General features: G+C 55.6%; 8 protein-coding genes and 1 non-coding gene across 17 annotated transcripts; 4 read left to right on the top strand and 5 right to left on the bottom strand.

Moving 5' to 3' along the window:
* The first annotated feature begins 29,782 nt into the window (after positions 1 to 29,782).
* RELA (RELA proto-oncogene, NF-kB subunit) lies at positions 29,783 to 38,385 on the top strand. The gene is made up of 11 exons (XM_068976602.1): positions 29,783 to 29,892; positions 30,475 to 30,501; positions 30,602 to 30,753; positions 30,897 to 31,045; positions 31,929 to 32,020; positions 32,395 to 32,526; positions 33,398 to 33,502; positions 33,714 to 33,926; positions 36,023 to 36,103; positions 36,191 to 36,265; positions 37,032 to 38,385. Exons 1-11 carry the CDS (start codon positions 29,886 to 29,888, stop codon positions 37,664 to 37,666), a joined length of 1,668 nt encoding a protein of 555 aa, XP_068832703.1. The 5' UTR covers positions 29,783 to 29,885; the 3' UTR covers positions 37,667 to 38,385.
* Positions 38,386 to 41,539: 3,154 nt separating this feature from the next.
* SIPA1 (signal-induced proliferation-associated 1) lies at positions 41,540 to 53,040 on the bottom strand. The gene is made up of 16 exons (XM_068975899.1): positions 53,000 to 53,040; positions 49,861 to 50,629; positions 49,154 to 49,281; positions 48,891 to 49,067; positions 46,700 to 46,874; positions 45,914 to 46,017; positions 45,513 to 45,670; positions 44,817 to 45,426; positions 44,246 to 44,520; positions 43,029 to 43,247; positions 42,821 to 42,926; positions 42,626 to 42,734; positions 42,426 to 42,527; positions 42,264 to 42,318; positions 41,998 to 42,076; positions 41,540 to 41,890 (listed from the first exon to the last, which is right to left on the bottom strand). Exons 2-16 carry the CDS (start codon positions 50,531 to 50,533, stop codon positions 41,744 to 41,746), a joined length of 3,117 nt encoding a protein of 1,038 aa, XP_068832000.1. The 5' UTR covers positions 50,534 to 50,629; positions 53,000 to 53,040; the 3' UTR covers positions 41,540 to 41,743.
* Positions 53,041 to 53,813: 773 nt separating this feature from the next.
* PCNX3 (pecanex 3) lies at positions 53,814 to 71,904 on the bottom strand. The gene is made up of 35 exons (XM_068979192.1): positions 71,752 to 71,904; positions 71,234 to 71,421; positions 70,894 to 70,993; positions 70,730 to 70,769; positions 70,533 to 70,628; positions 69,180 to 70,310; positions 68,602 to 68,725; positions 68,336 to 68,514; positions 68,035 to 68,125; positions 67,479 to 67,614; positions 66,033 to 66,154; positions 65,129 to 65,282; positions 64,828 to 64,860; positions 64,444 to 64,615; positions 64,220 to 64,330; positions 63,740 to 63,831; positions 63,505 to 63,614; positions 63,243 to 63,348; positions 63,053 to 63,145; positions 62,753 to 62,903; positions 61,773 to 61,917; positions 61,313 to 61,490; positions 60,542 to 60,650; positions 60,243 to 60,372; positions 59,770 to 59,828; positions 59,458 to 59,673; positions 58,560 to 58,813; positions 56,848 to 57,078; positions 56,578 to 56,681; positions 56,164 to 56,311; positions 55,839 to 56,069; positions 55,485 to 55,759; positions 54,882 to 55,015; positions 54,499 to 54,797; positions 53,814 to 54,420 (listed from the first exon to the last, which is right to left on the bottom strand). Exons 1-35 carry the CDS (start codon positions 71,902 to 71,904, stop codon positions 54,226 to 54,228), a joined length of 6,090 nt encoding a protein of 2,029 aa, XP_068835293.1. The 3' UTR covers positions 53,814 to 54,225.
* Positions 57,176 to 57,248, top strand: TRNAE-UUC (transfer RNA glutamic acid (anticodon UUC)). Its single transcript has one exon. It is a non-coding gene; the product is annotated as a tRNA-Glu (tRNA).
* A 717-nt stretch (positions 71,905 to 72,621) lies between the features above and the next one.
* On the top strand, positions 72,622 to 89,598 carry MAP3K11 (mitogen-activated protein kinase kinase kinase 11). 3 transcript variants are annotated; one of them, XM_068976829.1, is made up of 11 exons: positions 72,622 to 72,711; positions 73,197 to 74,851; positions 79,861 to 80,041; positions 80,235 to 80,383; positions 80,493 to 80,668; positions 80,793 to 81,036; positions 81,524 to 81,637; positions 82,508 to 82,643; positions 82,737 to 82,828; positions 87,817 to 88,233; positions 88,804 to 89,598. In XM_068976829.1, the coding sequence occupies exons 2-11, from the start codon at positions 74,113 to 74,115 to the stop codon at positions 89,139 to 89,141; spliced, it is 2,586 nt and encodes an 861-aa protein (XP_068832930.1). In that variant the 5' UTR covers positions 72,622 to 72,711; positions 73,197 to 74,112; the 3' UTR covers positions 89,142 to 89,598. The 3 variants fall into 3 exon arrangements, with proteins under 3 accessions (XP_068832930.1, XP_068832931.1, XP_068832932.1); XM_068976830.1 differs by having other exon boundaries at positions 72,638 to 72,711; positions 73,231 to 74,851; XM_068976831.1 differs by lacking the exon at positions 72,622 to 72,711 and adding an exon at positions 73,111 to 73,135 and having other exon boundaries at positions 73,231 to 74,851.
* Positions 89,599 to 91,059: 1,461 nt separating this feature from the next.
* Positions 91,060 to 93,689, top strand: KCNK7 (potassium two pore domain channel subfamily K member 7). Its single transcript, XM_068979016.1, has 3 exons — positions 91,060 to 91,378; positions 92,848 to 93,246; positions 93,465 to 93,689. Exons 1-3 carry the CDS (start codon positions 91,060 to 91,062, stop codon positions 93,668 to 93,670), a joined length of 924 nt encoding a protein of 307 aa, XP_068835117.1. The 3' UTR covers positions 93,671 to 93,689.
* A 397-nt stretch (positions 93,690 to 94,086) lies between these two features.
* EHBP1L1 (EH domain binding protein 1 like 1) lies at positions 94,087 to 110,304 on the bottom strand. Of its 4 annotated transcripts, XM_068978999.1 has the most exons (21): positions 110,009 to 110,304; positions 107,616 to 107,673; positions 107,297 to 107,392; positions 106,892 to 106,945; positions 106,635 to 106,813; positions 106,414 to 106,556; positions 105,820 to 105,888; positions 105,554 to 105,716; positions 103,752 to 105,384; positions 102,669 to 103,295; positions 102,047 to 102,204; positions 101,904 to 101,952; positions 100,846 to 101,487; positions 100,640 to 100,642; positions 96,877 to 96,946; positions 96,700 to 96,755; positions 96,479 to 96,602; positions 96,079 to 96,178; positions 94,930 to 95,003; positions 94,733 to 94,847; positions 94,087 to 94,592 (listed from the first exon to the last, which is right to left on the bottom strand). In XM_068978999.1, the coding sequence occupies exons 1-21, from the start codon at positions 110,110 to 110,112 to the stop codon at positions 94,493 to 94,495; spliced, it is 4,617 nt and encodes a 1,538-aa protein (XP_068835100.1). In that variant the 5' UTR covers positions 110,113 to 110,304; the 3' UTR covers positions 94,087 to 94,492. The 4 variants fall into 4 exon arrangements, with proteins under 4 accessions (XP_068835100.1, XP_068835101.1, XP_068835104.1 ...); XM_068979000.1 differs by lacking the exon at positions 100,640 to 100,642 and having other exon boundaries at positions 102,669 to 103,211; positions 103,932 to 105,384; XM_068979003.1 differs by lacking the exons at positions 102,669 to 103,295; positions 103,752 to 105,384 and having other exon boundaries at positions 105,601 to 105,716.
* Positions 110,305 to 112,365: 2,061 nt separating this feature from the next.
* On the bottom strand, positions 112,366 to 113,886 carry FAM89B (family with sequence similarity 89 member B). 2 transcript variants are annotated; one of them, XM_068977577.1, is made up of 2 exons: positions 113,502 to 113,886; positions 112,366 to 113,082 (listed from the first exon to the last, which is right to left on the bottom strand). In XM_068977577.1, exons 1-2 carry the CDS (start codon positions 113,799 to 113,801, stop codon positions 112,843 to 112,845), a joined length of 540 nt encoding a protein of 179 aa, XP_068833678.1. In that variant the 5' UTR covers positions 113,802 to 113,886; the 3' UTR covers positions 112,366 to 112,842. The 2 variants fall into 2 exon arrangements, with proteins under 2 accessions (XP_068833678.1, XP_068833677.1); XM_068977576.1 differs by having other exon boundaries at positions 112,366 to 113,121.
* On the bottom strand, positions 113,887 to 116,038 carry ZNRD2 (zinc ribbon domain containing 2). Of its 3 annotated transcripts, none has more exons than XM_068977575.1 (4): positions 115,943 to 116,038; positions 115,650 to 115,801; positions 115,435 to 115,519; positions 113,887 to 115,041 (listed from the first exon to the last, which is right to left on the bottom strand). In XM_068977575.1, the coding sequence occupies exons 1-4, from the start codon at positions 115,956 to 115,958 to the stop codon at positions 114,698 to 114,700; spliced, it is 597 nt and encodes a 198-aa protein (XP_068833676.1). In that variant the 5' UTR covers positions 115,959 to 116,038; the 3' UTR covers positions 113,887 to 114,697. The 3 variants fall into 3 exon arrangements, with proteins under 3 accessions (XP_068833676.1, XP_068833674.1, XP_068833675.1); XM_068977573.1 differs by lacking the exon at positions 115,943 to 116,038 and adding an exon at positions 115,898 to 115,924; XM_068977574.1 differs by lacking the exon at positions 115,943 to 116,038 and adding an exon at positions 115,898 to 115,921 and having other exon boundaries at positions 115,650 to 115,798.
* Positions 116,039 to 132,771: the final 16,733 nt, after the last annotated feature.

Consider the following 132,771-nt stretch of genomic DNA (forward strand, 5'->3'; position numbering starts at 1 on the left):
TGTGCCTAAAGCCCATGTTAAAGTCACTCAGTCATGTCTGACTCTTTGTGACCCCATGGACTATACAGTCCATGGAATTCTCTATACAGTCCATGGAATTCTCCAGGCCAGAATGCCGGAGTGGGTAGCTGTTCCCTTCTCCAGGGGATCTTCCCAAATCAGGAATCGAACCAGGGGCTCCTGCATTGCAGGCAGATTCTTTACCAGCTTTACCAACTGAGCTACGAGGGAAGCCCACGCTCCCCAACAAAAGAACCCACTCCAGTGAGAAACCTGTGCACGGCAATGAAAAGTAGTCGCGCTCACCCCAGCTAGAGAAAGTGGCATGCGCAGCAACAAAGAGCCTGCACAGCCAAAAATAAATAAATTATATAAAAAAGAGACAAGATGTGCATGTATTATAAATAACAGGAAACAAAAGAATAAGCTTCAAATAAACTGGAGTTCATACCTCCCTGGAGGTGGAGCAGCTCCAAGACTGGTCAACACTGTGACTCAAAGATGGCGCCTTCACATACCTGCTCAGGGTCTTGGCTTTGTTTCCAAGAGGATTCCCCTCACGGCAGCCCAATGCTTGCTGCAGTCACTGGGCCACATGCTCTGCTTTCACACCTCCTGTCTCCAAGGGGAATGCCTTCTTTGCATTTCTCAGGAAATTTGTGTTTGCTAAATCCTGAGAAGGGCTGACTTCAAGTGTGTAAGACCCGTGCAACCAGGGCCTAGAGCTTAGAAGGGTCCTGCACTTAGTTTAATGCTCTGTCGCTGACATCTTGAAAATTCTTAATAATTTTTGAACACGAAGCCCTGCATTTTCATTTTGTATCAGGCCCCACAAATTTCATGGCTGGACTTGATTCTGAAAAAAAAAAATCAGGAAAAAAAAAAGGTATTATAACTCTCCCTCAACAGTTAAGGCTTAATGATTCTGCTTCAGAAGAACTCACCAATGTTAGGTTAAAAACAAAAAGCAGAAATAGGACTATGAAATCGAGAAGTCATCATGATGAAGTCAGTCTTGCTTCTTGTATTAATAGCTGTTGCCATATGTGAGTCATGGTTCATGGTCCTAGCTAATAGCAGTGAGTCATTTTTTGTTAAGTTATGGTAAAATACACATCACATAAAATTTACCATTTTAACCATTTTTGAGTGTGCAGTAGTGACATTGTCATTCACTTTGTTGTGCAACCATCTCAACTTTCCATCTCCAAATCTCTTCACCCTCCTCAACATAAACTCTGTACCCGCTAAACACTAACTCCCCAGTGCCCCCTTCCCAGACCCTGATTGCCACTTTCTGCTTTCTCTCTCTAAGAATCTCACTTCTCTAGGCGCCTCATACAAGTCAGATCATAGAATATCTGTCCTTTTGCATATGGCTTGGGCTTCCCAGGTGACGCTCAGTTCAGTTCAGTTCAGTCACTCAGTCATGTCCGACTCTTTGTGACTCCATGGACTGCAGCACGCCAGGCCTCCCTGTCCACCAACTCCCAAAGTTTACTCAAACTCACGTCCATTGAGTGGATGATGCCATCCAACCATCTCACCCTCTGTTGTCCCCTTCTCCTCCCACCTTCAATCTTTCCCACATCAGGGTCTTTTCCAGTGAGTTGACTCCTCGCATCAGGTGGCCAAAGCATTGGAGTTTCAGCTTTAGCATCAGTCTTTCCAATGAATATTCAGGACTGATTTCCTTTAGGATGGACTAGTTGGATCTCCTTGCAGTCAGACTGCTAAGAGGGGGCGCTAGTGGTAAAGAATCCTCTTGCCAGTGCAGGGGACACAAGAGACATGGGTTAAATCCCTGGGTTGGGAAGATCCTCTGGAGGAGGAAATGACAACCCATTCCAGCATTCTTGCCTGGAAAATTCCATGGATGGAGGAGCCTGGCTGGCCACAGTCCATGGAGTCGCAAAGAGTTGAAAACAACTGAGCGCACGCACGCACACACACACACGCACACACTATTTCACTTAGAATAATGTTTTTAAAATGTGCCCATGTTGTAGCATGTATCAGAATTTCATTCCTTTTTAAGGTTGAACAATTTTCCATATGAATAAGTCATTCTGGCAACTAAAATATAAATGAATAAATTTATAGGCTTGCATTCTTTATACAAATTTTGTGAATAGTGTTCAAGAAATAACACCTTTTGGAAGTAAAATAAGTTCTTAATTTGGTCATTTCACCAAGGGATTTTGTGTAGTTCTCCTAATCTTGCTGGAAGACCCAAATATTACCTTATTCAAATACGACCCAACAGTGTTCACAGTAGCCTGATATTTTAAATATTCATGGTAGGCTACAATGCTTTGTGACTACTTCAAGATGAGAGAGAGAGAGAGGGAGAGAGAAAAAAGATCTGGATGTTATATAATACTCCAACAGGAAACCAGAAACTGATCTGAATTAACAGTATTGATTTCAACAGCAAAACCAAAATCAGGACTAGCAGACAAAACATTTTCCTGATTAAGGAAGTGAGCTTTCACAAAGGAAAGTGTGCTCCCTAGTTGAAGATGCTTGTGGACGCCCATTCAACAATTTGACCAAGATCGAAGCAAAATGAAAGAAAAATTTTTCCATCTGAAATATTTGTTATGAAACAGTTATCAACTTTGTATGTTTTATCTCTTCATTTTAAGAATAGTAATTCTAAATGTTAAATGTTTCCAGTATTATTTCTCCATCATTGGCTTCTAACTTGCATTTAATGTGTTTATTTCCTTTTCTTTTTTTCTTTTTTCTATTGTCAGAGGTCTAAATCAGGTAGAGATTATTTTTATTTGTCATTGACATAGTCTTATGATATATTGGTTCATAATAATACATGCTTGAATTATATCTTTTTTTACAGAAATCTCAGAAACTTTAGGTACATAGGTTCAGTCATTTTTTTTTCAGTCATTTTTATTTGAAACCTATGGAGTATTGAGGAAAATACTGTGAAGAGTAACTTATCGTTTTAGCAGGATCATCCATGGGGAAGGGGAAGAGAGAGAGAGAGGATAACAGAAAGAATAAGAGAGAGAGAGGGAAGGAGGAAGAGAGACTCACCCTCTAGAGCTGGAGACACAGTAATAAGGACCGTTGCCTTTCAAACCATGTCCTGGACTCTATCCTTTCCCCCATCAAGCTCTCTCTTAGGCCACTCCCTGCTCTTCCTGTCTCCCCCTCCATCATGCTTTCTCAGATCAGATGCCTCTTCCTTCAGGAAGACCTCCAGACCTCATAGCCCCAGTTACTTGTCAACCAATGACATCTACTTCCCTCCTGGCTTCCTCAAACTCAGCCTTCATGGGGCCAGGGGCTGTTTCTGCATCATCCATCCCTATTTTCCTAGAGCCAGCCAGGTGCCCGTACAAAAGAAACTGTCAGTGAACACTTCCTGGAGGAATGAATCTGATCCTGACATCCCCCTCAGGTTAGGTGCTGTACCCATTTAACAGGTGAACCATGAAGGCTCAGAAATCTGAGGACTCAACCGAGCCATGGAGCCAAGAATTAGCAGAGACATCATTCAAACACAGGCCCTTCCTTCCAATCCACTATCCAAACCCTTGGCAGCCTAGCTCCAGGAAATTCAGAGCCAGTGGGGCAGAGACCCTGGGACCCAGATCCCCCACCTCAGCAGAGAGACTGGGGGCATGGTCTAAGTGGCTACAGCAGCACTGGCTGGCAAGCAGGAGATCCTGAAGTGTGCCATCTTAAAGTTTATCTGAAATTTTCGTATTCTACTTTGGCAGAGTGGACTTTCATTGCTGTCAGATAGAATTAATTGGCGCTTACTCTATTTGTTCGAATAAACACACTTTGGCAGGCCGGGCGGTCTTCCAAGCTGTAGGTTAACTTGAGCTCTGCCTAGAACACTCTCCTGAAGATGGAGGGCTTGTGAAGGCTTTTCAAAAACTTTTTTTTTTTTTTCACCATGTCCCACCACTTGCGGTATCTTAGTTCTCCAGCCGGGAATTGAACCTGTACCGCCTTACAATGGTAGCACAGAGTCTTAACCACCGGATTGTCAGGGAAGCTGCTCAAAATTTTTATTTCATGTGAAATGAACTTTTTTTTCTTAAAAAGATTTCTATTCTCTGATTAGACTCAAACATTGGAAAGTCCTGTTTATCTCCTGCAGTGTCACCATCCTTTATTGGCCACATACAAAGTAGCTAGCAGAGAGAAAGGCCCACACTTCTACATCAGTCTCAGGGATTTGGCTTGAAGTGTATGAATAAAGTGCTAGGGGAAATGGGCCTCTGGTCAGGCGGAGTAATCTTCTTCAAGATGGCCCCTGCCTTCCATTCTACGTGTCACCAGCACAGGGGCCCCATCTACATTCCACCTCTTTAGAAGAGTTTCTGTGTGGAAGCACTGGAGAGATACTCCTTGCCCTATCACAGGGGTAAAGATGGTTACACCTACAGATGATGCCCATGCAGGTCGGGTACCATTTCAGTACATCGTGAGCATCCAAAAATCAGTAGGTCTTATCCACAAATAGCATGGTTCAGTGTTCTCAATATCCCACTTATGCCTGCCGTTGCAAAACTGCAACTTATCTGGAGGAGACGCTGCTTTGCTCCTCTCCCTCCCCTTCATATTCTCTCACTGCATATGCCTGCAGCTCTGACAGAGACTTCCTGGGGCCACAGGAGGGTATCCAGCCCGTGCATAGGGAATGCTGGAAATGAACACCTCTAGAAGCTACTTCTCAGCCAGTAACTGATGGGAGAAGGAGGATAAACACCCAGCTCCTTGCCCCTAGGGTGGGATCACTCCAATGGAGGGCAGATTTTTAGTCTGAAAATTTTTTCAGATGTATTGCTTATCTCAAATTTTACATAAATGCATATATGATCTTTGATGGTTAATTTTATGTGTCATCTTGACTGAATCACAGGGCACCTAGATATTTGATGAAACCTTATTTCTGGGTGTGTCTGTGAAGGTGTTTCTGGATGAGATTAGCGTTTGAATCAACAGACCTACTGAAAAAGAGGGCTCTCCTCACTGTGGCCGGGGCGGGGGCGGCGGTTGGGGAGTCTCCTTCAATCCGCTGGGCCAGAATAGAACAAAATGGCAGAAGAGAACTGGCTCTGTCTGACTGTGTGAGCTGGAACATCAGTCTTCAGCCTCAGACCAGAACTTTCACCATTGGTTCTCAGACCTTCAGATTTGGACTAGAGCTAGGCCACTGGCTTTCCCGGGCCTGCAGCTTGCAGAGAGCAGATGGTGGGATGTCCCAGCCTCCCGTATCATGTGAACCAATTCCTTATCAGAGAGACAGAGGAAGAGAAATATATATAATAAAATATGAAGTGAAAAAATGTGCAAATGTTAGTTGCTCCGTCGTGTCCAGCTCTCCATGACCCCATGGACTATAGCCCGCCAGACTTCTCTGTCCATGGAATTTTCCAGGCAAGAATACTGGAGTGAGTTGCCATTCTCTTCTCTAGGGGATCTTCCTGACCCGGGGCCTGAACCCAGGTCTCCTGCATCACAGACAGATTCTTTACCATCTGAGCCACCAGGGAAGCCCATGCAAATATAAAAATATGAATATATATCCATATCTACTATTGGTTCTGGAGATCCCAATGAATACATGGTCATAATATATATTTTTTATAACAGTCTAAATTTTCCTTTGTCCTTTTTGCTTGACTTCTCCCTCACTTCACCCATATTTCCCACCAACACCCCCCATAACCCAGATTACTCTGCTATGTATCCCCACATATTTTATCAATACTCATAATCAAGAATAAATCTATATATAATTATAAATATGTGCAAATGTACATTACAGGATGTGGGTTTTGTTTTGTTTTTTGATTACTAGAAGTGTTGTACCAAATGCACCTTTGCACTTTTCTCACTCAGCAATACTTTGTGGAACTTTCTTCAAGTCAACTGATATTGCTCTAATTCACTCTTTCTTAATGGCTATAATGTCCTACAAGTGGAATTCAGCTACCTGTAGGTTCTTGCTTTGGTCTTGGTTGTATGCCAATATGAATATTGCTGCAATAAATCTTTCATAGTGTCTAAGGGTTGGAATTGCTGGGTTGAAAGATACAATAATTTTGTGTTTTGCTAAATATTAGCTGAGTGCTTTTTTTTAAGTAACATATCTCATTTCCACAAAAAAATGCATGGAAATTTCTGTTTTCCTGTATCATCTTCAGCCAACAGATGCTAAAGTTCTTCTAAATTTTTGTCAGACTAGTTAGCAAAGCAGCAGAATTGTATCATTTTAATTTGCATTTCCCAACCTTTCAGTTTAATCATCTTTTCCTTTGCCATTTGGAATTTTCCTTCTGTGAACTGCCTCTTTACAGGCTCAGTTCATTTTTCCATCGAGTTCTTTGTCCTTGATTTGTAGGGCAATAGTAAGCTGCTGGGCCCCTAGTGGCTCAAAGGGTAACGAATCCTCCTGCAGTGCAGGAGACCGGGGTTTGATCCTGGGTCAGGAAGATCCCCTGGAGAAGGGAATGGCTACCACTCCAGTATTCTTGCCTGGAAAATTCCATGGACAGAGGAGCCTGGCGGGCTACCATCCATGGGTTTGCAAAGAGCCAGACACAATTGAGCAACTAACACATACACATATACAGTAAGATGCTCTTGCCTTCTGCTTTGTAAATATTTTTCTTCCTTTAAAAAAAAATATTTTATTGACCACACTGCACTGCACTGCAGGTGGAATCTTTGTTCCCTGAGCAGGGATTGAAACCACGCCCCTTTGCATTGGAAGCTTAACCACTGGACTTAACCACTCCACTTAACCAGTAGAGTCTTAACCACTGGACTGCCAGAGATGTAACTATAAATATTTTTTTCTAAATCTGTTCTCTGTTTCTTTGTTTTGTCTCCAGCATCTTTTGGCATTCATATATTTACATTTTTAATTGAGTCAAATATGCCTATTCTTCCCATCATGACTTCTAGGTTTCCAGTCTTGGTTAAGAGAGTCTTCTCATTTTTTAAATTTTCTTCCAAGATTTTTATTATGTTAACAAAAAACATAATAAAAATCTTGTAAGAAAAGGAGAAGAGGGGGTCAGAGGATGAGATGATTAGAAAGCATCACTCAATGGACATGAATCTGAGCAAACTTGGGGAGATTTTAAAGGACAGGAAAGCCTGGTGTGCTTCAGTCCATGGGGTCCCAAAGAGTTGGACACAACTTAGTAACTGAACACAACAACAACAACAAATTTATTACATTTAAGAGTTAGATCCTTCTGGAATTTATATTTTGGAGACTAGCATAAGAGATAGGCCCAATTGCATTTTCTTCTGGATGGGTAGTGAACTTTCTGCTGGCACCTCCCATTACTTAGTACAGCCCCTTTCTGCTAAATTGACACTCCACATGTGTCATATATTAAATCCTAAAATAGATAGGAACCCAACTCTATATTCTTAATTCGGCTGCATAAATCTGCTGGTCTAATTCTTTCCAATACCAAATTGCTGTGATTATGATGTTCTTATAGTGGCTCCTTTCTTGAAAAGTGAGGCCCCTTCACGATTCTTTTTTGTATATTTTCGCTAATCCCAGACTTGTATTATTTGAGATAAGCCATTAGAATCATTTAAAGCTATTAAAAGAGGAAACTTAGGGACTTCCCTGACTGTCCAGTGGTTAAGACTCCGAGCTTCCACTGCAGGGGGGGTCTGGGTTCAATCCCTGCTTAGGGACAAAGATCCCACATGCTACATAGCCAAAAAAAAATGTAGAACGCTAATTTAAATTGCATTAAATGTATATACTAATTTTGGGGACAAGTGATCATTTTATGCTATTATGTCTAACCATCCAAAACTCTAGGATAGCTTTCTATTTGTTCCATTTTAAAGCATGTCTTTCAATATGATATTGAAAAATGTGATTGTTCATATTGATCTGTGCTTTTCTTGCTAAATTTAGATTTATCTTTGATTCATTTTGAGTTAATTTTTGGATATAGTAAAAGGTAAAAGGTCCAACTTTATTCTTTTGCATGTGAATATCCTGTTTTCCAGTACTATTTGCTGAAAGACTGTCCTTTCCCCTTTGAATAGTCCTGGCACTCCTGTCTAAAATTGTGTGAGTGAGTGATAGTCACTCAGTTGTGTCTGATTCTATTGTTCAGTCAGGTCCCATGGACTATATAGTCAGCCAGCTCCTCTGTCCATAAAATTTTCCAGGCAAGAATACTGGAGTGGGTTGCCATTTCCTGCTGCAGGGAATCTTTCTGACCCAGAGATCCAACACAGGTCTCCTGCATTGCAGGCAGATTCTTTACCACCTGAGCCACCAGGGAAGCCTACTATGAAGAGACATTTCTAAGTATAAAGACAGGTCAACAAAAACTATCAGCTGATATATGCTTGACTTTATCTCATAATCTATAGACAATACATTAGAATATGTAATGAATCCACACACCTTTTTCAAAGAAATACCCGAGACAGAAGTAGCAATAAAGTTATAAATGACAGTCATCAATCAGATGAAATAATTTAGATGAAGCTTGTCTCTCTCGATGAGATGCAGACTGGGCAAGTAGTCAGGAAGGAAATACAATGTTCTTTTAACTTTGTATAAAAAAAAATCTATTGACCATAAACGTGAGGGTTTACTTCTGGGGTCTTGACTCTATTCCATTAGTCCATGTATCTGTTGTTATGCCAATATCACAGTGCTTTTGGCAGGTCTGTCTTTTTTTTTTTAATTGAAATATATTTACCTGAAACTAACACAACATTTAGGTCATACCTGAATGGTCTAGTGGTTTTCCCTACTTTCTTCAATTTAAGTCTGAATTTGGCAATAAGGAGTTCATGATCTGAGCCACAGTCAGCTCCCGGTCTTGTTTTTTGCTGACTGTATAGAGCTTCTCCATCTTTGGCTGCAAAGAATATAATCAATCTGATTTTGGTATTGACCATCTGGTGATGTCCATGTGTAGAGTCTTCTCTTGTGTTGTTGAAAGAGGGTGTTTGCTATGACCAGTGCATTCTCTTGGCAAAACTCTATTCGCCTTTGCCCTGCTTCATTCCGCATTCCAAGGCCAAATTTGCCTGTTACTCCAGGTGTTTTTTGACTTCCTACTTTTGCATTCCAGTCCCCTATAATGAAAAGGACATCTTTTTTGGGTGTTAGTTCTAAAAGGTCTTGTAGGTCTTCATAGAACTGTTCAACTTCAGCTTCTTCAGTGTTACTGGTCAGGGCATAGACTTGGATTACTGTGATATTGAATGGTTTGCCTTGGAAACGAACAGAGATCATTCTGTGGTTTTTGAGATTGCATCCAAGTACTGCATTTCGGACTCTTTTGTTGACCATGATGGCTACTCCATTTCTTCTGAGGGATTCCTGCCCGCAGTAGTAGATATAATGGTCATCTGAGTTAAATTCACCCATTCCAGTCCATTTTAGTTCGTTGATTCCTAGAATGTCGATGTTCACTCTTGCCATCTCCTGTTTGACCACTTCCAGTGTGCCTTGATTCATGGACCTAACATTCCAGGTTCCTATGCAATATTGCTATTTACAGCATCGAACCTTGCTTCTATCACCAGTCACATCCACAGCTGGGTATTGTTTTTGCTTTGGCTCCATACTTTCATTCTTTCTGGAGTTATTTCTCCACTGATCTCCAGTAGCATATTCGGCACCTACCGACTTGGGGAGTTCCTCTTTCAGTATCCTATCATTTTGCCTTTCATACTGTTCATGGGGTTCTCAAGGCAAGAATACTGAAGTGGTTTGCCATTTCCTTCTCCAGTGGTTTATTAACTATGCTAAAGCCTTTGACTGTGTGGATCACAATAAACTATGGAAAATGCTGAAAGAGATGAGAATACCAGACCACCTGACCTTCCTCTTGAGAAATCTATATGCAGGTCAGGAAGCAACAGTTAGAACTGGACATGGAACAACAGGCTGGTTCCAAATAGGAAAAGGAGTACGTCAAGGCTGTATATTGTCACCCTGCTTATTTAACTTATATGCAGAGTACATCATGAGAAACGCTGGGCTAGAAGAAGCACAAGCTAGAATCAAGATTGCCGGGAGAAATATCAATAACCTCAGATGTGCAGATGACACCACCCTTATGGCAGAAAGTGAAGAGGAACTAAAAAGCCTCTTGATGAAAGTGAAAGTGGAGAGTGAAAAAGTTGACTTAAAAAAAAAAAAGGAAAAGTTGACTTAAAGCTCAATATTCAGAAAACTAAGATCATGGCATCCGGTTCCATCACTTCACGGAAAATAGATGGGGAAACAGTGGAAACAGTGTCAGACTTTACTTTTCTGGGCTCCAAAATCACTGCAGATGGTGATTGCAGCCATGAAATTAAAAGATGCTTACTCCTTGGAAGGAGGGTTATGACCAACCTAGATAGTATATTAAAAAGCAGAGACATTACTTTGCCAACAAAGGTCCGTCTAGTCAAGGCTATGGTTTTTCTAGTAGTCATGTATGGATGTGAGAGTTGGACTGTGAAGAAGGCTGAGCGCCGAAGAATTGATGCTTTTGAACTGTGGTGTTGGAGAAGACTCTTGAGAGTCCCTTGGACTGCAAGGAGATCCAACCAGTCCATTCTGAAGGAGATCAGCCCTGGGATTTCTTTGGAAGGAATGATGCTAAAGCTGAAACTCCAATACTTTGGCTATCTCATGCAAAGAGTTGACTCATTGGAAAAGACTCTGATGCTGGGAGGGATTGGGGGCAGGAGGAAAAGGGGACGACAGAGGATGAGATGGTTGGATGGCATCACTGACTTGATGGACGTGAGTTTGAGTGAACTCTGAGAGAGTTGGTGATGGACAGGGAAGCCTGGTGTGCTGCAGTTCATGGGGTCTCAAAGAGTCAGACACGACTGACTGAACTGAACTGAACTGAACGAAACATTGCAAATCAACTATACTTTAATAAAATTTTATAGGTTCAGTGGCTAAGAAAGACTTCCCTATCCCATTCCAGGGAACCAGGGTTCAATCCCTGATCAGGGAACTAGATCGCAGATGCTGCAATTAAGTGTTCACCTACCACAACTAATGATCCTGCATGTGGCAACTAAGACCTGGTGCAGCCAAAGAAATAAGTGTTAAAAAAATAAAAATCTACCAAAGAAAGAGAAATACATTTGACAGATAACACTGTGGAAATTTAAGGTGTACAGCATGTTAATTTGGTATTTTATGTATTATCATATGATCACCATTGTAGCCATTGTTAGGTTCTCATCAGGTTACATCATCATCATTTCTTTTTAGTGGTTGGAATCATTAAGTTCTGATCTCTTAGAAAGTCTGATGATTTTACTACTGTTATTATTTGGCTGGTTTGTTTTTTTTTAACCTGATCTGACAGTTTGTCTTTTATTGCAAGTATCCGGTCTCTCACATTTAGTGTAATGAATAATACACTTTCAATATTACCTTCAAGTCTTTCAATATTACTTTATGAGTAGGATTTATTTTACATCGCTATTTCTTTATTTACTTTATGTTAAAGTTTAAAGAAATGAGGTCGATCATAAAAGTGTTTTAACATACTATTGAATAAACCTAATGTTCCAGAAAGAATCCTTACTCTGCCACCTATTAGCTATATGATTGGGTGAGTAATTTAACTTCTCTGAACCTCAATTTCCTGATCTAAAAAATGTGAATAACCAAACCTCCTTCAATTGGTGTTTGTGAGAAATAAATCAGTGTTGAACATAAAGGGCCAGCAGAGTAAGTATACAATAAATAGATGCTAAAATACACTTTATTGAATCAAAGACTGCAGATTTATCTTACGACATCGCGGGGCTTTGGCACTGCTGAGGTCTTCTGAGGTTTGAGAACCTCCTCCTAGGTCTCTATTTCTGGAGGGAGCAGGAAGCCACCCAGGTCCTGTTGGATGCAGCAGGTGGATGGATGTAGAAGCTTTCAATTTTTTCCCATTTTGGTCGTACCACACAACATGTGGGATCTTCATTTCCTAACCAGGGATTGAACCTGTGCCCCCTGCACTGGAAGCACAGGGTCTTAACCACTGGACTTCCAGGGAAGCCCCTGGAGGCTTTAAAAAGGAGGTAAATGTTTGGAATAGCTAACGGGGGCTGGAGAGGAGCTGCCCATGCAGAGTTTCTTCCTTGTGACAGCCAAGAGACTTCTGAGGTCCTCAGAGACAGAGGGATCAAGGAGAGAGCAGGGACTTTTCTGGGCAGAGCATAAAGGATCTGGCTGGTGGAGGGTGTGCAAGAGAATGGGGGGGGGGTTCTGGAAAAAGTAATTTAGAAGTAGAGAAAGAAGATGCTGGGAATTCCCTGATGGTCCAGGGATTAGTACTCCGAAAGGGATTGATCCCTCCTGCACATCCCCCTCCCCCCGACCGAGAAGGAGATGCTGTGGGGTTGGCTGCCTCATAGAAGGACTAGAGTGGAGTCAGTCTCTGACATTAAACAGTATCCTTCTGTGCAGCAGTCACATTGCTGCTGTCAAAGCAGAGAACCTTGATTTTCTCCGCTATTCAGCTTTATTTCTGTTTTGACATCCACCATTCCTTGGGAGTGGGGTACTTAATCTCAGTAAGTTTTGAGGTGTGGACTTACATCTAAGGTAGAGATGGAGGGGAAGGAAGGGCTCCCCTGGAGCCATGGTATTGGTCATTTGACCTGGTGGCTGAGTGCCATAGCTTTGTTTGAAATAAAGAATATTACCAGGTAGGTATAAAGAGAGACATTCTATAATTACAAAGGGATTATTTCAAGAAAACATAAAAATCCTAACTGTAGGTACTCAGGAAGAGTTCCTGGATGCATGAAGCCAAAACCAACAGAACTGAAAGGAGAAACAGAAAACCACAGTTGGGCATTCCTCCGTGGGTAATTGATAGAAGAAGTTCAGAGACCACCAGTGAATGCAGAGAAGATCTGAACACACTCTGGACCAAGTTGACCTAATTGACGTGAGTGTGTACTCAGTCCATCAGTCGTGTCTGACTCTTTGTGACCCCGTAACTATAGCCCACCAGGCTCCTCTGTCCTGGGATTTCCCAGGTAAGAATACTGGAGTGGACCCAGGGATGGAACCCATGTCTCCTGAGTCTCTGGCATTGGCAGGCAGAGTCTTTACCATTGAGCCTCCTGGGAACCCCAATCTAATTGACATTCACGGTCAAAGATAGTGCCTGTTCCCACCAGTTAGAAAGAAAGACTTCGTTATGTTACAGGGAGCACTGACTCCTAGAAGGGTCATGCCTCAAGAGTCAGGAATAATTAACTCCTGGCTAAAGGATGTTCTGTTTCCACCTAACAAATCCCTGGTACAAAATATATAAAGTATTAAATATTTATTATATGTAAATATATATTTATATAAATTTATTTATATGTATTTATATATATGCAAGGAGAAGGCAATGGCACCCCACTTCAGTACTTTTGCCTGGAAAATCCCATGGACAGAGGGGCCTGGTAGGCTGCAGTCCATGGGGTCGCTGGGGTAGGACACGACCGAGCGACTTCACTTTCCCTTTTCACTTTCATGCACTGGAGAAGGAAATGGCAACCCACTCCAGTGTTCTTGTCTGGAGAATCCCAGGGACAGGGGAGCCTGGTGGGCTGAAGTCTATGGGGTCGCACAGAGTCGGACACGACTGAAGCGACTTAGCAGCAGCAGTATATGTATGTAAAGCATTATATATATATTTAGGCTTTGTCCTAGTTCCTGGCACAGAGTTCCTAAAACCCTTGGAATGTCCTGAGTGATATGAATGTCTTTTGTTATTCATAAGTCCTTTTCAACCATAGCCAAATTTGTGCTAATGAGGTTGTTATTGGTGGGCTCCTAAATAACTTCAGAATAGAGCAGGTAGCCTGAGAAACCACCCTTGTGATTGGTGGATGGAACTTTCAGCCCCCTGCCCCAACCTTGAAGGAGAAGAGCGGGAATAGAGATTCAGTTCAATCACCAATGGCCAGTGACTTAATCAATCACACTGACATGGTGAAACCGCCATAAAAACTCCTAAACAGGGTATGGAGTGCTTCCGGGGTGGTGAACACCCGGTGCTGGGAAATTGGAATCCCCAGAAGGGGCATGGAAGTCTGTCCTCACCCCTATACTTCACCTTCTCTTCCATTTGGTGGTTACTAAGGTTTACCCTTTATAATACAACATTTCCCTGAGCTCTGAGTTGTTTTGCTGAATTACGGAAGCTGAGGGAAGAGGGTCATCTATAGATAGTGTTAGAATTGAAATGAATAGTTGGACACCCAGCTGGTATCAGAGCATTGCTTAGTGTGACGGGAAAAAAAAACCTTCAAAATCTCAAAGCAAGATCCAAAGTACCAAATCATTTCAAAGTAATTTAAATGTGTCCTAGAATACAACTCAAAACTATCTGCAGGAATACAAGGATATCCTCAGTTCAGTTCAGTTCAGTTCAGTCACTCAGTCGTGTCCGACTCTTTGCGACCCTATGAATCGCAGCACACCAGGCCTCCCTGTCCATCACCAACTCCCGGACTTCACTCAGACTCACATCCATCGAGTCAGTGATGCCATCCAGCCATCTCATCCTCTGTCGTCCCCTTCTCCTCCTGCCCTCAATCCCTCCCAGCATCAGAGTCTTTTCCAATGAGTCAACTCTTCGCATGAGGTAGCCACAGTACTGGAGTTTCAGCTTTAGCATCATTCCTTCCAAGAAATCCCAGGACTGATCTCCTTCAGAATGGATATCCTAGCACAGAAAAAGCTGAAATTCATCAGGCCTCATACCCAACGAAAGGTTACAAATATGCAAAAGTGTAGGAAAATATGACCCATTAATGAAAAGGAAAATTAATTAATTAAAACTGCCCCAAAGGGATTTCCCTAGTGGTCCAGTGGTAAGAAATCTGCCTGCCAACGCACGGAATACGTTGCGTCCGTGGTCCGAGAAGATCCCACAGGCCGAGGGGCAGTTAAGCCCACGTGTCACAGCTGCTGAAGCCCGCACAGCTAGAGCCTGTGCTGCACAGCAAGAGAAGCCACCACAATGAGGAGCCCGCGCACTGCAACTAGACAGTAGCCCCTGCCGGCTGCAGTTAGCGAAAGCCTGAGCGCAGCAGCAAGACCCAGGGCAGCCAAAAATAAACCAGTACAAGAAATCTATTTAAAAATAAAACACACACACAGAGAAAACACAAGGGAAAAGTCCTGCCCTGCCATTCGGTACTGCGTCTTCCCTTCTCTGGACTTCAATTCACTCATTTGTAAAATGAGAATCAGTGTGATACGGGGTTGTTTTGAGAGATTTAAATGAGATTCATTCACAGGTAGGGTCATGTTCTAAGCCCTCCACAGAGGCGAGATAGTATTCCTGGGGGAGAGGCATCCAGCCCCTGCTGCGCCTATGGAAAGCCCACCTGGTCCCTTTGGGTGCATCTTGGCCCTCCCCACACTGAGAGCAGGACCACTCCAGGTCTGCCAGCTCCTGGTGGCTGGGGGAAGCCTTCTCCGGTGCCCTGATCCCTGCTGATGCCTGGGGACTCTGTGAAGCCTCTCACATTGACTCTTGGGCTCCCATCAGCCGTTAGCCTTAAAAACACGCTTGACCCTGGCTCCAGCCAGCCCAGAAGCATAGCGCAGGCGCCCGGGCTGTGAGCAACCCAGTCTCTCCGGGTTCTCTTTTTCATTTGCACACCTCAGCCAGGGTGGGGCCCAGTGGGAACTGGGACATAGGTTCTTCCTGGGTACACCCCAACTTCTCTGGTCCTTTCTGAAGCCTCTGCTGTGCCTCCCTTGTCCCCCGCTTTCATTATCTCCCTTGGGGAGGGTGGGACGTTGATGGGCTCAGTAGCTGAGCAGTCGTTCTTCCAAATCTATTGTTCATGACTAGGAAACCAGCATCGTGGCTCCTTTTGTCCCACTGTGTCCTGAGTCAGTGACTAGACAGGGAGTGTCACCGGATGAAAGGAAGTGTGTGTGTGTGTGTGTGTGTGTGTGTGTGTGTGTGCTTGACTTGTGACCCTCTTCCAGATGCCTCTGAAGAGGAACAGCGGAATGGCGCTGATGCTTGCTCCTGGCCTTGCTTGGCTGGACTGGAGAGAGACTGGGGGGGATAGAGAGGCCAGAATAGGGGTAGGAACTGAGAAGCTGGGCGGGGGGCAGTGCGCTGAGTACAGGCAAGCAAACTGAGCCGGAGAGAGCGGAATGAGTTTAGTCCCAAGTGCCCATGGGCTCTGCTCGGGAAGGAGGGGTGGATGCAGGAGATAGCTGGGGCTGGCGGAGGGGGACTCTGAGTTTGGGGGTTGGGAGGCCGGTGGATGGGCCTGTCTTGCTGCTGCTTGTTTATGAATGGCAGCGAGGCAGCAGGATTTTCTTTCCTTCTTTGCCAAGATCTGAACAGCGTGAAGCTCTAGGATTGCCCTGGACCTACAGCCGCTCCCAGCCCCAAGTCAGGGCATCTCGCATTGCACCACCCGAGCCAGCCCCGTAGCCCTGGCTTTTATGTGGCTACCTTCTCTGGAACCACCTTTCCAGGGGTCTCAAACCTGGAAACCCACAATGATCCAGAAAGGCCAGAAGGGCTGGGTGGGTGGATGTGTTACTGTCAAAACGGAACTTTTTAATTTCTCCCTTTAAATTGTCAATTCCACCAGGGCTAGAGCTTGTCTTGCTCACTGCTCTGTCCCACGTGCATTGTGGGTACACAGTAAATACCTTGCTTGGGTCAAGATCTGAGGGGATTCCCTAGGGTGGGGAGCAGACTAGTGCCTTCTTTGAAGCTCCATAAGCAGAAAAGGCTGACAATCTCACGGAGGACAGAGGGAGACAGATTTTGACCCTATGTCACAAAGGACCTTGAAAACCCAGAGCTGCTGCGAGCTTGCTATCGCCTGAGCTGACCACAGGGAAGCTAGAGTTAGACGGAGCAGGAAGGTAACTTGCTTCAAGACCCGAAGGGCCCCTGTGGGTCTTTCCAGCCACTGCATCTGGGACTGGGCTCCTGAACCATAGGTTCCCGCAACAAGATGTCAGCTCTTGAGTCAGGCAGAACTGGGTTTAAATCCTGGCTCCTCTATTGAGCTGTGTGACCTTGGGCAGGTTACCCAGTGTCTCTGAGCCTAATACTAAATCTGTAATATAGCCATCCTAGTGGAGGAGAAGGCAATTGCAACCCACTCCAGTACTCTTGCCTGGAAAATCCCATGGGCGGAAGAGCCTGGTAGGCTGCAGTCCATAGGGTCGCGAAGAGTCGGACACAACTGAGCGACTTCACTTTTCACTTTCATGCATTGGAGAATGAAATGGCAACCCACTCCAGTCTTCTTGCCTGGAGAATCCCAGGGACGGGGGAGCCTGGTGGGCTGCTGTCTATGGGGTCGCACAGAGTCGGAAACGACTGAAGTGACTTAGCAGCAGTAGCAGCAGTCATACAATATTTGCCTCAAAGGCTGGCTGTAAGCACTAGATTCAGAGCTTCAGCCAGTACAGCATTTAGCTCAACAACTGGCTCACAGCCAAAGCTCAGCAAACATTAGCTATTGTTACTGTGCTGGAGAAGGGAGGGGCGGTGGCTGAGAGGGGAGCTGGTGCTCACAGCCCAGTAAACTAGGACAGATCACACAAGAAGCAAATTAATGGGTGGGTGGCCAGAAAGGGACACAACAGTGCCCTCATTAAATACTTGCGTGCACTCTTCTTCTAGTTTGATAGAATTTAAAAAAATTTGTTATTATGCATGTATAGCTGTGCTGGGTCTTTGCTGTGTTGGCAGGCCTTCTCTAGTTGCGGGGATCAGGGGCTACTCTTTGCTGCGGTGCGCAGGCCTCTCCTTGTGGTGGCTTCTCTCGTTGCGGAGCATGGGTTCTAGGTGCATAGGCTTTAGCAGCTGCAACATAAGGGCTTGGTAGTTACGGCTACCAGGCTCTGGAGCATAGGCTCAGTAGTTGTAGTGCAAGGGCTTAGCTGCCCACGGAACGTGGAATCTTCCTGGACCAGGGATTGAACCCGTGTCCGCTTCGGGCAGATTCCCATCCCCTAACCCACCAGGGAAGTCCGAGTTTGATAGAATTTTGATTCATACTCTTCCAAATCATCACTGGCAGGACAATATTCAGATATAGGGAAGGTGCCATTTTTAGGAGATTTATAGAGACAGATGTGCTTCCCAGTTGGGTAAAGAATCCGCCTGCTAGTGCAGGAGATGCAAGAGACATGGGTTCCATCCCTGGGTCAGGAAGATTCTCTGGAGGAGGAAATGGCAACCCACGCCAGTATTCTTGTCTGGGAAATTCCATGGACAGAGGAGCCTGGAGGGCTATAGTCCATGGGGTTGCAAAGAGTCTGAGCATAAACACATCGAGACAGATACTAAATCCATAACTGGTGCAGAGATTTCTCATACATGTCAGAGAACTGACAGATAACTTAGTTCTAAGTCCTTTAGCTAAGCAGGGAGGTCCAAGGATTAGTTTTACTCTTACTGTTCTCTGTTAGAACAATCAGCTCTAACAAAGAACTATTTAGATTGTTTTATAGCCAATTTTACATTGTTTTTATCTCTGTGTTAATACAAAGTGCATCATTTGTAGAAACAGAAATTTTATCAACAATGACAATAAAGTTGTAATTCTTAAATATTCAGCAAATATAATCAACATTAGGCCAACATTTTAAAATTCTCAGACCCCTCACTCTACACTGTAAAGCAATTATACTCCGATTAAAAATTTTTTTCAGAAGAAGTTTAGAACACCGATTTTGAGACTCCCATTTGGAACTAAGCCCACAAGAGAGGCTGAATTAGTCCTAAAATGAACTCAGTACTCCTGTGGCTCCCACTTCCGCCGGAACTAACAGCAGAAGCAAATCCTTGTACCTTAGCCTGCATATACCTAGAGCTCTCTCTTGCTCTGGGCCCTGCCAAACCTGGCAGCCTTCCAGCCACTCGGTGAATGGAACCGAGGAGAATTCCTGAGTGTAGCATATGCTCAGGTCTAAATGCGAACAATAGCTACCAGGTGCGGCATGGTAGGAGGTACAGGGTGCAATAACTGTGGTCCGCCGTGTGACTATACCACTTGTTGATAAATATTTAGGTAGTTTACAGCTTTTCATACTAGAAAAAAAGCTATAAACATCCTTGCACTTTTGGGGAATGTATTTTAAAATTTTTATTTTGGGAAAGCACATAGGAGAGAAGGAGCCAGTCGGGGGCAAACGCAGACTCAACTTTATAGACGCCAGTTTCCCAAAGTGGTTGCACTGTTTTCCCTTCCCACCAGCAAGAGTCCCAGTTGCTCCACATGGGCTCATCTGATATTTTAGCTTGTCTTGATTCTAGTACATGTGAAGTGGTACCTTATTGCAGTTTTAATTTATGCATCTTTGATGACTTTTTTTTTTTGGCTTTGCTGGATCTTAGCTCCCCTACCAGGAATGGATCCTGGGCCCTTGGCAGCGAAAGCACAGAGTCCTAACCTGGGCTGCCAGGAAATTCTCTTTGATGACTATGATAAACATCTTTTTATGTGTTTACTGATTATCTATTTGTGCATCTTTAACATTTTTTTTAATTTTATATTGGAGTATAGTTGATCAATAATGTTGTGTTAGTTTCAGGTGTAGAGCAAAGTGACTCCCTTAAACATATAAAGGTATCTATTCTTTTTCAAATTCTTTTCCCATTTAGGTTATTATGAAGTATTGAGCAGGGTTCCCTGCGCTGTACAGTTTAAGTACTTGTTGGTTACATCTACTTTAAATACAGCAGTGTGTACATGTCGATCCCAAACTCCCAATCTATCCTGCGTATATCTCTCTTTTGTGTGAAGTTTCTTTTCAAATCTTTTGCTTGTTTTTTTAATCAGTTCAGTTGCTCAGTCGTGTCCAACTCTTTGCGACCCCACGAACTGCAGCACTCCAGGCCTCACTGTCCATCACCAACTCCCACCCAAACCCATGTCCATTGAGTCGATGATGCCATCCAACCATCTCATCCTCTGTCATCCCTTTCTCCTCCTGCCCTCAATCTTTCTCAGCATCAGGGTCTCTTCCAATGAGTCAGCTCTTCGCATGAAGTGGCCAAAGTACTGGAGTTTCAGCTTCAACATCAGTCCTTCCAATGAACACCCAGGACTGATCTCCTTTAGAATGGACTGGTTGGATCTCCTTACAGTCTAAGGGACTCTCAAGAGTCTTCTCCAACACCACAGTTCAAAGGCATCAGTTCCTCAGCGCTCAGCCTTCTTCACAGTCCAACTTTCACATCCATACATGACCACAGGAAAAACCATAGCCTTGACTAGACAGACCTTTGTTGGCAAAGTAATGTCTCTGTTTTTGAATATGCTGTCTAGGTTGGTCATAACTTTTCTTCCAAGGAGTAAGCGTCTTTTAATTTCATGGCTGCAGTCACCATCTGCAGTGATTTTGGAGCCCAGAAAAATAAAGTCAGCTACTGTTTCCACTGTTTCCCCATCTATTTGCAATGAAGTGATGGGACCAGATGCCATGATCTTCGTTTTCTGAATGTCGAGCTTTAAGCCAACTTTTTCACCCTCTTCTTTCATCAAGAGGCTCTTTAGTTCTTCTTCACTTTCTGCCATAAGGGTGGTGTCATCTGCACATCTGAGGTTATTGATATTTCTCCCGGCAGTCTTGATTCCAGCTTGTGCTTCATCCAGTCCAGCATTTCTCATGATGTACTCTGCATATAAGTTAAATAAGCAGGGTGACAATATACAGCCTTGACATAGTCCTTTTCCTATTTGGAACCAATCTGTTGTTCCATGTTTGGTTCTAACTGTTGCTTCCTGACCTGCATACAGGTTTCTCAAGAGGCAGGTCAGGTGGTCTGGTATTCCCATCTCTTTCAGAATTTTCCACAGTTTACTGTGATCCACACAGTCAAAGGCTTTGGTATAGTCAATAAAGCAGAAATAGATGTTTTCCTGGAACTCTCTTGCTTTTTCAATGATCCAGCAGATGTTGGCAATTTGATCTCTGGTTCCTCTGCCTTTTCTAAAACCAGCTTGAACATCTGGAAGTTCACGGTTCATGTATTGCTGAAGGCTGGCTTGGAGAATTTTAAGCATTACTTTACTAGCGTGTGAGATGAGTGCAATTATGCGGTAGTTTGAGCATTCTTTGGCATTGCCTTTCTTTGGGATTGGAATGAAAACTGACCTTTTCCAGTCCTGTGGCCACTGCTGAGTTTTCCATATTTGCTGGCATACTGAGTGGAGCACTTTCACAGCGTCATCTTTCAGGATTTGAAATAACTCAACTGGAATTCCATCACCTCCACTAGCTTTGTTCATAAGTGATGCTTCCTAAGGCCCACTTGACTTCACATTCCAGGGTGTCTGGCTCTAGTTGAGTGATCACACCCTTATGATTATCTGGGTCATGATGATATGTAGGGATTCTTTATATATTCTGGATACAAGTACTTTTTCAGATATTCGTGTTACAAATATTTCTAGTCATTTTATTAATAAGTCACAGAAAGAACATATGGAAAGTGTGGAGGAGAGGTGATATATCAATAGACAGTGGTGTTTCCCTGGTGGTCCAGTGGTTGAGTCCACCAGCCAATGCAGGGGACACAGGTTCAATCCCTGGTCTGGGAAGATCCCACGTGCTGCTGGTCAATTAAGCTTGTGCTCCACAACAACTGAGCCCACGTGCCGCAACTCCTGAAGCCTGCATGCCCGAGGCCTCTGCAGCTCCCAAAGCCTGCATGCCCGAGGCCTCTGCTCTGCAACGAGAAGAGTCACTGCAGTGAGGAGCCCTCGAAGTGATACAAGAGAGAGCCCACACAGCAATGACGACCCAGCACAGCAGAAATAAATAAATAAGCAAATAAATAAATCTTTTTTAAAAAGACTGAAAGAGAGAGACGTAGTGGGGACTTCCGTGGTGGTCCAATGGGCAACTCCAAGCTCCTAACGTAGGGGGCTTGGGTTCGACCCCTGGTCAGGGAACCTAGATTCCACATATCACAAGAAAGATCAAAGATCCTGTGTGTTCTAAGACCTGGCACAGCAAAATAAATACATGTTTTCAAAAAGGCTTTATTAAGTTAAATACGTATGTTTAATACGATCATCTCAATAGATGCAGAAAAAGCATTTGGCAAAATTTCATTAGCATGATAAAAACTCTCAGAAAAGTAGTAATAGAAAGGAACTTCCTCAACCTAATCAAACACCTCTAGAGAAAAACCTGCAGCAAACATGTTGCTTAATGGTGGAAGAGAATGCTTTCCTTCTAAGATCTGGAAAAAGACCGGGATGTTCATTTCTACCACTTTTATTCAGACTTGTACTGGAGGTTCCACCCAGTACAATAAACTAAAAAAAAAAAAAAAAGGAAAAAAAGAAAAGAGATTAAAAGGCATCCTGCTATATGAATTGGAAAGGAAAAAGCAAAGATGCTTTTATTGTAAACAGTATGATCATCTATGTAGAAAACCCTCTACATTTCCCCTCTACTCACACAAAAAAAAGTTACAAGAGCTAAAATGGGAGCTCAGCAAGGTTGCAGGATGCAGTTTCCAACAATAGGTTTCTATATGCTAGCAATAAGCAATCGTAAATTTAAGACTTAAAAACGATTATAATATCATGAAATATTGAACACTCAGGGATAAATTTGACAAAATATGTGCAAGACCTATACACTGAAAACTACAAAACAATGCATGAAGAAATTAAAGAAAACCTAAGTAAGGTTAGATATATACCTGAGATCATGGCTGAGAAGCTTGATATTAAGATGTCAATGCTCTCCAAATTATAGAAATTAACAAGCTGTATCCTAACACTTATAAGAAAATGGAAGGGATTTTAAAGAAAAGAAGAGGAAAGTCGAAGGATTATAGTATCTAATTTCCAGATATAATGCAAAAGAAAAAAAAGAACACAAATAAAAGCAAGGACCTTCCTTCACAGTCCAGTGGTTAAGACTCCATTCTTTCACTGCAGGTGGCACAGGTTCGATCCCTGGTCAGGGCAATAACATCCCACAGGCTGAGTCTCCCGGCCAAAAGGAAACAAAAAAGATGTATTATAATGCTACAGTAATTGAGACTTTGTGGTATTAGCATAAAATAAACATATATAGATACAAGCAACAGAACAGAGAGTCCAAAAGTCCACCCGTACATATATGGTCAGTTGATGCCAAAGTAATTCAATGGAGAAAGAATAATTTTTTCAAGAAATGGTGTTGAAACAATTCAATAATTGTGTGAAAAACAGGAAAAGAAAAGAAAGAAGCAAGCTCTTACTCAATACCATGTGCAAAAGTCAGCTCGAAATGGATTATAGACCCAAATGTAAGAGCTCAAGGTATAAGGCTTCTAGAAAAAAATTGAGGAAAATCACAGTGGGCTTGAGTTTGGGAAAGATTTCTTTAAAAAAAAAATTATCGAAAGGCTTCCCTGGTAGCTCAGTGGTAAAGAATCACCTGCCAGTGAAGGAGACGTAGGTTTGACCCTATAGGGGAAGATCCCATGTGCTGTGAAGCAACTGAGCGCCTGGGCCACAACCACTAAGGCTGTGCCTAGAGCCCGGGACCCGCAGCTACTGAGCCTACGCGCCGCAACCACTGAAGCCCGCGCTCCACAGCAAGAAAAACCACCCCAGAGAGAAGCCCCCGCTTGTTGCAACGAGAGAAAAGCCTGCGGAGCAATGAAGACCCAGCACAGTCAAAAGTAAATAAATAAAAAATGTAAAACTCTTTAGAATTATTGAAGTGTTACAACATAACATTAGTCTCAGGTGTACAACATATTTGATATTTTTAGAGATTTTACACTATACAGAGTCATTATAAAATCTTAACTATAGTCTGCGCTATGTATTACATCCTCCTTGTTTATAAGTAGCAGTTTGTATTTCTCAATCCCCTTCACCTACTTTGCCCCTTCTCCCAGGCCCTCCCCTCTAGTAACTACTAGTTTGTTCTCTGTATCTAAATTTATTTGTTTTGTCATATTTGTTCATTTGTCCCATTTCTTAGATTCTAGATGTAAGGGAGAACATACAGTATTTGTCTTTGTCTGACCTATTTCACTAAGCATAATACCCTCTATGTCCATCCATGTTGTTGCAAATAGTAAGATTTCATTCCTTTTGATGGCTGAGTGATAGTCCATTATATATCACATCTTCTTTATCCATTCATCTGTAGATGGGCTAAGATTTTTTAAATATGATACAAAAGGCATGTAGTACAAAAGAAAAAAATTGGACTTAAGCAAAATTAAAATACCTTGTTCTGTTCAACTAGTAAAGAGTCAACCTGCAATGCAGGAGACTTGGATTCGATCCCTGGGTTGGGAAGATCCCTTGGAGAAGGGAACGCCTACCTACTCCAGTATTCTGGCCTGGAGAATTCCATGGGCTGTATAGTCCATGCAGTCGCAGAGTTGGACACGACTGAGCAACTTTCACTTTCACTATTCAGCAAATAATACTGTTTTAAAAATGAAAAAGCAAGATACAGACTGAAAGAAAATATGTGTAAAACATACACTCAACAAAAGACTTGTATTTAGAATATAGAAAGCCATGTATAGTTCAAAAAGATCCACCAAATTTTTTAAAAAGGCAAATATTTGAATAGATACTTCACTAAATAAGATACACAGATAGCAAATAAGCACATGAAAAGATTCTCAAAAAACCTCTGGCAAGATGTCTACAGAGAAACAGAAAGTGCAAATAAATAATGTAATGAATGAAAAGGGACACATAACTATAGTTACAGCAGATACTAAAAAGATAAGAAAGTTATCATCAACTTAATGCAAATAGATTTAAAAACTTAGGTAGAATAAATTCCTAGAAAACCCACAACTTTTCAAAATTAACTCAGGAAAAGTCAAAATAGCCCTATAAATACTAATACAATTTTGATACCAAAATTAGACAAGCCCCCCCCCCGCCAAAAGGAAAACTACAGTCACTTAATTTACAAATGTAGTTGCAAAACCTCCTCCTAAAATATCAGTAAATGAAATTCAACAATGTAACACACTGTGATGAAGCTAGGTGGGTCCCAAGAATGCAGGATAGTTTACTATTAGGAAATCTATGTCATACTCTGCATTTACAGATAAAGGAGGAAAATCATATGATCTCCATAGATACCAGAAAAAAATTTAATAAAAATCAACACCCAGGGAATTCCCTGGAGCTCTAGTGGTTATGGACTCGGTGGTTTCACTGCGGGGACTGGGTTGAATCCCTAGCTGGGGAACTAAGAGTCACGAGCCCCACAATGTGGCCAAAAAAAAAAAAGAAAAACCAACACCCATTTATCACAAACACTGTAAACTAGAACTAGAAAGGAGCTTTCTTAACTTGATAATAGACATGTACAACAACAACAGAAAACCCCAAAACTGAATATGACCTAAGAACAAAAACTATAAAAATATACTCTATATTTAGTCACATTATTGGTGGTAGAGTTAGTACGTTACCGTGAGTGTTTTGTCTACAGGATGAGACAGACCGAATGAATAATTGATTGAGAACTGAGTTTTTATTGTAGTAAAATATACATAATATAAAATTTACCATTTTAACTACTTTTAAGTGTACCATTCAGTGACACTAAGTACATTCACATTATTGTGCCACCGTGACCACCATCCATCTCCAGAATGTTCATCGCCAACATAAACTCTGCATCCGTTAAATACGAACACCACATTGCTCCCCGCCCCACTGACCAGCCACTGAGAACCATTATTCTACTTCTTGCCCCTACGAATGTGACTATTCTAGGTACCTCACATACGTGGAATTGTGCAATATTTGTCCTTTGGTGTCTGCCTTAGGGACTTCCCTATAGCTCAGTTGGTAAAGAATCTGCCTGCAATGCAGGAGACCCAGGTTCCATTCCTGGGTCAGGAAGATCCCCTGGAGAAGGAAATGGCAATCCACTCCAGTATTCTTGCCTGGAGAATCCTATGGACAGAAGAGCCTGGTGGGCTACAGTCCATGGGGTCACAAAGAGTCAGACATGATTAAGTGATTAACACACACACTATGTCACTTAGCCTAATGTCTTCAACGTTCATCCACACTGCAGCATATGCCAGAATTTCACTCCCTTTTAAGGCTGAATTTTATATATATATACACACACACACACACACACACAGATATACACCATGTTTTGTTTGTGTATCTGTCCATTCACAATTGGGTTGCTTCTACCTTTTGGCTATTGTAAATAATGCTGCTATGAACACTGGTTTACAAATATCTAATTGAGTTCCTCCTTTTAGTTGTTTTGTGTTATACCCAGAGGTGGAATTGCTGGATCATATAGTAATTGTTTAATTTCTTGATAAATACTGTTTTCTATTTTCCACAGCACCTATACCATTTTACACTCCTATAAATGATGTACAAAGAATCCAATTTCTCCACATTCGCAGCTACACTTGTAGTTTTGTTTTTCTGCTAATAGCCATCCTAATGAGCCATGAAATTAAAAGACGCTTACTCCTTGGAAGAAAAGTTATGACCAACCTAGACAGCATATTCAAAAGCAGAGACATTACTTTGCCGACTAAGGTCTGTCTAGTCAAGGCTTTCTCCAGTGGTCATGTATGGATGTGAGAGTTGGACTGTGAAGAAAGCTGAGCACTGAAGAATTGATGCTTTTGAACTGTGGTGTTGGAGAAGACTCTTGAGAGTCCCTTGGACTGCAAGAAGATCCAACAAGTCCATCCTAAGGGAGATCAGTCCTGGGTGTTCTTTGGAAGGACTGATGCTGAAGCTGAAACTCCAATACTTTGGCCACCTCATGTAAAGAGCTGACTCATTGGAAAAGACCCTGATGCTGGGAGGGATTGGGGGCAGGAGGAGAAGGGGACGACAGAGGATGAGATGGCTGGATGGCATCATCGACTCAATGGACGTGAGTTTGAGTGAACTCCGGGAGTTGGTGATGGACAGGGAGGCCTGGCGTGCTGCAATTCATGGGGTCGCAGAGTCGGACACGACTGAGCGACTGAACTGAACTGAACTGAATGAGTATGAAGTGGTATTTCATTGTAACTTTCAGTTGCATTTTCCTGATAGCTATTAGGTTGAGCATCTTTTCATGTGTTTATTAGTCATTTTTTATCTTCTTTGAAGAAATGTCTATTTAAGTTCATTGCCCATTTTTAACATTGGGTTGTTTGGGGCTTTCCCGGTGGCTCAGTGGTAAAGGAATCTGCCTGCTACTGCAGGAGACACTGGTTCAATTCCTGATCCGGGAGGATCCCACATGCCTTGGAGCAACTAGGCCCATATGCCACAATTATTGAGCCTGTGCTCTACAAGAGAAGCCACTGCCACATGAATCCTGTGCACCCCACCTGGAGAGTAGCCCCCGCTCTCTGAAACTGGAGAAACGCCACCGTAGCAACGAAGACTCAGCAGAGCCAAAAATAAAATCATAAAAAAAATAGTAAGTTGGGTCGTTGGGTGTTTGGTTATTGCGTTTTAAGAGTTATTTATATATTGTGACCAATGATGGAACAATTTGAACTTCAGTAATAATTGTAATGGAATAAAGCACCTCATGTGTGCCCAGTTGTGTCTGACTCTGCCTGTCCCATGGACCATAACCTGCCAGGTTTCTCTGTCCTTGAAATTTTCCAGGCAAGAATACTGGAGTGGGTTGCCATTTCCTCCTCCAGGAGATCCTCCCGACCCAGGGATCAAACTCGCATTTCCTACATTAGCAGGCAAATTCTTTACCACTGAAACACGTGGAATCCCCAAAACACATGAAAAACGTTTAAATCCATGCATGCGTTAAGATATTTTTAAAATGCTTGTTAATTAACTTTGGAGGATGTTAAAGAACCAAGGCATTATTTGGAAAACTGATAAACAGAAATTCTATACCTTAATAATCACATTTAGATATACACCCAAGAAAAATCCTGGATGTATGTAACAGGAGACATTCACAGGAATGTTCTGAACAACATTGTTTATAATAGCAACAAACTAGAAACCGGCCACCCTCAGGAAGAATAAATGAAAAACTGTGATATGTTTGGAGAATAGTACACAGTAGTAAAAAATTGAATGAACTATGAAACAGATGAATATTAGTAATGTGTTAAGTGAAAAATGTAAATAACGAAGGACAACAAATAATACCATATTCTCTTACAGTTCAAAACTAAGCAAAAACATCATGTATATATAATTTTTTTCTTAAAATTTTTTAGAAAAATTCAAGTAACAACAAATACAGAATTGTGGATGATGGCACCCTAGACACTGGGATAAGGAGGGGATGAACAAATGAGGAGCAGGTGGGTAGATACAAGTTCTGATGGCTTTTCCATCCAGCCTCTTGAGTTTTGCAGTGGGTGCACTGGAACTCGTATTAATCTGAAAGGTATTCATATCTAAATTTTAAAAGGAGGACCATGCTAGCATCAATGATGATTGTGTGTCGTTAATCAAAGATTATAATTAATCCACTCTGTCTTCCTGAAGACTGCCTCCTCAGAAAAAGTAAGGTGCCGTTTCTAATCCGGGGCAGCCACAGGAGAAACCGAAATGAGTGGGAGGGGTGGTAACTGTTTTCACTTTTCTCTTCCTGTTTTTTTTGAGCCTGGGAAAGCAAGTCAGAATTTCCAATCTTTTCCAATTCCCACACGATTCCCTAATTTAGAACGAACTTAGAGAAAATAAAAACCCTTCCTGCATCTGGGGAAGACTGCCGCCAGCCGTGGAGCATCCTCACTGTGGGATGAAAAATCCTCTCGGGGGCGGTGTGTGCTCCAGCCCGACCCCCAACCCGTTCGTACTTGCTTGTACGGGGTTAAACCTTGGGGGACGATACCCTCGGCGAGGAGTCACAGGACGGTTAATTAGTGGAAATTCTTTGGGAAACTCTTGGACCCCAGCAGGAAGCCATGGGAGGCAGGCGTGGGGAGGAGGGGCGGGTAAGGGAGTTCAAACGGAACAGAGGTGTCAGGTTGCAGAGACAAGCTCCAGAGATTTACCCCCGGGTGACTACCCCTCTCCACCCACTGGCCCCGAGGGTCGGCAGTGTGGAAGATCTTAAACCGACGAGCCTGCGGGTACTGCGCGAGCGGACGCGGCGCGGAGCCTCTGATCACGCTAACGTGCAGCAGGCTCCGAGAAGGCCACGGTCCGAGTAGTGCCAGGTGGAGAGGTCCAGGCCACTTCTCTTTTTCCTCGTTGCATCCAGACTGGGGTGGACAGGAAATTAAAAAGTGCTTATGCGGCAATAACCATCAAGAAGCACTCTTACTGACTAGGAAACCGTGAAGAGTTGAGCCACCTGGCCTTTGCGGGCGAAGCAGGCCGGAGCCTTTCCCTGCGCGGGGCGGGCGGTCGAAGCCCGGCAGCCCTAGCTTGGCTCCAGACCGGCTCGGGGTGACATCACCAAACTCCTCCGATCGGCGGGAGGTGGCCCCCGAAATCCCCTAAAAACAGAGTGAGTAATCGGAGGCCCCGCCCTCCAGGCGGGGCTCAGACTCGGGAGCGAGCCGAGCTGCTCCGCCAGCCCCGGGAGCGGCCTCCAGGCGAGCTGCCTGTCTGTGCCCCGCGCGGCGCGCACTAGCTCCGGGTCGCCGGCACAAGCAGCCTGTCCACCCTGCACGCGGCCTGCCCATCCTCCGCGCGGCGCGCGTTCGCCCCTGAACCTCTCCCGGTGGCGGCGGCACCCGCAGCGGCGACGAGGGCGACGGAGACGCATCGCGCAGGCGCGGTCGGATTCCCGGCAGTGACGCGACGGCGGGCGCGCGCGGCGCATTTCCGCCTCTGGCGAATGGCTCGACAGTAGCGCGCGCCGCGGGCCCAGCTGCGACCCCGGCCCCGCCCCCGGGACCCCGGCCATGGACGGTGAGGGCGCCCCCTGACCCCGCGGGGTGGCGGCGCTGGGGCCGCGGGGACCGCGGCGGGAGGCCCCTCACCGCCTTCCGACCCTTCGTTCGCCGATGGGCGCTGCGCAGGGAGCGGCCGGCCGGATGGTGGCGCGGGGCGGGGCGGGCATCGAGGGTTTTGACTCAGTTTCCCCCTGGGTGTGGGGTGTTGGGGGGAGCGTTAACTCAGTTTCCCCCCGGGACCCGGGAGTGGGGCTTGGGCAGTTCCACCTTAGTTTCCTTGTTAGGGGAGAATGTATCTGACTCAGTTTCCTCTCGGGATGGGGGAGTGCCCTCCCTTAGTGTAACTTAAAACAGAAAAGGCCGTGACACAGTTTCCCCTGGTGGAGGGAGGCGGCCATCTCTGGTTTCCCTCAGGAAAAGGGTGCTTCTGGCTCCCTTACCCACGCCCCAAGTTTCCCTGAAGGTTCCAGGTAGCAGGCCCTGACTGAGTGTCCCCGAGAAGGAGCCTGGCTCCCTCTCCTCACCTCCGGGAAGCAGGCCTTCCCTGATGAGGACAGGATGTGGGCTCCTGCTGACCCTTGTCTCCCTCTCCTTTCAGACTTCTTCCCCATCATCTTCTCCGAAGGTAAGTGGCCCATCCTCTCTCAGTGGGTCGGGAGGAGCTCCCCAGGGTCAGGGGCGATGGGGTCAGCGGCTGATGGGCCTGGCCCGCGTGTCCCCTGCAGAGCCTGTGCAGGCCTCTGGCCCCTATGTGGAGATCATCGAGCAGCCCAAGCAGCGGGGCATGCGCTTCCGCTACAAGTGCGAGGGCCGCTCAGCCGGCAGCATCCCTGGCGAGAGGAGCACAGACACCACCAAGACCCACCCCACTATCAAGGTCAGCAGAGCCCCAGGGCGGGGGACCCAGAGTCAACAGGGCTGGGACTTGCTTTCAGCCCCCACCCCCCCATCCCGAAATCTGTGTCTGGGAGTTGGGTCTGGAATTCCAGCCCTCTAGGGTGCTCTCTGTACTTTGGACAGATCAATGGCTACACGGGGCCAGGGACAGTCCGCATCTCGCTGGTCACCAAGGACCCTCCTCACCGGCCTCACCCTCACGAGCTAGTGGGGAAAGACTGCCGGGATGGCTTCTATGAGGCTGAGCTCTGCCCAGACCGCTGCATCCACAGGTGAGCTCCTTAGGGGTGGCAGGGGGTGGAAGAAGGTGGTGATGAGATGGGAATCGGAAAAGCAGGCAGTTATATTGCTGTTACAATGTTAATCGTTTCTGGACAGAGGGCAGAATTCCTCACTGCTTGCTCCCTCTCCAGCTTTGCAAGCTGATTCTTTTGTTTTGAAATTGTCTGTGTGTCTCCTCTCTCCAGTTGATAGGAGGAGCTCCCTGTGAGCTCTGTGGCAAAGGTGTGGGTCCCTAATCACCCCTGAACCCCTAACCCCTGGGGCTGGAGTGTCACATCTCTTGTAGTCAGAATGAAAGCCATTGAACCAACGGTCTCCCCTGAAGCTTATGTACTGGTTGACAGAGGCAGACCATAAATAAATGTACAAATAACTGAACTGTTAGAAAGTCACCATTTCAGTGATGAAAATGAAGCAGTAATAGGTTGGAAGACTAGCCTGAGGTGGCAGGGGGTGAAGGAGCTGGTCCCACTCCTTTGGGCTGGGAGGTCAGAAAGGCTTCTCGAAAGTAAGACCTAAATGTGAGAAAGTAGAGAAGCACGGAGGGAACATGCCCAGCAGAATGAACAGGTGCAAAAGGCTTTGAAATACGAATGCGTGTCATGTCTTTGGAGACAGTAAAAGAAAGCCCTGGGGCAGAGGGTAGGGAGCTGGCAGGGACTGTGGCTGGGGCCAGGCGGCAGGGCACAGGGCCTTGTCAGCCAAAGTAAGGAGTGGCTTTCAGTGTGGCACAGTTGGGTGGGGTGGCATTCAAGGGGGTTAAGAATAGAATGATTACCTGGTGAGTGGGGGGGGATAAGGGGCAGAGTGGGTAAGGCAGGAGGGCCCAGGCTCTGCTGGAGACAGTGGAGCTTATGCCTGGGGGGGCCTCAGCTTTCAGAACCTGGGGATCCAGTGTGTAAAGAAGCGGGACTTGGAGCAGGCCATCAGCCAGCGCATCCAGACCAACAACAACCCCTTCCAAGGTGAGGGCGGCCACGGTGGAGGCTTGGGCCTGCCTGGAGCACCTCCAGCTGCTGTACCCTTCTGAGGCCACCTTCCCCTCACGTGTCCCTCACCGGCCAAGATGCGGTGCCTGTTCAGTACATACACCCGTTCAGTACATTTTACCATTGGAGAAACAGACTGAGAGCGGGGGCGTAGGGGACAGGACATTCAGGGTCACAGGTGGAGTCAGTGATGGGTCTAGAACGTTCCCACCGCCCTCCTCTAGGACTCGTGCTATTTCACACACCTTCCAACAGCCCTCCCAGCCCAGAGCTACCCACACACCCCGCTCCGCCCCAGCCCCAGCCCCATCCCCGGCCCAGGCTCTCCTGACCATCGGTTTTTCTGACAGTTCCCATTGAAGAGCAGCGTGGGGACTACGACCTGAATGCCGTGCGGCTCTGCTTCCAGGTGACAGTGCGGGACCCGGCAGGCAGGCCCCTCCGCCTGGCGCCTGTCCTCTCTCATCCCATCTTTGACAACCGTGAGTGGTCAGGGAGCTGCAGGAAGGGGAGAGGGGTGGGCCTGTGAGGAGGAAAGGAGAGGTGGGGAGGGGTGACCTGCAAGAGTCGCTCTGACTTTGTCCAGTCACCCAATGTATCAGTCATCCCCTCTGTGCCCAGCGCTGTGCTGACCAAAAAGACGAGGCAGAGGAGACGCAGAGCTGCCCTTGAGGTGCAGCGTCCAGGCTGGCAGGGAGTCAGATGGGAGATAGGCATTTCCAGCCCATGACGAGAGGGTGGTGTGCCCAGAACTGTACTGATGACTCCAGGAAATGAACTTCCAGGAATGAGATAATGTTAGAAACTAAGAATTCAGTGAGGAAAGCTCACAGGAAGTTTACAGATGGATTGGGCTGACATTGGTCAACTGCAGTTTTAAAGTAGCCAGTAGGATACGTGAAAATAAAAAGGCTTTGGAGCCCCAAGGCCAGAAAACCAGGATGAACCAGTGTGTGTGGGGGTGGGGGGCTCAGGAGGGAAGGATTCATTGCCAAGGCATGTATGAATGGGTCTTGAATACTGCCTGGGTCAGGGGGAGAAACAGCAGTTGTGATCGCTTTGGTTCTCGTAGGACTGTATGCTTCATGATGGCAGAGATGTTTACCTTTTGTGCGTGGTTATGTTCTTCAGGCCTAGAGCAGAGCTGGGCATGGAGTAGGTGCCGGTAGATAAAGAGTTGCTGAATTGGTTGGTGTGAGGAGCCAATGGGAATGGTTGAATCTTGGCTGCAGAGGTGTAGTCAGCAAACTCTAGACAACCTTGACCCTGGGGTGGGCAGGAGCCTTTTCCTGCAGGTCAGCCCGGGAGACCGCCGGTGGTTCAGGGCTTCCTTCCTTATTCCCACACCTTCAGGCGCCCCCAACACCGCCGAGCTCAAGATCTGCCGGGTAAATCGGAACTCTGGGAGCTGCCTCGGCGGGGACGAGATCTTCCTGCTGTGTGACAAGGTGCAGAAAGGTACACAGCCAGAAGGAGGGCTGGAACCAGGAGCAGGAGGCGAGGGGCGAGGCTGAGCAGACACACTAAGTGTTAAGGAGCTGGTTTAAGCACTGTCCCCAACTCTTTGGGGACAGCAGGGCCATGCATCTCTAGAGACAAGTATCGGCAATTGCAGGGGGCGGCGGGCTGGGGGAGCTGAGCACCCACACGGCCGCCCTGTCTCCTGCAGAGGATATCGAGGTGTATTTCACGGGACCAGGCTGGGAGGCCCGAGGCTCTTTTTCACAAGCTGACGTGCACCGGCAAGTGGCCATCGTGTTCCGGACGCCGCCCTATGCGGACCCCAGCCTGCAGGCCCCTGTGCGTGTCTCCATGCAGCTGCGGCGGCCTTCTGATCGGGAGCTCAGCGAGCCCATGGAATTCCAGTACTTGCCAGACACAGGTACCCAGCTGGGCAGGGCAGCAGCAGGGCTGTGGGCTCCAGCCGGTGGGAGTGAGGCCAGGCTGGATGCCACAGCTGTAGGTGAAGGTCAGAAGCTGGGGTTGGGCAGATTTCCATAGTAATCAGATTCTTCTTCTCACCTCATTTAATAGTGATGCCCAAGACTTACTGAGCTCTTGTGACATGTGTGGCCCTATTCCAGGCATATCAGTGAATTACCTGATTTTATTCTCTCATGAACCTTTTGAGGTGGGAGATAGCATCTAACTTGCCTGAGGTCACATAGCTAGTGAGTTATAGACCCAGACCTCATTTGAACCCAGGCCATCTGGCTTCTGGGACCTGTTGCCACAGTGTATCTATACTTATCACCACCACACAGCCATGCCGTGGTCAGGGCTTTCGGGCATCTGCTCAAATAGGAACAGCTAAAGTGATCCTTTATCTGAAGCCTGTCATCCAGCCTGAAAGTGTGTCCTGCCCTGGGACCTGTTTAACAGTCTGGAAAACAAGGCCTGAAACGGCCATCAGTTCATCCCACCAGATGAGGACTGAGTGTCCACTTGGCACCAGGCTCTGCGCCAGGTATCGTCAATCCAAAGATGGATGAGACACGTTCCCTGCCCTTTGGGAGCTCGGTCACATGAGGAAGGCACACATGCAAAACAGCAGCCTGTGTCACAGAATGACGCGTGAAGCAGCGAGGTGTGTGCAGAATACTGTGGGAACTGGAACCGGCTGCGTGGAGGAGGTAGCATTTAGGTTGGAGAAAGACCCAGAAGCGCATTCTCTAGGCGGGTGGAGCAGAAGGGCAGGGAACGGGCACAGCACGTTTGGGGACAGCTTTGTGGCAGGAGTTGACGTTGTCGGGTAGTGAGCAGGCTCCGGCAGAAGGGCCTTGAAGGCTGGACTTGCGTTCATCTGGGGTCACATCCTAAGGCCTCGGGAGCCACCAAAGGTTTCTGAACAGAGAAGTGATGTGAGCAGGTCTGGAAGCAGCGTGCAGAGCATCTGAGAGGGGGGACACGGGGTGGGGAGGTTTCGGAAGATGTTCCGGTCGTTCCGGGAGAGAAGGTGCTGTGTGAACCTCACAGACAGAACGCACAAGACCGTCTCACCCACTGCCGCCTCCTCCGAGACCCTGAGCCCACGGGCCCTTTGTGTCCTCCTGGGGACCTGTGCTTTAGCTGTTGCCTCTGCTCGAAACGCTTGGCCCCCAGATCTTCACACGGTGGGCTCACACCGGTGCTTCCCTGGACCCCTCGACCTTACCTCTGGCGCTGTTACTTGCCCTGGTCTCCTCAGCTCCTATCACTTGTGTCAGTGCCCCTCTGTCCCTTGGATGTCACAGCGTTGGGGAACAGGAACCTTGTCTGCTTACTCAGGGCCATACCTCCAGTGGCTCTAAAGGAGTCTGGCACGCAGATGCTTGGTGAACGTGTGTCTAGAGGGTGAATGGTGGGGAGTGAGAAAGAGGAAGCTGCTGAGGATGTGTCCAAGGTTTGGGAACAGGGCAAAAGAGGTAGGGCGGGAACACCGAAGGGGAGGGAACCAGGATCAGGTGTTTGAGGTGAGACGGTGAGGTTGGCTTTGGGCTCTTGACGTCAAGTGCTTTGGGCTTCTCCAAGTGCTGCAGTAGTTAGAGAGTTCGGAAAGCTCCAGACTAAACTCAAGAAACGATCAGAGAGAAGGTTAAGAGTCTGTTGAAGTCTTAAGCCAGCCTGTCATGCTCGGGCTGCTCCAGAAAGCAGAGCGCGCAGCACCAGGCCTGGTCAGGGCTGGACGGGAGCAGGGATGTCAGCGGTGCAAGTGAGAGAAGCCTGAGGTGGGACCCTGCGACGGCTCCTGGCTCCTGACTTGGGGTCACCTGTGTGGCCTTTGGAGGGCAGATTCAGCTAATGGAGGTCTTCTCAAAAAGTCACGGCATTCTTACCTTTGTGGAGTGTCACAGTCGTGCAGCTGTTCTCACTGGGTGAGGTTTAGAGAAAGGTTCTTAGAAAAAAGTTTGTCTTCTCGCCTACCTCCTGAGAGTCCTTTGGGAACTTTGGGGGTCCACTGGTACAAGCAGGACCCACTTCCCTCCGTTACTTTCCCAGATGATCGTCACCGGATTGAGGAGAAGCGCAAAAGGACATACGAGACCTTCAAGAGCATCATGAAAAAGAGCCCTTTCAATGGTAAGAGGGGGCGGCGGGAGAATCAGAGAGCAGTGGGCAGGGAGGGGACCCTAGACACCAAGAACTGACCCAGCCTTCACCCCACAGGACCCACCGACCCCCGGCCTCCAACCCGGCGCATCGCTGTGCCTAACCGCGGCTCAGCCTCCATCCCCAAGCCAGGTGAGGATTTCCTTAAGGTCGTCACACTGGAACTGTAGGCTCAAATCTGTTCGATCCATGGTTTCCAAACCTCTTGGAGAGAGTCGAGCAGTCTCACCAGCAGGTGTCTGAAATCTGCTCGCTGTTGGGCTCCTGTTTCTCAGGGCCTGAGCCTTCGTGGCCTAAAATCAGAGCCAGCTGGGAAGCGGTGAAGATGCCGATTCCCGGGCCCCTTACAGACATGGGGAATCAGAGGCTTGGGAAGTGTGTCCCAGGAACCAGCACCCCCCTGGGGATGAGAACCCACGTGGTGTCGGTTAAACCCACATTGGATGCCTTGAGATGCAGAAGTTTCAAAAATGCAGTCTCTGCTCTCAGTTCTCCAATGAAGTGGGGCAACCAAACAGTCACCTCTGAAGTAGCAAAACAGTAACCTGTAATGTATGTGCTGCTGTGTGTCTCAGAGAAGGAGGAAGAGGCGCTGCTCCCTGCCGGCTGCTCGGGCACAAGGTTGTGCCCGCTCTGAAAGCATCCTTTCCTCTAAAGGCTGTGAGAGCTTTGTGGGCTGGGGTAGACAGGCAGGGCTCCACGGAGGGGAGCCTGGAACTGGGCCCTACAGGGGAGGCCAGATTGGGTAAGAGGAGGGAGTAGGGTGCCGGCAGTGATGCCACAGGGAAGGGGTGAGCCTCAGCATTCGAGGCAGCGGCTGGGGTGCAGAAGCTGGGGGGGGGGGGGGGGCGTCTCCGAGGCTTTCTCTGACCCCTGCCTCTCTGTTTCTCTTCTCCAGCTCCCCAGCCCTATTCCTTTACGCCATCTCTCAGCACCATCAACTTTGAGGAGTTTTCCCCCATGGTCTTTCCTTCTGGGCAGATCCCAAGCCAGACCTCGGCCTTGGCACCAGCCCCCACCCCGGTCCTGACCCAGACCCCAGTCCTGGCCCCGGTCCCAGCCCCAGCCCCAGCCCCAGCCCCAGGCATGGCATCAACCCTGGCCCAGGCCCTAGCCCCAGGCCTGGCTCAGGCTGTGACCCCGCCTGCCCCCAAGACCAACCAGACCGGGGAAGGGACACTGACAGAGGCCCTGCTGCAGCTGCAGTTTGATACCGATGAAGACCTGGGGGCTCTGCTTGGCAACAACACTGACCCTACCGTGTTCACAGACCTGGCATCTGTCGACAACTCTGAGTTTCAGCAGTTGCTGAACCAGGGTGTACCCATGGGCCCCCACACAGCTGAGCCCATGCTGATGGAGTACCCTGAGGCTATAACTCGCCTGGTGACAGGGTCCCAGAGGCCCCCTGACCCAGCTCCCACTCCCCTGGGGCCCCCTGGGCTCACCAATGGCCTCCTCTCGGGGGATGAAGACTTTTCCTCCATCGCGGACGTGGACTTCTCAGCCCTTCTGAGTCAGATCAGCTCCTAAAGGGGTGATACCCGCCCTGCCCAGAGCAGTGGGTTAGCAAGGGATTGAAGCCCTCCCAAAGCACGCACTTACGGATTCTGGGAGGGTGTGCTCCAGTTGCCCCCAGCTTCTTTGGGTGATGTCTTCCTGGGGAGGGGGGGTGCATTTTATTCTTTTATTGGCAGTATCTCTCTCTCTTTTTGGAGGTGCTTAAGCAGAAGCATTAACTTCTCTGGAAAGGGGAGAGCTGGGAAGACTCAGACTCTTCCATCCCTTATCCTGATGTTCGGCTCCAGGCTCTACAGAAAATTCTGGGGTCCTCCAACCCCACTCTCCAGCTTCTAGGACTCTCCTAGAGAGATGGGCAGGCTGGAGCTATGGCCTTGGAGGCCACAAAGCCTTATTACAAGTGTCTTCCTCAAATCATAGATTCATTTATACCTTGAGGCAAAATAATGCCCCTGTTAGGCGCCCCTCTCTGGTGCGGCATTCTTTGTGCCTAACTACCAGCCTTTGAGGGCCTGGCTTTCCCCACCCGCGGAGGTCTCTGCCAGCTCTTCCCTTGCTGGGCTGTGGTTGAAGGGGACTGGTGGGGCAGTATTGGCCTTCTCCAAGATCCAGGGAGGTTCTCTTTGAGACTGCTCTGTTCCTCCTTTTCTCAAGTGCCTTAATGGTAGGACGAGCTGTTCAGAGTCGGGGAGAGCAGGCTGGCTGCTCTCCAGTCAAGAGGCTCAGTTTTTACTGAAGAATCAAAGCATTTATAGACTATTGCTTTTTCTACTCTGAACTAATAAATTTGTTACCATGCTGGCTAGAGATTTGTCTTTTTTGAGCACACTCTTTGCTGGTCATTTCAGGCTGGATGTTGGTGATACAGAGTTGGAGGCACACATTTGCTGGAGGAATACATTGCCACTGGGGAGCTTGCAGTCCACGGACATCCGTGGACACTCCTAGCTACCAGCCAGTGAATGAAAGCAGGCGGCTATGGGGGGCGAGGGGAAGTCCTAGTCTAGCGAGAGCCCGGTTGGACCCAGGAGTCGTGGGGATGGAGCATTTTCAGGAAGGGCTTCACAAAGGCCACACTAGCTTAGCTTCAGGTCTATACATCAGCAGAGGGGCTAGCCAGCATTTATAGGTAAGCGGGGTAGGAGACGATGTTGGAAAGATTCGATGGGCCAGTCTGTAAAAGATGAAGAGGCTCGGCTAAGAGGTTTGGGTTTCATCTCTTAAGTGGTTGGGAAGGGAGGTGCCAGGTAAAGGTCTGTCCTTTAATACCCTGCCCTGGGAGGACCAAGGAAATCTTAAATCCGAAGCCGCCTCCCCTCCAACACCACGCACGTCCCACGAGTCCTGAACAAAAACCAAGCCACGGCCCACGGGCTAGAGGCAGACATACTTCCGTTTTGTCCCGACGCACGCGCAGTAAAGCAGAGTCAGCCACCGGCCCTAAATAGCGAGGGCCTGCCTTCCCGAGTGCGCAAGCGCACAGATAGCTTTCTACAACGGGGCGGCCAGGCAGTGCGCTTCGGGAAAAGCCCATCCTGAGGCCGATGGCGTCGCAGGGTTGCGGGAGGGTGAAGGCACTCAGGTATCAGTGAGACGTTGCTGCAAATCTAGCGAGTCCCCTGGGAACACAGGAGGCCCAGGGTGCAGGTTCCGATGGCGTCTACGAGAAAAGATGCCAGCTGGCGGCGGAATGTTGGGGAACCGGAGAGCATCTAGCGACTCGCGCTGCGCTGCGGCGTTTCTTTCGGGGGGCGGGGTCTGAAGCAGGTGGGCCACCCTGGGGCCTGGCCGAGCGGTACTTACGCCCGAGGGGCGGGACCCAAGAGCCGTGGCCGGGTCAGGACCCCGGCGGGAGTGCGTGCGGAGGTGAGGTTTGCAGCTGCTGCGCTGCGGGCAGGGCCAGGGCGAGCGCCGGGAAGGACCTGGCGGGGTGGGAAGACTCCCCGCCGGAGGAAACTGATGGCCGAAACTGCCCGCAGTGTCGTCAACCTGAGGCCCGGAGGGAATTAGTGAGTTCGGGTCCTCCACCTCAGGCTGTGCCTCGCTCTTGTCGGCTTCCCCAATGTCCTGAAGTGACCTCCTGCTCTCCCCCGAAAGCCCTTCCCACACTCCCTGAGTGACCTCATCATGACCATGGCTCACCAGCCCCAAATCTTTGTCTCCAGCTCTGACTTATCTCTCCTGTGCGCCCGCCCTCTGGACATCTCACCCTGACATCCCTCAGGTCTTTCAAAATCTCGGTGTTCCAAGGGACCCTAGTCATCCCTGGCCTGCCCCTTCCCCTCAGTCATGGCCTTACCAGCCTCCAGGGCTCCAGTCAGAAACCTGGCCACCACCGTGGATTCTGCACCGTCTCCCTAGCAACTGGAGTTCACTTCCTCACTTGGTCCTGGCAGATGTGCCCCATTATCCCCACCTCCACGGCCATCCCTTAGTTTAAGCGACCACCTTGCCCACTGGGGCTGCAACTACAGCCGCCTCCCTGGCCATACCTTCCCTGTAGGGCTCTTACACCCAAATCTCATCACCTTCCCTTTGGACATCTACCCACCACATCACCAGACCCTTTTTCTGCAGACTCACAGCCAGAGAGTAACCAGAGCCTTCCACCCTGCCTGTGAGGGCTCCTCACTACAGTCCACCAGGTGAGACCTGGGACCCAGTGCTGGGAACCCCAGTGCTCCCATTCACAGCCCTTTCTGATTCAGCTCCAGCCTCCTTGACCCCTGCTGCTGCTGCTGCTAAGTCGCTTCAGTCGTGTCCTACTCTGTGCAACCCCAGAGACAGCAGCCCACCAGGCTCCCCCGTCTCTGGGATTCTCCAGGCAAGAACACTGGAGTGGGTTGCCATTTCCTTCTCCAATGTGTGAAAGTGAAAAGTGAAAGTGAAGTCGCTCAGTCGTGTACGACTCTTAGTGACCCCATGGACTGCAGCCTACCAGGCTCCTCCGTCCATGGGATTTTCCAGGCAAGAGTACTGGAGTGGGGTGCCATTGTCCCTGCAAAAGCCAATTCCAGTCCAGTAGGCCCCCAGCTAACTGGTCCTACCCAGGATACCCTTGATTTCTCTATCTCGTGAACAGGACAGTGAACCTCTGCAACTCACATTACCTCCTCCTGATCCCCTGACCCGCTTTCTCAGAGCTTGGCTCATACTGCCAAAGCCTAAGTCGGTGGCCTGGGTCTCAGCAGGACTGGACAAGGCATGTGATGCTGGCCAAGTCAGTGTCCTGTCTGGGCCTCAGATCCCGAAAACAAAGAGTTTAGACATAATCCAAGTTTGGACCTGCTGATGCCACTCATGGGAAAGAGCCCAGCCTGGTGAGGAACAAGGGGTCAGAGACTGGTGAGGAAGAAAGTGAGTTGGAGACATGGAAACATCTCCCAGGCAGGTAAGGCAGAGAAGCTCCTACCTCTGGAACTGGGCCCTGCAAGATCTGGCCAGGTGACTGAGGAGTGCCAGGCTTGGGGTCTCAGTGTCTGCAGAGAGGAGAGGACTTCCTCTACTGGGGTCAGGGCCTTTAAAGGGGGGCATGGCCAGCACCTTCCCTCCCCTGCCCAGCAGGTCCACTCTCTTCCTCTGATCTCAGCCCCTTGGGTTTGGTTCCAGGGCAAGGGCCTGGCTCCTACAGTTAAGCAAAATCGGTACAGAGTGTGGTGACTTGCTTCCCAACAGACCAAATAAATGTTTGTGGAACAGAAGACAAGGAATGGCCTAGCCTCAGAGAACCCCCCAGTTTGTGGCAGCCCAACTCTGAACCAATGTCCCCAGGGATTCCCTAACCAGTCCCGGGAGTTTGGCCAGAGCCTATGGGAGCAAAACCCCTTCCCCCATCACGTCGTGAACACTTGTGTAGACACAAAGAGCAGTGGCTTCTTTATTCCCTGAAGTGCCCTTTTCTCCACAGAATATTTACAAACGGGTGGGGTGAGGGCAACTGTGCCACCATTTGGGCCGGGGAGTGGGGCAGCGCCGTGCGCCTCCCGCAGGGAGAATTCCTGAGGAGGGCCCAGTTTGGGCGGCCCAGGGGCCCTGAGCAGCCGGGCAGTTCCAGCAAATAGGCAGCCAGGCTGAGGCCTGCCTGAAGGCTCAGGCCAGGTCGGTGGCCGGGGAGCCCAGCTGCTTGGAGGCCAAGAGCAGGCGGGTGGCCGCGCTCTCTGACTCGGCCTGCAGCCGCCGGTTGTTGTGCCGCAGGTTCCGCACCTCCTCCTCCAGGGCTGCCCTGTCTGCCTTCTCCTGAGGGGGTGGAGGTGGGGGGGAGGCAGGAGTCAGGGTGGCTGGGCCCCCAGCCCCGCTCCCAGGGCAGCCCCGTGAGTCCCCGTGCCCCGTGGCCACCGTGTCACCTTCTGCAGGTCGTCCTGCAGCTTTCTGAGCATGGACTCCAGGTGAGAGACCTTCTCGGACAGGCTCCCAGGTTCTGGCCTGGGGACATGGAAGTCAGGACTCAGGGGGACCGGGGCTGGGGACAGCACCACGGGCTGGTACCCAGACCCACCCGTGTGAGAGGGGCCCAACCCCCGTCTTCTGACTCAGGTGTACAGAGCTTCCCTCTAATGCGTGGGCACGAACACTGGGTGTAGGGTGAGGGGTACGTTGGTGGGAGGCTTACTCAGCATCAGACTTTGGAGTTCCCTTGGCGTCTCTGCTCTCGGGGATGGGCTGTCCTGTGGGGACAGAGGGACCGTTCGGCACATAAAGCAAGAGAGCCCCACTCTGGCTCCTGTGCCCCTGATGCCCACCCCCTACCCTCGGAGCACCCTGGTGGCCTCACCCTCCCGGGAGAGCGACTCCAGGATGGTGTTGCAAGTGGAGGCAATCTCCGAGATGGACTGCCACTCGTCTTCCAGGGTCTCGCTGCCCGCCTCAGACATGACTGTGGGCAGCAGGGGTGGGCTCAGCCAGGGACGCGCAGGCCAGGCTCCCTCCCACTCTGCTTCTAGGCCCCCACCCCCACCCTTGCTCCAGACTCACTTTTGCTGATAGAGTTCCTCAGAGACAAGGTTCGTGGCAAAAAAGAGGCCCTCAGCTCTGGGGCCGGTTCGTCCTTGTCCTCAAAGCCACTGGGGCTGCCTGGCCCGTCCTGGGGGGGCAGAAGTGGGTATAGATGAGGGATGACCACTGTGCCCACCCCTGCTTGTGGGGCTCCAGAGCCTTGCTTCTGCTCACCTGAGCGGGGGGTGTCTCCCTACCCGCACTGGGTGCTGCCGGCTTGGCCGTGGTGGCCAGGAGGAGGTCCGGGGTGGTGTTGGGCAGGACTGGGGCCTCGTCGGAGCTGTGAGGGCAGGGACAGCTCAGCACTGGGAGCTGTGCCTGCCTGTGGCCCCTGCTTGCAGAGGCCTCCTGGGCTGAAGGAGAGGGGAGGCCGAGGGGGTACCTGCAGGGTGACGGTGGGTTCTGGCTGTGCAGGAACTCGGTCCTCTCCTCCGCCAGGTCCCCAGGCCCTGGAGGACCGCTGCTATCATTCAGGCAGACTTGCAGCAGCTGCTTCGTGTCGGGCAGTAGGGCCTCAGCGGGGGCCTCATCCTGCACCGGCTCCATAGCCCCCCGCCGGCTAGGCTCCTGCAGAGACAGCGTATACAGCTCCGAGAAGCTCCTGCGGGGGGAAGAGGGGGTCAGGCGGGGTGTCCAGCACCACCAGCCCCACTCCCAGCTGTGCCGGAGGCTTGCTTCCAGGAGGAGAGCACTCCCAGCTGCCTAACAACAGTGAAAGAAGTCTGCCTGGCTGCTGGCCATTGTTCCCGCGGGCATGTGTGTGTGTGCGCTCAATCACTTCAGTCACGTCTGCCTCTTTGCGACCCCATGGGCTGTAGCCCACCAGGCTCCTCTGTCCATGGGACCTCAGTTCAAATCACAGGGCTGCCCACGTGTATCCTGAGCAAATCACTCTGTATGTCAACTTCTCCAACCGTGAAATGGAGATGATACTACTGATCTCCTGGCTTGCTGTGAGGGTTTAAATAACGTGGGAAAACCACTCAGAATAGAGATCCAGAAAGTACTGCCTGGGCACAAATCCAGCCTCTTGGCTTTTTTCTGTTTTAGCAGATGTGCCTGTTTCTGGAGTACTGAACACTAAGGATAGGTTTTTACGATCTTAATTGGTTGGGAAAAAAACACACAAAAAATGTATTAATGGCATGTGAAAGTCATATAAAATTCAAACGTCAGTGCTCACACTCATCATTTACTTGACATCTGTGGATGCTTTTGAGCACCTGTGAGGGAGCTGAGCACCTGCAGCAGGAACCAGATAGCCCAGAAAACCTGAAATATTTTCCCTCTCTCTCTTTACAGAAGCCAGCATGTCCCAGCTTTAAACCAGCAGGTAGTCAATAGTGTGTGTGAGGGTGTCTGTGAGAAAGCTAGGGGGGGCTGCACTTCGATCTTTCCCCGCAGTGAAGACAGTGCTTAATTGGCTTCCTTCTACCCATGACGAACGTGCCGTTCAGAGAGATTAAATAAGGGACATGGGGTTCTCTAAGGGAAAAGCCTCCACGCAAGGTTCCTGTCGCCAGTGGGACACAGTGAGCATAAACGACGCGGTGGCCAAGCTGCCGGTCCTCCCATCGCCCTGCGTCCCGGCGCCCTGACCTGCGGGGCCGGCCGCTGTCGTCGGGGGGCAGGACGGTGACGCAGACTTTCGGCGCCGAGCGCAGCAGCTGGGCAGCGGCCTCGGGGCCAAGGCTGGGCAGCGTCTGGCCGCACACGCGCAGCAAGCGCGCCCCAGGCCGCAGCCCGGTCGTCTCCGCGAACGTGAAGCGCTCCACGTGCGTGATGAAGCCGGCGGCGTCCACCTCGAAGCCCAGGCGGCCTTGGCCGTCGCGGGGCAGCGCCAGCTCGCGGGTCTCGCAGCCGCGGCTCACCAGCTGGGGCGGGGTAGGGCGGGGCGTGAGCGGCGCTGCCGGAGGACGCGCGGCCCCAGCGCCAACCCCAGGACGTCCCAGGTCACACGGACCCTTTCCCACCCCCCGCCCCGGGGAGGGCATTAGTAACCACCCCGTGGAAGAGGGCCTGAGGGCCCCCAGTTCCAGCTCTGCCAGGCTCCCAGACTGGGTGTGCCCCCGCCACTCCGACTCTCCCTTTTGCAGGAGAGCCAGCGGAAACGAGGGGTCCCAAAGCAGGCTCCTCCCTGCCGCGCCCCCAACTTAATCCCGCGCCTCACCTGCAGGCGCGCCACGACCTCGCCAACGGCTTGGCCAGGGGGCCCGTCGAACCGCAGCGTGATCGCCTCCCCGCGGCCGTAGTACAGGTCGAGCCGCTGCTCGGAGAAGGTCCAGGCCAGCACGTCGCGACAGGCGCAGTTGAAGACTACCCGGCCGTCGCGCGGCGCCACCAGCACCAGCGCCTCGGCCGAGATGCCTAGCAGACAGGGCACCTCGGCGCCGTCGGGGCCGCCCGCCTCGGCTCCGGCCGCGCCCCGCGCCCCGGGCGCCGCGCGCACGCCCCACACCAGTGCGCCTGCCGCCTGCAGCTCAGCACCTGGACCCCGGGGGGCTGCCCGCCGTCTCCCGCCCAGGGAAGGCAGGCCGAAGCGCGACGCAGAGTCCAGCGACGTGGTGGTCACCTCGTTGGTGGCCAGGTCCTGCAGGTACTGCTGGCGTGTGCGCGTGGCCATGGCGTGGAACTGGCGTGCGTGGCCCGCCGCCTGCTCGCCATTGAGCGCCTTGGCCAGCAGGAGGGCCCGGAAGTCGCCGTTGGCCGCGAAGGGACCTCCGCCAGGCGGCAGAGCTGGCCCGAAGGCCGGCGTGTCCTGGGTGCGGCTCACGGCCACCCTATGGGGAGGGAGGCCGTAGTCAGGGGCAAAGGGAAGGTCCAGGAAGAGGCACCCTTGGCAGAACTGGAACCCCAGGGCGCCCACCTGTAGGAGGTGTGCGGAGTGCAGGGCGCCTCCGCCCGCACCACTAGGAATATGTGCTGGAAGTGGGAGCGGATGGTGGTGGGGCAGAAGGGCTTGCTGCCCGGTTCCTGGAACACGATGGTCACAATGTCGTTGCCGATGTGGCGCTTCCGCAGGAGCTGGGGGTTAGGAGGAGAGGCATGTGAGCAGGGCTTCCCCATGTCCCTGCTCATTCAAGCCAGGCAGTGCCTGGGCACCCATGGCCCCCAACTGCCCCCCATCTGCCCCCCAGTGCAGGCCTGGGGTGTCTGTCTTTGGGGAGTCACACTAGCTGGGAGGGAGAAGCTGGGGCTCAGCAGAGCTCAGGCCAAGGTCCCGCCCACGCAGCACCCCTCCCTGGTTCCCCAGAGCCCCAGTCACACCTGCTGCTGGTTATTGGGGGTGTATGGCAGCATCGTGGATACGTGGAACATGATCTCATGGTCCTGGTACGTGGTGTAGAGGGAGTGTGTGCCTGTGGAATCCGCTGTGGCCAGGGAGTTGGGGACACCGCAGGAAAGCAAGGGGAATCTGGGTGACTTGGACCTGCCGTCCCTGCGCACAGGCTGGAGCCTCTGTCCTCCCCAGCCAGCAGGTGGACAACTCCTTCCCACCACCAGCCAAGGTCCAGGCCACCAGCTCTGCTCCCTTTTCCCCGCCTCCCCCCAACTCCCTCCCACCACAGGATCCAGCCTGGGGCTGGGATGCTGAGACAGAATGGAGACAGAAACGAGAAACGATCTGCTAAGAGAAGCGGGGGCGGATGTCCCAGGAGAGGACAGATGTTGGCCTAGGCGCCAGTGTGTGCGGAGCAGCTGAGAAGAGGAGGGCAGGCAGCAGGTCACCTTCCAGGAACCCTGGGACCTTTCCAACACAACAGGCTGGGGCTGGGCTGGGGCTGTGTTTGGTGGGAGGAGGTGGTGCCCACAAACCCCCATGGCCCAGCTCCGGCAGTAGGGCACCAGGGCTTTCCCAGCCCCTCCTCCCAGCCTTCGCAACCCCCAATGCATGTCCTCGGCCTATCAGGAGAACTCTCCACCCCCGGCCCCAGCCCTAGGACAAGATGGGACAGAAAAGTGAGCCGGCAGCTAGTTCTTGCCAAGGCAGTCTGCCCTTCAGCAGGGTGGGTCTCCACCCACCCCACCCCACCCTGACCCCCTGGGCCTCACTTTTGGTGTCCAGCTGGGCCCGGTAGCTCTCAAAGCCTTTGAGCCGAACCACGTCGCCCAGTAGGGTGAGGAACTGCATGAAGGCGGGTCCTGCCTCCTGGTTGTTGTACATCTCCTCCTCTGAGCCCTGGCCTGCCCGGCAGTACAGGATGCCCACCTTACGCTGGAAGCTCAGCTGCAGGAGGAGGGCACAGGCGGAAGGCTCAGGCCTCCATCTCCCAGCAACACCCTGGGGGCCTTGGGGCGTGAACGGGACACTGGCCTGGGGGTGGGACTGCCTCTGCCCTCTCTAAGCCACGACCCTATCAAATGGGTTTGGTCTCTCCTGCTCCGGGCGCTCAGGAGGGCAGGGGAGGGCAAGGTGGGAAGGAACTGGGAGGTGGCTGGTTCTCATGGGAGCACAGAGGACGGAGTTCACGGAAAGGACCCTGCACAGAAGATGCTCAATCCCCATCAGTGTCCACACAATCATCTTCCTTAGCCCAAGGCCAGCCTGTCTTCCCCTCTCTGGAGCCCCGCACCACCTCTCACTCTCACCCTCTGCTCCCAGCTCCTCTGGCTCCTTTGCATCTGGGCTTAACTGTGCACAGCTCAGGGCGCCCTGCCACCGTGCCAACGAGCCCAGGGCCCTCCAGCTCCAGCCTCACTTTGTCACAGTAAGCCTGTCTACACCCACAGTCCCCACTTATATCCCTCCTAACCTCTAGAGTCCCACACTTCCACCCCAACTTTTAAACCCTGAGCCCCTCTTAACGACCATAGGCATGGCCTCACCCTGGCATACTCTCACCCTAGTTGGCACTTGGGACAACAGGAACTTCACTTGGCCTGTGACCCCAGGGACCGCCCCCTTCATGTCCAGGCCTCTTCTCCACTCCTGGTCTTTGCCCTCAGTGGCCAAAGCAGCCATCTCCACGGATGATGCCCCCATCTCGGCCTCCAGCGCAGCCGCTTTCCCGGCTGCAGCTGCACGGATGTCCGTCTAGCACCTGGCACCTCACCTCCTCCCTGTGACTCTTCCCTCCCGTCCATCCTCCAGGGTCCCTGGCTCCACAAAAATACCTCTCTCAGGGGCCAAGAAGGAGGGGAATCTTACAATACCCCCACCAGCCACTCTGTCCCTGGACTACCACCTCTTCACCTCTGCCATCGTCACCACCAGGCCTGGCTTGGACAACTGCAACAGCCTTCAGCCTGGCTTCCAGTCTGGGCCCCACACTGCAGCCAGAGGGCTGCTTGACCTCTCAGATCTTCCATGGCTCCACAGCGCCCTCAGGACCAAAGGCCAGCCTTTGCCACCCTGTCCCCCCGAGCCCCACTCTAGCCACACTGAACTGCCCACAGACCCCTGATGCAATAGTTCTTAGTCTCTAAGCTTCACCCAGGTTGTTCCTTCTGCCCAGAACATGCCTGCCCTTCCTGGTTTGAGCTCTTGCATTTCCTCCATGATGCTAATAACCTCCTGGCCAAGGAAGGCAATCAGCCCTACCCTCGTGCCCCACAGAGCCCTCAGCATCCCCCTTTCACTATTATCCTGCTCATCATTATCCACGATTCTCTGTGGGTCTCTCCCCCACCTGGCTGTGAGCTACTCAAGGACAGAACCTGGTCTAGACAAGTCTCCAGCATCCAGTCTGGAGCTTGGTACCAAGGGATGAGGAAATGTTTGTTGAGTGACTGACAGATTGAATGACCAAAGAGGAAAGTCAGGGCCAGTGAGTAGTAACTTTCGGCACAGGGTAGGGAAGGACTTCCAGCTGGCTTGAGTGGGCCCGCAGTGGAAGGAGCAAGCGCCCCAAACTAGCAGGAGGCCCAGCAGGGCCTTGCAGGGCAAACTGACAGAGAATGAGAGGGACTTGCGAGAAGAGGGAGTGGCGATCAGACAGTTGCTCCTCAGCTGACAGGCACATGGGAATCATCTCGGGATCTCTTCACGTGCAGGGCCTGAGTCAGTAGGTGTCGGTTAGGACCCAGAACCTGCCTTTCTAACAAGCCCGCAGGTGAAGTGGATGCTGCTGGTCTTGAGAGGCCAGGTTCCAGATGACCTCTCATGCCCTCCTTTTGAAAAGCTAGCTCTTCTGGGGTCCCTATCCAGCTCAAGATCAGGGTCAAGGCTGGGTGGCTGGGAGCTGGGCAGACTCGATTCAGACTAGGTTGAGCTCTAGGACGAGGGTGTGCCCTGCCCACTCACCACTTGCTCGTCCAGCGTGAGCAGCGTGCGAGGCACCTTGGGTGAAGCTGAGCCCAGGCGTAGGCAGGTGGGGCTCAGCCGCGGGGCCACATGCTCGAGAAGCTTCCTCGGGGACAGGCCTCGGGGGGGCCCTGGTGGCAGCGCGTCCTCTGAGATGGTGCCTCGGAGGGTCCGGAGCTAAGGACGGGATGTAGGGGCGCTCAGGATACATGCAGGCAGCTCCGGAGGCAGTCCGCGGCCTGGCTCCCGTGACCCTAGCCCACCTGCGTGGTCCGCACGATGATGCGGTAGCTGTGCACAGTACCCCCTCCGCTGCTGTCCTTCTCCTCCCGCCGCAGGCTCACTGCCACCGGGCCCAGGGCCTCGTCCAGGCCGAAGAAGTTCTGGTGTTCTGCCGGGAGCAGGAGGCAGATGACCGGCCTCGCCCCTCAGCAGTCCCACCCTTGCTCAACCACACCCATCACCAAGTCCCCCTCCCAGGTCCCCATCACACTAGGTCAGATCATCCCCTCCTCAGCCCTGCCCACGTTTTACCAAGCCAAATCCTGACTCCTGTCCGGACCTATTATACAGTTGGGCCCTAAGCCTCGCCCGTATATCTCGCCCCGGACCCAGGGTGCTAGGCCTCCCTGCTCCAAAGCCTAGGTCCTGCATGGCCTTGCCCAGCATGCCCATATTCTTTCCCAGAATATCCAGGGCTCTCCCATGTGAACACTGATGATGACAAGGTGCCCAAGTGCAGGGGTTCAGATTTCAGCTCCCAGCAATGGCCCTAGGAAATCTCTCCCCAGCCCAGAGGAGTACAATGAACCCGACAGAGGCAGAGGAACATGTCTGGGTGTGAGGGGAGGCCTGGCTTGGCTGCAGGGAGGTGGTTATAGCTGGACAGCCTTGACCCAGAGACAGAGCCCAACGCTTTACATAGCCAGGGACTCGACAGAGAGGACAGTGCGCTGCAGGTGACCCTCACCTTTGCCGTAGAAGTACTTGCGGTAGTAGCCGGCGCCCAGGTCTGCGTGCTCCAGGCTGTAGGCAGAGGTTCGGTTCTGTGGCTCCTCCAGGACGGAGACGGCCGCATTGGGCAGTGACGGGGGCACAGGTGGAGACACCGGTCCCCCCAGGCCCAGCTCGCCTTCGCCCCCGAGCTCGCTCACAAAGCCAGGCGCCTCGAGCAGCAGGTCTGAGCTAGCAGTCTGGTCCTGAGCCGTGGCCGGGGTCCCAGAACTGGCCTCCGCCTGCGCCCCCGGTCCCCGGGGCCTCGGAGACCAGTCAAAGAGCAGGCTCTGCACGTCGTAGTGGGCGAAGCAGCGCGGCTCAGGCACCGGCGGGAACTCAGGCTCCGGCTCCTCCGCCGGCAGCCCCAGCAGTGCCAGCGGGTCGAAGAACCGGGCCGGGGGCGCGGCAGGGCGGCTGGCGTCCTCGTGGCTGTGGGCGCGGGCACGAGGGCTGGCTGGCGTTGGAGGCCGGGCCTCGCCTGCATCGCTGCCGCTGCGCACGAGCGGGCCCCGGGTCGGCCTGGGCTCAAAGGTGTGCGGCGTCAGCGGGGGCCGGGCCGGCTGGCGCAGCTTGCGGGCGAAGAGGTCATCGGTGGGTGCAGGGGCCGGGCCCCTCCGAGGGCTCCCCACGCCGCCACCGGCCCACATGGGCGCGCCTCGGACCTGGGGACCTGGCTCTCCGGATGCCGGGCCGCATTGGCGGGCGCGGGTGGTTGGTGCCCAGCCGGCAGGCTGGTTCCTGCCCTGAGGGAGGAGTGGGCTGCTGAGAGGGGCCTGGGGAGAAAACAGGAACCCAGCCCCCAGCCTGGTCCTCCCCACGCGGGTTGGCTTCCGGCCCCCTCCGCGACCATCAAAGCCGCTTCCGCTTTCCTGGCCACTTCCTCGTCTGCCTGGGGCTGAGGTTTCAGCCCCCTCCTCCAGCTCAGCGCAGGGCAGGGCCAGGGACTGGGGTGTGGTGACCTTGGCCCTGAGGGTCTGGGAGCCCCGGGCTGCCCTAGGGCCGCCAGGGTTCCCCAGCTCCCACTCACACAGCTTGGCTGTGGTCTGGGCCCAGGGTGAGGGTACCCACCAAGAGCTGGCCCAAAGAGACAGATGATTTGTCTCCGCTGGGACGGGAAACCCATGGGGCCACTGGTGTCTGGGTCCTGCCCACTTGACAAAGGGAGGACGTCCTGTCCCCAGAGACCTTCCTCCCTGCTCCTCCCACTTCCTCCAGGATCCCAGAGGAACTAAGCACCCAGCGGCTGGGTCTCAATGCCCTGGCCCTCACCGCCTTGGTACCTCAAGGACGCAGGGTTTCCCAGGGGGCAGTGGCAGGTCAGCAGGGACAGCAAGAGGACTTCCTTCAGTGCAGGAAGTGGCCCCAGCTCTGGGCCCAGCCCCCTGCCCGGCCCCACATCCTGAGGAAGGTGCTGGGGTCACACCAGCTCAGTCATGGGACCTCGGTCACCCCAACCTGATGGACAGGTCTGGGCTCACCCTCCTGCAGGCTTCTGTGGCCCTGCCTGGGGGGAGGGGAGGAAGTCCTGGTGACCAGGACTGGAACTGGGACCCATGGGGACTTCGGCCTACCTGGCCACATTGAGGCTGACAGGGCATACTGAACCCCACATGACAATCCAACCGAGGTCCCCATAAGGGACTGCTTTTGCCTAGAGCAACTCTGTATCAGCTCGGATCAGACTGACAGGCCGGGCCTAAGCGATGCTGTACTTCCCCACTCCGAGCTCTGTGTGAGTAGGTGTGGGGCAGGTGGGGCTAGGCTAAGGCTTGAGGTCTCACAGGATGTACGAGTGAGACACCAAAGGCCCCAGGGACCTGCTAAGTGCGGAAACGTGTCGAGACCGGGGGCAGGTGTAAAGAAAGGGTGGTGTGAGAACGTGAGGCGGCCACCCTCAGATGAACCCAGGATGGAGTGGGCGGCTGGGGCAGGGCTGTGGGTGACCCCTCCGGGTGCATGCACCTGCTGGTGGGTTTTCATGCATCAGCTAGGGCTGCGTGGGGCTGGGCTGGGAGGGGGTGGGAGCACACGCTCTGCACCCCTCAGCTAGAGCTCCAGAACCAAGCAAGGGCAGGCCTCCAAGAGCTCAGAGTACCTCCTCCCTTAGCTTCTCCTAGGACAAAGTTCTTGACTCTGACCCTGAGCCTCTGTTCTCTCATCTCCAAAAATGGGGTTAATTAACCCTTCCTGTCCCTTCCCAACCCTGCCAGGAGATTGCAAGCAAAGGGGAGTGAGCGAAGCTGGCCATGTGTTAAGCGTATGGTGGCAGATGCAGGCCCTGGCTCCATGGGCCAAGCTCCGGGGCCTGGGCTGTAGTGTGTGTGTGTGTGTGTGTGAAGTGTGTGTGATGGGGTGGGAGGGGACACGAGGCAGGGGTCTGTGCAGGACCCCGCTCCGTGCAGGTCGAGCTCTGTGTATCTGTGTGTGCACAGCTGGGGGCTGCTCCTTGCTCTGGCCCAGCGCCGGCTCGGCTCTGGCCCTGCTTTCAGGGGTGTTCTTGGGCTCTGCCCCCCACCCAGCAGCTTCACACAGGGTCCATTGAGGCCAGGACATTCCTTGTGGCCTGTGTCACTGGCGAGGAGGGGGCCGGCCCGCTCCCACAGATCCGGAAGGCCTGGCTGCCCCAGGAGGAGGCTCTGGACGTTTCCCAGCACATCTGGAGGTCATGACCCCATTTCTACTGCCAGGGGGCGCGACAGATGTTTCCTCCCAGGCCAGGCGCGGGACTGGGGGGCGGTGTGCAAAAGCTGGGTCGGAGGCCGCCCTAGGAGAAGAGGAGCCCCAGAACAGGGGGTGCCCGGCACACAGCCAGCAGGCAGCCGGACAGTCGCCAGCTCCTTTGAGAGGAGCCGGTAACCGCCGCATCCACTCACTCACCCGCCACAGGCTGGGCCGGGCTGTCCACGCAAAGGAGGTGGGGGCGGCACCAGTCAGAGGCAGGGGACTTGACGTGCTGACTCGGGACTAGAGCCCAGTGGGAGGTTGGGAGGGTGCAGGCGGCGAACTCGGCGAGGACCCCCTACCACCCCCACACCACCCTGGCTGACCGGCAGGCCACCTCCTCCCCTGTCCCGCCCGACACAGTGCCGCCGCTCCCCCGCTCCCGCCGGTACCTCTGGGGCTCCCGCCCGGCCGCCTCCTCCGGCGCTGGCGTCCCGCTGCCTGCTCTCCAGCGGCGGCTCAGGAGGCTGGCTCCGCCTGGGGGCGGGGCCACGCCGGGGGCGGGGCCGGGGAGGAGAGGCGGGGCCGGCCCGGGAGTCCTCCGCGGCGGGAAGCGCAGCGGGAGGGGACTCGAGGCCTGGCCGCGGTCAGCGCGGAGCGCCTGCCCTGAGCCAGGCCCGGCCCGGCAAGCTGTGAAACTGTGGGGATTCCAGCCCTTGGCCAAGAAACCGGAACAAGTGTACCGGCCTTCCAAACCAACTTGGGGGCTAGACCGGGACGCCTAGTGTTGGGCTGCAGCCTGGGCACAGAGACCAAGTGCTCAGGAAGTGCCACTATTCATGAGTACTTGTAAGCGCTGCTCTACACACGCAGTGTCGTGTATTCTTAAAAGGCCTTAGACAGGTGTCATCTCTTATTTACAACTGGAGAAACTGAGGCTCAGAGAAAGGCTCTGGCAAGGGTCAGGCTGATAATTGCAGAAACCTGCCAATGGAGCTAGAAATCTTTGAACATTTTGGCGTGAGAAACAGAACTGCACACTTAAGGTCAAAGTTTAAAAAAGGAACAGGCTTGTGGCAGAGGATCCAGTCCTATTGAGTCCCATCTGGTCTAACCTTGACCTCAGAACCCAGCCCCACATCCTTCATCCCTCTCCCTCTGCTCATCTACCCTGACTTGACCACCTCCTCCACCCTCCACCCAAACACCCTCAGATAGAAGAAACTGCCAACCAAAATCAAAAATAGTGTTATTAATTCTGGTGTCTCCGAAGCACGAAAAAAAAAGGAAAAAAGAAAAAAAAAACCCTTTCCCACATTTCAGCCCCAAGTCCAAGGCCAAAGGGCCACCCCAGCAGGCGGTGCAGGTCAAGGGGCCAAGTCAGTCCTGGCCATGGGCTTGAAGCGGGACCAGCCCATGGGTTTGGCTCCTAGGGCCTGACTGGGATGCTGCCTGCCTCAGTTTGGGGAGCCCAGGCCCTGGATTAGGGATGAGAGATCAGGGGTCAAGGTCAGAGGTCTGGGCTATTCAGTTCTGGTGCTCTGGCTAAGGCAGCCAGAGGTCAGGGTTCACATGTGGAAGCCAAAGCCACTCGGTTCTGTGGTCCAGCAGAAAGGGCCAGAGGCCGGGGGTCCAAGTTCCCAAATACAGGGCTGAGGCCCAGAGGGCGCCAGGCCACTCAGTACTGATGCTCCAGCAGGGGCTGAGCTGCCGGGCTCTCTCGCTCCTCCGCAGGGGCAGGCCAGTCGCCCAGGGCCCCGGTGGGCGTGCCACTCTCAGGAGCACTGCTGTCCAAGCAAGGAATGTCCCGCACTGTTCTGGGGGGTGAGGCTTCAGTGCTGACGTCCGGGTTGAGGCTGAGGTCTAGGGGCGCCTGAGGGAAGGGAGACAGGTTGGTGGTGGGAGAGCAGAGCTGAGCTACCCAGACCTGACCCTGCCGGAAGAACCTTACCTGAGATTTGGGGGTGCTTCCTTTAGGGCTCCCTGAGGCTGGCTCCCCCTCGGATCCCCCCAGTCCCTTCCGACCCCCCAGGCTCCACTTCCCACTGGGACCCTCAGAACTTAGGAGACCAGGGCCAGGGGGCCTTGAGGGCCTGGGACCCTCAGGGGGGGCCGGTGAAGCGGAGGATGGTCCAGGGAGCCGAGGGGGTGGCCACTGCAGCAGAGGAGGGGGGCGCCCATCACCAGAGCCGCTCAGGGAGGGCCTCGGGCCCCAAGCAGGGCCTAGTGGGAGGGGCTGGTCCCCAGCGCCTGTGGGAGACAGATAAGAGTGCAGACTTCAGTTGCTAGGCTGCCTTTCCTACTCATGGGCTCAACCGGGCCTTGCCGGCTCACCTGCTGTGTTCTCAGGTGTGGGTTGTGCCAAGGGGGGGTTATTGCTGAGGGAGGTCAAGCCACCACCTCCGCCACAGTCTGAGTCATCCACATTCCCGCCGCTATTGCAGCCGGCTCCACAGCCCTTGTGAAGCCTGGGAGAGGGGAAACAGATGACGTTGGTAGAGAGAGGAGGGTGCAATGCCCTCACAAGCACAAGTCCCCAACCCAAGGCACCTAACATCTCAGATCCTAGTCCTATTTCTAAAAGATTCTGCCATCTACTTTACAGGGTGTTTTTTTTTTAAGGTTACGTAGTGAGGCATGTGGGATCTTAGTTCTCCGACCAGGGATGGAACCCATGCCCCTTGCGGTGGAAACGTGGTCTTACCCAATGGACAACCAGGGAAGCCCATATAGAGGTTTTAAAGGTGGCATTATTGATGGTGCTTCAGGCTAAAGGCCACCTTCAGCTCTGGCTGAGAGGGTGGGGTATGCAGCTGGGTCAGCTTGGGGTTCACCCCTGGCTCTGGCGCTTCCTCAGTCAGACCCCGGAGGGCACCACTTTCTCTCTGTGAACCTCTGCTTTCTCCCGTGACCCCAGAGGCATGGGTCAGAGCTCACCTCTCCCAGCTGCGCAGAAGCCAGCGGGCAATGGCGCCCAGGCTGACGGGGCCACCCCACAGCGCCCGCAGCTGAGGGTGGCTGCCGGCTAGCGAGGTGGTGAGGGGAGACACGTAGATGGGGTAGCCCAGCGGCTGGTCGCAGGAGGAGTTGATCATGTTGCGGAGCGCCTGCTTGGCGTTCTGGATGCTGCCGCGCTCAGGGTTGCGGTTGCGCAGGAACACCAGCTCCTGCTGCTGCCCGGCCCAGAGGCCGCGCACACACTCGCGGTTCACCTGCGGGGGCCACACGTGTGGGAGGGGGTCAGGAGGCCGCGGCGGGAAGGGGCCGGGAGGAGAGGGCGGCTGAGCCCACCTTGATGACGCGGAAGCCGAGGTGGCGCCGGTTGAGCATGATGATCTTGTACTCGTCTGAGGCGTCGTCCAGGACGTGGCGCAGCGCCAGCAGCGAGGGCGTGTTGCTGAGGATGGCGCTGCGCCAGGCCGGGTCGCCCTCGTGTGAGATGACCAGCCGCTCCTCGTTGGCCGCGATGGCGTCATATAGGGCAGCCGGCTCCTCGTACTCGTCTGGGGACGTGAAGTGGTCCTGCGGGGAGGACGGGAGGGCCGAGGTGGGCCGCCCCTGCCCTGAGTGGCGGGTTCACTGCCTGCCCGCCCTGCCTGGGCACACCTCTGCCTACCTGGTGAAGCTTGAGGGCCATGCGAACCCCAGGCGCCACCACGCGGTGAAGCAGGTCCATGTCGGCAAAGACCCACTCGTCCCGCGGGGAGGTGATCCGGAAGTCCCCCTTAAACAGGGCGTGCAGGCCGTAGAGGAAGGGCTCCAGGCTGGAGAAGAGGAGGGAGTGAATGCACCAGGCGCGCTGGGGCTCCTCAGCGCTGGCTGTGTGTAGGGGTCAGAGAGCAGCCTGCTCTTCACGCTGGGCCTTAGTTTCCCGATCTTGACAAGGAAGTCAGTCCCTGCCTGTGTCCCTCACAGGGTGATGGTGAGGAGCAGGCGAGGTCCCATGGGGAGAGGAGGGGCTGCAGCCAGAGGCCCAGAGCTTGTCAGGAGGTAGCGGAGGGGAGGGCCACAGGCGGGGCTGGGCACTCACCTGGCAGACATGCTGTGCGAGGCGGTCCCCAGGGCCCGGCGGCCCAGCACACACAGGCCAAAACACAGTGTGACCAGCGGCGAGTTCCAATCCTGGTCCACAGGCTGCAGCACAAGGACCCCCATCCCCAGAGCCCAGCTCAGACCCGGCACAGGGAACTTGGGGCAGGGGCTGGGGCCCAGGCCAAGGGAGGCTGAGGGCGAGAAGAACCCGCAGGGGAGCGGGGAGGCTGATGGGGAGAGGGCAGCCCCAGGGTGCTGGTGGCCGGACCTGGCCGCGCCGGGAGGCACAGTACTGGATCCACTCCAGGTGCACGGCGCAGAAGGAGGGCAGCGAGAGGCCGGAGAGGCGAAGGTCGTAGTCCTCGTCCACGCTCAGAGAGAAGGTGGGGTCGGAGTCAGCGTAGCCAGGCGCCCGCACAGGACGCAGGGCCGTCGCGATGCCTTCGTGGCTCAGCCAGGCCTCCAGCTTTGGAGAGCGGCTCACGTAGTAGATGATACTCTGCGAGGAGAGGGCAGGGGTCAGTGAATGGCGGCGCGCCCTCGCCCTGGCCACTAGGAAAGAGAGCGTCAGGGTACAGAGGCTTCTCCCCGTGAGTTCCCTGGTGGTCCAGTGGTTAGGACTCTGCGCTTTCACCGCAGAGGTCCTGGGTTCGATCTCTGGTTGGGGAACTAAGATCCCTCAAGCTATGTGGCCTGACCGAAAGAAAGAGAAGCTTCTGCCTTAGACTGTGCTGAAGTCAGCTTCCCAGGACACCCATCCCCTCTCCCATCTCAGCTCCCTGAAGCCACACAGGCCTGTCTGCTCCTTCTCTCGGTCAGGGAAGGGGAAGGGCAAAGCCGACAGAAAGCATCCCTCCTTACGGAGCATCCACTAGAGGGTGCTGCCTACGGCAGGTGCTTAGGTCACAGGTCCCTCAAGATAGCATGAGTGTGATCACAGGACTTCCCCTCAAAAAAAAGAGGCACAGCATATGTACCCAAGCCAGGGGCTCCTGGACCCCTTAAGAGAATCTGCTGAGAGCTTCAGTGATTAAGAATCCGCCTTGCAGTGCAAGGGACGTGGGTTCCATCTTTGGCTGGGGAACTAAGATCCCCCGCAGGGCAACTAAGCCCACGTGCCACAACTACTGAGCCCGTGTGCAACCAGAGAAGCTGCGTGCCGCAACGAGGATCCCTCGAGCCACAACTAAGACCTGACTCGGCCAAGAAAATAATAAAATACATATTTAAAAAAGAGAGATTCTGCTGGTTTCTAAGCAGGGGCGTGGGTGAATGGAGAATAGCCTTTGGACAGTATGCGACTGGTACGGACACGATGGATGGGCGGTCTGAGGCCAACAGTTGGCAGCCAGTCAGGTTATGGGATCTTGTGTGCTGCCCTGGATGGAGCCAATGGGGGGTGGCCTTCTGCCTGGGGGAGGGGTGGGGAACCCAGAGCTGCAGAGGCTGGTACAGCTGGCCGTGAACAGGGGGCATCTCGGCAATAGGGAGTCCAGCAGCGTGGTAGGACGTGGGGGGCCAAGAACCTGGGCAAAATGGCCCCAGTATAAGCTCTTCCCTAGGAGTGCGTGAGGGCATGGGAAAAAACATCTGAGAAGGTAGTTTCTCTGACAAGTGACACAGAGGGGCCGTCCACCAGCTGGTGGTCTGGAGGGTGGTCGTCAGCAATGCCCCTCCCAGGTCCGAAGCCCAGAGAGAGGATCTGTGTACATGCTGCCAACTGGCCCCCAGTACTCACCACCCCACAGGAGCCTCCTAGAGGCGGTGGCAGAGGGCCCCACCCTAGGCCCCCCCACGGGCAGAGTCACAGGGCCTGAGACCCGCTATCCGGCAGTGACTCTTACGAAGATGCTTCTGCTCTCTGAGGCCCCAGCTTCCCTTCAGAACAGGCTCCTGGAGACTCAGGAGGTGGCCTTCGGGAAGCTCCCACCCAGCGAGCCCTAAGTGTGGGGCCCCGGCCACCCAGCCTCACCCTCCTACCCTGACGTAGTAGGTGACGAGGATCTTTCGGAGGTCGAACACCTGCAGCATGGACGCGGCGTTGTTATCGCTGATGCTGTAGCCCTCCAGCACATACTTGCTGGCCGTCACCTCCCAGGCCAGCCAGCGCTGCCCGAAGGCCGCATTGAAGGACAGGACCCGCGGCAGGTGGCCTGGCTCGCAGCAGCAGCAGCCCTCATCCTCCTCCACGCCCTCGGTGATGGCCTCCACCTCCCGCTGCTGGCAGTATGTACCTGCGGGGAAGGGGGCCAGTCAGGGGACACGGGCCCATCCCCGCCTGCCTCCTCCCCAGAGTGCTCAGGCCCCTCCCCTGGAGGCGACAGGAGTCACCGTTACTTAGTGAACGGATGAACAAACGAGCCCCTTTCCCCTCCTAACTCCCAGTGGCCGTGGTGGGGTGGGACTGGGGTGACGGTGACAGGACAGATAGGGTCAGATCCCTCACTTATAGATGCAAAGACCAAAGCTCAGGCTCGCGCTGCTCTAAGCTGTGCTTCGAGCCTCTCTGCGCTCAGGGCCTCTTCTGAAGCTGGTACCTGCCAGGTGCATCCTTCCTGAGGGCCAGGAGCTGGCTCACTGCCCAGGGCTTATGCGTGGGCCCCAAAGTGGGCCAGGCCTGAGTCCACAGAGCAGGCCAGCAGGAGCTCCAGGCCAGAGCTTCCACCAGAGCAGCCTGTTCACTACAGACCTGCCACAGTCAGGGCAGGGATGGGGCTGGGTCAAAGAAAGCCTGTTGCCTCAATGCTCAGACTAGGAATCCCAGGCCGTGGGGCCCACGGTGGAGAGTGCCTTGCTCAAGGGCCCCAGCAAACAGGGGTAAGAGCAGGGTTAGGGTCCGGCCCTCACACACTGACAAAGGTGGCACCCTGAGGCTCACCCCGGAACTCGAGGCCACGCAGCTGGAAGGTGACGAGGCCGTTGCCAACCTCGATGAGGTGGACCAGGGCGTTGAGGTAGTCGGAGGCCAGGACGAAGCAGTCGCCGGGGCCGTAGTTGCCCCAGCGGCCCAGCACCAGGTCCCCACACAGTGTGTGCTGCAGCGAGCGGGTCAAGTGCTCGTAGAAGATCGAGTTGAGGTTGTTGTCATCAGCGCCTGGGACCCAGGATGGACGGACAGATGAACACAAGTAAGCAAGGCTCCTTCCCCAGGGCGGCCCGGCCCCAGAGCCCCCGATGGCTGGGTACACACCGGGGTTCCGGTCCAGCTGAGTGACCAGGCGTGTGTTGGAATGATCCACGCGTTTAGTGCTGTTCAGAGACAGGGTGACACACAGGTGGCCAAGAGGGCAAGGCTGCCCCAGGCTCAGGTGACAGTTCTCATCACCCTCCACCCACGCCCCTCTTGGCTTGCACCCCCATACTCTGAGGCAGACGCCATTAGAGCTCCATGACAGGGGGAGGTTAAGGTTCACAGATGTGAGGGGACTCCCCCAGGGGCACCACACAGCCAGGAAGCCCAGGGTGTGAGTCCCGGGCTTCCGTCTGGCTCAAGCTGTGTTCCTGTGGATCAGCCACCTCAGTGAAGCCCACGGTGCCGTTCCCCAAAGCCCAGCCTCCAACCTCCATCTGATCTCCCAGCAACCTGCCCCGTTCAGCCACCCGCTCCCCGCCAGTCCCCCTCAGGGTCCCACAGGGCACCCGCCTCCATCCCAGGAGACTCACTTGTAGTCACGCTCCCAGAACTTAAGGGGCCGCGCATAGGACATGATGAAGACGGCGCTGCCTAGCAGTGGGTTGAGAGGCGTGGAAAAGAGTGCCGAGAGCAAGGCCTGAACGAACAGCATGGCCGAGTCTGGGCGCGAGTCAAGGAGGTGGCGGGCACGCAGAACCCTCCCCAGCCTCCCTCACGATCCTTCCACCCCTGCCAGCCCGCCTGGATGCCAGCCCGCCTGGAGCCCCCCATCCGGGCGACAGCCCTCCCTGCACACCCCCACCCGGGCTGCAAGCGGCAGGCTGGGTACGTGGCACGGCAAACGGCTGGGCGAAAGCGTGGAAAGCTGAGCCCCAGGTGATCTGCCAGGGCGCGATGTAGGTCAGCACGAAACGCAACTTGTACAGCAGGTCCCACAGCTGCAGGGGTGGAGAGGGGAGAAGGTGAGAGATACACGGACTGCTCACAGAAAAGGGGGCCCACCACGTGCCCCTCAGACCCCTGGGACTTCCGACACCATTAGCAACCCCAGACAAAGCACCCAAGGGGACATTAGCTATTTAATTCATATAATCATCCCGGGAGCCTCCTATCACTGTCCCACTTCCCAGATGGGAAAACTAAGGTTCAGACGAGGTAGAACAGATACATGACTTGCTCAGGGATGCCACTCTTGGTGACGAGGCTGTGATACCAAAAGTTAAGAGACAGTCACAGGCCCTACCCTCAGAGGTGAATACAGACTTGATCTCCACCATCCGGGGCCAGGCCAGAAACCAGACCAGAGTGCTCACGGGAGTGAGATCAAAGCTCAGGCCTGTGCCAGGATCCCCCGTGGGCACCACTGCAGGCCTCCAGTACAGAGCCAGGGAACAGGCCTTTGTTCAAGTCCCAGCTGGCCACCAGCTCAGCAGGAAACCTGAGGCAAATCACTTATGCTCTCTAAACCTCAGCCTGCTCACTGGCCTACGAGGAGCTGCTGCCAGGGCCCTCAGAGGGAACACCACAGGACTGGGGCAGGTCTCCTGCGGCGAGGCAGGAGAGGCCTGCCCTCAGGGCTGCAGTGCGGCCCGCAGCTCACCTTGCTGCAGAGCAGAGACATGACGAAGTAGTCGAGCAGGAAGCCCTGGGAGAGGCGTGGGCAGTCGAAGTGAAAGAGCAAGACGGTAAAGGCCAAGGTCAGGTACTGCTGCGGCGGGCAGCAGAAAGCCGAGCGCAGCAGCTTCAGCCCAGCCACAGTCATGAGCAGCGCCCGGCAGCTGTGGGCCAGAGGTAGGCGTTAGGGGCCAGGGCTCTGCTGGGCGGGGCCCGGCTCTTTTGGGCCAGCGACCTTCGTCTCTGCTTCCTGAAGAGGTCACTAACCCTTTCAACTTCAGGAGTACCGGAGGGACATGTCTGCTCCTGAGAAGGCAGGTGCTTCACTGGAAGGGGTGTCAGGAGCTGGGGGCCTACTTAAGCTTGCTGGCCAAGGGGACTCAGTTTCCCCCTGGGTTACTCGGGCAGGTAGGTGGTGGGATGACCAGGGGGCTGGAGGTCCTCACTAGAGGCAGAACTTGTCCGGGTGGCTGACGACTGTGTGAGCGTCCACCGTGAGGGCGTTGAGCACCACAGCTGGGTAGATGAGGTACTTCTCCACGCACTGCAGGCCGGCATACAGCTTCTCAAACCACATCACCTGGGCAGCACCTGCAACCACGGGCAGGAAGGTGGGACTGCTGTCGAGCTCCAGGCCCTCCACACCCCCTCCTGCTGCAAGGGAGAACAGTCGTGCTCTCCGAGGGAAGCTGGCAGGAGGGCAGAGCCCAGGATGTGGGGGTGCGCAGTTCTGGGACCCTAGAATTTCTGAGCAGCTGGGGGTGTTGATCTTCGGGAAATCAAATGAGGGCAATGAGGCCCAGGCAGGGCGTGTTGCGGGCTCAGGGCAGGTGCTCTGCCCATTCAGCTATCTGAAATAAAGGATGACGACAACACCCCCAGTGTCCACCGGAGTCAGGACAGGTTGGGTGAGGCCCAAGTTCACAGTGACCCTCAGTCACAGGGACCTTCAGACCAGGCCCCTGTCACCGGCTCAAGGTGACCATAGCCACATGGAGATGCTGGCCCGGTAAACAAGATCCTTCATTGTCTAAGAAAAACAAGCACGCAGACCTTCGCACCACAGATCCAGGTATTTAAACACAAGCTCCAGGGCATCTGTGTTGCACAATTCAGTGTGCACTGCGCTGATCTAGTTCATTAAGAACCAGTCTGTATTTCTCAACAACACCTCCTGGAGTTCTACTCCTACCTTCTCAGGGTCCACAAGGCGGGCAGGGAAAGGCCAGAGCAGGCAGGGCGAGAGTGAGGCAGGGGCTGAGGGGGGCACAGGAGAGGGTACAGAGGGCAGTGAAGGGGCCGCAGGGCCCATGCCATCGCAAACGGGGCGGTGTGGGCAGAGGCTGCCCCCTGCTGGCACCCTGAGCTGAGAGGTCCGAGCTCTATAAGGCAGGTGCAGGGCCCCAGCCTGGCGGGAGGCACTCACCTCGCACTTCGTACTGGCTGTACTCCAGCGGCTTCAGCACGGGCTGCGACAGGCAGAACCAGGGCAGCTGTTTGCGGAGCTGCGGCAGCAGGTAATGTGTGAAGAAGCCTATGGCCCCCGCCAGTGCATACAACACAAAACCTAGCACAGACTGCAAGAAGGAGGGGAGGCTCAGCCACGGGGCCGCCTGGTGCACGTCACCCAGGGCCTGAGAAGGATGTGGGCCATGGCCCCCGGCCCTCAGGGCATGTGGGCTCTGGCAAAGACCTGGGCGAGAGGACTGGCCTGTGCCCCACGAACCTTCAGGGCAATGAAGACGGTGCTGGCGCTGATGGCAAAGGTGAGCACGGCGATCACCACACACATCACCAGGTCCGAGTGGAGGACCTCGCGCTGCAGGGTTGGGAAACACCAGCGTGAGTGCCGCTGCCACCGGTGGCTGAACACACCCTTCCCCCCAAGACTGGACCCTGAGACTCCGGGCGCTTACCACTGACTGGCGCATCTTTTCTGGCAGTGGGTCTGGGGGCTCGGCGCGGGCGGTCTCCAAGCTCCGCTCCTCCAGCTCAGGGAAGAGCTTGCTCCGGACCAGAGACCTGGGGGGTCGGGCCATGAGAAGAGTCAGGGGCCTGGGTCTGGGAGGCTGCCCCTCCTCCCACAGGCCCTGGGGTCGGGTGGTGACAGGCACATGTGCAGACCCCGCCCCCCAACCCTTGCCAGGCACAGACACGCGAGCACGCGCAGGCACCCACCAGAGTACAGTGGGGTCGCTGCTCTGCCGGCTCAGGTGGTAGGAGAGCGCCACCAGAAGGCCACAGAAGACGGAGAAGATGACAGGGACGTGCTGCTCGGGCCAAGGGCTCTGGGGAGGGAGCCCGCGCCAATCAGAGCTGCGGGCGCCCCCACCTGGGGCAAAGGCCACTGCGAGCCCCATCCCACAGCCCCCCACTCTGGATGTCTCCCAGCAACCCCCCAGGTCATCCCTACCTTGATGGCCCCAAGGCAGAAGCCGTAGAGCAGGGCGGCGGCCAGCAGGCTGCGGGAGAGGCTGAAGATGGCAGTCAGGGGGCTGGTGGCGGCTGCGAGGCGAGCGGGGGCAAGTAAAGCCCAGAGCCCACCCGCCAGCCCCCGCGGCACTGCCCCCGCTGCCCCTCAACTTCCAGGGGCTAACATCCCCTGGACTTGGGGCCCGGCCCACTGTTCTCTGCTCCCCCAGCCCAGAGAGGCCTGCAGGGCTTCTGGCATTCTCGGGTTTAAACCACTTGCCTGGGGAGGAGGAGACGGGAGGGGTGGGGAAGGGAGAGGAAGAGATGGGCTCTTAGAATCTTCCATGTAGACTCGGAAAAGCCTCAGCGAAGTGCTAAACCCATAGTTGTTTAGCCTCACAGCCCTCATACCCTCAGAGCCTCACAGACCCACAGGCCTGAACGTCCTCCTCACCCTCGAGCCCCGCCTTGGGCTCCATACCTGTGCCCCCAAAGCCGTGCATGTCTATCTGCTCCAGCAGGTACATGAGGCAGGTGTTCACCTGGGGCAAGAGGCCCAGGAGGAAGACGAACGGGAAGCATAAGGTGAACACTGGCAGGGAGGGGAAATGGAGGCCTGGTCAGTCTGCCGGCTGGCCCCCCAGCCCACCCTTAGGGCCTCACTCCCCCCGACCCCCTTGCAACCTCAACCCTACCCAGCCTTACCAGTGGCCACATCACGGGCACAAAAGAAGAAGGAGGCGGAGAACAGTGTGAGGCCATAGAGGGAGACGGGCGGGAACGGCTGCGCAGAGCCCAGGGTGTCCAGCAGCCAGATGAGCAGACAGCAGATGCAGAAGTAGACGGGCCGGCTGTACGCGATCACCCAGTTGTGGCCCTGGGGAGGGGGCCTGTGAGGAGCCGCGCCTCCCTCACTGAATGCCCTACTGGCAAACGCATGCTCACGTGCCCCGGGCCCAGCCCTGGGTCCAAGAGAGCTTGGCAGGGTGGGGGCAGAAGGATCAGGGGCCTGGGGGCAACAGGGAATGCTGAGGGTCTCAGCCCCACCCAGGCCCAGGCCTCGCAGGAGACATGCTCCGCTGTACTCACGTGCATGGGAGAGGCGGCATCCGGCTGCACGCTCTGGAAGAGACAGAAGCTACACTGGTGGCGAAAGCCTCACCCACGGAGGGTCAGAGGCCTGGGACCCGTTCAATTCCACTTCGAGGGCGTTATGAGGGACCAGGGCAGGACTCCCCCTTCCACTGTCCTGAGCCTCAGTCCCTCCATTTGCTGGATGGGGATGGCAGTGGTAACACGGGGCCTGGAGCATCTCATCTGCTTTCTAGCTCAAACCCCTCAAGAGGGGTCGTGGGAGGAGGAGGAGGAGACCCTGGAAGCCAGGCCTGACCTTCAGCAGGGAATACTGGCAGGAGGCGATGACCAGGCAGAACTGGAAGACCCAAATGTCCGTGAAGAAGCCCTTGAGCAGCAGCAGGTAGCCCAGGAAGGCGACGAGGCTGCTCAGGCCGACACCGAGGATGTTCTCCAGCAGCCCACGCGTCCTGGAGAGACCACCGGGTCAGAGCATGCCTACCTCCTCCCGTACTGGCCGGGGCAAGGGATTCGGGGGTGGGGGTGGGGGACAGGACCCGGCCACAAAGATCCACATCCGGGCTGGTGCCCACGCCTGCCATCACCCTGAGTATCTAGAGCTATAACCTTGGGCAGGGCCAGGCTGCACCTGCTTCACGAAGCCAGCCCACTGCTACCCTGCACGCAACCCCAGGCTCTGTCCCCTCTAGACCCGGAGACCTCAGGGGCCACCACCCTGGGATCTGGCCGATCTGCCTCCCGCTCCCCCAAAGCACCGCTCACGGTGCCGGGAGAAATCCAGAGCACAGGAGGCCACCAAGACAACAAACATCACCTGACCTCTCTGCCTTTCTGGGCCTCAGTTTCCTCCCAGAAAAAAAGGAGAGCTAAGACAGACGATTTGTTGGCTTTTTAGGCTCTACAGAATTCAATTTAATTGAATCTAACACAGAAGCAAATAAAAAAAATAAAAACACACTGTGTAGAGGCCATGTCTCCCTCCAGCAAAATTTTGAGGAAAGAATGACCAGAGCACCCCCTACTAGGCCAACCATCCGCCCCTAGAAGAACCTAAAGCAATCCCACTGCAAATTCTAGCTCTCCACGCACCCTCAGTGACCCAGCGGTTAGGCTCTCTGTGGCCATGACGGCCTCCACACGTTAGAAGCCCTGGGGCCAGGAACGGCAGAGGACTGGGAGCTGAGGGGCTGAGTGCTCACCGGTCCAGCAGTGCCAGCAGGGCGAGCCGCTCGTAGCGCACAGAGGTCCAGCGGCCAGGAAGAAGCCAGTACTTATAACTGTGCTGGGCCCGGGGTGGCGCTTCCTCCATCAGCGTCTGCTCCTGGGATTCGTGCAGGGAGTCCTGGTCCAGTAGGTCAAACTGCGGTCCCCACGGCCGCGGCCATCAGCCCCACCCCCCCACCACTGCGGTCCACGCCATCCCCTGGCACACACCGGCCATCAGCCCCATCCCCCACCACCGCAGTCCACGCCACCCCCTGGCACACATTGGCCCATCAGCTCTGATCCACTCCCGTCCATGCCACCCCCTGGCACACACGAGCTGGTCTACAGAGAAAGTCCCTACCATCTAGAGGCCCTGCACCCTGCCCTGACCCTCCACCCCAGGGCCTGCTCCTTTCTCCAGCTTCCCAAGATATGACTCAACGGCTGTGGGGGCTGCCAAGGGCCAGGGTTACCAGCTCCTGTGTCTGTCTTCCCCACTCAGGAGGTGTCTCCGGCCTCTTTCTGGGGTCGATGAAATCTACCTTACCCTTCGGGAGCCGGTACAAATGCCACCCTTTGCCCAGATGTGGCCACCAGGGTCACTTTGACCACTCTACCCTGGAGCACATGGAGGGCTGGCCCTGAGGGCAGGCCCGGGTGCCAATGCCACTGCTGTGAGGCCCTGGGCTGCCTACTTAACCTCTCTGGGCTTGTGGGGCTTTAAGTCAACAAGTGTTTATAGGACCCATCCATGAGCCTGTCCTGTGCCAGGCTCCAGGGACACAAGGAGAGCCCCCACAGCACAGTCCCTGCCTCTGGAGGAGCCCTCGCCCACGTGAGGACTGCACTGCTCTCCCACGGGACGGGGAAGGAGAACAAGCACACCAGGAAGGGGCACACGCAGCTTCTGGGCACTGCCCTTGGTCTCTCTGTGGCCCTGGCTGCGTGGGCACTACTCTCACGACTGTTCTTTAAGCTCTGAATCTGTGCCTTACACAATCCTAATATTTCTGTCACTTCCTGACCGATTACATAAGTTTTCGTCCACACCAGGACACTTTCAGGAACAAGAAGAGGTGCTCTTACTAACCCTGCTGAAACAGACAAGCTCGACCAGCATGCCTCAAGCGACCCACCGCCACTGTCCAGTGATCTCAGCTGTCCCCTTTGCGGGTGCCATGGCACTGTCCCCACTAATTGCGCGCCCTGCCAGGGTAACAAAGCTATTCCAGACACGCTTACTGAATAAATAAATAAGCAACTTGAGTCTTTCACGTTCTGTGTACCCTGTGCTGGCCACCATAGGTCAGGACAGCCACCTTAGGGGCCCTAGAGCCCTCACTCGGAACGACCTGGGCCTCCTGGGGCCTGCGCAAGCACTTGGTGGTCTGCATCCCCTACCCCTTCCTGCAGGTCCTTCCCCAATGCTGGCTTCTCACCTCTGGGATCTCCAGGGGCACTCGGCGCACCTGCATGCCCTGCAGGACCACAGGCCGCGGCTGCAGCAGGTTCAGGCCGCCAGTGGCCTCTGGGACGTCAGCTGAGTGGAAGCTGGAGGAATGCGAGTGGCGGTCCCTGTGGGAACAGCAGAGGTGAGGGTCAGGGCTGTGGGCGAGCCCAGGAATGAAACAGGGTTGAGGCCAAGGCCAGGCCACGACTGGGGGCCCGAGGGGGCTGCTCGAGTACCCAGAAGATGCACAGGGGTGTCAAGAGGAGACAGGTCACAGAGGGCCTCCCTCCCAGACCCTAGGCATCCAAGAAGGCCCTGGAGCCTCGTGCTTGGAAGTCCTGCGGAACCAGGGACCCAATGGATCCCTGCAGGCTTACCCATCTCCCCTCCATGCCCCTCGCTCCCGCCCACCACCCTCTCCTCCTGGAGATCTGAGCTACCTCCTAGAGGTCTTTGCTCCTGCTCAAAGAAGGAAGAGAGAAAACGCCCCAGGAATGACAACCCATCAGCCACAGGGCGGGGAGAGCCTGAGCTTGGAGACTCACCATGCTCCGTTGGCTGCCTGCTCCCCCTGCTGCCCTACGGGGTTCTCATAGCCGCCCCCGGCCAGGCCAAAGGTGTAGGAACGCCGCACACCTGGAGCACAGACAAGTGTGGGACACAAGGCAGCCTGTCAGCAACACGAGCACCGAGGCCCAACCCACCTGAGAAAAACCCTGTGCTGGGTTCTCCAGAGGGCAGCCCAGCCCCGGGGCACCAAGGGTGCAATTTCAGGGACGATGACTCTCAGTGGCGGAGGAGAGGCTGGGCCACAGGCTTGGCCACTGGATGCAGGGAGGGGCTCACCGCTCTCGTCGTAGAAGTAGTGCACAGCACCCTCGGAGGTGTCATCGAAGGTGCAGGCCTCGTGCACGTTGGCGCCGGCCCGGGTGAGCAACAGCGAGGAGGCGAAGTGCAGGGCCGAAGGCAGCGTCAGAGCTCGGGAGTGGGAGGCCGCGCGGCCCCGCTGAGCCTCCTGGAGGCTGCTGGGGAGGGGGCAGCCCAAAGGCTGTCAGCAGCACTCAGAGCCAGCAGGCCCCCACCCCCACCCCGGGCAGCCAGCTGGTGCTCACCTGGGGGGCGAGCCCATGACCGAGGCTGGGGGGGTGGGGTTGCTGCCGGCGTTGTGCCGCCTCCGGATGGCCTGTGCCCGCCTCACATTGCTTGAGTGGTCCCGCTTGCCAGTCTCCTCGGCAGCTGCCCAGAGAGAGGCCCACCCCCGAGTGTAAGTGACAAGGGAGTGGACAGAGCCTGGGGGCGGGCGGCGGGGAGATGCAGGTACTCCTGTATGGGGCTAAAGGTCAGGCCTAGTCCAACCATATCCTGGCTCTGTGACCCTGCCAGGTGACCTAACCACTCGGGCCAGTTTCTAAATCTGGGAATAAGGACATGACTTGTTCTGCTAAGCTAGTGGCTCAGGAGGATGAGCATGGCTACAGAGAGACCTCGAAGAAAAGAGGCTCAAGTGCTAACTTCAGGACGGGAGCCAGGTGCCTGAGGTCTCTGCCTTAGCCTCCTCTCCGCTCACCCCTGCTTATCTGAAGCACCAGCAGACGACCGTCACCAGACGGCCGTGTCCAGGTCCACCTGCTGCCAGAGGCTGAGCAGGCCCCCTCCAGCTGCCCTTTGCCCCTCCCCAGCCGGCACTCACCTCCCCCCAGCGCACCTTCCTCCCGCAGCTCCCCGCGCCAGCCAGGCTGGTTGGCAGTAGGCCCCCTGCGGGCCTCAGCGGGCAGCACAGCAGGCTCAGCAGCAGCCAGCTCCACCCCCGCCTGGGCCTCCAGCTCAGCCTTGGAGCCGGCCGGGGGACCCCGCAGGGCATCCCCCCCGGCCCCGTCCATGCTCAGCACTCGAGCGTGCGTTTTGGCGCTGGCAGTACTAGGCGTCCGCTGGGTCCCATAGGGCCGCTTGGGGGGCACAGCCATCCCCTCCTCAGCCCCGTGGGGGGCCCGTCGTTTTCGGGCTCCCCCGGCGGCCCCCCGAGAACTCTCGGGGGAATAGCACGAAGTGGAGGAGGAGCTGTCGGTGCTGTAGCGGCGCTGGGACCGGAGGCTGGAGGCCGGGCTCAGTTCACTGCCCTCGCTGGTGTCGTCATCCTCGAAGAAGCCCCGGCCTTCCAGCAGCGGCCGCCGAGGGGCCCGGCCGGTGGCGGGGGAGTGTCTCCGCACGGGTGGCCGCCGTTTGCTGGGCCGGAGCAGCGCCAAGTCCTTGGGCCGCACGACCAGGAGAGGCTCGGCCGGGCCAGGCGGCGTCCCTGCTCCTACGACGGTGTCAAAGGAGCGCAGCGTGTCATCCGAGGGGACTCCAGCATCCGGGGAGGCGGGCAGCTCTGCCTCCGAGGGGGGGTCTGTGTCGCTGCCCTCGGGGGCTTGCCCACCAGGGGGGCTGTCCAGGTGGGTAGAATTGGTCTTCTCACTCTTGAAGCTGCTCAATGTCTCCCTGTCAGTGCCACTGAAGCAGGAATCTGAGGAGCCAGCTTTCTGGGGCGTGGGGTCCCCTGAGCCCCGCCGGTCCAGGGGCTGGTAGCCGCCCGCTCCTCGGCGCTGTTCCCGTCGACTGCTGGTCCTCACCAGGGCCCGCTCAGGCCGGGTCAGGGTCAGGAAACTCTTGCTAAGCTCCTGGCTGAGGCTGCCCTTCAGGAGGGGGCTCATGGGAGTGTCAGCCACACTGCCGCCACTCCACGGGGCTCCATCTCCAGCCAGGGGAGAACGTTCTGAGGAGTCCGTGCTGGGAAGAGAAGGGTCCGGGGCAGCCCCTGGAGGCGTCTGGGGAAGGTCTCCAACTGTCAGAAAAGAAGACAACACAGGGCTAGAAAAAGGTGTTCTATAGCAGAAACTGATGGCTGAGAGGGTCCTATGGCCCCGAGTTCTGAGAGCCCAGGGGGGTGGGACACTGAGGTCCCATCTCAGAGAACTAAGAGAGCTCCGGGAAGCAAAGGCTAGGGTGACTCAAAGACATGGCAGCTAGTCTTCTCCCCAAGCCCTTGCCAATCATGCCCACTCACTCAGCTTCTCCTGTGAGCTTAGCTTCAGCATCTCTCGATCGGCCGAGGTCACGATCACGTTGTTGCTGCCCTGCTCCCGCACCAGCTCCTTGATGTCTACAAGCACAGCCCCAGACCCGTTAGCAGTACCTCAAGGCGTCGATGTGCCGGGCCCCCGTTCTGCACCGCCACCTCAGTTCTCAACAGCAGCCACCTACCTCTGAGGGGCCCAGAGTCCTCTATCCGGGGCAGCAACTCCTGAGCAGGTAAGAGAAAAGTTTGAAGGGGCCAAGAGGGCAAAAAAGTAGGTGCAGAACATACCCACATGGGGGACAGGCTCCCAGGAGAGGAGTAGGGGAGGCTGAGGGCCGGGACCACTCACCGAGACCTGGTTGAAGCCAAACACGGAATGCTGAGAGCTACAGCGCACGGGGGGCGTGGAACTCACTTTTCGAAATACGGTCATCTCCACTCCAGGGTCTCTAGCAGTGCACAGGAACATCAGCTTCGAGCTAACCTTCCCTCTTCACACAGCACCTCTCTCACCATCCCCATCACGCCTCCCTCCACATCGATTCCCCTGACAAATCCAGAGCCAATCAAGGAATATTTATTCCACCACTCTTGGAGGCAATGTTCCCTAAGCCCCCTCTCCATCCTCCAATGGCAAGGCCCAAGCACCAAGAACCCTCCATTTCCAGCACAAGCCCTACCTCACCCACCTGGGCAGACTGCTGTCCCCCTGGGCAGGCTCTTCCTCTGGTTCCCCCATGGTAGAGTTGCGCTTCTCCACAATCTCGCCCTGGTCGAACATAGCATGCAGCCGATAGTTCACAGTCTTGATGGTAGCGAAGATGACAGCCACCACAAGGCAGTACACACCAGCCACCATCAAGCTGGGGGGCAGGACCTGGAGGTGGCAGCAAGTCAGGTCCTTCTTCATAGAGCCCTGCTCCCACAAGGGGTGGACCTGCCACCGCCATCAAGGCTAGGATTCACAAGTTTACAAGAAGACTTCCTCACCCCTGCATACAACCAGTACAAAGACCCTGCCTTTTCTTTACTAACTGGACAGAGATTAGGTGAGGGGCTCAAGGTCACCCTGGCCAGAAAATTCTGGCCTCTCCGCCACACACTCTGAACTCTGCATTGAGTCCCCTTCCCACGTCAGTTTGCACCCCTCGGTGACATCTGCCCTCCCTTTCCCCGGCGGGAGTTACAGGTGGCGGCAGCGTCTCACCATGTACAGCAAGAAAGGGAAGGTGAGCAGGAAGATCCAGACATAGAGGTGGAAGCAGTTGGAGAAGGTGCTCTGGTGCGGGTCGAAGAACCAACCGCCGGTGAGCGAGGCCCACACCCCCTGGCGTAGGATCTGCAATACCTGTGACCCCATGGCCCCGCCGCTGCTGCGCGCGCCCTCCTCCCGGGACCCTCATGGGGGCGGCCCCTGGCCCATGCCCCGCCTGGCGCCCGAGGGCCCCGGGGCCCGGCCTCGCGCTCACGCCATGGTCTCCCCCAACGGGGGAGAGAGATTGGAGGGGCGAGGGTGCGAGCAGGGGGCGGGGCCGGCCCGGAAGTCAGCGGTGTGAGACCCAGGCGCGGGGGTGGAGCCGCATCAGAGGCGGGGTCCTGGCCCCCACCCCCGCCCCAGAACTGATTCCGAGGGACGGGCCGGGAGGCAGGCGCGGGGCACGGGCCGGGCACCCGTCGGCGGCATCCAAAGGTGGGCGTGGGGTGGGTGCTCCGGGGGTGCAGCGACGGCTCCCTCGGTTCCGGCCCGGGGAAAGCCCCGGGACCCTGAGGTCCACTTCCGGGGTCACAGGTCACTCGCTTTGGGCTCCGCGCTCGCCCCGCTTCTGCGGGAGCCGGCCCAAGGGGGAGGCCGGAAGAAGGAGCCGCGAGCCGCCAACCTGCAGTGGCGCATGCGCCCAACGAGCCAAGTTGGGACCCGGAAAAGGAAAACCTGGCGGCTTGAATGCGCAAGCGCAGGGAGGTGGTGGAGCGATAAGAAGCGGGAGGACCCTTCGGGCTTGCGCAGAGTCCGGGTCTAAGGGAAGGGACGGGCCGAAAGGCAAAAGCCCTTGGGCGCATGCGCACACCTGAAAGTTGCCAGCCTAGCGGAGACCACTGGGCGTGAACCCAAGGGATACTTGAGTGGCCATCGAGTAACGGCGGAGTTAATTGGCGCAAAACTCTCCCAGTGAGTTACAAGAGGCGGGGAAAAAGATGGAGGCATGGACCTGCCTGAGCTAAAGCTACAGTTCGGCGCTACGGGGGCACACCCCCGTCTAGGTCCAACTTATTTAGTGCGGGACCTCAGACGTCATGAATGGCCTCTACTTCCGGGTCAGAGCTCACGCCTTAAGAGTGTAGAGAGCGATCCTTCAGAAAGGCAGAAATAGTCGAAGTAGGATAGCGTCGTTTTTCTTAAAGTGACAGGCTCAAGGCAATCAAGGGGTCAATCCTGCGGCTGCAAGCGCGGTTTGGCTATTCTGAATCCAGTCACTGCGCACATTTCAGGACCACAGACTCAGGTTTCCGCCCCTTCACGGGGAAGAGGCATGAATAAGTGGTTTCCCAGGTGAGGGAAAGGAGGACCTGACAACTCGTTCCAAGAGCTCGAGGTGCAGCCAGTTCCATCCTCCTCGTCTTAACCAGCCCCCCCACCCCCGCCGATCCCACTAGGTCTGCAAAGCTGAGCTTCTGGCCCCAATTTCAGATGCAAAGCGAATGAGGCGCAGAGAGGATGGATCACACAGCCCTGCAGCATCGGAGCCAAGACCAAACTCGGGTTTGTCCCCTTCCCAAGCCAGGTTCTTTGCCCAAGTTTTCCTGATGCGGATGTAGAGGGGAGAGATGGCCCGTCGTTAGCAGAAACCAACTCGACCCTGAACCTGCTGTCATGGGAGGTGGGGGCTACCCTTCCCCTCCGTCGGCCTCTCATTGCCCGCCTACCCGGGAACTCCCCGGCCCAGTCGCCCCGCTGCCTCTGGGAGGGGAGCGGTGCTACCCGCCCGCGTCATCTGATGCTGTTTCCTGCGGGAGGGAGAACAGCGGAAAAAAGTGAAACTCCACCCTCCACCTCTGCCTCCCGCCCCCGGGGCCAAAGTACAAAGGGAGGAGGAAGAAGGGAACGGGGTTGGAGCCATCGGGGCGAGAGAGCCCAGCCAGGAAGAGACAGCTAGCCCCAACAAGAGACACTCCAGCCACCCGCTTCGCAAGGAGACCCAACCAGAGTCCAGGCGCTGCCCCTTGCTGGCCCCACCTTACACTTCGCGGGGTGCTGGAGCCAGGCTCCCAGGACTGGTCCAGACTGAGGGACGCCGGGGCCCCTCTTTGCTGGCCATGGTGAGACGGCAGAGGCCCCGGGGGCTCACCCCCCTAGCCTGACCCCACTGCCCTGGGTGGCCTTCCTCCAGAAGCCCGAGATGCAGGGGGCCGGGAGGCGACACTCCTGGATCCCCAGAGAGGCGTGGGTCTGGGGCTGAGGGCCAGGGCCCGGATGCCCAGGTTCCGGGACTAGGGCCTCGACGGTCAGCAGGGGTGGGGACCAGGGGCACCCAGGGAAGGTCCCCAAACCCACCAACGCCAGCTCCCAGCCATGGAGCCCTTGAAGAACCTCTTCCTCAAGAGCCCACTGGGGTCATGGAACAGCAGTGGCAGTGGGGGCAGCGGGGGCGGCGGCGGAGGTTGGCCAGAGGGGTCCCCGAAGGCGGCAGCTTATGCTAATCCTGTGTGGACAGCCCTGTTTGACTACGAGCCCAGCGGGCAGGACGAGCTGGCCCTGCGGAAGGGTGACCGTGTGGAGGTGCTGTCCCGGGACGCAGCTATCTCAGGCGATGAGGGCTGGTGGGCGGGCCAGGTGGGTGGCCAGGTGGGCATCTTTCCGTCCAACTATGTGTCTCGGGGCGGTGGTCCGCCCCCCTGTGAGATGGCCAGCTTCCAGGAGCTGCGGCTGGAGGAGGTGATTGGCATTGGTGGCTTCGGCAAGGTCTACCGGGGCAGCTGGCGAGGCGAGCTGGTGGCTGTGAAGGCTGCTCGCCAGGACCCTGACGAAGACATCAGTGTGACAGCTGAGAGCGTGCGACAGGAGGCCCGGCTTTTCGCCATGCTGGCACACCCCAACATCATTGCCCTAAAGGCCGTGTGCCTGGAGGAGCCCAACCTGTGCCTGGTGATGGAGTACGCCGCCGGTGGGCCCCTCAGCCGTGCCCTGGCTGGCCGGCGTGTGCCCCCCCATGTGCTCGTCAACTGGGCCGTGCAAATTGCCCGTGGGATGCACTACCTGCACTGCGAGGCCCTGGTGCCTGTCATCCACCGAGACCTCAAGTCCAACAACAGTGAGTTTTGGGGAGCGTGGTTAGAGGGTGGCATGGCCTGAGCGCATACCTACTGCCAGCTCACAGCTGAGCCTACCTGGGGATCTACTAGAGACAGGAGCTACTGTTCTAGGGGCATCTCAGTTGACCAGGGGTGTCCCTGGGCTCAAACTAGCCCCAAAGCAAGAGTCCCAGGCACCCAAGAGTCCTTTACGCCCCAGCCCCAGGAGGAGGCCTTTACCCCAGCTCACAGGTGCCAAGTTAAAAAAGTGGAATCTCTCAGAACTGTAAGCAACCTGCCTAACCAGGGCCACTACCTCAAGGAAGGGCATGCTGGATCCTGGCACCCCTCATCTTCAGGGAGCGCCCACTTGTCCTGCGGGTGCCTCCTGTCTCCTCCGCTTGTGGTGGTCAGCTCCTCCAGAATAGACATCTCAAAGGGAAAAGCCCCTCCCCATTTCCCCACCCTGCGGTGGTCAAAGCTGGGGTCAGGGATGGAATTCTACCCCCACTACTTTCCCTGGCTGCACTCTAGCTGGTTATTTCAACTCAGAGCATCGATTTCACTCTGTAAAAAGGGAGTGATTGGGAGGATGAAAGGGCTTAATCGTTGGGCACCTAATGCCCGGCATGCGGTGGGTTGTCAGCCATGGGTGTGGACATTTGACTGGATTGCCAGGAGGGCTTTGCCTGGAATCAGCACTTGGAGTGGGCGTGGCAGGGCTTAAGAAGACTCGAGGCGCTCTATCTCCAGCCATTTCGGGTCCTACGCACGGCCCAGCATGGGCCCGAGACAAGCAAGTGACAGGTTCAGAGCGCTTCCTGAGGCAGACAAGCTTCACACCTGGCCCAGAGCAGGGCATGTCCAGAGAGGCACGCAGTTGGATGTCCTGGCAGGGCCTGATGAGAACCAAGTCAAGGAGGCAGCACCCAGCATGGGAGTAGGGATGTGGGTGGGCCTGCTGGGGCCCAAGGTGCAGACTGAAGAGCAAGAGGAAGGGCCGGCAGGGCCACTGGAGAGCCATAGGTGGCCCGTGGAGGGGTGAGCATGGATATTTTGAGCCTCCCGGCCTGGGCTGACCATGGATCAGAGGCTTGTGGGGAGCAGAACACCAGGGCCCAGTGATACCCATGTCCTTTCCAGGGTTGGAGGGGCCTCAGGAGGTCTGCCAGCCACCCCACCCACTCCTCTCATCCACAATAGGGTGCAGGTCCCAGCGCTCAGCTGTGCCCCTGAGCCCCAGCCAGCTAGGGACCCTCACTCCCTGCCCCAGCTTGAGGGGGATTCCCCGAAGGCCTGGGGGGAGGGGACTCCCGTCTACTGTTTTTCCTCCAGTTTTCTTTCCAGAAAAAATGGAACAATAGCCCAGGCCCCTGCTCCCCACCCTCCCCACCGCTTCCTGCGTTTCCTGCTGCCCCTGAGCCGGCTTCCTGCCCCTGCTCCAGCCTCTGCTCTCTCCCCAGCCCAGCTGCCTGCAGGGGAGGAAAGAGTTGGGGGTGGGGGGGTTTGTGGGAGAGGAAGGAGCCAGGGATGGCACCCCCACTACCCCCAGTTCCCTGCTTTCCTCCCTGAGTCTGGGTGGTGGTGAAGGGCAGGCAGGGTGCCCTTAGCCTCCCTGAGCCTGGGCTCCCACCTCACAGACCCCAGTTCTAGGCCCGGGGTGCTGTCTGCGGCATTGTGGCGGGGGGGAGTCCCTGGGCTGGGGGGGCTCAGGCAGGAAACAATGGCATGATTTTCCTGGACAATGGGGGCCTTGTGAGGAAGCCTGGAGGGGAGAGGAGGGGGAATTCTCCAGGCCCACGAGTCACAGGACTGACCAGCCAGCCCGGCCTGGGCCTGACCTCCCCCAATTCTCCCCCAAAGGACCCCCCCCCCATTGGAGACCTGGGCCAGGCCTCCCAGAAAGGAGAAGTAGGGACCATGGGAGGGAAGCGGAAGAGGTGTGAGCTGCTGAGGCCACTCCCAGGCTCCCCAGAGGCAGTCTAGGGAGGGGGCTGGGGGCCAGGTCCCTTTTCAGAGCCAGGGAGCCCTAAGGGGGTATTGGGAGGGGGATCTCTAGCCTCTTCTCTGAGTGACCCCTGATCATCCCGAAGTCTACATCAGACACCAGAAGAGCAGCTTGGGTTAGAACAAATTCAAGGCCGTTGGAGAAAAGCAGGGCTCACGGAGGGGAGGCTAAGGCTTCACAGGTGTCAGGTCAAGCTGGGGACAGGGTTGGCAGAAAAGTCAGTACAAAGGAGTCCTGAGACTGAGTGGGTTGCCACCCCTGTCTGGGCTTCAGATGATTTGATTGAAAAAGGGAAGCTGGCCTCCCAGCTTGAGATGCTGGTGCAGAAAGTGCTTCACCAGTCCGTGAGGTACCACAGGAGGCTAGAGACCTGACCAAGAAGTAGCAGGGGTTGGTCTTCAAGAGGATGGGTGGGTCCTGGCACCAGAGGAAGTGGGAGTCCCTCCCCAGCCCCAGCACATGGACCCCTTTGCCTGGTCCCTCTCCAGCCACCCGCCCCAGCCTGCTGTGATTCTTCTTTGAAACGGATATTCACGGGGCTTACTAAGTGGTCCGGTTCTGAGACTCCTGCAGCCAGCCCAGAGGCTGTTGTGAAGCTGGGAATAAGATGTGGTAGCGGATGGAGAGGAGAGTCAGCTTGAGATTCACGGCATCTTTGGAACAACTGTCAGATCCTTGTGTGAAAGCTTTAAAAAGGGTGATCTTGTTTAACACTCCTGATGACCCTCTGGCTTTTGTTGTCATCCTCAGCTTTAACTGTTCAGGAGTCAGCCCCAGTTTAGCTCAGAGGAGAGGGTAGGTTGCAGGACCATTCTCTGAATTTGGAGACAGGGCAGAAAGATTTGCCAGGCACAGTGGGAGGATGTAGGTGGTTGTTGAGAGCATGGAGACCAGGTAGGGTGACAGCTGGGCAGCTGGACCCACTTCTGAATGAGGGCCCCACATACAGGAGATGCCAATGAGGAGGGGGCAGCCGGCACCTGGGAGAGGCCAGGACAGCCTGGAGGCAGTAGGCCGAGGTCAAGGGGAGGCCAGGCTCCGAGAAACACCGGCATTGAAAAGGCTTAAGGGTGGGGAGGCCTGAAGGAAACAGCACAAGCAGCCAGAGGCCCTGGGAGCCAAGGACAGCAGGGAGGGGCTGAGCAGCAGTGCCAGATGCCCCCATGAGGCCCAGGGAGCTTGGCCAGCAGCAGGATCAGGAGTTGTGGCTTTAGGCCTAAACAAGTGAGTACCCTGGTTGTGCCACCTCCTCTGAGAAGTCTTCCCTGACTCACCTGTATAAGGTGCCTGTCTCCTCTGCCCCAACCCCAGTACCCTGTGCTGCCCCCTCTGTGGTGCTGTCACCCTGGGCAGTATTGCTGAGAGGTGTGCCCTGAAATGGCAACCCACTCCAGTGTTCTTGCCTGGAGAATCCCAGGGACGGAGGAGCCTGGTGGGCTGCTGTCTATGGGGTCACACAGAGTTAGACACGACTGACGCAACTCAGCAGCAGCAGCACGGCAACAGTGCCCTGAAAGGATATGTGCTCAGGAATGTCGTTGGCTTGGATGTCCCTTCTGTACAAAACAGTTGACTATAACCAGAAAAGTGGAGAGCCCTCTTCAGACCCTCGAAGATTCTCTGATTTTGCCTTCCTTTTTTTCCTTTAAAGCCTCTCTCCTTTGAGCCATGCAGTTCCTAGTGAGACATTTGCAAGTTGCTGGCTTTCCTGTGTATACAGGGTATGATGGTCCTATGAGGGACAAAGCCAGGAACCCTTGCCGTGTCCATCCACTCCTACATTTGTCCTAAACTCCTTTCTAGTCAACAACCACCTTAGACCCCTTAGTCTCTCATCACATCTAGCCACATCAGTGGATATCTTTTGGAGTCTTTTTCTCTTCTGGAAATGGCTGTGCTAGCCACAGTGGGACATGGGCACCAGGGGTCTATAGTGCCCGCTGGGCTTCCTTTCTCACCAGGCAGTTTCCTCCTGCTCCCCACTCCCAGGGAGGTTCTAAATCACACTTTTGCCTCCACAAAATGGCAACACACAGGTTTCTTTTGAAATCAAAGTCACGAGTGCTGAGAGGCTGCCATATTGCCTATTTCTGTTCTGTGCAGGGTTAGGGGAAAGTTAGAACACTGGCTCGGGAACCATGCCACAACCAGGTTGTGTGTGATACCTATTTTGTTTGCTTATGACCTTGGTTAAGTCACATTGTTGTTCAGTTTCCTCTTCTGAAAAATGAGGATAATGATGTCTTTGTTGTTGCTGTTTAGTCGCTAAGTTGTGTCTAACCCTCTGCAACCCCAAGGATTAGAGCCGCTAGGCTCCTCTGTCCATGGGATTGAACCCCCACCATTGCCTAGCTGAGGCCAACTTCGCACTCTGGTCTCAGCTTAAATGGCACTTCCTCTGGGAAATCTTCCCAAATCTTACAATTTACTTATTTATTTATTGGCTGAGCCAAGGGCATGTGGGATCATAGTTCCCTGACCAGGGATCGAACCTGTTTCCCCTGCAGTGGAAGTGCAGAGTCCTAATTACTGAAGTGAACTGTTAGTCGCTAAGTCGTGTCTGACCCTCTGCAACGCCAAGGACTGGAGCCCACCAGGCTCCTCTGTCCATGGGATTTTCCAGGCAAGAATACTGGAGTGGGTTGCCATTTTCTTTCTCCAGGGGATCTTCCCGACCCAGGGATTGAACCTGTGTCTCCTGCACTGGCAGGTGAATTGTTTATCACTGAGCCACCAGGGAATCCCATGATGTTTACCTCACAGATTTGTGTGTGTGTGCTAACACTGAGTATAATATGCCTAACCTCTAGGAGCCCCTTGGTAAATATGTCCCAGCCTTGTGTTTATTGTCTCATTCTATCCCAGCCCCAGATATGAGCTCCCCAGGGCAAGGTTGAGACCAAGTCACCTCACTGCCCCCATTACCTAGCCAGGATGTCTGTCAGGTGACAGTTTGCCCCCAGCTCCTCCCCTGTCCCCACCACCTGAGCCTGGAACCACAGTCCAGCCTCTCTTCCCCAGTTCTGCTGCTGCAGCCCATTGAAGGGGAGGACATGGAGCACAAGACCCTGAAGATCACGGACTTCGGCCTGGCCCGCGAGTGGCACAAAACCACGCAAATGAGTGCTGCGGGCACCTATGCCTGGATGGCTCCTGAGGTTATCAAGGCCTCCACCTTCTCCAAAGGCAGCGATGTCTGGAGGTGCAGCTGGGTGGAGTCTGGACAGATATGGGGTCACAGGGGTGGGAGATGTGGCAGCCAAAATCTAGGGCTGGATGGATAAGCAGAGGCCAGGGGAGGAACACAGACCACTTAGCTCTTGGTTGCTTTGGGGTGAAATGGCAATGAATGAAGGAGTCGAGGCGGGAACACAGACCCTTTGTCTCACCCACAGCTTTGGGGTCCTGCTGTGGGAACTGCTGACCGGGGAAGTACCCTATCGTGGCATCGACTGCCTTGCTGTAGCCTATGGTGTGGCCGTGAACAAGCTCACACTGCCCATTCCGTCCACCTGCCCGGAGCCCTTTGCACAGCTCATGGCCGGTAAGGGGATGGGGCAGGAGGGTGAAGGGTAGAGCTCCTTGGCCCAACAGGACATATCCACTCACAGACCCCTTCCCCTGTCCCCCCCGTCCCCATTCCGTTTCCCTAGACTGCTGGGCGCAGGACCCCCACCGCAGGCCCGACTTCGCCTCCATCCTTCAGCAGTTGGAGGCGCTGGAGGCGCAGGTGCTACGGGAAATGCCGCGGGACTCCTTCCATTCCATGCAGGAAGGCTGGAAGCGCGAGATCCAAGGCCTCTTCGACGAGCTGCGGGCCAAAGAAAAGGTAGGAGGAGTCGCGGCCCCAGGGATGGAAGGAGACACCGGGAAGGGACGTCTCACGGAGGGTGGGGATGAGCGCTTGGGACCGTACCCGCCTGACGCCACCCTCTTCGCTGTCCTGGGCACAGGAACTACTGAGCCGCGAGGAGGAGCTGACCCGCGCGGCGCGTGAGCAGCGCTCACAGGCAGAGCAGCTGCGGCGGCGCGAGCACCTGCTGGCTCAGTGGGAGCTGGAGGTGTTTGAGCGCGAGTTGACGCTGTTACTGCAGCAAGTCGACCGCGAGCGGCCGCACGTTCGCCGCCGACGCGGAACCTTCAAGCGCAGCAAACTCCGCGCGCGCGACGGCGGGGAGCGTATCAGCATGCCACTCGGTAAGGGGCGGGGCCCCAGTGCGCCGCCTGCCATTGGCTTCGCGGGCGGTGGGGCGGGGCCAAGAGGGCGGCTGACCGCGCTGGGATTGGTCTAGGGCATCGGTGGGTGGGCCTGTGAGCGGAGGCTGCAAGGGCTGGGATCGGGAGTGTGTTTTTGTCTGTGGGCGGGTTCTGGCGGGAATATTTGCATGTCTGCCTGGGAGTGGCTGCGGCCGGGAAGGGGCGGGGCTTATGAATGTTCTGGGAAGGCCGAGGGCGCGGGGTGGGCCCTCTCCGACTTCGCCGCGCTTCGGGGTTGGGGATTTCCTTAACGAGAGCCAGGGGCTCAGGAAGCCAGTGAGGCCGGCCCCAGTCACCTAGCCTCCGTGCTAGGCCGGGTTCCAGCACTGCCTGCGTGGCCTCGGCGCTGCCGAGGGGCCCTGCGGGTTAGGATCCTGTCTCTCCTTCACCACAAACTTGCACTCTGCTTCCCTTCCCCCAACCCTAGACTTCAAACACCGCATCACCGTGCAGGCCTCGCCTGGCTTGGACAGAAGGAGGAACGTCTTCGAGGTCGGGGCTGGGGACTCTCCCACCTTTCCCCGGTTCCGGGCCATCCAGTGTAAGCAGCTTCTCCTCCTCTTGCCCACGTCCTTCTCCCCAGATCTTACCCTTTCGTCAAACCTTATCCTTGGAAGTGGATCCGTCGCACTATCCACTGTCCTCGTCTTCCTCCCTGCTCCCAGATTCCCTCCCCATCCATCTAAACTGATATCTAAGTTTCCCAAGTAGCAGTCATTTTACAACTTTTTTTTTTTAACCATTGTATGATACTATGTACCATTCACTTTCCTAAGTGCCTTGCTAATATTAGGGTGTCCTCAGTGGCTCAGAGCATAAAAAGAATCTGCCCATAATGCAGGAGACCCAGGTTTGATCCCTGAATTGGGAAGATCCAAGAAGGGAATGGCAACCCACTCCAGTATTCTCACTTGAAGAATCCCATGGACAGAGGAGCCTGATAGGTTACATGGGGTTACAAAGAGTCAGACACGACTGAGTGACTAACAGTTGCTAATATTAATTCCTCACAATGACCCTGTGAGGTAGATGTCTTTATTATTACCTAGGTTTTAGTGATGAGAAAAGTGAAAGGAGTAACTGCATAGCTGATAAGTGACAGGGTCGGACCCACACAGTCTGCTGCAGTGTCTGTGCTAACTCCTAAGCAGCAAATGCCAGCTGAAGGACTAGAAGAGATGCCCCACTGCCAGTCTCAGGACCCACACTCACCTACCCCACCCCAGTTCTGTGTGATTTCTCTGTAAGCCCAAAGCTTACCATGGGAACGGGATGGGGCCCAGCCTGACTATCCACTCCCATCCTCCAAGAAGTTGCCCCTGGAGCCCCTTTACGGTGGGAGGATAAGGATCAGGGTCCTTGATCTTGACTCAGACTCCTTCGGTTCCTCCCCTCACCCCACCCACCGCAGTGGAGCCTGCAGAGCCAGGCCAGGCCTGGGGCCGACAGTCCCCGAGACGTCTAGAGGACTCAAGCAACGGAGAGCGCCGAGCATGCTGGGCTTGGGGTCCCAGCTCCCCCAAGCCTGGAGAAGCCCAGAACGGGAGGTGAGTGCCTGACTGCCACCTACCCAGCAGCTCCTGCCTCCCAACAGTCCTGAGATTCACGAAGCACAACTCCCCTTCTCATCCCCTCACCAGGAGAAGGTCCCGCATGGATGAAGCCACGTGGTACCTGGATTCAGATGACTCATCCCCCCTAGGATCTCCTTCCACACCCCCAGTGCTCAATGGTGAGTGGCCTTGTCTGCCCCCAGCCAACTGGTGCTGTACTCCTGTGGGTACAATGGCAAGGCAGGCCATTGCTAGAACCCAGGTCTGACCTATAAGCCCACAACTGACGGGGATCCTGCCTAGGCCTCAAGGGGCCCAGAGTGGTCCCCATTGTGCAGGGCTGGCCTGCATCAGCTGCTGTGCCCTCAGCAAGCTCTAGGGAGCAAAGGAAGACAAAGAACAGTGGCCCCTGTTTGGGACCCAAAGGAAGCTGGGCGCAGAGAGGGGAAGGAAATTGTGCACGTGGGGTGGAGTTAGAAAAGTGGCTACTGCGCTGTGCTTCTCAGAGTCTTTTCTCGGGAGCTTGGAGGTGGAAAAGAGGATAAGAAAGCTGAACGGGTGGGCATCCAGGGCCCTCTCACTGCATCTGGGGCAGGTCTGGGCTCTTCTGTTTTCCATAATGGCAACAGCACTTGCTGTGTATCAGGTATTCCATCCAAGCAACAAGCCCATGAGGAATTATTATACCCATCTGAGAACTGAGAAAACTGAGCCTCTGAGACATAATCTACCTAAATCCCCCAGCTAAGGATCTGAACCTAGGAAAATGTTGACACTCATGCTCATAGTGAGTTTCCCCAGAAGCTTTCACTTAAAGAAGGGCTTTCTCACCTACAAGCTACTTGGGAAGCTAGGGGATCAGCAGAAAGCAGGGATCCTGGGTCAGTGGGACAAGGCTCATCTCAGCACTGCCCAGCATTGGCAGGGACTAGAAAGTTGCAGCCTCCCTTGCCCAAGGGTCACTTTACAGCCCCCAGCTGCACCTGCTTCTCAAAGCCAGAATATAGGACCTGACTTAGCTGTCATCAGACCAGAGTCCTATTCAGCAAACAAGGTAGACTCACTCCTCTCACCCCACCCAGTGCATCACCTCCACCATTACCTAAGCTAGGATTCACAGTAATAACAACAGCAAACATTTATTGGGTCCCTCCTGTGTGCCATTTTATAGAGGAGAAAACTGAGGCACAGATAGGTACAGTGATTTGAAGTAGAACACACAGCAGAACAGGGATTTGAGCCCAGGGCTTCCCTTGTGGTTGAGCTGGTAAAGAATCCACCTGTCATGTGGGAGACCTGGGTTCGATCCCTGGGTTGGGGAAGTCCCCTGGAGAGGGGAAAGGCTACCCACTCCAGTATTCTGGCCTGGAGAATTCCATGGACTGTATAGTCCATGGGGTCGCAAAACTTTCACTGATTCCAGAAGCAGGGCCCTGGACCCCCGTCTGCAATGCCATTTCTTGCTCCAGCAGTTGCATTGCCCCGAGCAGGCTGTGCTACAGGGACTGAACTGAGAATTGGAAGGCCAAGGGGGCTGCTTGGAGTCGCCTGCTCTAGAATGCCCCAGGTCAGAAGGCTAAGGTCCTGTCAGGCTGGATGTGCAGGCCGAAGCAGCCCCAGACCATGGTCTACAGATCCCTTCAGATCCCTTTGGCCTTATCTTCCCTGGGCTCCCAGGAGCAGGGACCTCATCTTTCTCCAGCTTGCCCCCTTACCTGAAAGGGTATCACTTGTCCCAGCCCAGCTGCTGGCTGAGCATCTGTTTCCACTTGTGCAAGCCCTCATCCAGCTGTCTTGGCCCACCCACAAGTGAGTGATCTTGACCTCCCAACCACCTACAGAGTCAAAAACCTAGCTAAGAATCAAAGATGTCCCTGAGAGATTGTCCCAGGTGTTAGCCACACCACTGGGGAGTCCCATCTTCCACCCCTGTCCCTGCCTGCGTGTGCTGGCCCCTGGGGAACTGGTTGTAATGGATTGGTGGGCACAGTCTGCCAGCAACTACCCCATGAAGCTTTTGCCCTGGAGCCACCAACTACTACATGGCCGTGTCCTTTCCATGAGGCCCTGTAGAAGTGATTTCACTTTCATCTCTGAGTCAAGAATGGTTTTTCTGCTTTCTCCGTAACAACAGGGTTGCCACCTCTTACTGCCAGGGAGTTTAGAGGTAAATTAAAATCATTGCCAAATGACCTGGGGCAAAGTTTCTGACTTCTGGGAACCTCAGTTTCTCAGGATATCAACCTCAGTAACTTCTTTCCATTCTTAGTTGGTGTGCTGATCTCCAGCTTCACTTTGTTCCATTTTTCTTGCTTGTTTTAAACATGTTTTTACCCTGTTCTGCTTTAAACTCACTGTAAATGATTAGTTTCTTCACCTGTAAAGTAGGGGAACAGCGATCACCTTATGTGGTTGTCGCAGGGATTCTAAGAATGGATTCTTCCATCAAACATGTACTGCCATATATAATCAGCCAGGCATCATCATGCTAGAGATCAGCAGTGCCTTGACCTCTGGGCGAGCCTAGTCTGGTGGAGGAGGCAGACTGAGAAATAAACAAATACAGTAGAGAGTAGCATGTGGTAGGCTGAAGGACTGTACAAGGCATAGCATGAGCAAGAACTACATAGGTTAATGGGGGATTCTGAAAAAGCTTCTATTTTGTTTTTTAAACTTTTTTTTTTGGTTGCACTGGGTCATCATTGTGGCGCACTGGCTTCTCTCATTGTGTGCAGGCTTAGTTGACCCACAGCATGTGGGATCTTAGTTCCTCCGCCAGGGATCAAACCCCCATCCCCTACATTAGAAGGCAAATTCTTAACCACTGGACCACCAGGGAAGTCCCTGGCAAAGCTTCTAAAAGAGGAAAAGTTCTTGTTTTCCTCTACATTCTCTTGCTTCACTTCTGACACCACATGTGTGGAGTTTTTCCCACACTGGCCAATTCCGGGACACCAGCTGGAAGTCCTATAATCCAATCCAATCCAGTTCTGACACTGTCTACCTGGAATTAGCGTCAGACCCCACAGGTTCAGGGTTCAGGCCCACAAAACTGCTCCTCTGTACTGCAGACACCAGTTGTAAGTCCAGGTTGTCACCTGTGCTCCTCACCGACCAGCTCGACACCAGAGGTTCCCATGACCCCCTCCTCAGATTTGATAATTTCCTTGAAGAGCTCACAGAACTCAGGAAAACCATCTACTTCCTAGACTACCAGATTATTATAAATGATACAAGTCAAGGACATACAGATGGAAGAGATATGGAGGGCAGGGTATGTGGAAGGGGCACACAGCTTCCATGCCTACTCTAGGCACATACCTCTGCTGGTTCACCAACCCAGTTCTCCAAACCCTTTGTCTGGGTTTTTATGGAGGCTTCATTACGTGGATGTGATTGATTAAATCATTGGCCGTTGGTGACAGGAGTCAATCTCCAGCCCTTCTCTTACCCTGATGCAAGTAGAAGTTGAAAGTTCCAACCCTCTAATCACACAGTTCGTTCCCCCAGCAGACCCCATCCTCCAACAATGACCGCATCAGGGACTTCCCTGGTGCTCCAGTAGCTAAGACTCCATGCTCCTAATGCAGGGGTTACAAGTTTGATCCCTGGTCAGGGAACCAAGATCCCTCATGCTGCACAGGGCTGCCAAAATAAAAAGACATCAATATGAACTCAGATACGGAAATGCCAAGGGTTTGGGGAGTTCTGTACCAGGAATGAGATGAAAACCAAATATGTACTTTTTTATAAAGCACAGTGTCACAGCTTCATAGATGCTGTGGTCTCTCAACTGGGTCTTAAATGGTAAGGGACTACTGAGCGCAAGGTGGGAAAGGTGCTAAGTGGAGGGAACAGTGTGTGTGCGCAACCGTGGGGTTCACCAGACCTAAGGAAGAGGACTCCTGGTTGGAATTCATTGAAGGAGTTGAGAGCCAGGGACTCACAGGCCTGAAACAGCAGGCTGGGGCCAGTTCAGGAAGGATCTGGAAGTTGGTTGGGGGCGAGACTTGTCTTTAGCAGGTTTGCATTTTAGAAGGCAGTGGCCACTGCAGGGGTGGGGTGGGGTGGGGTAGGAGATAAGAGAGAGATGGGGTGGGGGTGGGGGGTGGAATTCCCTGGCTTTCTGATGGTTAGGACTTCCACGTTCTCACTGTTGAGGGCATGGGTTAAATCCCTGGTAGGGGAACTAAGATCGCACAAGCCTTGGGGCCCAGCCAAAAAAGAGAGAGATGAGGTAAGGGTTGTGGCTGAGAACCGACCCCAAGCAAAGTCCTGGTTCACTGCAGAGGCTCACGTTTTTCCCAGCTTTACATTTCTTCCTCTGGACCTCCCACCCACTGCTCCACACCAGGCAGGCCCAAGGAAGACAGAGAGGCCCTAGCAGCCGTGGAGAGCCATCGCAGGTTCTAGAGCTGAGGAGGACTTGACAAAATTGGGGTTTGTGGGGGGCCATCACAGGCTGCCCTACCTCCTCGATGACGGGTTCGCCAGACCCACCCGTTCGGTCTAGAATGGAGTCAGATTAACCCTAGGCCCACAGGTTAGGACACATGTCCTTTAATCCAGGGCAGGGTAGCCTTAGCTCAGCCTGGGAACCCCTGGGGCATGAGGCTCAGACAACGTAATGCCCCTAAATCACTCAGCTCAGGCCTGACACAAACAACTGACCTCTCCAAGCTGATTTCCTCATTTCTGGAATAGGGACAGTGTTGTATCGCTTTAGGGCTATTGTGTACATTGGAATTGGCCTGTGTGCCTTATACAGGCTACCACTGGAGGCCAGAGCAGGCAAGTAGAAGGACCAGGGCTGCCCAACCAGGGAGGAGATGGGCACCACACAGGTCCCAGCTGTGACCCTGGCCCCTGCAGGTATCTTCTGCTGCCTACTGAGGGCACTGAGGCCAGCCCTGCTCTGGCTTGAGCTTGCTTCTTGGTGGACCCCGGGGCTTCCCTCCAGCCAGCCCTCCTTTCGTGGGCTCCAGAGCACCTGGCTTAGCTCCTGCTCCTTTCAAAGGTTGCACTGCCCTCCTCCACCCCCAACACTTCTGAAAAGCCAGAATGGGGATGCCAAAGGAGGACTTGGACTGGGGGAGTCAGGGGAGCAGAAGTCAGCCCTTGCTCCAGGGCCACCGGAAATCGGCCTGACCTGTGTACCCGCCGCCAGGTAACCTCCCGAGGCCGAGCCCGGAGCCCGAGGAGCCCCGGCGGCCGGGCCCGACCGAACGCGGCAGTGGCTCCGGGACGCCCAAGCTGATCCAACGCGCGCTGCTGCGCGGCACCGCCCTGCTCGCCTCGCTGGGCCTCGGCCGGGACCTGCAACCCCCGGGGGTCTCGGGCCGAGAGCGCGTGGAGCAGCCCTCACCAACACCGCCCCGCTCGTCGCTCCCCACCCCGTCCGCCGCCGAGCCGCCCCCCTCCCCGCTCATCCGCTTCTCCGAGACGCCCGAAACCCCAGCCTCCCCGCTGAGCCTCGACGCCTCTGGCCCACCGACCCCCGCGCCACCCCTGCTGCTAGAGCTGGGTGTCCCCGCCGCGGGGCAGCCCTCAGCCAAGAGCCGCCGGCGCGAAGAGGAGAGGCGCGGTAAGCAGCCTACTGCCTTGTGACGGGGGAGGAGGGGCTGGTGGGGACCCGCAGGGCAGTGAGCAGCGCCGCAGCTGTCTGCTGGACCTCCAGCTGCGCCCTCGGGGTGTGGGGAACCGAGTTCTATGTTCAGCCATCCGGAGGGGCCAGGCTGGTTGTGAAATAATAGAAGTAATAAGGCCCACCCTAGCAAACTCCACTGGCTGTTTACCTGGGCCAGGTACTATTTCTAGTCCTTTAGAAAGGTTGCCTCATTCAATTATGATAACAGTGCTATGAACTAGGCACTCCGGTTAGACCCATTTTTTGGTTGACATGTAAGGCACAGAGAGATGAAGGGACTCAAACTAGTCAGCTGCTGAGATGGGTTGATCCAAGACCTGCTCCCGAGGCTTCCTCACTCTTAACTGCTAGATCGCGGCACTATGGAGCAGGAAGGGTTATGGAAGTCTCGAATCCCGGAGCTCACTGTGCTGTGAGCAAACTGAGGCCCAGAGCAGGGCAGTGCCCCCTGGGGACACCAGGAGCTGGTGACTGCCTGACCTGGGCCTCCTCCCCTTCGTTGAATAGCCAGCGCTGTCTCACCGCCACCGGGAATATCACGCTCTGCTCCTGGCACCCCAGGGACCCCGCGCTCGCCGCCTCTGGGCCTCATCAGTCGACCTCGGCCCTCACCCCTCCGCAGCCGCATCGACCCGTGGAGCTTTGTGTCCGCTGGGCCACGGCCTTCACCCCTGCCCTCGCCACAGCCTGTGCCCCGCCGGGCACCCTGGACCTTGTTCCCAGACTCAGACCCCTTCTGGGACTCTCCGCCTGCCAACCCCTTCCGAGGGGCCCCTCAGGACTGCAGGGGGCAGACCAAAGACGTGGGTGCCCAGGCCCCGTGGGCACCAGAGGCAGGGCCCTGAGCGGGCCGGTTTCTCCCCGCTCGCCCACCGCCCTGGAGGAGCCTCAACATACACTGGAATAGGAGCCAGGCCAGTCTCTCCAGCTGCCTTGGTTTTGCCCAGGGACGCCATCCCCTCTGGGGGTCAGGAACACTACACTGCACAGGAAGCCTTCACACTGGATGGGGGGCCTGCACCCCCCACACACCCCTGCAACGGGTGGGTCCCCCGACTTAGCCGCCCCACTGGGGCCCAACACTGTACCCAGCCGGTTGGGAGGACCAGGGCCTGTCTCAGGGAATTGCCCCCCGGGGGTGGTGCAGGGAAGCAGGGAGGTGCAGGGGAGCGGGGCCAGCCTTAGCTGTCACCAGCACTTGACCAAATCCTACTACTGTGTCCCCTGCCCCTGGGCTTAGTGCCTGGGCCCCCCTGCCCTGGGGGTCATCTGGGGCCAGGGCCTCAGGATCCAATGAAGCCAAATAAACTCCCCAAGCACAACCTATCACCGTTCTTGGAGGTAACTGGGGGATCCAGACCATCCCATGACCCTGGTGACCTCAGGCCCCCAGCAGAATGGCAGGTGGCCTGGGCCGAGGTTGGGATCCTCTGGACCGCATCTCTCTCCCGGGATCAAGTTCAGTTGATCAACAGGTGTTACAAGGCCCTTCTTAGCCTCCCTGACACCCACACACTTGGGCCTTACTTGTCTGTTCCCACCCTGGCCGGGCCTTTCCCACCATTTCAAGCGACTGTTTGCCCTGATTTGTTCCTGTTGCGGGGTGGTCCCCACTTATCCTCAGGGCCCAACAACACCACCACCTCCCCTGGAGCTCCTTCCTGGCCATGCTGCACCCACTCCAGGCAGCTTGCTGAACTCGGGAGACCACAGTCCTCCGAGTGGCATCTTAGGGGTTTGTCCAGGGTTTGTTTTTATCCTGAGGCCTGGACACAGGAGGAGGTCATCCACCCTGACACCTGGCTCCACTCACGCTTCTCTTAAGAAGCCCAGGGTGTTCTGCAGACCACTCCTCCCACGCACGCCCTAGGGCAGGGGCCCCTGGGCTCATCCCCCAGTGAGGTCCAGGCTCCCTCTCCCCCTCCCATTTGCACTCTACGGCAGCCAGATCTACTGTGACTCGTCTTCAGCAGGGCGGGGAGCACAAAAGTTTCTCAGGAAGGATTGGGAATGGCGGAAGTCTCACCTCTCCAGAGCGCCCAGCGTCCTCCACACCTGTCCTGCCCGCCCCATCCCAAGTCCCACCATCCCTCTTCCCGTTCTTCTACCCAGGCCACCACCTTCTCATCTGGGGTACCTGCCGTAGTCTTGTCCATAGGTCCCCATTTTTCTCACCACCCAACCTCCTTCCCTCCTGGCCTGGCCTCTTCTCTTCCCCAGCTGAACTGTCGCTCCCCGGAGGGAGCTTTTCAGGCGAAGTTCCCCTCCCCCAGAACGCGCTACCATCATCCAGGGCGTTTCCTTTAGGGAGTTTGGGACAATGTGAACTCGCCCTGCCTTCTTGCTACAGGGCAGGGACCTGCCTCTGTCCTCTCCCCTAGTGTCCTCAGGGTCTGGGGACCTGCCGACCAGTGAATTGGATCTGTGACTGGGTGAGCTCGTCCTCGCATGAACCACCACCGTGGGAAGGGGAGCTGGTCAATCGCCTTGCCTTCACCTGATCCTGACCGCCCACCACTCAACCACCCAGCTTTGGGGACCTGGGTGGAAAGCTCGTTGCCCCCAGAAACGGAGGAGTGACCCAGCTCCCTCCCAAGCCTGGCCCTCCTGGCCCCACTCACCCCAGCTCCATCCCAGGCTTCCTTCCCTCTCCAGCCACCCACGCAGCCCCTCCCCCCAGCCCCACCCTGCCCAGCCCCTCCCAGGTGCCTGTGGTGGAGAGTTGGCTCCCAGGGCACCTCTGACGGACTCTGGTGGCATACTATGGGGGCTCTAAGGCCCTGGGCCCGATACGGGCTACTCGCTGTGGCCCACCTGCTGGCCCTGGGCCTTGGGGCCACAGTGCTCCAAGCCCTGGAGGGGCCTCCAGCCGTTCGGCTGCAGGCCAACCTCAGGGCCGAGCTAGCCACCTTTCAGGCAGAGTTCGGGGCCTGCCTGCCAGCTGGGGCGCTGGAAGAGCTGCTGGGCACCGCCCTGGTAGCCCAGGCCCATGGGGTTTCCAGCCTGGGCAATGGCTCTGAGGCCAGGAACTGGGATCTGCCCTCAGCCCTGCTCTTCACCGCCAGCCTCCTCACCACCACGGGTAAGGTAGCCAGCGGGGGGCGGCAGGAAGGCACTTTCAAGGTGGTCCCTACCTGGGGTTCCTGAGGGTGCAGCCCTCCCCCGGCCCCAAACTGCTAGCCAGAACCCCGGCCTCATTAGGCCTATCATCAGGGCTGGGGCTCCCCCCCGCCAACACACCCCAACTGGTGCCTCAACTTCAGGTGCCAGGGGGGCGTGGCCTCCTCAGCCCCACCCCCAGGCAGCTGTGAGACCCAGGGGAGGTGCCCAGACCCCACAGGCCTGAGGCGAGACTGGGGAGCCTGTGTGGTGGGATGGATTCTTGAATGGAGGGAAATGGAGTGAACCCAGAGACCACCAACCCAGGAGGAGTGTCGGGGGAGGATGTTAGCTAATGAGACGTTAGCCCAGGCAAGAGCGCACAGAGACACAAAGAAATTCCTGGCAGAGGAAACAAGGCCCAGAGCCCAGAAGGTGGGGGGCAGGGGGTGGGAGTGAGGCGTTTGCCCTGTAAAGTGTGTGAAATTCATTTATTTATCTAGGCTGCACTGGGTCTTAGTTGCAACACCCAGGAGGATCTTGGATCTTCATTCTGGTATCTCTAGTTGTGGCACGTGGGGTCTAGTTCCCTGACCAGGGATTGAACCCAGCCCCCTGCATTGGGATCACGGAGTCTTAGTCATCAGACCACGAATGAAGTCCTGAATATTTTTTAAAGTCCCATTTTCCATCTTCTTTTGGAGAAACTTGTAAACCTACTTACGCTGAGCCAGAAGCCCCTGTTGGAGAACAGGGCCCCCCCTTGGGACTGCGTGTGTGCTCTTCGGCCCACCTCTGTCCCCACCACTCCCTTTTGGCTCACTTCTGACTCCTCGAGGCGTCTGTGTTTTACAACCCTGGACCAGCTGATCCTGTTCCCCCAGCAGGCCCTGATCTTTCACCTCCCCTGCCTTTGCACACGCCTTTCCACCCTTGAAAAGCGCACTGCCTCTTTTGCAACCCTTCATGTCTGGTGTCTTGACTGATTTTCCTGCCGGCCTCCCATCTGAACCTGAGCAGACTCAGGTTCCAGCACAGGACCTGGCACCCAGGGTAACTTGATATGCCTTTGGGGAATGAATGGAAGATTGGGTAACATTTCACCTGGTGAACTGGGAAGTGTGGATCAAAGACACACTGAGGAATCTCTCAGGTTAGGCTGCCTCAGGGTAGGACGGCAGCTCTCAGAATTATCCCAGCTACAAGAGGCCTTAGGGGGACTCCTCTTTTCATCCTTTCATGTTCCAGAACGTAAAAGAGTGACGCAGGGAGGTTCAGGGACTTGACCAATACTCCCAGTGAACCAGGGGAAGAGCCCACAGAGAACGGGGCCTGAATAGTTCCGGCCGTGTTGGCCACCAGAGGGCAACCTTCTGCAGGAGCGAGGCTCGGGGAAGTGGGCGCCAGCAGCCCCACCAGGGTCCCCATTACCCATGGCTCTCTCCTCTCCAGGTTTCGGCCACATGGCCCCGCTATCAGCTGGTGGAAAGGCCTTCTGTGTGGCCTATACGGCCCTGGGGCTGCCGGCCTCCTTAGCCCTTGTGGCTGCCCTGCGCCACTGCCTGGTGCCTCTGCTCAGCCGCCCCGGGGCCTGGGTAGCCACCCGCTGGCAGCTGCCGCCGCCCAGGGCTGCGCTGCTGCAGGCGGTTGCCCTGGGCCTGCTAGTGGTTGGTGTCTTTGTGCTACTGCCAGCACTGGTGCTGTGGGGAGTGCAGGGCGACTGCAGCCTGCTGGAGGCCGTCTACTTCTGCTTCAGCTCCCTCAGCACCATCGGCCTGGGGGACCTGCTGCCGGGCCGCGGCAGTGGCCTGCATCCAGTGCTTTACCACCTCTGCCAGCTGGCGCTTCTGGGTGAGTCCAGCTGCTAAGGAGGATGGGGTGGTGAGGAGGAGGGAAGAGGAGCCTGGACTACAACTCCCATAAGCCCCTGGGGGAGGCTGAGCCTGGCAGGTTGGAAGGCCCCTGCCCCAGGGCATGGTGCAGAGTCTTAGCTGGCAGTGGGAAGAGAATTGTGTGGGTAGGCTGTGGGTGGGAGCGTGAGAGCTGCCCTAGTAACCTCCCCTCCCCAGGTTACTTGCTCCTGGGGCTCCTGGCCATGCTGTTGACTGTGGAGACCTTCTCGGAGCTGCCCCAGGTCCGTGCCATGGTGAAGTTCTTCGGGTCCAGCGGCCCTGTGAATGCTGAAGACGAAGGTGCCATCCTAGGCCAGGACGAACTGGCTCTGAGCACCATGCCACCCTCAGCAGCAGCCCCAGCACAGGCCCCAGCTTGCTGACAGGTGTCGGTCATGGAGCTGCGCTCCTTTCAGGTGGAGAAGCCTGAGGAGGGAGCCCTAGGGAGTGGCTGGGGAAGGCTCCGGAGGAGGGAAGGGAAGGCAAGGCGTGGATGTGAGAACCTCGGGCAATAATGTTACTTTAAAAAAACAGGCAACACAGCCGGCTGTTCTCGTCTCTTCTTTCGAAACGGGACTTCCCTACAGCCATCAACAACCCAAACTCCATCATCCTTTAAAGGCAGAGGTCAGGCCTCTAGTCCTGCCTCGGCTGGCATCTGAAAACCTCCCCATTCCTGCACAGTCCCCGTGAGGATCGCAGACCGCCGTATCGGCCAAGGCCCCACCCCCTTCCGTCTATTGAAAGCCCGGGTCACCCTGAGAAAGCCCAGGCGCGTTGGCGTGGCCTTTTTCAACTTTATTGCTCGCTAGGAACAGGAAGGGGGGCGGGGTGTTGAGCGCGGCAGTTCACCAGCCGTCCCTCCCACCCCTGGAGCTCGCCAGCGGGGTCCGGCCATTGGGTACGGGCTCTGGGTGGGCACGGTTGGGACCCTCAGTCCACCACGAACACACACGCACACTCACTCACACGGACTAATAAATACGGCCCGGACGGCGCGGCCGCCCAGCCAGCCGCCCTCGTCCGTCGGGGCCCGAAAGGCTGCGCTTCCTTTCCCGGTAAAGGGTCACGGCGGCCCCTACTGGTCGCGCGCGGCACCAGGGAGGGTCCGGTCCTCCCGAGCGCAGGGCCAAAGCGGCGATCCGGCGCGGCGGCGAGAAAGGCTGCGGACCGGGAGGGGCGAAGGCTTCTGGGCCCGCGTGGCCTCAGCTCAGCACGCAGCGTTCGCGCCGGCTCAGCTGCCGGCTCAGCTTGCGGCGCCGCTGCTCCAGGCCGCGCTCCAGGCGCTCATCCTCCTCCAGGGCGCTGGGAGGGAACGGGTTCCGGTCAGCCCCAGCGGCGTCGGGGCCCACACGCTGGCCGCCGCCCGGGGCCCAGACCGGGCACTCCTCCTTGAGCCCCCACCAGCGCCTCCCCAGCTCCCGGCGCATCCCGGCCCCACTCACGTCCGCTCCTTCTGGTCCAGGTTCCGGACCAGCTCGTCTCTCTGGTTCACCAGCGACACCAGCTCCTCCAGCAGGAGTTGCTCTCGGCGCTGCTGCGCAGCCGTTTTCAGCCAGTCTGCGAGCAGAGGAGACTGAGGGTCAGGAGGCGCCAGCCCCTGTCCCGTCCTGGTCCCCGGTCCCACGGCCCCATCTCCCACCTTCAATGGCCAGCATCGCCCGTAGCTCCCGGCTCAGCAGCTCAAATCTCCGCTCCAAGTCCTGCTCTTCGATGCTGAGGGGTGGGGTGCCAGGTCAGGGAAAGGAGAATGGCCGGGAGTGTCCAGGGTTCTGACCACTCCCTGGCCCCCACCCACCTCACCATCAGTTCCCACAAAGGCCATAGGCAGGCAGAGATATACCCCAGTCCCCACTTGGAATGATCTCTTTCGTTTCTTATTTTTTTTAAGCAACATATAGGATCTTAGTTCCCCCACCAGGGATATGGAACCTGCACACCTTGGTGGAAGCAGGGAGTCAACCACTGGATGGCCAGGGAAGTACCTCTTCTGTTTCAACTGTTCCCCATCATAATCGTCTCCTCCCCCACCCCACCCCTTTTTAAAAAATAAGAAACAACTCAGGATTGTTTGGATGAGTATTATTCATAAATGGCAAATATTAGACTAAAATTTATTCTGAAAAATGACCCAAGATGCAAAAAGGAGGCAAAACCACCTTCACCATGCAGGACTATAAAAGCAATGATGCCCAGGGAATTGCTTCTGACCCCACTCAGGAACCCAGCTCAGCTGTCTCTAGGCCTCAGTGTTCCTTACTGTAAAGGAACGGGGTCAAACGGGGGCGCTCAGCACTGACCTGCCATAGTTTTCTTTGGGCCTCGATTTTCTCATTCATAAAAATAGTACCAATTTAAGAAGTATACACTTTACACAGGAAATTATGAAAAAACATTAAGACAGCTGAGCAATTTCTCAAAAAAAAAAAGGGAAGAAAAGAAACCATAACTTTGTAGAAAGAAAAAAGCAGTGAAGAGTTCTAATCAAGGTAATTAAGTTTGCATTTGCTCTGCCCAGGTGACACTAGTGATAAAAATCCCTCCTGCCAATGCAGAACACATAAAAAACATGGGTTCGCTCCCTAGATCAGGAAGAACCCCTGGAGCAGGGCATGGCAACCCACTCCAGTATTCTCGCCTGGAGAATCCCATAGACAGAGAAGCCTGGCAGGCTACAGTCCATGGGGTCGAAAAGAGTCAAACAGGACTGAAGCAACTTAGCACGCACACACTGCTCTGCCAGCCCTGGGTGGGCAGAGGCAGGGCCTGAGTGGGGAGGACCAGCACTCACAGCAGCTGCAGCTGGTCCTGCCTCCGGATGAGAGCGTTCTTCTTGTTGACCAGAGTGAACCACTCCTGGATCAATACCTCCTCCTGCAGCCTGTCGGTACCTGAATCAGGCCAGGACAGTCACCAGGCCAGCCCCTGACCCCTATGTCAGGAGCAGGGAGGTGGCGGCAAGGGGTGGGGTGGGGGTGGGAGTGTGGTTTCCCTAGAGTATCCCAGAAACCAGAGCTGTGTGCCTCCAGCAAGCTGCTTCTGGGCTGCAGGCCTCAGCGTGCCCAGCTGTAAATGGGGATGGTGACCCCAGCCTCCATCCTCCCAACTCCTCCCAGGGTTCAGAAAGAGCTGCAGAGCGGGCCAGATGCGATGGCATGTGCTGGCGAGTGGACTCCGGACGCCTGTCCCACCTGACTCCATGAGGCTCCTTAGCTGCTTCTCCACCTCGGCTGCCCGCCCATCTATCTGCCTCTGTTCCTGTTCCAAGGCCTGAAGCTCCGCGCACACGTACTGACTTGTGTCCTGGAACCGTTGCTGGGGTGCAAAGCGGAGGCAAGAGACAGGGTGGATTTGGCCCAGGCCCTGCCTAGCAAGCCCACCCATCAGCTCCTCCCACTTCAGCCCTCCTTACCAGCCCAGCATCCTCCCCTGGGCTTGGGGGTGGTTCTTCCGCCGAAGGAGTCCCACCTGCGGACAGAGAGCAGGCTGAGAGACCCCACAACGGACAGCGGCCCCCAGAGGGGCCCCAGCTCAGGATCTGTGAGCCGGCTGGCTTGAGCTGAGTCACCACCCCTTCAAAGCTACTCACCAGCGGGCTGCTGTGGGGCTGAGGCTGCGGGAAGGCCAGGGGCAGGGCTGGGGTCAGGGCTCGTGCCTTCCTGTGGAGGAAGAGGCCAGTAAGGGCTTGGGGCTCCCCTGAAAACAGGCCCAGCGGCCAGCCAAAGCCCCACTCACATGGGGAGGAGGGGCCTCCCTGCCCCAGCAGCTTCTCAGTCCAGCCCACACAGAACCCCACCTCCACCCCTTCAGGAGAAGCACCTCCTAGAGCGAAGGCCGTGGCCTTCACCACCCCGGGCCCTGTGGTTGGGCCAGTCCACTCCTGCTGGCCGAACCTCCCAGCCCCCATTCCTGGGGCCCCACAGGGCTTTTGTGAGTCGGAGGTGAAAGGCTGTGAGGGGCGCAGCTGGGGCCTCTCCTTCCCCCTCCCGCCCCCTCCTCCGTGGAGCTGTCTCAGGCCTCCTCAGACTCCGTCACCTAGCGCCAGCATCTCTGATCATAGCCGGGGCCCCACACAGGCCAAACGTGGCCATCATGAGCCAGCGCCTCCATCTCCTGGCCCAAAGGGGGTCCCCCTCCCGCCTCCTCAATCCCCACACCTGAAGGATGTGTCACATGACCGTCAGAACAGAACAGGCAGCTGGACCAACTGATTTTAGCCCGGAAGAGCAGCTGGCCCCTCAGGAGCCCTGCCCCAGCAACTTGCTGGCACTTGCAGCCCTGGGGGCCCCCAACTTTCAGCTCAGCTGATAGCCTGGCCTCCTTGAGGGCTCCTGCTCTGGCCACCTTTCCAAGTCACAAGGTGAGGAGAAAGCGCTGAGCCACCCCGCTGTCCACCTGACCCGGCACCTCTCTGAGACACAGCCCTGGAAGTGCCCTGCTCAGGGGACATCCTCTCTGGTCTGGGCAGGTGGCAGCCTCTTTACCAGCCGCCCCCTCCCTGCCACACGCCCTGCCTGCTGACTTTACCCTCAGGCCACAACTGAGGGGGGGGGTCTCCCTAAACCTTCACCCCAATAGTGTCAGTCTCCTCACTCATCTTCTCAGTCCCCAGTCTCACTGCCAAGGCCTGTTGGCAGTTCCAACAGTAACTCCTACTGCCCCGGACCCCATCCAGACGCCACCCTCCGGCCCCAGTGGTGGACTTTCGCTTCCCCAAATCGTTTCCTCAGCCTGGAGCAGCCTCTCTCTTGGGCGGCTGGATGGCAACTCGCCCTTCATGACCCAACTCAGCCCCACCTCCTCCAGAAGCTCCTTCACCCGCCTTCTTCCTCCCTTCCTGACTTTCATGCCCCCTGAAGCCTCCTCAATCCCCACCACGGCCCCCAGGGCCTCTCCCATTACAGCCCCAACCCCACTCCCACCCCGCCATGGCTGCTGGCTACTCCTGTCTCCTTAGGCAGAGGCTGGGGTCCAGAGGACACACTCAGGGCGCAGCGCGTACCAGTAATGGCGAGATGGGCATCAAGCATCTGTCTGTGTGTTGGATGCGGTGGGAGCCCTGACTCATTTCATCTTCCCATCATCACTGTGAGGCAGGGACCCTTACCTTCCCCATTCTACAGATGAGGAAACTAAGGGTCAGAGATGACACTCAAACAGGGCCTGGCTTGGGCCCCACTGTCTAATCCAACAGTCTGTTCCCAAGCTTGGCCACCAATTTGCTGTCTGCCTCTGGGCCAGTCATACCTACCAGGCCTGTTTGTGTCCTTGTACGAAAAGGACATACAAGCCCCAGGCGGGTTGCAGGGCTCCAGACAGGCTTGTGAGGAAAAAACACAGTTCCCCCCCTTTTTTTTGACAACACCCTGCAGTGGTCCCTCAAAACCACTTTGCAAAAAAACTTTCATGTCTTTGCTTCCCATCTTCAGGAAAAGAGCACAGAGATGTGGCTTGTCCAAGGTCATGCAGCCAGTGCAGACTGCTGGGCCCAGTAGAGGGCGCCATTGGAGAGTTCCGTCTCAGTGGACGTGGGGGTTCACACCGGGGACCAACTCCCTTTACATTTCACATCCCTGAGCCTGGACACTCCTACTTGCAAAACGGAGAAACGGTTGCCCCCCAGAAGGGACACTGTAGGAGTCGGTGAGGACATGATGAGGGGTTGTGGAGGCGGGGCGGGCCAGGAAGGAAGCAAGTGCTCAACCAACAGGGCAGGCAGAGGCGAGAAAGTGGAGAAACCCCAACCTCAGCAGCAACTGAGCTTACTCACAGCTGTTCTGATGGGAATTCCAACACTTCCTCACGTCTGACCCAAATTCCCCTTTCTACAGCCTCCTGTGTGGCCCCCTCCTCCAGAAAGCCCTGTAGAGCCACACCAGAGGCACTTGGGCCTCCTGGCTTCAGCCTCGCCCCAGCTTCAAGCTGCCTGACTTCATCCTATCCAGGGGCAGGCCCTACCTCCTCTACAGCATGCACAGGGTGGGGGATGGGAGTGGCCAAGAAGGAAGCAGGCCCCCGCAGCCCCGTGAGTCAAATATCTCCTGTGGGACAAGGGCTGGAGGAGGGCCCTGGGTTGGAAGGACCAGACACTGGGACTTGGGCCCAGAAAAATCGAGCTTTCCTTTTTTCTTTTTCCACTGCTCATGGATGTGTATTTTAATAAGAATAATTGTGTCCAAATACAACAGGAGTTTTTCATCTCTCAAGTACAATGTAATAGAGCCTTCCCTTTTAAGATATAAAGAGCCATTGATGCACATTGAGGGGGCTTTGGCCACAGGCCAACACAGTCCAGAATAGCTGTCCAGCCCAGCTCCTCTCGGTGTCTCTGATGCTCTCCCTGTCTCTCATTCATAGAGTCAAAGCTGCACCTCCAACCCCACACTCGGGGCTCCTGCTCTCCAGGCCAGCCTCATCGCTGCCCGTGGGAGGTGACCTTACAGGTGGTGTCCTTATGGGAGGTGACCGGCAGTTCCCTAAGTAAGACCCAAGCTTTCCTGCAACCACAGGTTTACTTGTGAGGTCCCACCTCTTGAGAACCACCCCTCGGATTCTTCACCTGGGAAAAGCTGCCCATTTTATTAGCCTGGCTCAAGTGGCTACTTCTTCCAAAAAGCCTTTCCCAGTTTGTTCCCTCTTTTCCTTAGAACTCAGGGGTCATCCCCGGGCAGCTGAAGGCTTGAAGTAGCCTGACAGAGCTGCCCTTGCTGTCCAGGATGGTGCTGCTGTAGAGTCCAGGGCCTGGAAGTTGGCAGCTGTGAGTCCCTGAGCAAACCCTTGACCCCTCTAGAACAGTCTCCCTTTTCGTGTAGTGACCACAAGACTCCCTGGTGGTTCAGTTGGTAAAGAATCCTCCTGCACGGCAGGAGACCCGGGTTCCATCCCCGAGTTGAGAAGATCCCCTGGAGAAGGGAATGGCAACCCACTCCAGTAATCTTGCCTGGGAAATCTCATGGACAGAGGAGTCTGGCGGGTTACAGTCCATGGGGTAACAAACAGAGTCAGACACAACTGAGCAACTAAACCACCACTGCAAGACACCCTGGGAAGCTGACCTGAGACCTGCAAGGGATGGGGGAACATAGGCACCCACCAGGGTCTCCCATCTCCAACTCTCCCTCATCAGAATAGAGAGGAGACTGGTCTCCAGCGTCTGGAGTTAAAGATCCAAGTCGGAGAGTCGTGGAGCAGGGAGGCCCTGGAGAGCTCCCTTGAGTACAGAAACCCTGTTCCCAGCCTACAGGGAGGTGGTGGGCACCTCCAGCCAAAGAAATGCCCCAGCCCACTTGACAGTTGATGAAGACCCTGTGCTGCGTGCTGACTCCCGGAGCCTTCTGGGAACTTCCTATTACAGCCTGACTCCACTAGTGCCATCCCAAGGCTGGCAGCAAAAGTCAGCGGCTCCGGGCCGGGCAGGCCTTGGGCATGGGTGCCCCTGTTGAGGAGCTCGCAGGGGACTCCTCCGTGGCACCGGTGCCTCGGCGTCCAGCAGAGGCAGGTCGCCCCTACCCCCGCGCCGCCTCGCTCCCCCGACCCCGCGCCTCTGGAGGGCACTCACCGCCGCCGCTCCTGCCGCTCCGGAGTCGGGCTCGTCCCCGGAGAAGGAGCTGCTGTTCCGGAGCCGCGAGCGCCTCTTCTTCAGCAGGTCTGCGTCGCGCACGTGCGAGAAGGAGCCGTGCGCGCGGGGCGGGGGCACCGGCCCGGCCTCCGCGTTAACCGACGGCCGCCGCAGCCTCACGCCGCCCGCGGCGCCCGGCGCCCCCACCCCGTTCACCAGCCCCTCTGCTGGGGGCACGGACGCCCGGGCTCCGGGGCCGTCGGCCGGGGCCTCCGCGGAGCGCGCCTCCTGGGCGGCTACGGCCCCGCGGTCCTTGGAGGCCGCCTCGGGGGCCGCCGCGTCCACGCGGGTCGCGGCCTCCTGGGGCTGCTGGGGCGCCTCGGCCCGGTGCTCACGCAGCCGCTGCGCCAGGCCCCCGGTGTCCAGGTCGTCGGGCGGGCTCGGCTGGGCGCTGGCCACGCGGTACGTGCCCGCGCCGCCACCGCCCTCCAGCTGCACCAGCTGCAGCTCCTGCCCCGTGCAGAAGGCGCGGATCTGGCACAGGTAGGTCATGACGATCAGCTTGTCGGGCACCGACAGCAGCACCATGTCCGCCGGCTCCAGCAGCCGCGACACGCCCAGGGCCGCGAAGCCATCGAAGGCCTAGGGAGCATGCGGGAGGGTTACCCAGCGACTCGGCCGCCCTGACCCGGCCGCCGCGGGGGTCCCCGCGACTGGCACGCCCGGGTTTGCCCGCAGCGCCCTCGCCCTCTTATTGGGAGAAATCTAGCAACAGGATCCGCCCCCGCGTTACCCAGCAACAGCACACCAAAAGGGTGGTTTCAGGGAAAACCATCTGGTGGAAATATGCTTTAAAAAAAAAACATAACTGAACTCAGCAAAACGAACAGTTTAAAGACCAAAAGGGTAATAAGTGGCAGAACTTCCAAAAGCCAGTGCTGGGGCCCTGAAGCCCACAGATTACTCTCCTACACACAGTCAGGATCCCAGATAGCTTGGGCCTGGCCCGGGACTCTTCTTCCCTCCTTTCCCTTCCCACCAGCCCTGCCCCTTCTCACCTGCTTGTTGTTCTGTTTGATGTTCAGGGGGTCAAGGGAGGCAAAGTCTCTGCAGGGAGAGCACTGATCAGAGGCTGGATTCCCGCCATCCTCCCCTCCTCCACAGGCTTCCCCATTCACTGCCACCCGCTCCAGCCGCTCACATCTTGTCTGGGTAGAATCGGTGCAGGATGGCACAGAAGGCCAAACCGTTGCGCCAGGACGTGGTGAAGTTGGTGATGCGCACACCGCGGTAGCCGGCAGTGACTTCCTGGCACCACTCCAGCAGGGACTGGCTGAAGCTGACCTGGGCAGGTGGTGCCTGGGGACACAGGGATGGGCTCAGGGAATGCGGACGTGGGACCTGCGCCCTCTGTCCCTTGGGCACAAAACAGCTCCAGCTCTGGGTCTGCAGGAGTCACCGCACACCACTGGCCAGGGCCTTAGCGTCAGGCAAAGGGGTTTCCAGCTCCAGGGTTATCTATCAAGGTCACCTAAAAGGTCAGTGGCCCCCAGGCAAGAACAGAAGTCACCAGCAGCCACACCTCCAGGTCAGCCCAGAAAATCAGTTTTGAGGGGGTAGGGGTCCTACTCCATGCAGCCCAGGGAAGAGAGGGTAGGGGAGCCAGGGCATCCTGAGAGGGGAGGGGGCGAGGGGCTCCTGGAAGCTGAGCCCCTGTCCCACCCCACCCCAGTCGGCCAGGTGGGTCCATGCAGAGCCGCCGTTCGCTCAGCCCAGGTTAGTGGGAAGCAGCAGACTGGGCCCTCGGCGGCCCCCATCCCTACCTGGCTGCCCGGGAGCCTCCTGTCCTCTTCAGGCTCCTCTGGGGAAGAGGCCCCGGAGGGCCGGGACACCTCAGCCCCTGCCCCACTGGCCACCTGCACCTCCATCAGGCTGGCCTCTGGGAGGTTTCCCTCAGCTTCTTTTCCCTTCTCGGCTCCTGAGACCCCAGCCTCTGCTTCCTGGGCCTCAAAAATACCAGATGGGTTTTCTGAAGCCCCTGAAACTTCCACCTCTGCTTCCTTGGCCCCCCAAACCCCAGACTTGGCCTCTGAAACCCCCCGAATCCCAGTCTCCACCTCCTGGCCCCTTGAAACTGTAGTTTCTGCCTCTGTTCCCTGGGATTCTGAAACTTCATGCTTTACGACTGGGACCCCTAAAGCCTCATATTTGAGGGTCTCCCCAAGTCCAGTCTCTGCCTCCTGGACCCCGGAAGTCCGAGCCTTTCCCTTCTCCGCCTCTAAAACTGTAGTTTCTGTCTGTTGATTCCCTAGTCCCTCACCCTCTGCCATTCCAGCCTCTGACCCTGAGAACCCTGAGCTCCTCACCTCTGTCTCCTGGGTCCTCAGGGTCTCAGTGTCCATCTCTGGGGCTCCTGAGCCCCCCACCTCTGTCTCCCGGGTCTTCAGGGTCTCAGTGTCCATCTCTGGGGGCCCTGAGCCCCCCACCTCTGTCTCCCGGGTCCTCAGGGTCTCAGTGTCCATCTCTGGGGGCCCTGAGCCCCCCACCTCTGTCTCCCGGGTCCTCAGGATCTCAGTGTCCATCTCTGGGGGCCCTGAGCCCCCCACCACTGTCTCCCGGGTCCTCAGGGTCTCAGTGTCCATCTCTGGGGCCCCTGAGCCCCCCACCTCTGTCTCCCGGGTCCTCAGGGTCTCAGTCTCCATCTCTGGGGCCCCTGAGCCCCCCACCTCTGTCTCCCGGGTCTTCAGGGTCTCAGTCTCCATCTCTGGGGGCCCTGAGCCCCCCACCTCTGTCTCCCGGGTCCTCAGGGTCTCAGTGTCCATCTCTGGGGCCCCTGAGCCCCCCACCTCTGTCTCCTGGGTCCTCAGGGTCTCAGTGTCCATCTCTGGGGGCCCTGAGCCCCCCACCTCTGTCTCCCGGGTCCTCAGGGTCTCAGTCTCCATCTCTGGGGCCCCTGAGCCCCCCACCTCTGTCTCCCAGGTCCTCAGGGTCTCAGTGTCCATCCCTGGGGCCCCTGAGCCCCCTACCTCTGTCTCCTGGGTCCTCAGGGTCTCAGTGTCCATCTCTGGGGCCCCTGAGCCCCCCACCTCTGTCTCCCGGGTCCTCAGGGTCTCAGTCTCCATCTCTGGGGGCCCTGAACCCCCAGCTTCAATCCCCTGGATCTCCAGTATCTCAGCTTCTGCTACCTCAGTCTCTGTCCCTGGGACCCCTGAACTCCCTACCTCTGTCTCCTGGCTCCCTGTTATCTTGGATTCTATCTCTGAGACCCCTGAACACCCCACTTCTGTGTCCTGGACCCCAAGTATTTCAGACTCTGCTGTCTCAGCTTCCTTTCTCTGTATCCCTGAGCACCCAGATATCTCCTGGGTCCCTAACATCTCAGTTTCCGACATCCCAGTCTCTGTCCCCAGAACTCCTGAGCCCCCAGCCTCTGTTTCCTGGATCCCCAGTGCCTTACACTCTGCCGTCCCACCCTCTGTCCCTGAGGCCCCTGAAATGCTTGTCCCTGTTTTCTGGATCCCTAGATCCTCAGACTCTGCCATCTCAGCAGTCTCTGACTCCAGGACCCCCGATCTCACTGCCTCTGTCTCCTGGGTCCTCAAGGTCTTCGCTTCTGCTGCCTCAGACACTATCTCTGAGGACCCTGAGATCTCCTGGGTCCCCGATAACTCTGACTCTGCCACCCCAGGCTCTGTCCCCAGGACCCTCGAATCCCCAGTTTCTACCTCCCAGGCCCTCAGATCCCTGGACATCACCCCTTGTTCAGCTGCTGTTGGGGGCCCCTCGTACCAGCTCACCTGGGGCCCAGCGCTTGGTGCTCCAGCAGAGGGCCCCTGCTCCAGGCCTGTCCCCCCAACACCAGGGGCTCTGCCCCTCACCTCTGCACACTCTCTCTCCTGGGCTGCAGCAGCCCTGGCTGCCTGGTCACCAAGATGCCTGGAATGCCCCGCAGGCTCTGCTGGTGTTGGGCTCAAGACTGTGGGAGCTTCATCCCTGGTCTTGACCCCTATTCTCCCCTGGGAGCCCCTTGGAGGAGCCTCGGGAGTCCCCTTGAATCTTGCCTCAGATGTCACTTCTGTGGCCTCTGGTCCCTTAGTGTCCACAGGTTTCACCTTTGACTTCTGCTCCGCATCCACGTGACCGATCTCTAAACTCTCTTCAACCTCCCCAGGTCTGACCACTGACCTCTGACTGTTCACCTCTCTGACTCCTGGCCCATGCCCAGTATCCACCCCACTAGCCTCTGCCCTGTCTCCAGCGGGCCCCTCCTCAACCTTGGGTTTCTGCCCTTCCAAAGAGTTGCTGGAGTCTCTGTTCTCAATGCCTGGGCCCAGCCCAGCTCCCTGGGCCTCTGTCCCTTCCTGAGGGCTTGCCCGAGCCTGGGTCTCCACAGCAGAATCCACTCCTGCTGGGGGAGCCCTGGAGGCTTTGGGGGCCTCATCCTCTCCTTGGTGGACTGGGGGCCAGGGGGCATCAGAGCCTTTCTGGAGCCGAGGGGCTGGAGTGGGGGCCACGTCCTGGCCTGGCTGTCCTGAGGACCTGCGGAGAGAGCAGAGAAGGATGCACTGCAGGAGCTCAGTTGTCCCCCTGCCAGCCCCCCTCCCCACCTGCCAGACTCCTGGGACCCTGGAAAGGCAGGTTGGCGCGGGGTGTATAACTTCTGAAGAGCAGATGGGGGAGAGGGGCTGGAGCTGATTCCCAAGCTCACCTTGTCTCTGGCAGGGTTCCAGGGGGCCTTGGGGCCTTGAGCCCTACCTGGCCCCCTGCTACAGTAGCTGGTTCTGAGCCCTGGCCCCGGGAGGCCCTGGCTGGGGGTGCAGGGGCACTCACAGGGGCTGGGCTGGTATTCTCAGCACTAGAAGGGCTGGCAGCTGCAGGGAGGAGGAAGGGAGAGGATGCTGAGGCTTGGGACCTGGGACTGGAAGTCACAGTCCCCCCGCCCCGGGCCGGCCCCAACCTCAGCCTGGGCCTCACCTGCCTGCCAAGGCCGCAGTCGGCCCTCTTCCTCCTCCTCACAAAGTGTCTTCAGCTCCCGAGGGGTCTCTGGGGGTGGGACATTGGGGGCACGGTCAGCACCAGGAAGAGCCCTGTAGGTCTGACCCCCCCCTTCCCCCAACTAGAATGCTGGGCCTACCTGGGAAATGCCCCAGCCTCAGGGCACTGCCTGGGCCTAGGAGAAGAGACAGGCCCACAGATGCAGAGAAAAAGAGAGAGAGATGGACAGACAGAAAAATAAAAAAGCCTTAACAACCAAAAGAGAGGGACGAGGTTGTGTGGTGAGGGGTGTCGAGCCCAGACCGCAGCCCTCTCTGTGCTTTTGGCCCAGCTGTCTCCCGGCAGCTTTGTGGGGTGGTGCACCCTCAGGGCAAGGAGAGAGTCAGGGGCACGGGGCGGGGCACTGGGAACCCATCTTGCAGGACACTCAGGGCTGCTGGGCAGGCTGGGAGCCCTGGCAGCAGTGAGGTCCCTCCACTAGCCCTGCCCCAAAACAGCAAGAAGATTTTGGGCCTGGGTGATCCCCCACCCTCTCGAGGTCTTGGTGATCTCAACCTGCAGCTGGGAGCCCACCTGGCTGGGGGACACGTGCCCGTGCCTCCAGGGCTCCTGGACCATTGGCCTCCTCCTCGTCGCTCTCGGCAAAGTCATCCAAGTTGCCCACGTCACTAGGTTTCATGCTCATGAGGCTCGCAAGGCTCTGCATGTCATCATCCCTGCGGATCGGAGACCAGGGGTGAGGGCTGGCGTCAGAGGCTGTGGACTAGGGCCCAGGAGGACGGGCAGACACTCACGTGGCACGGCCCTCCCGCAGCAGCACCCCGGACAGAGTGAGGCTTAGCTCGGCCTGTACCACCTTCACTGACTTGGGCTTCAGCCGCAGCCGCAGCGGGACCTGGGTTGGCACGGGCCCTGCGTGGCGGGCCAGGTCCACCTCGGCCGTGGCCAGCACCTTCCGCTGCCCCTTGGACTCCTGGGGGCAGGGGAAGGAACATCAGTGCTGCCCCAGAGTCCCCGAGACCCCAGGCTCCCGCCCACCCCGGCCACTCACATTCTCAATGATGAACGTCCACTCTTTGGCCTCATACTGATCCACGTGGGGGTCCTGGGGAGGAGGGGCACCAGTGAGTACAGGGGCTGCTGGGTCGGGGGCAGGGCAGGGAGGAGAGCCTGCGCTAGTTCAGGAGGTTTGTTTGAGGCCTTCAGACAGGCTGGTCCCTCCTGGCAGGTATGCTCCCCAGCTCCTCCTGATCCCAGCTCTCCCTCATGCGGTGGGTAAATGCCACCTCCTCCAAGGATACTTCCTGGGCCACTCAGGCTGAGTAGGCCCCCTGCCATGATTCTTGGTCTCGCCCCTCTGTTCTTTTCTATTTGGATGGACAACCCATCTCCCGTGGCCCCTGGGGTTGCAATCGCCGGCTCACTGTCCCTCTGGGCAGGAGGGCTAGAGACTCACCCGGTACAGGGTTACAGAGATGTCCACATTCTCAGGTACCATCCACACCACGGTGCCCCGGTATGGGTTCTGGATGCCCGGCTGCCAGCTATGGGCCTACAAGGAGCCGTTTGAGTCCTCCCTCCATCCTAACGCCCCCCTTCACCACTTGTCCTCATCTCCAACCTTGACCCCATCTTTTTCTCTCTTCGATGGATTCTGACCTGAATCCAACTCCAGTCCCCCAACAGCCCTCCCCCACTCACCCCATCCCCCACTGGCCCCACGCCCCCAACTGGCCCCACCCCCAATCTGGACTCCCAGCTGACATCCTCCCCACCTTGGAGCAGATGCGTCGGTTCCGCCGGGTCCACACTACCACCAGCTTATCCGGTTGCCTGGGAGGCGAGGGGCAGGGGAGAGGGGGCTACTCAGTCAGGCCCACCCAGCCTCTCCATCTCTTCCACAGTCTTCCTTGGGCCCGCATCCCCCTCCCCCAGCCCCCTTATCTGGGGCCACAAGGAGCAGGGTGGGGCTGTCAAGGCAGGGTGAGGCCTGGGCCAGAGGGCAAAGGCCTGTGGGTTGACAAGGATTATGAAGAAAGTCATACAGAGAGACAGGCACATACAGGGACAAAGACAGCAACCCAACAAGGACCTGCAAGACACACAGACTCTGAGACAGCGAAAGAGACAAACTTGGAGTAAAAGGAGTCCATTCACTCACAAATATTTGTAGAGTGTACACTATAACCCTCGTCCACGCCAAGGAGAGGCTAGACCCTGCTGGAGCAGGAATGGGTCGTGTGAGGGTCTGGAGAAGGTAGGCTCCAGGCAGAGGGGATGGCAAGTGCCAGGGTCCGAGGATGGGGGTAGGTGTAGGGTCGGGCAGGGGGGCAGAGGCTGGCAAACAGAGGCACAGGGTCAGCTTGTCATTCGATACCCTCCCAGGACCTTCCACGCCCAGCCCTTCTCCTTGCAGGGACCCCTATTCCCACAAGGGACATCAGGGAGGACTTCTAGAAGGTGACATCTAAGCTGAACAGCATAAGCTGGGGCAGAGGCAAAGAGATGCAGGGAGACAGAGACAAAGCCAGAGGAGAGAGTCGCCAGGCACGTGGCTGGGCCTGGGAGGGAGAGGCCGAGTGCTGCCCAAGAGGGTGGGGAGGGCTCGGGGATCATCAGGCAGAGGGGGCAACACAAGAGCCCTCCGTGCCTGCACCCAGTCCCATGCCAGGACGCTCAGGTTCACCCAGCTCACAGCCCCTCTGGAGGCTGAGCCAGGATAACTGGTTCTCCTGTCATCTTCCAGGGGATGCTGAGACCAGAGAGGTTCGGGGCCGGGCAAGGGCACACACCTGAGCCTAGTGCCCCTCCGGGACCCTCCACTGCAGGCGACAGCTAAGGGCAGCCATGGGGACTTCCCAGAAAAGGGAAGCCGACTGTGGGAGCCTGGGGAGGGCGGGGCCTGCTCGGGCAGCCTGACTCAGGCGGGGCACACCCTCCCGGGGAGCTGTGACCCGGGCAGGGACAGCTTCCTAGCCGGGGCTCCAGGCAAGAAAGTCCAGGAGGCCCTGCCTGCCCGTTGTGACTCAGACACATTGACACTGCCCACACCCTCAGCCAGCTCTCTGCGATCATGCCCAGCATCCCCCCTGGCTTCACCCAGGATGCTGGGGCAGAAGACAGAAGCCACAGGTCAGAGTTCAAGTCCCACCCCAGTGCTGTGTTACCCCAGCCAGCTCCTGGGCCTTTCTGGGCCTCGCTGAATGGTGTGAAGCACACTCTGGCTGGCCCGGTCAAGATCAGGGATATGACAGCTGCCCAAGGGACCCCAGGCCTCCTGCTCACTCCCCTCTCTTTGGACCCTCTGGTCCCTTCCTGTCCCTCCTCTTGGGAGCCTAAATTTAGCCCCGCCTGGCGGGTGAGGCCCCCACAGCTGTGCTCTAATCCAGCCAAGGGAAGCTGACACCAAGGAGCACGTATATTTAGGGTGTGACGCAGGGGCCGGGGCAGCTGCGGCTAGGGGCGTGTGAACCAGATGCCCCCAGGCCCTTTGGTAGTCCAGGTCAGGGTCCTGCATCCCCTGACACACCTCCCCCCACCCCACCACCTTGCCTTCTCCAGGCTCTCTCCTCTGGGACCCACAACCTCCAAAACCCTCGGGCCCCTTTAAGCTGCTGCCTGCCTCCCTCCTCATCACTCCCAGCGCTCAGTTTCCCCTTTTAAGGATATTATGGAGATGAGTCCAGCCGCTCAGGGCCCACTCCAGCTGAAGGGGCGGGTGGTTCCTCTGGTTCAATAAACAGGCAGGGGAGGAGGGGGCACCATCCTTATTCTGAGCTGTACTGAGGTCATGGAGTTGGTTGTCCCAGGCCCTCCACCCACGGATCTGAAAACTTGCCCCCTTTTCTGATGTTCCACCTTGAACCACCCCTCTGGCCAGAAATATGAGGCCACACTTTCCTCAGCTCTGATCGCAGCTGAGGAAAGTGTGGGCCCACACAGATCCTCAGGCCTGGAACTCCTGACCTCCACTCCCCAAAGGCTGCCCACAGTCCCCCGACTCTGGGGATCCCCTAGAGTCGCCAGGGCCCTTCTCTGTGTCTGGGTCCCCAGGACCCTGGCTGGAGTGGGCGGTCTCTTTGGCCACTGGACGGAGGTCAGGGTTCTCAGGCCCCCGGATGGGGTCCCAGCCAGTTTGGGGAGTCCCCCAGGCTTCCCTCCCACTCACCATTTCTTGGTGCACTCCACCACCAGCTCGTGGTAACAGGCCACAAACTGGAATTTGGCGGCCCGCTTGCCCACGCGCTGCAAGCGCTTCCACACTGAGGTCATGGCCCCGCCGCCTCCGCCGCCCGCTCCTCAGACCCGGGACTCCCGCTAGTCCGCGACCGCTGGCCCGGCCCAGGTCCCCATGGCCTCCAGGATCCTATGCGCGCCGCCCGCCCCGTCCGTGCGGAGGGGTCCGAGGAGCGGGATCTGGGGCCGCTCTTGCCGCCGCGGCCGCCGCAGGGGCCCGCCGGTGATCTGGCCGCCTCGGCGGGGTCGTCTGGGGCGCGTCGGGTCGCTGGAGCGCTGAGCGGCGAGCGCGCCGTTTCCTGGAGCCGCACCCCCGTCGGAAGGCGGGCGGGGCTCCGGCGGGAGGCGGGGGCCGGGGCGGGAGCGCGGGGGCGGGGCGGCCCGGCTTCCGGGGCCTCGCGCGGGAGGGAGAGCGGGGTCGAGGGGGACGTCTAGACCGCAGCGTCCGCCTGTTGCGAGCCGAGGCGGTGTGGAGGCGCGGGCGGGGTAAGGGGGCGCGCGCTCCGGGGCAGGGGGCCACCAGCAATTGGTGCCGCCCGCAAGAGCGCTGCCCGGCCGCCTCCCTTCCTGCCCGCAGCCCTGCGAGGTACGTACCGGTGGCCCCATTACACAGGCTGGGGAAATAGAGACCAGAAAGGAGAAGAGACGTAAAGGGTCTCAGTGCGCTGAGCCAGAGCCAGCTGGGGAGACAAACTCCTGCTGCCACCCACGTGTTAACCAGAGGAGGAAGGACCAGGGTCAGGGGCCAACCCCGGTGGCCCTACGGTGAGCAGCACCCACTTGCCAGCCTCTAGACCTGGCTCTCCAGCTGTCAAGTGGGAAGGCAGTTCCAACACCCCACAAGCAGCTGACCTCCAACAAGAGTGTGACCTTGGGCAAAGTACCAACGCTCTGAGCCTCAGTTTTTACCTCTGCAAAATAGGGATAATTATAGTTGCACCTTTTACAACATCACTGAGAATGCAACCTTGGAAAGCATTTAGTGTGGAATCTGGCTGATTTTTGCCAGGTCTTACTAAATGAAATCCGTTATCGTGGAGAGTAAAAGTGTGTGTTTACTCTCCCTCCCCTGGAAAGCCTGCCGCGGGGCGTTAACCGCTGTGTTCACACCTAGATTAGAGCCCTTATCGCCAGCCCGCCTGCTGGGTCATGAACCGCTGCAGGTGTCAGGCCCAGAGTTAGAACAGCCCTAGAGCAGCACACTGGCCTGTTCCCTCTGTCAGTGCAAACGCTCTGCTAGGCTTGTGAATGGACAGAAGCCTGGTCCTTGATAAATGCTCGGTCTGAACAGGACGTCTGACTGCCAGGAGTGTCAGCTGAGTTCTGTCCAGGACGCAAGTGACTGCGCAGCGGACGTGGGGACAGGCAGCCAGCCGGTAAGCCTAACTGTGCAACTTCGAGGTCCTTTCCTCTTTGTTTCAGGAAGTTGTGGGGTATTGTGTGCGCGAAAGCCTTAGCACCCACCACTCGCAAATGTGCAGACTTATCTGGGGGACGAGGGAAAGAAGCTGACACCCCGGTTTAGCTGCAAGACCCAGCCTCGTGGCTCTCCACTGTAAAAGAAAGCCTTTTATGTACAACTCTAAAGGTCCCAGGTGCTGTAGAGGGGGAGCCAGGCAGAGAATGGGGGTGTTTGGCCGCTGGGAGTGTCTCAGGCATTAAAACCCACAGCCCTATCACCCCTCCAGGGCTTGCCTAGACTCTAGGGGGGCCTCGGGCACTGGGGCTCCATCCCTTTCTGCTTCTACAACTTTTTCCTCCCGCCCATTGGTCACTCGTTCCCGAGGACCTTCCAGGAGGCGCTTTCCCCTCTCACGCCCAGGGCCCCTCGGCCCGGCCTGCCTGCCCGGGCCCACCCATTTCCTGTGCCGCCTCAACTCCGCCCCAACTTGGGGTGGAAAGTTTCTCTCCTCGAGATGGGCGGCTGCTTCTCCTTCCTTCCCGGCCGGCCAGGAAAGCCCGAAGCGAGTGGGTAGGCTGGTTGGGCTCCAGGCCTCCAGCCAGAGAGGGGAAGTGACTCGCCCGCAATCACACAACCGCGAGACCACGCCGAGCCAGCTTGGACCGATGGGCAGGCAACTCTGCCCGGGGAGCGAGGTTTCGCCCCCGGCCGCAGCCCAACCTCTTCCAACTCGGGGTCTCGGGCGCCACCCGCTGGCGGAGCGCGGGGCAGCACCTGTCAGAATCACCGCTATCTTCCCGCCCGAGCCAAGCAGTCAGAACACACCAATGCTGAGACAGTGTTTATTTATCTATGAGCCAAAGAGGCTGACCCCTAAACTTAAATATCCAGCACGAAGCCTTGGCCCTCCTGACCTTGGATGGTGCAGGAATGGGTCCTGGAGAGCCCCTGTCTAGGGCAGTGGAACCCAGGGGCCAGAGGTGGGATGCCCCTGAGCCAGGAGCTGCCAACAGCAGCGAAGGTGAAGAGACAGGAGCCAGGCCACTCAATCCCAGTCCCAGAGATGCCAAGGGAAGTGCTTTGGACCCCACTGCCGGACTGAAGGTCGGCCACGCTGGAGGTCCCACAGGTGGGACAAGTGGAGGACCAGTGCCATGGGCAGAGGCTATAGCCCAGGTACCCGCCCCAGTGCCAGCTAATCCAAGACATGAGAGGGTGGGCAGCTTTGCCTCCATGGGACCCAGACCCTGCCCTCCTGTGAGGTGAGGTGGTATGGGGGAAAGCAGGCACCACAGTCCGAGTACTTGCTGAGGGGTGAGTTTCTGAGCGTTTGTCGTGGGTGCATGCCCCCACCCTCCCAGCTCTCAGAGGCTGATATGGAAGGCATCCTGCAGCCACTGGTCCCGGACATTGTGTGTCTGGGGCACAGTGAGGGGTGGCGGGTCTGGGGGCAGGCTAGCATCTGGAGGCTCCTCGTCATCAGACAGGCCAGCGTCGGGTGGGTAGGAGCTGTCTGAGTGCAGGGAGGACGACAGGTCCTGGCACAGGCTCAAGTCTTGGCACAGGTGCTTATAGTCCTGGATCGACTCATACAGGCCCCACAGCTGGCACAGCAGGGACATGTCCAGCTGCCGCAGGCCCACCTGCAAAAGACTGAAAGTGGGCTGGGGTTGGAGTGCCAGCCACCCCTCCGCCCATGCCATTCTTCCCAAGCACAGGTTTCTGTGGACAGCTTTGAATCTTTAGGCAAGTCAGTAACCCCTATCTGCAGGACAGGGACAAGAGAGCAGAATGGAAAGAAATAACACTAGTAAAGCATTTAAAAATACATGGTAACTATTGCCAATAAACATAGCTATAATTATTACCGTATCCCCTCTAACCCAACTGGCTTCTTTCTGTCGTTCCTCTAGACCCAGACCGCGTTGCCTGTGGACCCCGCCCCGCCCGCGCCTGGACTCTCTAGCTTGGTGGCTGCCCCGTCGCCCCCCAAAGCCTAGCTGACCGAGGCCCAGCTACTCACCATTTCCTTGCGCAGCGCCGCTAGCGCCGAGTCGAGGTTGACAGGGCGACGCGAGCCAGGAGTACCCGCGGCAGTTCCCGCGTTGGCGGGGCCGGTGGCTTGGCGGGGCCCGTCCGGGACGCGGGCGGCTCGGCTCAGCTCATCGTGGATGCGGCTGCGCTGACTGTAGACGCGCTCTAGCTCTCTCCACGAGCCCCCGCTCGCGTTGAGAAGACCGCTGAGGCCGCGCGGTAACGGCGGGAGACCAGCCAGGGCGCAGCCCGCGCCGCTCGGCGCCTCGGCAGAAGGCAGCCCATTCATGGCCGGGCGGGTACCAGAGGATGATGCCGCCTCTTTTTCGCCAACGCTCCGCCCGGGCCACCGCCCGCAGGCCCCGCACCCCGCGGCCCCGCCACCAGAGCCCAGCCGCCGCCCGCAGGCCGCGCTTTGTTCCCACCCGGACTCCTCCGACTCCGCCCCTGCCCCACCCCCTCCGCGTGGGCGGGGCCTGTCTTAAAAGGGCAACAGCTCTGTGCGACCACGTTGCCCCAGACCAGAGAAAAGGGCATTGGCCACCGATAGAAGGGAAGCAGGTAAAAAAGGAGGGAAGAGGTTAAAAGCGGAGGGTGCGGTTCCTCCCCCTCCCCAACACTGTTTATTCTGGCCAATTACAACTCTCAAGGAAAAGGATCTAAAAGGGGTGGGGTGTGGTCAAGAGACAGATTAAGACCATCCTTGATCCCTATCGGACTACATCCTGTCAGTATCTGGGTACCTGGTCTGGGCCTGAGGTGGGACAGGATGATGGTGTCTGGATGCTTGGGGGAAGAAAGGGAAGCTACCGAGGGGACTGGAACCCCAAATCTCTCTCAAGGGTGGGGAATAGAACTGGATGGCTGGGGAGGTTCCAGGATTCCTTCAGAGATCCGCGCCTCCTGTTTCTGCTTTTGAGGTTGGGGCCTCCTCACCAGAAAAAAAGAAAAAATAGCACATAGTCCTCTGCCACCTCATCCTTTGAGTGGGGATACTGACCAGAAACAAGCCCCACTCATTTCTCAGGGCATCAAGGAAACCAGACTGTGATACCATGAAAGACCAAAAGTAGGGAAAAGACGAGTGGAGCTGGGACTTGCATGCACACTCAGAACCAAAAAAAAGAACGAACCACACAAGAGGAACAGCTGTTTTTCTACAGGGTTTTTCTCAGGAGAGGTTTTTTAGTGTTGCAGCTGCTGCAGGCTACGCAGGGCTTCAGCACACGCCCGGATAAGGCTACACAGCTGGATGCTAGTCTCCAGGGAGGTGCTAGAGCCCAGCTCAGCTGAGGCCCAGGTCAGCTTCTGCAGGAGAGCCTCCTGTGTGCAGGCCACCACATTTGCATTTGGAAGCACAGCAGGAGGGGGTGGCCCCTGGACTGCCTTAAGCCCTGCTGCAGCTCCCTCACAGTGTTCAGGACGGGGTACTGGCGGCTGAGGGGCAGGCCGAGAGCTCAAGGGGGGCTCCGAGGCAGAGGCGAGCTGGTGCTCCCGAGCTTGGGAGAGGGCAGCCTGGGCATTCAGAGCTAAAAAAGGAGAAAGCCAGTGGAATGATCAGGATATACCTGGCCCCACATCAGCCCTAAGACACTTCCCCTACCCTTCACTGTTCTGCTCTCTCTGTACTTGAGATGTATTCCCTGCCCCAGTATAAGAGAACACATCCATTTTCTTTTTTGTATCAGAGGTATTTACGCCCTTGCTTAAAGAGCATAAGGCCTTCTCTCATCAGAACTATGCCTAATAAGCTCAGGCTCGGGTGTCTGGCACACAGTAGGTGCTTAGTGCTCTTACTGAATGAATGGCCCTTTCTAGGAGAAAGGAGAATGCAACTCACCCTTGCCCCACCCACAAATACCACTCTCACCTCCCAACTACTGTTCCTGAGTCTCTACCACTAAGCACCCTCGACCCCTCACCCGGGTTATCTTTATCCACGTCTGAATCGAGCTCCTGACAAGCCACGCAGTAGATTTTCCGCTGTTTGTCTTGGAGGAGGATCGTCTAGGGGCCAGAAAGCACAGGGAGCAGGGGTGAGACGGGCGACGGGGTTCAGAGGGGAGAGAAGGGGAAAGGGCCGTGTGGCCTGGTCCGCGGCCCCAGCCTGGATCCCACGTCCCGAGTATCTCCTCACCCCGCAGTCGGCACAGGTCTCGCCCAGCATGCGGTAACCACGCAGCAGGTAGTCGCCCATGAGCCGGGAGATGCGATCCTGTCGCTCCCGCCGCGCTTGCAGCACCTTCGTCTCCGCTTCGGTCGGGGGCTCCCAGGAAAAGTCGTCGACTTCTGGGGGAAGAGAGGCACAAGGGGCCGGAAGGTCTTGCTGAAACAAGGTGCCGCCCGAACCGCGAAGCCACAGGCCCCCACAATCCATGTCCTCACCAGCGCCGTTTAGGGCCATGTTGCCGTTGTCGCCGCTAGACTCACCGGAAGTGGCGCACATGCAGCGCGCCTTCTGCTTGCCCCGCCCTTCCCTGTCGGGCCGAGAGTGAGGGCGGAAATGACGCGCTCTCTGCTCCTCCGACGTCGCGATGCCCAGAGTGGGGCGTGTCTGCTGCAGTCTGGACCCTGTCCCACTGGCACGCCCCTCGGTGGGATTCTGTGGACAAAAACTTTTCGACTGGCTGGGCGTCAGGAGGGGCGTCTCCGTGATAATGCCACTCAGGTCTCTGGACCCGAAAGTGACAGTGCAGGGTCGCTCTTCCCGCCGCAGTTGGAGGGGATCGCTTGGCCTGAGAAATCTCCGCTGGCCTCCGCCTCCCTGGTGTTTCCCTTTCCGCACTGGCAGGATCCGGGACAGGCGGGGCGGTTGGCATCATCGCAACACCACTCTTGATAATAACAAACGGCCCCTTCCGCGTGCGTGGAGCCTCCTCGGGCCTCACTCGTTCGCCATTCAATTGGCAAAGCAGGCCAGGCAACGAAAGTTCTCCCCGTCAGTTGTTCAGTCGCCAAGTCGTGTCCGACTCTAGGACCCCAGGGACTGCAGCACGCTAGGCTCCCCTGTCCTTCACTATCTCCCAGTTTGCTGAAACTCATGTCCATTGAGTCAGTGATGCCGTCCAACCATCTCATGCTCTGTTGCCCGCTTCTCCTTTTGCTTTCAATATTTTCCCGGCGTCAGGGTCTTTTCGAATGAATCGCCTTTTCGCATCAGGTGGCCAAAGTATTGGAGCTTCAGCATCAGTTCTTCCAATAAATATTCAGGGTTGATCTCCTTTAGGATTAAATGGTTTGATCTCCTTGCTGTCCAAAGGACCACAGTTCAAAAGCATCAATTCTTTCGCGCTTAGCCTTTTTTGTGATCCAACTCTCATATCCCTACGTGACTATGGGAAAACCATAGCTTTGACTATACATACGGACCTTTGTCTGCAAAGTCTATACCTTCCAGCTTATTTCAAGACCCCTCCCCTTCTGCATGTTCGGTGTTCCAGTGTGCCCACCCCACTACCCCCTCCATCCCCATCCAAAGGCCTGGGACTGATCCAAAGTCAGCGCCTAAGCAGGTTTTTTATTTTGTTGAAGTTGGCGCGCTCAAAAAGCCAGCTAATGGAGGCGGAGGTCGGGTGGGGTGATGGTGGCAATCGCTGTGCTGGACATGTGCTGTTTCAGTCCCAGCTGCATGCTGGAGAGTGGGGGTGAGGGGTTTATTATGCATACCTGTGACCCTTATGGGGGTTCCAGGTGGTGAAGTGGTAAAGAATCTTCAGGCAACACAGAGCAGATTCGATCCCTGCTGCCGCTGCTGCTAAGTCGTTTCAGTCGTGACTGACTCTGTGCGACCCCATAAACGGCAGCCCACCAGGCTCCCCGGTCCTTGGGATTCTCCAGGCAAGAACACTGGAGTGGGTTGCCATTTCCTTCTCCAATGCATGAAAGTGAAAAGTGAAAGTGAAGTCACTCAGTCGTGTCCGACTCCATGGACTGTATAGCCTACCAGGCTCCTCCGTCCATGGGAGTTTCCAGGCAAGAGTACTGGAGTGGGGTGCCATTGCCTTCTCTGGGATTCGGTCTCTAGGTGGGGTAAATCCCATAAAGGAGGAAATGACAATCCACTCCAGGATTCTTGCCTGAAAAATCCCACGGACAGAAGAGCCTGGTAAACTACAGACTGTGGGGTCGCAAAGAGTCAGACATGACTGAGCACGCACATGACCGTTATGCTCTTCTTCAGTGGGTTGCTGTTAAAATAACTCGGGCTTTCTAAACATTGGCCCCAGTGGGTTTTTTTGTTTGTTTTCTCCCTCTCTTTTTTACCCCATACACATTCTCTCCCTTAGTTGGTTTGGAGAAGCCAGGTGGAGCAGCAGCAGTCCCCCCGACGTGCAGCCTGCAGCGCCTCAAGGCTGTATTCCAGGGGAGTGGAGGCACAAGGACTTAGACTCCCACAGTCACCTAAGCAGTCTGTCTCTGACTGGCGGAACGTGCTTTCACAGTTTTACCTGCAGCTGGAGTGCCCTCCTCGTGGCCCCATCTTCCTCCTACATAGACTCCCTGGACCTTCCATTTTTGGACACTTGCTGCCTCCTGCTTCCTTGGAGAGCCCTGGGCCCCCAGTCACTCTGTCCAACTACCAGCAGGCTCTTGGGCAGCAGTGTACCTGAGTCAGGGCCTGACGCCAGGTTGGTTCTGCCAAACTGACTAGAGGGACTTTTGGACTCTAGAGCCTATATGCACAGTCCCTCCAGGTCCTTACGATCTTCAGCTCTCAGCTCCTCCTTACCCCTCGATTCCTCGATGCATCCTTCTGTGTCATAATGACCGATATCCACTTGACAGCTTATCCGACCTGGCCTCAACTAAGACCCTCCCATTTACTCCCTTCATTTATTCCTCATGACAATTCCTCTCTTCTGGGTGGAGTTGGGAATTTCTCACAGAAATTCACTACTGCTATGGACAAAAACAAGTAGATGAATCACTAGAACTTTGCTGGCTCACTTGGGAGATAAGGGGTAGGGCAAGCGATACTTGGTAAGATAGAATGGCAACAGCTGGGCCATCTTACAGCTCAGCCCTTTCTACAGTCTATCATGCCAATCTTAAATCTATTCTGAGATGACAATAAAAGGTCTCAGCTCCTCCATCCCCACCCCGCACCCCGAAGTGGGTCCTGGCTGCTATAAGGGAGCTTTGTCCCTCTTAGGGGAATTTCCTTGAGACAGACAAACTCCCATAGGAAGCTACAGATGAGGCAGTGATTACTGCTTGGGCTCCTATTGTTTAAGTTTATAGTACTGCTACAGTGAAAGAAATCTAGATAAATTCTTGTGATCAGCTCCAGCTAGAATCCTAGTCCTTCTATTAAAACAAGGCAGAAATAACATGTTATTATGACAGTGGGACAGAAATACCCCCTATTAAGGCAGTCTCCTTTAAAAGAAAAATCACAGCTGTCAAGTCCAAGTCCTGACAGACATCTATAAAGCACTCTTGCCAACAACAGCAGAAGTCATATTCTTAAATATACTTGGAACATTCTCCAGGATAGACTGTAAGTTAGACCATAAAACAAGTCTTAATACACTTATTTTAAATTTTTATTTGTTTATTCAGCTGTATTAGGTCTTAGCTGTGGCACATGGGATCTTTCATTGTGGCCCTCAGACTCTCCAGTGTGGTGTGGGGCTTAGTTGCTCTGCAGCGTGTGGGACCTTAGTCCCCGACCAGGGATCAAACCTGAGCCCCCTGCACTGCAAGGCAGACTCTTATCCATTGGACAACCAGGGAGGGGCCTGAATACACTTATTCAAAAGGGTTAAAATCATACAAAATATGTTCTCAGATCACATTGGAATGAAATTAGCAATCAATAACAAGGACATTTGGGAAATTCACAAATATGTGGACATTAACACCCTCTTGAATAACTGATGGGTCATAGAAGAAATCACACAGGAAGTTAGAAACTACTTTGATATTAATGAAAACACAGCGTACCCAAACTTGTGAGATGGAGCCACAGCAGTGCTTAGAAGAAAATTTACAGTTGTGTGTGTGTGGTTTTTTTTTTTCTTCTTTTTTTCTTTTGGCTGCACTATAGGGCTCGTATGACCTTAGTTCTTCGACCCAGGATTGAACCTCAAACCCGAGGCTTCAGCAATGAGAGCAGCAAGTCCTAACCACTGGACCGCCAGGGAATTCCCTGTATATTCTTATATTTAAAAGAAAAAAAGGTCTCAATTCAGTAATGTAACCTACTACCTTAAGAAACTAGAAAAAGTAGAGCAAACTAAATCCAAAGAAAACAGAAGGAAAGCTAGAAAAAAGATTAGAGAAAATCAACTCACCTACAATTTATTTCTTTAGAACAGGGGTCCTGACTCCCTGTCCGTGGCCTGTTAGAAATCGGGCTGCATGGCCAAAGGTGAGCGGCGGGGGAGCCAGTGAAGCGGCTCCCCATCATTCCCATTACTGCCTGAGCTCCGACTCCTGTCAGATCACTGGCCGTGTGACATTCTCATAAGAGCACGAACCCTTCTATGAACTGCACATAGGAAGGATCTAGGCTGCTCACTCCTTATAAGAATCTAGTGCCTGACGATCTGAAGTGGAGCTGAGGTTGTGACGCTAGCGTTGGGGATCAGCTGCAAATATAGATTATCATTAGCACAATAAATGTAATGCTCTTAAATCATCCCCAAACCACCTCACCCACCCCCAGCTGTGGAAAAACTGTCTTCCACAAAACTGGTTCCTGGTGCCAGAAAGGTTGGGGACCACTGCTTTAGAACATCAACAAAACTGCCAAACCTTTAGCAAGAGTGACCAACCCAAGACCAGGTCACCCAAATGGTGTGAACCTTGCAGCTCCAGCTGGGATGCAGTGTGGCTGTGGTTGCTGAGTCAAGGAGTCCCCAGACGTGAAACAGACAATGTCACGATCCTACTGCCTATAGAGGGCTTTGGACCGCAGTGTTCTCAGCTAACTGTGGAAACAAATCATGGCTGATCAAGCCACCTAGATCACTTATGCAGATACCCCTGCTGAGGACCCATTCTCTGACGAGATGACAGGAATCAAGCTGTGGATCGAGCCCGCAATGCCCAGATTGTCTCCACTTCTGCCTGGACCCATTGTCATACCAGATACAGCAGCACGTCCACCATCAGAGTGGACACAAAGTATAGGACTCTGTGCCTTTGATGCAGAGGCCACCACTTCATGCCAGATTTGTGATTCCAGCCAAAATCTCTTCGTCCTGCCAAGAGGAAGGCTACAGTGTGTATGGCATTGTCCCTGCCCACTCCTGAGAGATTGAAGGCACAGGACCTTTGACTCTTTCCTGGGGCTATGCATGGTGTTTCACATTTTTTCAGTTTACAGTGGTGCTGTTTCAGATCAGTCAGTCAAGTCTGGTCACACCATTGTGGTTCTTGCGACTAATCTGTGTAATGTTCTTGGCCTTCTGGACCAGCTGAAGTCTAACAATGGTGTACCCTTCATCTCAAAAGCCACCCAACAATGGGCTGATAGTCTAGGTATCTGGCGGTCGTTCCGTTCTCCCTAATCATCCACAAGCATGAAGTGCTGTTGAGTGTTGAAACAGCTCCTCAAAAATTAGCTCAAAGAGGTTTCTGGCTCTTCCTCCTGGTCCACATACCTCAGTACTGCGGTTTAGTGACTATGGGACCACCTCTTCTAGGCTATGCCCTTCATAATGATCAAGATGAGAGGGGTAGGGTTTATATAGACCAGCTTTGGAATTTTAGGGCTCACCATTCACCATTCCTGAACATAATGCTTCTTTCTTTCCCTTAACAGAAACTCCAGGTCAGCGGGGTTGGTGAGTGCTGGGTTACAGCCCGGTCAGAAAGGGACCTTGAGAACTTCCCTGATGGTCCAGTGGTTACGAATCCGCCTTCCGTTAGATACCTACTCTGGGAACTAAGATCGCACATGCAAACTAACTTCACACGTTGCAACTAGAGAATCTGCACACCACAACTAGAGAGAAGGCTGTGCACCGCAACGAAGAGCCCGCATGCTGTGATGAAGAGCTCGTGTGCCATAACTAAGACCCAGTGTGGCCAAAAACATACATTTTAAAACCTAAAAATAAATGAAAGGAGGGGACTGTGGGGATTCTCACTATATTATGGTTCAACCACCTGGATTCCCCTGTTTGACTGACACGGGTCTAGATCATGAGAATCCCTAGAGGGCTTGGTGTGCACTTCCCTCTCTCTGTGAGTCCCCGACAGTGGCCCACATGTGGAGTGGTAGACATAGCGTGTCTTTGTACATTTTATAAAAATGTCCTGGTCCCTCTTGCACCCAATATTCCAGATGAAAAGTATAGGCAAGAGAGACTGCGGAAAAGGTGGCGCAGTCAAGGAGTCCCCAGACGTAAAACAGATTATGTCACAGTCCTGCTGCCTGTAGAGGGCTTTGGACCACAGTGTTCTCAGCTAATTGTGGAAACAAGTCAGGCTGATCTACTAGGGGAGATCTCTACTAGGGGAGTAGAGCACGCTGACTTTGTGACCATGGAGGAAGAATAGCAAGCTTGGCACCTGGGGAGTGGGACTCCTCAGACCCTGGGAGTGACAGAGAAAGAAAGACACTAACATTCTTGTCTTTCTAAACCACCTGGAACATTCTTCACTGAGAATAGCATCTTGGTCAAACTCTTTCAAGTGGTTTAAATTTAACTGACTGGCAGGTCTGCCATGCTCCACTAGACAGTTTTGACCTTGACTTGACTGCCATTCTGCTTAACTTTACCAAGAGATAGGAAAGAGCAGGAGGTAGCCTCAGCTCTTTCTGTTGTTCAGTTGCTAAGTTGTGTCCAACTCTTTTCGACCCCACGGACTGCAGTGCACCAGGCTTCCCTGTCCTTCACCATCTCCTGGAGTTTGCTCAAACTCATGTCCATTGAGTTGGTGATGACATCCAACCATCTCATCCTGTCTCCCCCTTCTCCTCCTGCCCTCAAGTACTTCCCACATGAAATACCTGTCAACACCATCACCCCCAGGCCCAGTCCTGTAGCCATCACCACTCAGTCATGCCATCGAGTGAATAAATGCCATCTGGCCGGTGGCCTAGACAAACAGGACTAACTGTCCTGAGCCAAGCCTTCTGAAATAAAAGACTAGACTCAGTTGTTTGAATTGGGCTGGGGGTCCTAAGGCCTACCAACCTGAGAGGAGGCACTGTCAACCTGGGACCCCCTAACTGACGTAGGTCCAACTGGGGGGCACCATGTTTCTTCCCAGAAGTACCATGTGTACCCTTGAGACTATATGACTGATGTGGAAAGTGAAAGTGAAGTCGCTCAGTCGTGTCCGACTCTTTGTGATCCCATGGACTGTAGCCTACCAGGCTCCTCCCTCCATGGGATTCTCCAGGCAACAGTACTGGAGTGGGTTGCCACTTCCTTCTCCAGGGGATCTTCCCAACCCGGGGATTGATCCTGGGTCTCCCTCATTCCAGGCAGACGCTTTAACCTCTGAGCCACTGATGTGGAAGTCATATATTAATGTGCCTCTCTCTAGAAAACAGAGTGATTTGAAATTTCTCCTTGACTTTAGCCTACTTGCAAATTAACATGTGAGCCTGCCACAGGTTCTTGCTTGCTTGCAGAAGACAGAAGACTCCTGGGGGTTAGAGACAAAGAACTGTCTCACTCATGACTGAAAGCATTAATCCAGGTACAGAGGATATATATATATATATATATATATATATATATATTCCCCCCCCCCAATACTTATTCAGGCTTCTCTGGTGGCTCAGATGGTGAAGAGTTTGCCTGCAATGCAGGAGACCTGGGCTCAATCCCTGGGTCACTAAGATCCCCTGGAGAAGGAAATGGCAACCCACTCCAGAATTCTTGCCTGGAGAACCCTATGGACAGAGGAGCCTAGTGGGCTACAGTCCATGGGATCACAAAGAGTCAGACTGAGCGACTAACACTCAATACTTACTTATTTATTTGGCTGTCCCAGGTCTTAGCTGCAGCATTCAGGATCTTCAGTCTTCACGGGGGCATGCGGGGATCTTAGTTGCAGCATGTGGGATCTAGTTCTCTGACCAGGGATTGAACCTGGGCCCCCTGCCTTGGGAGTGTGGAGTCTTAACCACTGGACCACCAGTGAAGACCTCCAGAAGATATATTAATTGCGCAGATTCTGGCCTTCAGGGAAGAAGTCTGGAAGAAATCTATCATCCATAGCAACCTTGCTCAGTGAACTGAGTGAGACTGTCCTGAATGCCTGCTGGGCCAAGGTGGAAAGGGCAATGAAAAGAACTAAGGAGTGAGCCACCTGGCTTTCTGAGGTAGATCTATTGTTTTCTGGATTTGTTCAGCTGGGAGGCATGGCTGAGGTCAGAAGTGCAAGTTGGCTTTATCCTGCTGCTTGCAGTCCTGTTGATAGTAGCTTTAATGAAATGCTGTATGTAACAAATTGAACAGGCTTGGTCCTAGCTTCTGTCGATCAGATTTGCCAACAGAGGGGTGAACTCATGGGAAAATTCACTGAAAGCCAAGACAGTGTAGAAATGGGGGGTGGATATTATTGTAAGACAATTCTCCAAGGATCCTTTACAGTTTATGCACGTTTTGCAAGAGAGGCACTGACTGCCTTTGTCCTGGACTCTCTTCTTAAGGATGTTGTGAACGGCCGTGAAAGACTGAGATAGACGTTCCCTCTAGAGCAAAGGGCACCCATTAGCAAAGACCTGGGAGGACTTCCCTGGTGGCCGAGTGGTTAAGAACCCACCTTGCAGTGCTGAGGACTCAGATGCAATCCCCGGTCAGGGAACTAAGACCCCACATGCCATAGAGCAGCTAAGCTCATGCCACACAGCTACTGAGCCTGCGCACTCTGGAGCCCACGTGCCACGACTAGGGAGTCTATGTGCCCCAATGGAAGGTACCACGTGATGCGATGAAGATCCTGCATACCGCAAAATGTAACCAAAACGTAACCAAATACATAAAAATACAGAAACAAACCAACAAGAATTGTTTAAAAAAAAAAAACTTGAAAAAACAAAAAAGACATAAGTCCTTAAGTTTAGGGCCTGCTCCCATACCACAATCCACTGTGCGCAGGCATCTACCCAGGCCACTGGCACCACCCCACAGGACTTGGGGACCAGAGGACTGATGTCAATATGCTGATGACTGTGCTATTTACTATGCCGTGAATAACGAGGTCCTTTGTCTCTGACCCAGGAATCTCCTGTCTTCTGCCGGCATCCACGAACCTGAGGCAGGCTCACTTGTATTTGCAGGTAGGGTAGAGCCATCACCGTCCTTGACACGAGGCAAGCACACAGGTCTCAGGAGCGCTGGTGGTGAAGCCAATTCCGAGCAGTCACGGTGGGCAGCCCAGCTGTTTGGGAAGCAGTGGGACCCCTTCCTACCCTCTCGTGGCCGAGCATTTGTCCTTTCCGTGGTACAGTGGGCATGGCAGTAGCTAGGCCTGACCCTGAGTGCCAGTATACCCCACCAGGGCATATTCACACACAGCTCAGTTATAAGCCTTCCTCAACCGCCGCGTTTGGTGGATCAGATTCTCCTGGCAACAGGTGGCCTATGTTTTGTAGCCACGGCTCTGAGCATTGTAACTGGCGTTATTGTATCATCAGGCTAACAGGCATCCAAAAGGTACTGACTTTTCTTCTTGTTTTTCACTACAATGTGAATTGGCCTCACATTTCTGGGAAACAAGAAAGGGCTAGATGATACAGTAATGAAGCTAATAATACTCGGACTTTCCTGGTGGTCCAGGGATTAAGAATCCGCCTGCCAGTGCAGGGGACATGGATTTGATCCCTGGTCCAGGAAGATCCTGGGCTTCCCAGTGGCGCTAGTGGTAAAGAACTTGCCTGTCAGTGCAGGAGAAGTAAGAGACGTGGGATCGATCCCTGGGTGGGGAAGATCCTCTGAAGGAGGGCATGGCAACCCACTCCATTCTTGCCTGGAGAATCCCACGGACAGAGGAACCTGGCAGGCTACAGTTCATGGAGCCGCACAGAGTCGGACGCGACTGAAGTGACTTAGCACACATGCACACCAGGAAGATCCCACATGCTATGGGGCAACTAAGCTGGTGGAGCACAACTACTGAGCCCAAGCTCCAGAGCCCGTGCTCCGCAACAAGAGAAACCACCGCAGCGAGAAGTCCGCACACCACAAGGAGGAGCGGCTCCAGCTCACTGCAACTAGCAAAAGCCCAAGTGCAGCAATGAAGACCCAGCGCAGCAAAAAAGAAATAAATAATAAATTTAAAAATGTAAATATATATATATAATTTAATTGAGTTAAGATGAATGAAATAGCCTAATAAAAAATAATAATACTCAGCTTTTGGTGTATTTTTTTTCAAACACAACAGAAACTTTATTTCCACAATCCATGTGAGATTTCTGAACCTGTGCCAAAGAGGCAAGACGAGACCTTTTCTCTCAGGCCTGTAACTGACATGTAAATAAACACAAATGCAAGTCCAACATACACACTGTTGACAAGTAGCTCCTAGTCCCTCTTTTAGTACCATCATCACAGCGGGATGCTCCCGGTGTCAGCAGCCCCTCAGAGGAACTTTCGGTGTATTTTATCTTGTGGCTGGGCACTGGACTAAGAGCCTGAATTACCCTCCTTTAAGCCTCAGGACAGCGCTGTGAGTTTTGTCTTATCATCATCCCCAAAATGCAGATGAAAAAGCTGAAGCCTGGACAGGTTAAGAGATTTCTTCACAATCACCCTGCTGGGAGGTGGCAGGGCTGAGCCACCACCCAGGCCGTGCTTGTCTCCGGTCAGATTCTCACCGGCGGACTTTTCCTGGGTTCGGTAGGTGGAGACAAGGGGCGGGGCTGAAGATCCTCTGGCTGATCAAGGATGAAGACTGGTTCGTTTCATTTTCCAGTCCCATCTCTCATGCTCTTCAACACCATGGGGACACATCAGAGGGATTCAGGGACGGCCACTCCACATCACTTGGAGAGAGATGTTTCAGGGCAGAACTGGCCCCTCCAGGCCTCTGAAACTTCCAACTATCACCTTTAGAACCTACCACCCCTAGAGCCGTTTCTTTCTTCAGAGCCTAGAAGCTTCCCAAAGACATTCAGAACTCAGGGAGGTGTCACAGAGCCTGACACACAGTCAGCCCTCTTTCAGAGGTATTCTCCCCATCCTCCCAGGCAGCCAGCTCCCACCTGCAGCCCATTTTGGACCCAAGTGTGTGCGCTCAGTTGCTTCAGTCATGTCCAACTCTTTGGGACCCCATGGACTGCAGCCCACCAAGCTCCTCTGTCCATGGGATTTTCCCAGCAAGCCCATTTTGGACCCCAGGCCCAGATAATAATGAAAAGAGCTAACATAGGGACTTCCCTGGTGGTCCAGTGGTTGAAACTCCACGTTCCCAACACAGGGGTTCCGGGTTGGATTCCTAGTCAGGGAACTAGATCCCACGTGCTACAAGTTTTCATGCCCAAACTAAAAAAGATCCCACATGCCACAACTAAGACCTAGTACAGCCAAATAGAAAAATGAATATCTTTTTAAAAAGATACAAAGAAAAAAGAGGCAATATATACTGAGAACTTACCGTGTGGCCAGCATCCACCAAGGGTTTCATGAATGTCAGCTGCTTTACTTCCTTTTCTGAAAATGAGGAAGGAGGCATAGAGAAGATGAAGAATTTTCCCAATGCTCATAGCAGGTATTCCAGAAAACTACCACTGTGGTATGCTGCCTTCTGAAACCTAACTTCCGTTACACAGGCTGGGGCCACCTCGTCCAGCCAATGCCCCTAAGGAAGCATCAGGAACCCTAGGTTTGAGCCGTGGCATGTCCGACTCTTCGTGACTCTATAGACTGCAGCCCATCAGGCCACTCTGTCCATGGGATTCTCCAGGGAAGAATACTGGAGTGGGTTGCCATACCCTCCTGCAGGGGATCTTCCCGACCCAGGGATCGAACTCGAACCCGCATCTCTTGTGTCTCCTGCATGGGCAGGCAGGTTCTTTACCACTAGTGCCACCTGGGAAGACCCAGTAATGTAACCTTGGCAAAGTCCTTGCAGTCTCTGGGCCTCAAGAACCCCTCTGCACAAAGACGCCCTTCCCTGATGTTGCGGCAGACAGACCATTCCTCAGGCTGAAAGCCCCTTATTGCCCTCAGGGCCCCACCCTCCTATTTGTAGACTATCTGTGGGACTCCTCTCCTTCCTCCTCCCAGGAACACCGTGTGGGTTTTGGATCAGGCCAGCCTACATTCAATCCCCATATCTTACTCACCAGATGAGCCAAGTCTAACTGTTACATCTTTCACAGCCTCGTGGTCTCAGTCCAGCCAATCAGTCAACAAACGTCAGTGCCCTCTGCGCGCCAGGTCACCTGCTAGGAGCTGGAGGCGAGGCTGTGCTTCCTGGGAGGGTGGTGAGATGGACAATAAGTAATCAAACCTGTAGCGAAGAATGCTTCAGGCTGTGACGAGGACTAGCAGGAGATTAACATGGGATGTGACTCAAAGGGCTAGGGGTAGCTATTTTAGAGAAATGCCTCCTGGAGGCAAGAACTAGAGACAAGCAGGAGTAGGCCCAAGGGGAGGCACAGAGGACCTTGCAGGCCCAAGAGCACAGGGAAGCTGCTGGAGGTCTTGTAAGCTGAGAAGGAGCATGGTTGGAATTAGGTTTCTGTTTTTGCTTTTGGCCACGCCTTGCATTGTGTAGGATCTTAGTTCCCTGACCAGGGATTAAACCCGACCTCCTGGGGTGGAAGTATGGAGTCTTCACCAGTGGGCTGCGAGGGAAGCCCTCTGAAATCAGTTTATGTTTTGGCTGTGCTGTGTCTTCACTGCAGCGTGCGGGCTTCCCACTGTGGTGGCTTCTCCTGTGGAGCACGGGCTCTAACTGCGTGGGCTTCAGTAGTTGTGGCTCTCGGGCTCTAGAGCCCAGGCTCAATAATTGTGGCCCACGGGCTCAGTTGCTCAGCGGCACGAGGAATCTTCCCAGGCCACAAATCGAACCTGTATCCCCTGCATTGGCAGGTGGATCTTTTTTTTTTCTCCCAGTCTGGATAAGATAGGAAGCCCACCAAGACTCCTCTGCCCATGGGATTTTTCAGGCAAGAATACTGGAGTACGGACAGGTGGATTCTTAACCACTGGACCAGCAGGGAAGTCTTGGAATTAGGTTTTAAAAGGTGAGTCCAGTACCAGGTGGGGGAGGGATGGGACTGGGCAGCAATGGTGGTGTGGAGACCCGTTAGGTGGCCGGAGCGATCTGCACTGAGCACAGAGGTCATGGTCTCCTTGGGCTTACAGAACTTCCATCTGGGAGGCATGCTGGTAGGTTCCAGGAAGCTGGGCTGCCTGGGTGCGGTGACACAGGAGATGCAGACAGAAAAGGTGGACAAGCTATGAACACTCCCTGGTTGGGCCGTTGCAGTGAGCCCTGCGGATCCACTCTGCATCTGTGTCCGCCAGGCCTCACACCCCAAGGCCAACCCTGCCTGCCCTGTGCCCTCCCCAGCCCCGGTGCCCGCAGGCTTCCTCTGGGGTTTGGCCCCTGGGAGGTGGGGCTGGACAGGAGGAATATGACTTCCGGAGTTCCCTCCCTGCTGGCTGCAGGAGGACAGGTACTGCTGGTGTCCACAGAAAGCCAGGCCCCCCCACCCCCCACTTCAGCTCCAGCTTCTGCGGCTCCAGTTAATGTTCATCACCCAGGTGACGGTGCCCACCGCTTCCAGCTGGGCCCCTGATAAGCTTAAGTGAAAGTGAAAGTCGCTCAGTCATGTCCAACTCTTTGCGACCCCATGGACTATACAGTCCATGAAATTCTCCAGGACAGAATACTGGAGTGGGTAGCCTTTCCCTTCTCCAGCGGATCTTCCTGACCCAGGAATCGAACCGGGGTCTCCTGCACTGCCGGCAGATTCTTTACCAACTGAGCTATCAGGGAAGCCCTGATGAGCTTAAGGAGTCTGGTAATGACAGTAAGTAAATGTATGGCGCACTCACTGCATGCCAAGCGCGGGGCTGGGCGCTGGCCTTCGTGGCTCCCAGTCACTCAGCCCCCTCAGCGGTCCTGGAACAGAGGCTGCCTTACCTCCATCCTTCTGTCAGCAGCATTAGACACCCTTGGCCATGCTCTCCTCCCAAAACATTTGCTTCTCTGGGCTCTCCAACATCACACTCCTGGTTTTCTTCCCTCAGCCTCTTCCAGCTGCTCCTCTGAGTCACTTCAGACTCTGCCTCCTCTCTCTGACCTGGGGGAGGAGACCTCCCTGGTTCTCCCTGACCCTCTTCTCCCCAGCGGATGCCCTCCTTTCCCCTGGCTGTAAATGCCCGTGTGTGCTGAGGACACTGAGCCCGTGTCTCCAGGGCAAGCATCCTGGCTGAGCTCCACATATCTGGATTGAGACGTCTCCACTTGGATGACACAAGCATCTCAAACTCTCAGTCATGTCCAATCTCAAACGCTCAGTCATGTCCAACTCTTTGCAAGCCCATGGACTGTAGCCTACCAGGCTCCTCCATCCATGGGATTTTCCAGGCAAGAATACTGGACCAGGTTGCCATTTCCTTCTCCAGGGGATCTTCCTGAATCAGGGATCAAACCCAGGTCTCCTGCATTGCAGGCAGACGCTTTACCATCTGAGCCACCAGGGAGGCTCTATCTCAAACTCAGCAAGTTGCAAACAGAACCCACACTCCTTTGTGGGTCTCCCTCTCCCCTGCCGCATTCCTCACCCGCCTGGGGGGCTCAGGCAGACACCTGGGAAGCATTCACACCACCTGCCTCTCCGGTACCCTCCACTTCACCTAGTCTCTGGATTCCACCCCCAAACACATCTCCGCCACGTCCAGGTTGTATCGTCTCTCCTGGGAAGATAGCAAGAACACCCTTCTTGCTCTGATACAGTTCCACTGCAATGAAAATAAAACTCAGGAGTCCTCACCATGGCCTCCCGCCTCCGCCTCCGGATGCTCTCTCTCTCTGCCTCCCCACCCTGTTGCTCCGCTGGCCCTGTTTCAGCTCCTGGAAGAAATGAATCTTTTTCCTACCCCCCACCCTGGCATGACAGTGTCAACTGTCCCCTCCGCAATTCCCCTCAATCCCTCAGGCCTCCTCCAGCCTTCCCCCCACGCTGGGCGGACCGCACACCCGTTAACTCCTGCTCCTCCTCCAGCTCCTGGCTTAAAAGTCCCTTTGTCAGAGGGGCTTCCTGGACTTCAGGTCTCATCACTGCTCTCGCTCCCAGCTCCCTCTTCTTCTCTGTCTTAGCACCAACCTCTGGCACAGCCTCAGTCAGGTGTGAATTGTCCTGTCGTATGTCTGTCTCCTCCAGGACAGAAGCTCCAGGAAAGCAGCAATTGGTTCTACCTGTTAACAAGTGCATGTTGGGGACCTCCCTGGTCCAGTTGTTAAGACTCCATGCTCCCAATCGCAGGGCCTGAGTTTGATCCCTGGTCAGGGAACTAAACCCCACATGCCGCAACTCGAAGTTTGCATGCTGCAACTAGGACCCAGTGAAGCCTAATTAATTAATTTTTTAAAAAGAGCATGCAAGAGGTTCCTTGTTTGTCAAATGACTGGATCCCCATTTTAGAGGTAAAAAAAAACAGGTTCAGAAAGATGAGGACTCTAACCCTAGTCTGTTTTTGCTGTGTTCCAAGGTGAGTCACACCTTACTGTAGGCAGAGGAGGGTTAGATGAGTATGAGGGAAAAATGACTGGAAAATGCTTAGCTCTGTGCCTGGCAGGTGGTGAGCATCAGTACCGCTCCCGGCCTCAGTGTGTGACCCGAGAGCCCCCTGAGGGAGTGTGGGGGCTGTCTGTACTTACACACTCTCCTATCTCCCCTGGGGACACGGGACTGCCCCCATCTTACTCCTCCAATACCTGTCAATCTGAACAGGGCCTGAGCCCACTGAGCAATTTGGGCAGGGGTCCACGAAAAAGTCTCCCTCAGTCACCCCAAATAAGCCCACCCTCAAAGTTAAAGCCATGAGCTCCTTACACAGGTGTACCTCAAGTCACGTACCTGAACCCCCTTTCCCTCAGACTGCAACCCCTGTTCCCCTCAGAGAGAGGGTATCACCCTGTCTTGGCTGTGACCCGCTCTGGAGGTACCCTGGTCGTACTCACCCCCTGCTGAGTTCTGTGAGTCAGAGACTGAATCGGGGGTCCCCCCTGGCCAGGCACCCGGTGATATGGCCTGGGCATCAGGCCACTGCAGCCCTTGAGGGCCTCCCTTCCAGACCAGTGGGCTGGCCTGGCTCCTCTCCAGCCTTGACCCAACTCAGGGCCCTTCCCCAGTCCCTGCCAGCCCCTGCCCTGGGGCCCGGCTGTGCCCCTCCCCAGCCCCGGGCCCTCAGGCATCACTCCCCTCCTCCCGGCTGTTAGCCTGGGAAGGGGGCCAGGCCCTGAGCTCAGACCTTGGCGATTCCAGAGTGTCTGAGGCCCAGAGCCAGCCCAGCCAGCCCGGCCAGACAAGGAGAAGGGGCGGGGGCAGGGTGGGCACCGGGAAGCCATTTACTGGGGGTTGGCAGGCAAGCTGGATTTCAAGCTTTGCTCTATCTACTCTTCTTCAGGACCTCATGGACTTCTTCCTGGGACCCCACTGAGGGCCTGGTGAAGGGGTACCCCCTCCTTGAGTCTTAGTGGGCAGGGGTGGACCGGTACTCATGAGAAGTGACTGAGGGGTGGTGAGACCCTCGCATGTGCAGAGGAGGCTGGGCCAGGGCTGGGAGCCCTGGGTTCCAGCCCCACCTGGCCTCCTACCAGCCGCGCGACCCCCGGGCCCGGCCCATCTTCCTCTCCCCAGCCTCGGTTTCCCACTTGGATGCTGTGGGGCGGAGGTGGGCGCGGGCCTCCCGGCCCCGCCCGGAGGAATCTGGCGGGGCGGCCAGCGGTCCCAGGTGAGGGTTCGCTGGAGCGGGCCCAGCGCGGCGGCGGCGGGTTCCGGCGGGGCGGGCATCTGGGGTGGGGACCGCCCCCCCTAGCCTCCACCCGCCCGCACACCCTCGCTCCCCCAGGCGGCAGCGACGACGCTTTAAACAGAAAAAAACTGTCTCCCTGGCCCGGGGCCAGCGTCCCAGCCCCCCTCGCCGCCGCCGCGCCGCGCTCCAGCCAGGGAAAACAACTGCTCACTTCTCCCTGCGTCCGCCCCGCGCGCTCCCTGCTTCCCGGCGGCCGCGGGAGCCCAGCCCGGCCGGGGGAGGCGCGGAGCGGGCCGGCCGCCCGGCCTTCCTCTCCCCTCGCTCCTCCTCTCCGCCTCAACTTGCTCCGGC

This window comes from Capricornis sumatraensis, chromosome 8, assembly GCF_032405125.1.
Source record: "Capricornis sumatraensis isolate serow.1 chromosome 8, serow.2, whole genome shotgun sequence".
NCBI lineage: Eukaryota > Metazoa > Chordata > Mammalia > Artiodactyla > Bovidae > Capricornis > Capricornis sumatraensis.

Coding starts and splice junctions, on each gene's coding strand:
- KCNK7 (XM_068979016.1), top strand. CDS start 91,060: ATGGGGGCTCTAAGGCCCTGGGCCCGATACGGGCTACTCGCTGTGGCC. Junction 91,379..92,847: donor CAGCCTCCTCACCACCACGG/GTAAGGTAGCCA, acceptor TCTCCTCTCCAG/GTTTCGGCCACATGGCCCCG. Junction 93,247..93,464: donor CTGCCAGCTGGCGCTTCTGG/GTGAGTCCAGCT, acceptor TCCCCTCCCCAG/GTTACTTGCTCCTGGGGCTC.
- SIPA1 (XM_068975899.1), bottom strand. CDS start 50,533: ATGTGGGCCGGTGGCGGCGTGGGGAGCCCTCGGAGGGGCCCGGCCCCT. Junction 45,671..45,913: donor CCCCCAATAACCAGCAGCAG/GTGTGACTGGGG, acceptor CCTAACCCCCAG/CTCCTGCGGAAGCGCCACAT. Junction 42,319..42,425: donor GGAGTCGCTCTCCCGGGAGG/GTGAGGCCACCA, acceptor CTGTCCCCACAG/GACAGCCCATCCCCGAGAGC.
- EHBP1L1 (XM_068978999.1), bottom strand. CDS start 110,112: ATGACCTCAGTGTGGAAGCGCTTGCAGCGCGTGGGCAAGCGGGCCGCC. Junction 94,848..94,929: donor GGCGATGCTGGCCATTGAAG/GTGGGAGATGGG, acceptor CTCTGCTCGCAG/ACTGGCTGAAAACGGCTGCG. Junction 94,593..94,732: donor CTGGACCAGAAGGAGCGGAC/GTGAGTGGGGCC, acceptor GTTCCCTCCCAG/CGCCCTGGAGGAGGATGAGC.
- RELA (XM_068976602.1), top strand. Junction 30,754..30,896: donor AGACCCACCCCACTATCAAG/GTCAGCAGAGCC, acceptor TACTTTGGACAG/ATCAATGGCTACACGGGGCC. Junction 31,046..31,928: donor CCAGACCGCTGCATCCACAG/GTGAGCTCCTTA, acceptor GGGGGGCCTCAG/CTTTCAGAACCTGGGGATCC.
- ZNRD2 (XM_068977573.1), bottom strand. Junction 115,520..115,649: donor AGACCTGTGCCGACTGCGGG/GTGAGGAGATAC, acceptor TCTGGCCCCTAG/ACGATCCTCCTCCAAGACAA. Junction 115,042..115,434: donor CGTGGATAAAGATAACCCGG/GTGAGGGGTCGA, acceptor CTCCTTTTTTAG/CTCTGAATGCCCAGGCTGCC.
- FAM89B (XM_068977576.1), bottom strand. CDS start 113,801: ATGAATGGGCTGCCTTCTGCCGAGGCGCCGAGCGGCGCGGGCTGCGCC. Junction 113,122..113,501: donor CGGCGCTGCGCAAGGAAATG/GTGAGTAGCTGG, acceptor AGTCTTTTGCAG/GTGGGCCTGCGGCAGCTGGA.
- PCNX3 (XM_068979192.1), bottom strand. CDS start 71,904: ATGGGGTCACAGGTATTGCAGATCCTACGCCAGGGGGTGTGGGCCTCG. Junction 68,515..68,601: donor GTCATGGGCTCGCCCCCCAG/GTGAGCACCAGC, acceptor CCCCCTCCCCAG/CAGCCTCCAGGAGGCTCAGC. Junction 63,832..64,219: donor GCACGGCTTTGGGGGCACAG/GTATGGAGCCCA, acceptor CTCGCCTCGCAG/CCGCCACCAGCCCCCTGACT.
- MAP3K11 (XM_068976829.1), top strand. CDS start 74,113: ATGGAGCCCTTGAAGAACCTCTTCCTCAAGAGCCCACTGGGGTCATGG. Junction 74,852..79,860: donor AGACCTCAAGTCCAACAACA/GTGAGTTTTGGG, acceptor TCTCTTCCCCAG/TTCTGCTGCTGCAGCCCATT. Junction 82,829..87,816: donor CACACCCCCAGTGCTCAATG/GTGAGTGGCCTT, acceptor ACCCGCCGCCAG/GTAACCTCCCGAGGCCGAGC.